We start from the raw sequence: 144,179 nt of genomic DNA on the forward strand, positions 1-144,179 counted from the left end.
CACAGTGGTTGTACAAGTTTACATTCCCACCAACAGTGGAGGAGTGTTCCCTTTGCTCCACATCCTCTCCAACATTGGTTGTCATTGGTGTTTTTGATCATAGCCATTCTAACAGGTGTAAGGTGGTATGTCAGAGTCGTTTTGATTTGCATTTCTCTGATTAAGGATGTTGAGCATTTCTTTAAATGTCTTTCAGCCATTTGTAGTTCTTGTTTTGTGAATTCTGTTTAGCTCTTTAGCCCATTTTTTAATTGGACTGTTCAGTACTTTGATGTCTAGTTTCTTGAGTTCTTTATATATTGTAGAGATCAATTCTCTGTCAGATGTGGGGCACCTTTAACTTTTAATAACATGTATTTCCATTTCAAATGAAACACTTAATGTCATTAATTTTATTTCTATGAAAATTTCTTAAAATTTCTAAATGAGAATTTCTTAAGGGGTTTATTAGCATAGTAACCAGTTAATAAATCTCCTTCATTTAACATTTATTCACCAAAGCAACTCCACACGTTATATTAAAATCTGCACTCAATTTATTCAAAGTATTTTTATTAAAAATATAACATACTGACCTCTCTATGAACTACTGATGTTAATGCAATAGAGGTTGTACTCATGTTACAGAAACAGTATGCACAATCAGCCTCATCTAATTAAAACTACAGGATTTTATTAGACAAAATAATTGTTTATTTCCTACAAGGCATGAATACATCAATGATCACTGTCATTTAATAAAGCAGAAACAATAATAAATACAGATTTAAAACACAAAAACAGCTATTGGGCCTTGATGATGGAAAAAAGAAAGAAAACAAAACATAAAACCTGAAAAGTCATACTTTGGGATACTAACTTTTCCTTAGGTGTTTTGTTGTTGTTGTTTTCATTTTCTATGATAAATGACAAAAAGAATAGAAATGGCATTATAGAACTATTATGATAGTGTAAGATGTCAAATGTGCCCATATTTATTTAGGTAAATTAATTACTCCTCCTACCAAAGGGAATGTGTTCCTGAGATGCCTGAGGTCCATATTAGCTCTCATCAGAATTCAGGAGTTTTCAAATAACTGCCTCAAGTCATAAAGACCTAAGTAATGGGATCTCCTAGTCTGAGCTTTACCCATATACAACTCCTGATACCTTGGTTACATGTGACTGGGTACATGAAGTCCAAGCAGAAAACAATTGGTAGACATGATGTGTCTCTTCCATAGCAGATCAGCACGATAGCATAAACGGTCCACCACTGAGTAAGTCCACTGATGACTTTTCTCCACAAGTGGTCTGAATATCTACCTTGGATACTATGAAATCTAGCTGTCAGGAAGGTAGATTCCAAGTAAGTTTGAAATTGATTTTTGTACGTCCAGCAACCAAAGTGTGTGGTGTCTTTAGCAACAGGGTCTATCTAGCAATAGTAGGCAACCAAGAAGAATGAAATACCTTATGTTGTTTTGTGGGGCCTCACTGACTAGTCAATAACATGTATGGAGATATCCTATACCTGGCATTCACTGGATCTTTACATACTAAAGCACCACTGTGCATGTGGGGCAGGGTTTAAACTTCATGTAACTAGATGATTCTTATCAACACCTGGCACTTAACAGAACTTTAAACTAAGTACTAAAGCACCTCTATGCAAGTGGAGCAAGGTTAAAGCTCTTGTAACCAGACATATGATTCTGATCAGAAGCTGTAATCACAACTCACTTTTTGCATGTTTTAAGATTACATTCTTCACTGAGTCCTTACAAGTTATAAAAATAGTATTTTAATATAAAAAATGTCAAAAAGAAATATTGCATACAATAAGGTTAAAAAAAATCACTCTATCAGTCAATTTTCCACAACTGAAAAATATCACCTAAGATGGCCAACTTAAAAGGAGAAAAGTTTTATTTTGGTTTGGGAGATTTTCAATCTTCCCCAAAGCACCACAGACTAGAGAGCAAACATTTAATACATGGACCTTCCAGGGCCACTCTAGACCCAAACCATAATAATCACTAATCAACTTCAAAACCAAGGGCTTAGCTAGGTGTGATGACTCATATCTATAATCCCAACAATGGTGAGGCTAAGGCAAGAGGATCATTGCAAATCTGGAGCCAAGTCAGGCTACATAATGAGTTTAGCAGCCTGAGCTTCAGAGCAAGAACCTGTTTCAAAAACAAAAACAAATCAGTAAGAACCAAAGGCTTCTTTTTTTTCTCCTAAAGATTTATTACTTATTACATGTGTATGAGTCTGTGTGAGCACATGCCATGTGTGTGCAGGTGCCTTTGTAGGCCAGAAGACAATACTGAATCCCGGGAGCTGGATTTACAGTTGTGAGCCACTCTGTATGGGTATTGGGAACTAAACTCTGGTTTAAACTACAGGTAGCAAGGTCATCGGGTCATTAATAATATCCATTCCCAGCCTTCTGGGTGGGAAAACAGGTAAACACATCCCTTCCATTGAAGAGATAAGCCTGAATGTTTAACATTCCTAGTTTCTCCAGTGTTTATCTGTGAATACTCATGCCCCCTACAGTCATCCTCCTGACCACGTGGCTGGCTGGCATCAGACTTCAAGAGAATCTCGAACTGTGTATTGCTAGCCTAGGAAAAGATCAAGTTCAAAGTGCATTTCTATGGGATGCTTGTCACCTTTTTGCTGCTGTAAAGGCAAAAATTCATCAGCCACAGGCCATCTCTATTGATTTTTAGGGCTTCAAAAATAAGACCTCAATGATAATTTATGGAAAACTGGATTTTTGTAATGCATTTGAACACAAACAAAACACATTAAAAGACATATCTTTTAAAATAATTCTGTGTACATTTAGCCATGACCAAAAACAAAACCTGAAACAGAGTTTGAAAAATAAATGTCACACTATTTAAAAAAGACAACACAGTGCATACAATTTTGGAATATCTTTATTAAATTGAACTAATCAGAATTTCTGCCTCATTTTTCAATACCAAACTTTATATCCATATCAAACAAGACTTGAATGTAAGAGATGAGACAGTCTTCCCAATCAGTTCTAATGAAGTCAACCTTTATCATGCTTCTTTCAAGGGCCTATCAGAGATGAGCCCAGAAAATCTATCTAAGCACAGGAAATTGCTATGAAGAAATGAAGGCCTGCCTCCTGTAGAAACCAGCCTATGCTGCCTATCATGACAGCAACACATTAGTAACTTCCTCCCAAGGCTAGTTTCAAGTCTCTCAGACAACTGTCTTGATGATGTTTGATTTTTCTTGAATTGAGGTTTAGATAAAGCAATTGTAAAAACTTACAAGGAAGGATTCTGAGGTCTTTATTTCATCAATGTTCTAAAAATACATTTAGATATTAAGAAGGAAAAATATTGTATTAATAGAATATTATTGGCTATTCATAGGAAAAAAGCTGCCCTCTTTTTCTGGAGCTGAATGAAGCCTGATTGCTATATTTAGCACACAATGACTGCAATGCTCCTTTTATGTTTCCTTATTAATATTCTAAGTGGAGTACAATACTTCTAAAATGACATTTTTTATATTGATTATGCCTTTGAATTTAGGTGTGTTCTTGTCTTTGCTAAAGACTAAAAATGGGCTATATTTTTGGCAAAAAGTATTAAAAAAGGTTCTAGGAAGTAGGAGACCAGCAATATGACTGAAATCTATGCTCTTAAAAAAAAAAAAAAAAAAAAACCTTTGCCCTGAGTTTACATGTGAAAATGCAAGAATAACAACACCTCATAAATATGGCTGAATTAAGAACACTATGAAAACACAGGAATATTTCTTTTTATAAACACAGGCGATATTCTTAAATAAAATAATAACAATGGTAAGTGATTGAAAGGCACAGTTGTTATATATTCTTCCTGGGAAGTTTGTGACTTCCATCCTTAGCTTCGAGTACAGGTGAACATGAATCTTAAGTGGAAAGATGTCACATCTAGCACTATAGCAGCATCATAGCTTATTAGCATAATAAAACAGAAAATGGTCAAGGAAACAAATACTATACAACAAAGTGCACTGGAGACAAAACTATGTAAGGCAGGATGAATAAGGTTCACAATATTGGGGAGGAGGGGAATTGGGAAGACTAGTTACCATTTCCTATTACCCTCAAATCCAAACAACCACACAAGTCACCTTTTATGACTAAACTAAAAAATGAGCTGTCAGGTAGCCTCACTGATTCCTCTATTATGAATAGCTGCTGGTCTTGTAATTTCATTCATCCTTAAAACCTCTTCATAGAGCAAATAGGTCTGCAGACTTCTGGGAAGTGGCAACTGATGGATGAAACTGTCAGAACGAAGGTGTTCTGCTTTTAGACAGGCCCGAATTTCCAAACGACAGAGATGGGTCAGGCATGGAATACAGGCTGGAGAAACAAAGGAACAAAATTTTAACTGACAGTGGATTGAACAAAAGAATAAGGACCTGAGTTTGAACTTCAGAAACCATGTAAAAGCCAGAGATTGTAGGGGGTGTGGGGTGGGGAGCGGGGAGGAGGGTAATCACTGGGGAGAAACCCTTTATCAAAAGAACAAGGCACAGAGTGACAGGCTAACATATTTTTCTGGTCTCCACGTATGCACACAATCATGAATTTAAATACACACATACTAGCAACACACTAAGGTAAGCAACCAACCCATCTCTGTATAATAAAAGAGAAATAGTATGTTGCTTAGTCATTGTTTTCAAAGGTCAGGATGATCACATGAAACTTTCACTTAACCTTACCTGGTTGCTTTCCCTTTAATTGGTCACACACTCAGCATCTAGATCCATAAAAGATAACTGTTTAAATTCTAAGGATCTGATGATACAAGCTAGCAATTAAGAAACTTCACAACAGAAATTGCTACTTCCCTCTTAGTCTGTTTCATTGCAAAGGGTCTTGGAACCTAACACATCAAGTGAATGGATGTGCAGCCTGAACATTTCTTCTTTGCATCTGTGACATAAAATGAAATTTCAAGGGCTGGGAAGAAGGCTCAGAGGTTAAGAGTGCTAGGTCTCTTCCAAAGGACCCAGGTTCAATTCTTTCAGCACCAACACTGTGGCTCACAACTATTTCTAACTCCACTTTCAGAAGTTCCAAAACCCTCTTCTGGATTCCATGGGCACCACGCATGCATGTGGTATACATACACACATGCATGAAAAACATCCACACATAATAAATACTTTTTAATAATTAAATTTCAAAATTCGCACAGAAAGAGAACATTCATTGAGTATACTCTATGCCACAAACCCATGCATTTCACAAATATTCTAGTTTTATATCATTTACTCCAGGCTAAACATGCATATACAAATACAATTATCTATCATCCATCCATCCATCCATCCATCCATCCATCCATCCATCCATCCATCATGTATGTATGTATGTATGTATCTGTGCTTCTTAAGCACATGTTTTTACCACTGATCTATCTATCTATCTATCTATCTATCTATCTATCTATCTATCTATCCTTCCTAAGCACATGTTTTACCACTGATCTGCCCCAGCCCCTGCTATAAATTACCATGATCATACTGTGAACCTCAAGTTTGCGTTTGTGTTAACTAAATAAAATCAATCTTGGGTCAGAAGGCAGAGACAGCAAGTAGTTGACAGAAACTAGTCAAAGAGAGTCAGAAGAAGACCAGAAACAGGATAGAGAGGCACAGGAAGTAAGATGGACGAGGACTTTGAGTGTGGTGGTCTTTTTGGAGCAACAGAAAAAGATGCTCTCTTTCTGAGATGATGATGAAGACTGAAGGTCAGCTAATTGGTCCTCAACCTCTCTGAACTAGCAAGTTTTCACCCCAGCCTCTGACTCTTGAGTCTTTATTGGTAAATAGAACAATAGAAACTTAGTTAAAAACTACATTTGGGGACTGGAGATGGCTCAGAGATTAAGAGCACTGACTGCTCTTCCAGAAATCCTGAGTTCAATTCCCAGCAACCACATGGTGGTTCACAACTATCTATAATGAGAACTGGTGCCCTCTTCTGGCATGTAGGCATATATGCAGGCAGAACACTATATAGATCATAAATAAATCTTAAGGGAAAAAAAAACCTATTTGGTGGCATTGGCAGATCCACTGGAACATAGCTGTCTGTGAAGTATGGCCAGTAACTGCTGCAGTTCCTGACTCAAACAGCAGTAGATTCCGATATAACCTCTGTGCCAGTGGAAAAACAACATTTTGGTGCTCCAACATGTAGCACCACCACATGAAAAGAGAGTTCACATCAGTTGGCTGCTGCCATTCACAGGGACTCCAGAAAGCAGGTTTACACTTGGAAATCACAGGTGGTGATTGAGTCTGCCACCAAATTGAGAAGTCAGCAAATTTGGTGGGACACCTGGGAAGTCCTTAAGTAGAGAGTTGGGTAATATTAAAAAGAAGAATCGTTCCCACGTTAAGAATGGGAAATATCACAATGCAGAGTGCTAGTACCCTGTATAGTGCTACTATGGATGGCTTGAAAATGAAAACAGTAAATGAGGGGATAAAAAACTTAGCTGAGATTGACATAATACCGATTATAATTATCTGGCTTCCTCTGCCAAATATAAAAAGTGGTCTGATAATTGTGTCAAATATGATGATACGAGTTGTAGAAAGACTTGATAATAAAAATAAGAAAAATTTGACCACTAAGATACAAGCCTTAGAAAGACCTACTAATGAAAATAAGAAAATATTCAGACACAGAGGAATTTAGACAAGAACCTACCACGCCACCACATGATGAAACTGAAGAGGGATGGCCCAAGATTATTAGAAAAACCACCTTAGTTTATCCAGTTACTATACAACAACCAGGAGACGATAGACACCCCAAGGTTATCAGGAAGTTAAATGGAATCCTATAGGCATAAATTTGAGGAGATTTAAAGAAGCAGTAGTTTCATATGGTATGTATTTACCCTATGTGAAGCAGATGTTAAATTCATGGGCAAATCACAACAGAATTATCCCACAAGACTTGAAAGATTTCATCAGCAATATTGGAAGCTGGTCCTCACTTACAATGGAGAACAGGGTGGAAAGAGGAAGTTAGGGCCACAAAACAAAGAAATAGGGCTAAAACAATTGATATTTTCCAAGACCATTTCTAGATGAAGGTCAATATGCTGAATTGCAAAGACAGTTTGAATTTAATAATTATGCCTTGACTTTATGTCGCTTAGCAATTTTGAATGCCTGGGACAAGTTGAAGAATCAGGAAAGGGTTATGAGTCAATTATTAAAATTATACAAGGTCCAAAAGAAGCCTTCACTGATTTTTTTACAAAGATTGACATCATCTGTAAATAGAATAGTATCAGATCCAGAAGTCAGATGGATATTAATTGAATCTTTGGCTTTTGAAAATGCTAATTCAGAATGTAAAAGAGTGATTAGGCCTTTAAAAGTAAGATCAGGACCAATAGATAAATGATTTAGAAAGATGGCTGATATTGGATCTCACTCTTATGATACTGCTTAGATAGAAGTAATTTCTAATAATTTTAAGAAAAATCAAAATATCAGATGTTTTAATTGTGGTAAACAAAGCCATTTGAAAAAGGATTGTAGGCAAGGTGTTCCTAAAAACAAAGCTTTTTATAGAGATAATCCAAACAGAAGGCCCTAGAAGGTCTAGAATATGCAGAAGGTGTAGCAAAGGCTGACATTCCACTAATGAATGCAGATCAACAAGGGACAGGCAAGGTAACCCTACACTCTTGGGAAATGCCTGAGGGGGGCCCTCCTGCAGGCCCCAATATCAAATTTGGTTCAATAATTCCCTGTCAACATTGGAAAAACTTATTCACAATGCAATTAAAAGACTTAATATCTGTTGTTGCCGGGCGGTGGTGGCGCACGCCTTTAATCCCAGCACTCGGGAGGCAGAGCCAGGCGGATCTCTGTGAGTTCGAGGCCAGCCTGGGCTACCAAGTGAGCTCCAGGAAAGGCGCAAAGCTACACAGAGAAACCCTGTCTCGAAAAACCAAAAAAAAAAAAAAAAAAAAAGACTTAATATCTGTTGTTAAAAATTATACTGCTCTGGATGTGATTAAGGACATAATAACTTCATTAGAAAAAACTTTCAAGAGACACCAGAAAACAAGTATTTTGTCAAACTGCTATAGTCAGACCAAAGCTAAAAATACACATAAATGGCATCAAAATTGAGGGTTTGTTAGACACAGGGACAGATATAACAATAATTGTACCAAAACCTTGGCATCCTCAGAAGGTAAATATTCAGCTTTTAGGTATTGTAACTTTGTCTCAGGTAAAACAAAGTGTAAGATGCCTCAAGTGCATAGGGCCAGAAAGGCAGAGAGGAAAGTTAAAGTCATGTGTGGCTAACATAGCAATGAATTTATGGGAGCATGATTTGTTATAGCAACAGAAAACACAGATTAACATTCCTCCAATCTCAGAAACAAACCATAAAATAAAGAATACTTCTGAGAAAAATATCTGTATTATCAAGAACAGTTGCAAACTCTTCACATTGTACATAAGCAGGGCACAACAGCGACTGGTCTTTCAAAGGTATCAACTTTTAAAAATGGTTAACTAACAAAACTATGTGGGTGGAACAATGGTTGTTGACATCAGAAAAATTACATGCACTAGAACAGCTAATACAGGAGCAGCTAAATGCTAAACATATAGAAAAATTGACCAGTCCTTGGAATTCTTCTCTATATGTTATTAAAAAGAAATCTGGAAAATGGAGAATGGTAACAGATCCGAAAGTTATAAATAAGGTGATTCAGCCAACTGGATTACAGCCTGGAATTCCCTTGCCTTTTTATTACCTAAAGGTAATAAAATATTATAGCGACTGAATGACTGTTTACTACACCTTTACAAGAACAGGATAGAGAAAAATTTGCCTTCACAGTGCCTACTTACAATAATTCTGAGCTTGTTAAAGGGTACCAATGGAAAATTCTTCCTCAAGGAATGTTAAAAGGCCCCTCTTTGTGTCACTATATTGCACAACAAGCATTAGAAATAATTCATAAAGCTTCTCAATTTGTAATTCACCATTATATGAATGATATCTTACTGGCTGATTCAGATGCAGATACCTTAGGAAAAAAATGTTTGCTGAAGTAGAGAGAATTTTACCTTGTTGGGGATTACAAATTGCTCCTGAAAAAAATACAAAGGGGAGATTCTATTAATTATTTAGGATATAAGATAGGTTTACAGAAAAATTCAACCACAGAAAATTGATCAGGAGAGATCAATTACAAACTCTCAATGATTTTAAGAAATTGCTGGGAGATATTAACTGGCTATGGCCCACAATTCAATTAACTACTCAAGAGCGAAATAATTTATTTCAAATCTTACAAGGTGATAAGGACTTAAATAGTCCAAGAAAATTATCAGCTAAGGCTGAGAATTGGCTTTAGTAGAAAAAAAATTACAGAATACAAACGTGGATCACTTGGATCCAGAGCTTGATTGTATCCTAGTCATGCTACTTTCTACTCATTCTCCCACAGGAATTCTTATGTAGTGAGATGATAATATCTTAGAATGGATATTTTTACCACACAAACAAGAGTAAAAAAATTAACAAACTATGTAGAAAAGGTTTCTGAAATGATTCTGAAAGGAAAACTGAGACTTTGTCAATTAGCAGGAATAAGCCAGGCAGAAATTGTGGTAGCTTTTGCTAATGTTGATAATTGCCTCATTATGGGCAGAAAATGAACATTGGCAAAGAGCTTGAAGTAATTTTTTTGCAGAGATTAGAAACAAATATTCCTAAAGCAATAAACTTCAGTTTATAAAAAGAACTAATTGGATTCTGCCTCATATAGTAAACAGAACACCAATTTTTGGAGCCCCTGCATTCTATACTGAAGCAAATCCATCAGGAAAGGCAGGTTATAAGTCAGGAAAAATAAGTAAACTGGCTCAAACCTTTATGATTCAGTTCAAAAATCAGAATTATATGCTATTGTCATTAGATTTTCCAGAACCTCTTAATATCTTAAGAGTCCTACACCTTGCAGGCAACAGAAGTTGACTGAGACACTGGGTCATATCCTGAGCAGAAGAAATCTCAAAGACTTCCCCCACAGTGACACACTTCCTTCAAAAAGTTCATACTCACTCCAATAAAACCACACTTCCCTATTGGGAACTATTGTTCCATTCCTTATGAGATTATGGGGGCCAATTACAATCTACCACACTTGGCAACAAGTCAAGGAAAGTATAAGGGTACATTTGTACCCTTTCCTCCAAGTTAGGGTTGGGTCAGAGTTTTGTTTTTGTCTTTCCAGAATAAAAGCACCCAACTAAGAAATCTAGAGACTATTAGACAAATGAGATAGCTAAAGAAGAAAGATGAATCATCAAGAGAAAATATCCCTAGAAAAGGAGTAAATTGGCCTAATGGTATAGACCACCTCTAACAGGGTAGAATTTCATAAATCTTCCCAAATGCTTGTTTTTGCTCTCTACAAACATAAAAGGCAAATGATCTTTTCATGACCCCAATTCAATTAAAAATCAAAGCTGACTCTGCAGCTGAAGCATGGCTCTCTCCTTCTCTAAACCCATCCATGCGTGTTAAAAAGGAAAATCAAAAATCCTTCATGTATGGAACAGAAAAAAACAAAATTAAGGAATATTTGCACTAATCTCATAATCCTTTGGTTTTATTTCAACTGTTGAAAACTTTCCCTAAAGTTTTAAATATAAATATTAGATATAAATATTATCTCAAAATCTATAGGATTATTATGTACATATATACAAACTTTCTGTTGGGATATTAGTAGTCATACAGATTACTAATTAATTCTAGAAATAAGCTTCATCTAGCTTCTTGTACATATCTTGGGGTTTGAGTCTGAAGCAAGTAATTAGGAACTCAGTCTGGATGCACTTAATAGATTGTAGTTCTCTAAATTTTTGGAGATCTGCTATATATAGCATTTTAAATATTTTAAGTTTTCTGCAGTGAACTGTGAAAATTCCTTATAGGGACCTTTGAGGTCTCCAAAAAGATGATGAGGCACGGTAACAAAAAATCTACCTGGACTGTGACAATGCCATTAAGCTGACAAACACCACCCAAAGATCGATTTCAGACTACAAACTGTTCAGGACAATTTCAAAGCAGCTAGTTAAGATGGTCTAGCCTCACAGACTACTCCAGCCAGGACTTCAGTTAAACCCTGCACTTTCTCATCACACAAAGGCTGGACAACAAATGATACAGCTAGCTCTCCCAGGACTTGACCATTGTCCCAATTTTCTCAGGGCCAAGTAAAGATGCTATCACCTCCAGATAGTAGGAAGTAATTTGAAGAACATGACAGCCACATTCCCAAGAGGTGGGGTGGATGGTTTTGGGACATTTGGTGGGCTATGGATGTTATTCATCATTTAGGGAGATTGAGTTGTTATTGGTCATAGTTAGGGAGGAAAAGTAAACAAAGGTTAAATTAAGGGATTTCTTTTTCTTTCTTCTATCCTTCTTTATCTACTATCTAATGTTGAAAGGGGGAGGGTGGGGGATAAAAAAGGGATATAAGAATGATAGAAAAAAAAGGGTAGAGTATTAAATCTACTTTTAAACTAAAAACCAACTACTAGTCTCAAATATTTTACACTGGTATGAATTTTTGTATATTGATACAAATTTAAGGTTAGTTTTGTTTTAACATACTGTAATTGTTTCTATTCTTAAGATATTGTGCCTATACAAATCATTTTAAAATATAATGTAAATTTCTAGTCCATAAAAGCTACTATTACAAACTGTTTAGGATAATTAAGGAATGCAGGTTAGTAATCACCTATAACAACCAAATTCGTAGTCATGTTAGAAATGTTGTTGCCGGGCGGTGGTGGCGCATGCCTTTAATCCCAGCACTTGGGAGGCAGAGCCAGGAGGATCTCTGTGAGTTCGAGGCCAGCCTGGTCTACCAAGTGAGTTCCAGGAAAGGCGCAAAGCTACACAAAGAAACCCTGTCTCGAAAAAAACAAAAACAAAAACAAAAACAAAAAAAAAAAAAAGAAATGTTGTCAAGGTAGTGTATGTATGTACAATTGTGGAAATTACAGTGGAAATATACAAAATACATGTGACTTCATGGTACCATTAGAATTGGCATCCGTAAGTATAATGTAACATCTGGATAAGAATCATAAGGATTTTAAATTAAAGTTTAAAAGTTTTTGCTCATCTAAAAATATTTATCAATTTGCATATAAAAATGATTGATTACATTAGGGCTAAATTCACTAGCTACCTAACACTGCTGAAAAATTTAATGAAAATGAAATATCTAAAGTCAATAACTGACTGGTGTTAAATATCTCGTTAATATATTTTGCATTCAAAGATAACTGCAGGGAATAAATTCAAACAAAATATGTTATCTCAAATACATGATTTTATTTTCCATATTTGCTTATGTGTAACTTTTCTAATTAGACAGTATGTTTTATATAATGTATACATTACATAACTGAATAACATGTAATATTAGATAAATAAATAAAAGTGTATATATGTGTGTGAGTGTGCATGTGGAAGTTATCTGTATGTTTTATATAATACATACATTACATAACAGAATAACATGTATTATTAGGTAAGTAAATAAAAGTGTATATGTGTGGCATGAATCTTATAGGGACTTATTAATAAAAACAAACCTGAGGCCAGTTATTGGGGTGAATGCTGGAAGATCAGAGAAGTAGAACAAGTCACAGCTTCTTCACCTCGACAGTTCCTCATCTGATCCTGTTTCCTCAGACTGGAAGCTTCTGTGTCCTCATCCCAATGGCTCTCAGCTGAACTGCTGCTCGAAAGTCTGAAGCTTAAATAGCTAAAAAGCTTCTAATTTCTGATCCTCACACCTTATATATCTTTCTGCTTTCTGCCTCACTCCCTGGGATTAAAGGCTCACTTTCTGGGATTAAAGACGTGAGTCACCATGCATGGCTGTTTCCAATGTGGCCTTGAACTCACAGAGATCCAGAGGGATTTCTGCCTCTGGAATGCTAGGATTAAAGGTATGTGCTACCACTGCCAATCCTCTATATTTAATATTGTGGTTGTCCTGTTCTCTGACCCCAGATAAGTTTATTAGGGTGCACAATATTTTGGGGAACACAATTCTACCATATATATATGTGTGTGTATGTGTGCGCGCAAGCACGTGTGTGTAGAAGTAGATAGTTTAAATGTAACTGTCTCCACAAGCTCATAGGGAGTGGCACTATTAGGTTTAGCCTTGTTAAAGTAGGTGCGGCCTTAATGGAGGAAGTGTGTTCACTGTGGGGCAGGCTTTGAGGTCTCTTATGCTTATTATGCCTAATTCAGTTCACTTCTTGTTGCCTATGGATCAAGATGTAGGACTCTTAGCTCCTCCAGCACCATGTCTGCCTACATCCCACCATGTGCTGCCATGATGATAATGGACTAAACCTCTGAACTGTAAGCCAGTCCAATGAAATGTTCTCCTGTACAAGAGTTGCCGTAGTTATGGTGTCTCATCACACCAATAGCTATGTTGTTACAATGTGGTGTCAGGTAGACAAGTCATTTTGGACTCTCCTAACAAATGCAGACTAGCCCAATTTATTTATTTATTTTTAAAGATTTATTTATTATGTAAATAATAGAAGAGGGCGCCAGATCTCATTACAGATGGTTGTGAGCCACCATGTGGGTGCTGGCAACTGAACTCAGGACCTCTGGAAGAGCAGTTGGTGCTCTTAACCTCTAAGCCATCTCTCCAACCTCCCAATTTATTTTAAATACAAGTGGTTGAGCTTCCACATACAAATGTGCATAAGAATGATTAGATATGCTGTGAGTATAATATGATAAGACTGTTGACCTTTCAAGAAACTTTAAAGCAGTCAATGAAATTGCCTGTTTCCTGACAGTCACAATATGAGGTGTTTTGCTTTCCAATACTCTCTCCACCATGAGGACTGAAACCTCTAGAACTATGAGCCAAAATAAATAATTCCCAGCTTTAAGTTGTTACCTCAGATATTTTGGTCACACATACAGAAAGGTAACTAATATAAGCAGGAAAACAAATTTTGAAGAATGATTGGTATGAAAGTAGCAATGAGTGAAATAAATGGAGGTGTCATCCAGTAGTAACGTGAGAAGCCACTATTGATTGTGTGACATTTTTGATCCCATCTGGAATTGTAAAACCTCACCTCTCTACAATACACCAAAAGGCTTTTATTAAGGTTCAAGGTAGAAAACATCAATACAACATTTTGTAACTTTCAAAATACCACAAAGATCTTAGGCACCAGTGAGTCAAGAGACCTCAAATGTCTTGACTGCACACCCAATCAGTGTTTGGTCCAGCCATGCTGGGATTCATGCCCAGCACATGACTGTTTGCTCCCCCTCACTCAACAGCCTGGGAAACCCACAGCTTAAGCTGCTGGCTGTGTTCTAGGCATGGCTCTTGCTCTTCCACCAGCTGCTCCTGTCAGTTCCCATGCTCTTCCCTCTCTCCCCACTCTAGTGTGCTAGAGCTTTGCTGCACCTTCTCTCTCTCCCAAAAAGGTCTCTTTCTAAGTCCTCCACTTGTTGTTCATTTGGGCTTTGTTCTGATCTTGGGCAGATCTAGTGTTGTTTGTTTTTTTTTGTTTTTTTCAGTTTCCCTCCACAGCTCCTTCTCCTCTGGACTCTGGTGCATGAAGCACTGTTGCTTTGAGCCCTGCACTATGGGTGAAAATGCCCAGCTGTCCAACATGGGTAGGCTCTCCTATGATGCTTTATACTCCAAACTCTCCTTTTAGGGTTTTTAAGTTGGTCATCTAACATGGTTTCCCAGAAAACACTTCTGTTCGTCTTTCTGTTAAAAAGTCTTGTCTATTTCATTTGTATGGATGAAAATGTGTGTGGCCACAGTATGTTTTTTTAATGGCTCTTGGATGCCTGGGTTTGCATGTGTGCTTTTAATTGGTCTTGGATGCCTGGGTTTGCACATTCCATATGTCTTGGTAATAGCTCAGCTGTTATTACAACTAGTTGTATGGGCTCTGATTTGATGACATAGAAAAGTTTTTTTATGCTGTTCTACCTTAATATAAAGAAAAATTGCCAAGAAATTTGGTATGGTTTAAAATCTGTAAGGGTTGTGACTCCAGATGAAACTGTTCTCGAGAACAACAGGTAGTCTTTTACTACCCTAATTAAGTACAGCCAGCCACGTGGGCAAGTGCCATTTTGGCTAAGGTCAGAGAAAGAGGTCATATGACTTCAACCACCATCTCTAGTGAGGGTGACCACATGGTCTGCTATCACTTTACAACAGGTGGGCAGGTACCATTCTGGCTAAGAAAGAGGGAGGTCAGATGACTACACCATCTTTAATAAGGGAGATGGGTCCAACTAAGAAGACATTAGGTCTCCAAGTTATTTTTGGATTAGGATAGATTTCTGTAGGATAATTCCTGTCCTGTCCTAAAAAAAAAAAAAAAAAAAAAAAAAAAGATTTATAAAAGATAGGATTTAAAACAATGCTGGTATTAAGCTGCACCTTCATGCATTCATGTACAGGGATATATCTTGCTGGCAGTCAGATTTTGTAACCTAAGAGTAAACCCCTCAATATTGATTTTAAAAACACTAAATTGTCTGCAATATTAAAACTTGGTTTTGCCTTATGATTATATCTTAGGATCACAGCTGAAAACTAGAGACTGAATCCTCTTGCTTCTACCAACATTGCTAAGCTGTAATTAATTGGAAAACTGTATGTCAAGATTTAGCTCATTTGTTAAGCAACATTTGTCAAGTTCAGATATACCAACAGAAAATTATACCCTGATCCTCAAATGCTTCAGGGATCTGAGAAATGGCATTTTAATAAAAAGTTTCTCACAGACACATGCCAGCTCCTAGCTGTATCCTGTTCCTCCTCCAAGGAACATGGAAGAATGCCCAAATAGAAGCTTGCCTTAAATGTGGCAAGTCAGTCAAACGGCCAAAAAAAAAAAAAAAAAAAAAAAATGCTTTGCACTTTAAAGCAGTGCCAAGACTCTGCCCAAACTGGAAAACAGGACACTGTGAGATGGATAGTCTCACAATGCCAAGTCAAGGTAGGTCATCCTCTCCAAATTCCTAACCCACAGGAAAAACTGTCAGATCTTCTGGGCCGGGCAGATGACGACAGGTGCTTCTTCTGGGAGTCCTGTCCCTCAAAAACCAGAGAAACCTGGGACTGTCTAGGTAACTGAAAGCTGTCTCACTTCTGCTTATTTATCCTCAGATCTGATGGCATTTAATAACTAGGGTGCTAGTAGATTTGCCAGTATACCAGCTCTCCCCCAACCCCAAGGCTACAACCAGCTGGGTAGCTCATTAGTTCATTAGTTAAGTTTCCTGTTAAAAGTTCAGACAGGTCTGCCTCATTCACATATTTCATGGTACAGGATAAACCAGTTTCAGATGTAACTTCAGAGGTTCAGAGTTTTAGCACTGATAAATGCAGTTTTGATAAACTGATAGAGCACTGACTACAGTTTTCAGGAGTCCTTAAATTTCTGTGGATTCTACTGATCCCAGCTTTTAGAGACAGGGTAGCATTAAGGAGGGTACGGAAGCCTCCCTCCTCCTCCTTCACTTACTCAGCCACTTCCAGTCAGTAAATTTAAATAGATTTAAAGGTGTTTCATTGGGCTGAATCCAGGCCCTAAAAAAATATTCATACCTTTTAACCCAAGGTCATAGCCTTTTGCTATGACAGCAAGACATAAATCTGTTCCAACTGTTTTACAGACATCTGCAGGTTACTGCACAAGCCCACCCTTCCTGCCAGACTCATGCCAAAGCTAACTTGCACTGGGTCCTCCAGATACGCCAGCCCCTGCACCAACTGAGGACACCAACAAGGTGAGTACCGACAGGTTGATTTCACCTACATGCCCATTCATGAAAAGACTCTGTTATCTCTTAACTCTTATGGACACCTTTACAGGGAAACAGTAGATGTGATGGCTCTGGTACTCCTGGAACACATCACCCCTTGATTTGGTGTGCTATTTCCCCAAGCTCCTGGGACATCAATGCTGTGCCAGCCCTCCAAACTCAAAGGCGTTATCTGCTCTTATGTCTGACTCACTCATCCTTGCCTCTTCTGTACAACCAGGGCACATCTCCATTTCATTCTTTCTGGCAGCCACATCACTTTTCCCATGGCTAGCCACATTCATAGGACTAGTGTTAATTATTTTTTCTCCTAGCAATCTGTCTTTTCTGCCTCCTCAAGAAACAGGTTCCTGAAGTCTCCAGAATGGCAGCTAACTGAATGCTTGACACTCACACCTCCTGCTGAGCATGACCCTACCAACTCCCGACTTCTCCCTTCCCACTTGGTCCCTTGCCAGCAGGAAGCAGCCAGACTTGAACCTGCATCCATATATACCCAAAAAGGTTGGGATGCTGGGGCTATCTGCTGGAGCTGCCTTCTCCAAACCCTGCCACTGAGAAAGCCCACCACACAGCAGCTCCAATCCCCAGAGGGTATTTAAGGTCCAGCCCAAAACTTCCCCTCATGGTTTCCCCTCATAGATTCTCCTCTCTCCTGGGAACACCCAGGAATGCACTGCTCAGATTAAACCTGGGCTTACTAATTCAGCCTGATCTGACTTATAGCCAGTGTTACTACTGGGGCATTTAAAATTTTCAATTAGTGCTCTTCTATAAAATTCAATTAGTGCTCTTCTATACAACTTTGCTTCTACATTCATGTACATACAAAACATACAATATTTAACTTTCGGGGGCAGATTTAAATTTGCTTAATAAGATTACCTCCAAGAGAATCAAGATTTTCAGCAAATGATAAAATTCCACTCTTTTAAAGGCTGAATACAACGTCACTGTATATATGAACCACATTTTCTTGTATACACTCCTTTATTGTTGAACATAAGGGTTGTGTCAATAACCTCATTATTGTGACTGCAACTAATGTACAAGTATCTCTGTGGTAAGATAACTTGAAGCCCTTCAGGTCATACAAACAGCATATTTGGGACATGTAGTGAATATAGTTCCAGTTTTCTGAGGACCCTCCATAATGATTCACATATTGGCTAGAACAATTTACATTCCCACCAGCAGTATTTTGCCCACATTTCCCATCATTTGTTATTTGTTCTCTTAATAACTGTCATTCTAACAGGTGCGATGGGTTCTCAAAGCAGTTTTAATTCACACTTCTCCAATGACTAGAGAGGATGAACATTTTCCCATGTTTATTGGCCATTTGTACTTCAACCTTTGTGAATTGTTTTTTGGCCCATTTACTAACTGGGTTAATCTCTTGATTATTTTTTATTGTTGGTTTTATTAGGGAGGTTCATTTTAGTATACTCTAGAAATAATCCTGCAATGGATGTAGAGAGATTGGAGATTTCTCTACCATTCTGAAGGCTATCTCTTTACTCAATTAACGTTTCCTTTGCACAAGCATTTAATTTCATGAGGGTGATTTGTGAATTATTAGCATTATTTCCTGATAAACTGGAGTGCTATCCACAAAGTTCCTGCCTCCTGTCTGCATCGTGAAGTATTTCCCCTACTTTTTCTTCTAATGGTTCACAGTTTCGGGTCTTCAAATCAGGTCTCTGGCCTATTCAGAACTGACTTTTTTGTACAGGTTAAGAAATAGGGGTCTCAATTCATTCTGCTACAGCTGGATACCTAGTTTCACCAGCCTCATTTGTTGAAAGGCTGTCTTTTCTCCAATATGATTTTAGCATCTTTGTCAAGAACAAGATGGTTATAGCTGTGTGGGTTTATATCTGGTTGGCTCTAGTCTGTTCCTGGGGTAGTTTGAATAAGAATGGCCTCCATAGGCTCATATATTCGAATGCTTAGTCATCAGGGAGTGGCACTACATGAAGGATTAGGATTGCTTTGTTTTGGGCCCACTACACCCTATACAGGAGGGAATTTATCCACTGTGAGATGATGTTTGAAAGATCTCCCCCAATATTTCCCCAGCCCAAAGACCAGCAGAATGGCAAAGTTCTTTACCATTCCTTTCTCAAGTCACTACAGTCACCACCACCCACCCACCCACCCACGCCCCAGTCCCCCATAAAAGCTATTCATTGGACTATCTAAGAGACCCAGCTACCTTTGGGTCTACCACCAGTTTCCCCTTATTTAGCCTGGAGATACTGTCTGGGACAAGCAGGTAGCCAAGAAAGCACTGAAAACAACTTGGAAAGGACCTACATAGTAATTCTCTCCACTCCACACACCCAGGTAAAGAAAGTGGAAGCCACAGCCACCACCACCAAATGGATTGTCTCCTGGACTATGGATCCACTAAAATTAAGGCTTCATTGGGTCCCTGATCCCTTCCTTTCATGCTCCTCTACTTCCTCCTAAGTCTTGTGTTTTTCCCTATGTGTATGATTGCAGGATCACAGTCTAACCCCCACCACCCTCAGGCCTGAATCTGGGAACTGAGAAAGACAGATACAGGGGAGGTGTCTTAGTGTTCTGTTGCTGTGAAGAGATACCATGACCACAGCAATTCTCATAAAACAAAGCATTTAACTGGAGCTTGCCTATAGTTTCAGAGTCCATTATCATCATGGCAGAGAGCATGGTGACATGCAGACAGACATGGTGGTGGAGAGTAGCTGAGAGTTCTGATCCACAGAGTACATCATGATCCACAGGTAGAGAAAGAAACTAGGCCTGGCTTGGGCTTCTGAAAAAAACCCCAAAGCCCAGCCCTAGTGAAACACTTCCTCCAACAAAGCCACACCCAATCCAACAAGGCCACATTTCCTAACCCCTGCCAAGTAGCACCACTTCCTCATGACCAAGCATTCAAATCTATGAGCCTATGGGGCCATTCTTATTCAAACTACCACAGGAGGTGATTGTTTATAGCTAATGTGGCTATAAACCAGCAACACATATTCTATCTTGACCTTTACTCACTGGTATCTTCTTTGTCAGAATGGCTAAGATGAACAAAACAAATGTCAGTTCATGCTGGCTGTGAAGGGGCCCCAAAATAGCTTGACCACACAGCAACCATGACAGGCTTAGGGGCCTAGACATAGCTTCTGAGACTGGCTTATGGCAGGCAACACCCAGATCCAGGAAAAGCCTTAAGCTGATACCACCCAGAGATGAGGAAGTACCTAGCATTCCAATCATTAGATAAGGTGGCCTGATGTCCTTGAGAGTAGCACACACCTATCTCCCCTTCCTACCAAGATACCCTAGATAACTGTCAGCCAATCAGGGTCCTGAACCCTGGAAATCCCCTCACCCCAACCTCTGCTATGATAAAAATCCCACCCTGCCTGGGCTCAAGGCTCTCTGCTCGCATCACTGCATCAGACAGACAGAAGGACTAAGCCCCGGAGCTTGAAATAAAGGCTCTTTGCTTTTACTTATGGGATTCGGTCTCTGTAGTGGCCTCTTGGGGGGTCTCCACAATCTGGGCATAACATTTGGGGGCTCATCCCAGATCCCCCAAGCCCACCAGGACCACTGCCCCATAGAGCCTCCTGAAGAGCTGGCTGGTACGTGTGTCTGTGCTTACTCTTGTGTTTTCTGTGGTCATGTGTTTACTTGTATTTACTTTTGTTTCGATATCCTTTTGTAGGTAGGCTTTTGTAAGTGGGCCTTTTGGCCATTTGGATATCCTTTTGTAAGTAAGCCAAGACTTGTAAGTGCCTACTATCGGTACCACAAGCTGGGGAACTGACGTCCCCTTTGGTTGCAATTTGAATTTGATTTAGAAGCCAGCAGCAGCATCTCAGTTCTATTTGTGTTATTTGTAGTCCTGTGTCCTGAATGTACTTGTGTGCTGTAATTCTGTTTGTTCTCTTTCTGACTTATGACCTGACTGACGAGACTGACAGACTAAGAGTACTCCTACTCCCCTAACCTTGATTCTGGACCACTTTCAGGACTGTAGAAATAGGGCAAAGAGAGAAGGACTGGAAACTATTAAAAAGGGTAAACTGACCATCTTTTGTGAGACTGAATGGCCAACATTTGGAACCGGGTGGCCAATACAGAGAACCTTTGACTCATACATCATTTCTAGGACAAAAGACTGGATTTTTGGCAAACCTGGACACCCAGACCAGATTCCTTACGTAGTTACTTGGGAGGACCTGGTAGCATACCCTCTCCCTTGGTTAAAACCCTTTGTCTCCACAGGATCAATGAACAAAACCGTCCTTGCCTTACGGGAAGACAAAGGACGAGAGGACCCTAAACCCTCTGCCCCTGTGCTGCAAGGGGTTACAGAGAAGGAACTCCTTTTTTCACCTCCCCCTTACCGGCCACCTCCCCCAACCGATCAGGTGGCCAGGGGAGCCCAGGGGGATGCAGGATATTTGGGAAGCCCACCTTTCACCAGGGGGCGAGCCCAGTAGTCGATTCTGTCACTCTCCCTCTGAGAGCAGTTGGCCCATTGGACGATGAGGGCAAGGAATGGATGCAGTATTGGCTTTTCACCATGAGTGGTCTTTATAATTAAAAAAACCAAAACCCCAATTTCTCAGATAGTCCGAGGGCCCTTATTAACCTCTTAGATTCAGTTATATTTATCCACCATCCCACGTGGGAAGACTGCCCGCAGCTTTTGTAGATTCTGTTTACCACAGAAGAAAAAGAGAGAATTCTGATAGAAGCCCAAAACTTGGTTGCAGGACCTGATGAAAACCGGACTGTCAACCCTGCCTTAATAGACCAAGGCTTCCCTCTGACACATCCTAATTGGAATTTCAACTTGGCAGAAGGTAAGGAGAGGCTCTAAGTCTACCACCAGGTTCTAATGGGGGGGGGGTCTCCGTGCGGCTGCGCGTTGGCCCACCAATTTGGCCAAAATCAGTAGTATACAACAGGAAAAGACAGAGTCTCCATCGGCCTTCTTAGAATGGATTATGGAGGCCTTTAGGACATACTCTCCTATGGATCCTGAGGCCCAGGAGAATAGATCGGCAGTGGTCATGGCCTTTGTTAAACAGGTCACACCTGACATTAGACACAAGTTACAAAAGACAGATGGGCTTGCAGAAAAGAGCATCCAGGAGCTGCTAACTGTAGCTCAGAAAGTGTAAACAACCGAGAAACCCTGGAAGAAAAACAGATGAGGGTTATGGCAGCAGAGAATGCAAAGCAGACTCAAAATATGGCAAGAATCCTCCTAGCAGCCACTGCAGGAGATCCAGATGAGAAGGAATGCCAACTGAGACACCTAGCCAGAGGCCAAGGTAAGGACCCACCGCTCAAGGGAGTTCCCGAGACTGAGGAAAGACCAATGTGCAAGGAAACAGGACACTGGGCTAAAGAATGCCCTAAAAATCCCAGGCACAAGGATTATGACCCAGGGTGAGATTCCTACTGTGGGTTGGTTGCAGAATTAGGCGATTTCAGTGACTATGGGAGAAGGAGTTTGGACCCCTCCCTGAGCCTAGTAACACTCAAGAGTGGTGGGTAAACTTACTGATTTTGTAGTAGATACTGGAACTCAACATTCAATCTTAATCAAATCCTAAGGAAACCTTTCTCAGAAAAAGTCTTGGGTGCAGGGGGCCACCATAGGTATGAGCCAATATTTATGGACTACCTGAAGAACAGTGGATCTTGGAATGGGCCAGGTATCCCACTCATTCCTGGTCATAACTAACTGCCCCTATCCCTTATTAGGAAGAGACTTACTTACTAAATTGGGGCTCAGATTATTTTCAATAAAAATGGAGTCTCAATTACAAATCAGGAGGAACAGCCAATCCAAATCCTTACCCTCCAGCTTGAGGATGAATATTGATTACACCAAAAGTTGCCACCTGCCCCTCAGAACATGACCACATGGCTAGCCCAGTATCCAGAGGCATTCGCAGAGACTGGGGGAATGGGCTTGGCAAAACATCAAGGCTCAATACTAACTGAGCTTCAGCCTGATGCCACCCCCCCAACCCAAGTGCAGCAATACCCCATGTCCTGGGAGGCAAAGGAGGGAATCACCCCTCACATCAGGTGCCTCATGGAACTGTGAATTCTAATCCCTTGACATTCAGCCTGGAATACTCCCCTGCTCCCCAATAAAAAGCCAAACTCAAATGATTACCAGTCCATGCAGGATCTTAGGGAGGTCAATTGCAGGGTTACAGATGTACACCCCACTGTACTGAATCCATACACCCTTTTGAGCTCACTTCCTCCCACGAGGACCTGGTATACGGTACTGGACCTTAAAGATGCTTTCTTCAGCCTGCCCTTAGCCCCAAAGAGCCAGCCCTTGTTTGCCTTTGAGTGGCACAACCCTGAGAAGGGATACAATGGACACCTGACTTGGACCAGGCTGCCCCAAAGGTTCAAGAACTCCCCAACCATCTTTGACAAGGCCCTACATGAGGACCTCGGGGAATACCAGAGGGGACATTTGCAGGTCACTCTGCTGCAGTGTGTGGATGATCTCCTGATAGCAGCTGACACTGAGGACTGTAAGGTAAGCACTGGCGATTTGCTTACTACCTTGGGAAGCCTGGGGTATTGAGTATCAGCTAAAAAGGCCCAGATCTGCCAAGCTAAAGTGACATAAATCTGGGATATGTCCTCAAAGGGGGTCAGTATTGGCTCTCAGAAGCCCACAAAGAGACTGTGCTCAAAATACCTGCCCCCACTTCCAGGAAAGAGGTTAGAGAATTCCTCAAGTCAACCGGCTTCTGCCGCCTCTGGATCCCCAGTTTTGCTGAACTAGCTAAACCACTATATGAGGCAACAAAAGTAATCAACCCTTACAACGGACTGAGGCTGAGGACAAGGCGTTCAATAAGATAGAAAAGGCCTTCCTCTCAGCACCTGCACTAGGATTGCCAGATATTACCAAATCCTTTCCTCTATGTAGATGAAAGAAAAGGCATCGCTAGAGGGGTCCTGACTCAAACTCTAGGATCTTGGAATAGGCCGGTGGCCTATCTCTCAAAGAGACTTGACCCAGTAGCAGGAGGGTGGCCCCATGCCTAATGACCATTATAGTCACTGCCCTGTTGGTCAAAGATGCTGACAAGTTAACTTTGGGCCAAGAGCTCCTTATCACCACCCCTCACACCATTGAGGGAGTACTCAAACAACTGTCTGATCAATGGCTGAGCAATGCTCCAGGGACTTCTTACCAAAGCCTCCTCCTTAATCCCCCTCGCATCTGGTTTCTTCCAAGTGCAGCCTTCAATCCCACATCCCTGCTCCCCGACCCAGAGCTGGGCGCCTCACTACATGACTGTGAAGGAATCCTGAGCCAGGTACATGGACTGAGAAAAGACCTACGAAACCAACTTTTGCCAGATGCTGACCTCACATGGTATACAGATGGGAACAGCTTTATACGAGATGGCAAAAGGTACACAGGGGCGACTGTGGTGTCAGAAAAGGAAAATGTTTGGGCAATGGCCCTCCCATCTAGGACTTCCGCCCAGAGAGCTGAGCTGATAGCCTTGATTAAGGTGCTGGAGATGGCAAAGGGAAAGAGGCTAAATGTGTACACAGACAGCCGCTGTGCCTTTGCCATGGTCCATGTTCATGGAGCCATCTACCAAGAACACGGGCTCCTTACTGCTATGGAAAAGGCTATTAAAAACAAACAGGAGATTTTAGACTTGCTGGCAGCCTTGTGGATGCCAACCATATTGGCCATTATCCATTGTCCTGGACATCAAAAAACTGATACACCAATGGCTAGAGGGAACCAGAGGGCAGATCAGGCAGCAAAGAAAGCTGCAGAATAGACAATGGACATCCTGGCCCTGACGCTACCAGACCCAGGACCACCAGACCTCCCTGAGAATCCAACCTATAACCCTGCTGACCTGTGCATGATACAGCACTTACCAAGGGCACGCCAGCCTCAAGGGCCATCAAGCTGGTGGATGACTGGCAATGGAAGACTCATCATGCCTGAGAGGCTGGCTGAAGCCCTCCTTCATCACATTCACCGGTCTACCCACCTCGGCATCCGGAAAACAGAAGATCTGATAAGGCAGTCCCATTTAAAAATCTTTGACCTTCAACACAAGATCAAGCAAACAGCTGAGAAATGCCTGCCAACTTACCAATGCAGACAACCAACCCAAAAATCCTGGAACCAGACTTAGAGAAACCAAACCCAGTTCCCACTGGGAGATAGACTTCACTGAGGTAAAACCTGGCAAATATGGTTACAAGCATCTTTTAGTATTTATAGATTCATTTTCTACATGGGTAGAGGCCTTCCCCATGAAGCATGAGACTGCTCAGACAGTCTCCAAAAAGCTACTTGAGGACATCATTCTGAGGTACGGTATCCCTACCCTCTTGAGTTCAGACAATGGACCAGAGTTCATCTCTCAGGTAACACAGCTCCTGGTAAGGGCATTGGTGGCGAATTGGAAATTACATTGTGCTTACAGGCCCCAGAGTTCTGGTCAGGTCAAGTGCATGAACAGGACCCTAAAAGAGACCCTTACCAAATTAACCATGGAAACTGGAGGCGACTGGGTGGCTCTCCTCCCCTTTGCCCTCTATAGAGCTCGTAACTCACCTTATACCTTGGGGCTAACTCCCTTTGAAATCATGTTTGGGAGCCTAACTTAAAATCTGAGCTTGTTGCTGAGTTTGATGATGTTAACCTGGCTGTTTCCCCCAAGGCTGCAGCTCTCGTGCATAAGGACATATGGTCTCACCTGAGGGCCACTTATGAGATGGCTCTGCCACCTGTGCCACATAAGTTTCAGCCTGGAGACTGGGTCTACTTGAAGAGACATCAAAGGGAGACCCTCGAGCCATGCTGGAAGGGGCCATACACTGCAATTCTGACAACTCCAACAGCCCTAAAGGTGGAAGGCATCGCCACCTGGATTCATCACACCCCCACCTAGCTGGCAGATCTAGAGATAGAGAACACTACAGAATTGCCACAAGATAAAGACTCCTCAGGCTGGAAGATTGCATCAAGATAACTCGCTCAAGCTGAGACTTCGCCATCAACCTCCATCATGAAGATCCTGTTTCTGCTGGCACTGTTTATTCTTTGCTACCCCACATTTCCTGCTAATCCACATCAACCTGCAAGTCTCACCTGGACTGTCACTGACACATTCTCCAGAGAAATCCTCAAACAAGAATCAGCTAGAGCTCCACCTGGGACCTGGTTCCCACCTCTAGAATTTGAGGTACAAGATTTATTTCTGTTCAACCGAGATCGGTTCAGCTGAGAAAAAAAAAAGTTTTTATGTCTGCCCAGGACACAAGACGGAAAAGTTCTGGCATCAGCAGTGTTGGGGAGCCAAATCTTACTTCTGTGCGTCTTAAAAATGTGTGAGTACTGGACCTATCTGGTGGATACCACCGATAAGAGACAATTTGAGAGACAGAGGCGACAGGCCGCAGAGGCAGGCGGGTAGGCGGCCGAGATGCAGATATAATAAAGACCAGAAACTGAGCTATTACCTGCTGAAGAGTTAGTGAAAAGAAGCTCTTATTCAAGAGCTTGGAACAGGGACGCCTTTAATCCCAGCTCCCGGGGAAGGAGCCATCTCCATGGGACGGAACCAGAACGGATCTGACACTCTGTCTGAGGCCAACCCAGGGCCCAGCTGCTGATCCTCCAAAACCCAACAACTTGGAGGTGTTGGTGAGACTACCTCACTCAGCTGAAATCCATCCAGGAGAGGATTCAGAATCCTACAGTTTGAAGTCTGAGGAAACAAGATCAGCTGAGGAGTTGACAAATGAGCAAAACATGACCTGAGAACACAAAAGAAGGCACTGCCCTGCCACCGAACCAGATCACCAGAATCATAAATATACACTTCACTGACTGAGAACAGGTAAGCTCCCATCCCCAGACCGTCAGATCAGGTCTCTAACACCTACCCATCGGAGTCCCAGCAACCAGATGGCTACCTTTCCCTGCTCCCTCACCAACCCCACCCACCCAAAAAAAACTAACAAAAAACTAATCCCTATGAACCTACCAACCACTGAAACCATAAGCACACCCTACACCAACTGGGAACAACTGCTCCCTGAGACAGAACCCACTAACACTGATTTGACTAAGCTGCTCCCAAAGAAACAGAGCCCAACAGCAACAATTTAACCAAGAACTCCTAGTGAACCAAGACTAATAATTAGAACAACAGAGAGGCACCTTCAGACACAGACACAACCTGCACCGAACAGAGGAAGAGATGAGTAGACACCAGTGCAAAAATATAGGCAACAACATAAAGACCTATATGACAACTTAAGAACCTAGTGAACCTGGAAGACCTGAACATACCAAGGCAGAAGAAACAGAAGAAATCAATCCTAAAAATTATTTTAAGAAGATGATAGAGGCCCTTAAAGAAGAAATAAAAAAATTCCCTTAAAGAGAAAATGAAAATCTCCATTAAAGAGGAAATAAAAAATTCCCTTAAAAAAGAAATGAAAACCTCCATTAAAGAGAAAATGAAAAATTCCCTTAAAGAGAAAATAAAAACGTCACTTAAAGAGGTATTTAAAATCTCCATTAAAGAGGAAATAAAAAATTCCCTTAAAGAAAAGGAAGAAAAAAAACAAGCAAAAAATTGGAAGAAATCAAAGAAAGCCAAAAAAAAGTAAACAGATGAAAGAAACATTCCAAAGAAAACAAGCTGAGGGAATGCTGGAATTAGAAATCCTGACTAAATGAACAGGAACTACAGAAACAAGCATAACCAACAGAATACAAGAGATGGAACAGAGACTCTCTGACACTGAAGACACAATAGAGAAAATAGATTCGTCAGTCAAAGAAAACACTAAAGACAAAAAAATCGTAGCACAAAACGTCCAAGAAATTTGGGGCACCATGAAAAGACCAAACCTAAGAATAATAGGGATAGAAGAAGGAGAAGAATACCAACTCAAAGGCACAGAAAATATATTTAACAAAATCATACAAGAAAACTTTCCTAACCTAAAGAAAGAAATACCTATGAAGATACAAGAAACTTACAGAACACCAAATAGGCTGGATCCAAAAAAAACATCCCTTCGCCACATAATAATCAAAGCACTAAAAATGGCAACTCTTACAAAGAAAACATTTAACTGAGTGGCTCACTTACAGTTTCAGAGGTTCAGTCGATTATCATCACAATAGAGAGCACGGTAGTGTGCAGGCAGACATGGTGCTGGAGTGGAGTGCTACATTTTGCAGTCAACAGGAAGTCAACTAACTCACTGGGTGTATCCTGAGCATATGAAACCTCAAAGTTCACCCCCACAGTGACACACTTCCTCCAACAAGGCCAGACCCACTCCAACAAAGTCATACTTCTTAATGTGCCACTTCCTATGAGATTATGGGAGCCAATTACATTCAAACTACAACACTGCTCTTTTCTTAACAGCCAGAAATTATAAACAACCTACATGTCCCTCAACAGAATGAAGAAAATGTGGTACATTTACACAGTGAAGAATTGTTCAGTCAATTAAAAAAAAAAAAAAAAAAAAAAAACCTCATGAGCTGGAGAGGTGGCTCAGTGGTTAAGAGCATGGCTGCTCTTCCAGAGGTCCTGAGTTCAATTCCCAGCCACCACATGGCAGCCCACAACTGTCTGTAACTCCAGTTCCAGAGGATTCAACACCTTCACACAAACATACATGCAGGCAAAACACAATACACATTAAATAAATTTAAAAAAAAAGAAATTTGAAGGCAAATGAATGGAACTAGGAAAAAAAATCATCCTAAGTATCCCAGACCCAGAAAGATAAATGTGGTATGTATTCACCTATATGTGGACATTACTTGTGAAGTCAGTGATAGCCATGCTATAATCCATAGGTACACAGTAAGGGACTAGAGAGAACAGATAGTTCTTATTAGGAAAGGGAAACACAACAGATATGAATGGAATGGGCAGGGGACTGGAATGGGATGATCAAATGAGGGGGAGATGACAATGGGTTGTGGGAGGGAATACAGGGAGAGACAGTCAAAATTAATGGGCTTTTGGGGATAGTATGAAAGCCTAATATAGAAGAAACTTCCTAAAAATTATACATATAAGAAGCCAATCTAAATGAAATCTCCAAATAAAGGGGAGACAGAGTCACCACTGGCCATCTCTTGTCACACAATGAAGCTTTCAGAAGCAGGACTGGTTACATCTAAATGAATTGCCAGTCAAAAGGGCCACATGGGAATCCCCAAACAACACAGGCTATTGCCAAGATTGTAGGTTGCTCTTCACATACTGACAGCAAGGGCCCATTTGCTGAAGACAACACCTATAGTGAACATGAAAATGTTGAGCTGGTGCCTACAAAGAGTCTTTACTCCTATGTTCTAGCATCTTTGGTATAGGAAGGTACTCTGAATGCTATCAAAAGAGAAACAAATACCAACTCAGCCATAAACCCTTTATCTACAATAGTTCACTACCTGCAAGATAGGCCAAGGCAATGGTGGCACAAAGATCGTGGGAGTAACCAAACAACTGATTTGACATGCACCTATATCATATAATACAGCACAAAAATGAGATTCCTTTTCATCGACCATGGGCACTGACATGCAGCATCTCAATTAAGTCCCCAGGATGTCAGTGAAAATTTGGATTACTCATGAACCTCAGAATGGCTAGTCAGGGATATTTATTCAGATTTCCATGACTGAAAGAAATACATAGCCTTTTCCTTTTGAAGAACACAAGTTTTTCTTGAGCTGGTAATCCAGGAGCATTGGATCCTGGGATTGAGTAAATGTTTGGCTTATTCAAAAAAGAATTATTTTGTCACCAAGAGAAAAGGGATATAGAGCACTATGAAGGGCCCCCCCCACAGTACCCAAAGCATCTCAAAGAGGGTGCTACTACCTAATGCAGTACCCAAACACATCCACAAGAGAGTGTGATTCAACCTTCCCATGCACTACACTAAGCATCCAGAAAAGGGCAAGACTCCCCGAGCAGTACCTGCAGCAGCCAGAAGAGGGCTCCCATGCAATGTTCAAAGCATCCAGAAGAGGATGATAGATCTCCATGAAGATCCTCATGCAGTACTAAGACATCCAGAAGAGGGCTACAGAAAGCCATGCAGTACCCACAGCATCTAAAAGAGCTTGATAACTTCTCATGCAGTACTGGTAGCCAACAGAAGATGGCAATAAAATGATATAATGGTCATAGGAGCTTTGTAGTTTCAGGTACATGCAATATAGCAATTCTCATTTTTCTTAACTAAATTAATAAATTGAAAGCTCTGCATTGAGTGCTTTTGGAAAAACAAGTTGTTAAAAGGGTGTCATGCAAACACATTAAATAAACTAGCAACATGTAATTATTTTAATTTAATGATTATAAGAAATATCATATCATATTAGAAAAGCAGCTATGGGTTGAGACAGGGGGAAAGTAATGGCACCCAAGGTAGAGAGCTGATTTCATAGAAGCTTTGAGCTTTTTCTGGCATCAACAAACACTTTTGCTTGATTCCATGAACTGGGTTCACTGAATGTTAGGAAAAGTATCTTCAGACAGGTAGATAAGGAAAAAATAAATCTTTTCATTTTTTTGTGCCTGATTGCTTTTATGCCAGACACTTTATGTCAGAAGGTTTAATTGGGTTTTAACTCATCTTAACTAGTTATTTGGTAGTTTTGAGTTTTATAAGATGTGTTTTGACTATATTTACCTTCTCCTAACTCTTCCAAGACCTACTCTCCCTTCACTATCCAACCAACTTTGCAAAAGAATTTTTAAGTAACTATTACTTAGGAATATATGTTGCCTGAAAGCTTCTTAATTTCTTGCTTCCTTCTTTCCTTTTAATCTCCAAGGGTTTTTACAGATGTTTTTGAAGAGGCTGATCAAAATGTCAAAATCTACAAGGAAAAATTTAAAATATGTATCATTCAAAATATACATTCAGAATTGATAAAGAAATACATGGTGGGATCAAAATATATAGTGTCTGATGTGGTGGTAAAAGTGTTTCTAAGAGAATAGTGTTGGACTGACATATATTCTTCTTAGGTTAGATCTTAAAGACATTCCCATGACTCTTAATAATCTCATATAGTCTTTTTGTTTTAATATACTTGGTCCTGAAATTTTTAATTTTGCCTATTCAAAGATTACAGCTTATTTTTTCAATAACTGTATTACATGTATTCTTTATTATGAACTAACTACAGGGTATTTGTTGAAGTCGAGAGGGGTCAGTATCATAAAGAACTGCATCTTCATATCATCATAGAACCTGCATCTTCTTCCTTTTCAGCATTTTATCTGTAAGAGGTATATCAATTTTCTATATGTCGTCATCATTGACATAGAAAACCCACTTTGGGCTAAATGTCACTTCTACTTGAAATGCAGTATACAAAGGATTTCTCTAATGCAGAACCCACTGACTATGAATGTTATACTGAACTGTTAGATCAATATTTTTCAGTTACTCATTATTCATATTGTAGATACAGCACTGACATTTTGAGAGCAGGTTGGCTGATTATTTGGTCTGCTCAAAATAGATGTAGTTTTTTAGTCCTATGAAATTAAAAAGGGAAAGTCTTTCCTAAGCTATAATTCTTGTGTGAATTTTCTTCCAAAATAGATGAGGCACTGACCAATCAAAGAAAGAATTTCATCCAAATCCAGCTTCATAGACCAGTGAGTTTATCTGGGTTACAAAAAAAAAAAAATGTTCAGGAAATTTTTGATCAAATTATACAAGTCTGTACCAGTGCAGTTTTACTGGAGTTAATGACTTACCTCTTATGTAACTCTTGGGAAGGGAGGGCCTTGGGAGGTGCTACTAAAGGGTAGTGAACCCTGTGAGCATCATGAAATTGTCCTTCCCTTCAGGAGGAGATGTTAGTAGACACAATTTTATGAGGGTCAATGATAGGTGATCACAGCTGCTCTATTTAAGATGGCAATTTTCACGTCAACACAGAAAAGAATATACAAGAACATATTCCATGATGCAAATCCAAGAGAAAGTACCCCATAGTGCTGTGGGATGTCTTTCTGGTATGTTGTGAATGTGTGTTGCTCTGATTGGTTGATGAATAAAACTGCATTGGCTTATGGCAAGGTAGGTTAGAGGCAGGCAGAAATCCAAGCAGAGAGACAGGGAGAAGAAAGGCAGAGGCGGAGGACATGCCATCTTGCTGTCCAGGGAGCAGCATGCAATGGCACACAGGTAAGGCTACAGAACACGTGGTGACATACAGATTAATAGAAATGGGCTGAGTTTAGTTATAAGAGCTAGCTAGCAAGAAAATTGAGCCATAGGCCATGGCCATACAGTTTGTAGTTAATATAAGCCTCTGAGTGATTATTTTATAAATGGCTGCAAGACAACGGGTGAGAGATTTGTCCTGACTGGGGCCAGGCAGGACACAGGAAATCTTTCAATTACATTTGGTGCCTAGATGTGGTGGCAAGAGTTTCCACCTAAAACGTGAGAGAGCTTAAGAAGAGATTATAAATGTAGCTAAGGTCACTTTCCTAGTTCATTTCGCTCATGGCGGGCCATGGTACATTGATGTGTCCCCTGGCTGTGGCGAGTTCACAGTGTGTGGGCCTGACCTACAGCATAGTAGATCACCTTGGTACACAGGTGTCTCCAAGTCATTCAACATGCATGGTGGATTTAGCTTTGGCTAGGTACAGACCAAAAAAGGGGGGAGGAGAGGTTCTGTGCCACACGCTGCTAGATGAAGGCATGGACCCACTGCCTCCCAAAGTCAGCAGAGAACATGTCTCCCAGAGCTGGTGGTAAATTACCTACACCATGTTGGGAAGCTGAGGTGGTTGGAGCCAGAAGCCAAGGTTGCCAATTCAGTCTTAGCCATGTTGCAGCTTAAAGCAATAGTCAGAAAATGATTACAGAAACACAGTAAGAACAGATTCAGATGGAATAAAACTCTAAACAGTTTACAGTGTGAGTAAAAATGTATGTAGGCTTGAAAGAGAGAGGAAAAGAAGTATGTGTAGTTATATAAGGCAATAGATTTTAAAAATAAAGTTTTTAAAGAGACAGTGAAAATAATATAAAAGATAAGCCACATAAAGATGGAAATCACACAGAGAGTCTGGATTATATTGTCTTTGAGACTTTTAACTACAGAAAGACATTTGATTGTAAAGGCTGCTGAGTTAAACCAATATATATATTTTAAAGATATCTTGACTTCACAATGTGTGTCTAAGGATATGTTGCTTTGGAAAAGATGTTCTGCTTTTGTTTCCACAGAAGATGAGAACCTGTGGATTGCTTCCAGGCTAATATGCTTTGATCATCCAAGACCCCTGAAAGGTCTCCGATGATCCATGGCCCAGATGATCCAACATCCAGAATTGCTTCTAGGCAACTGGCACAGACAACTCAGCTTCATAGACTACTCCAGTCAGTACTTGACCATAATTCTTAATTTTCTCAGGATCCCCAGAAGATTGCCAGCACCCCCATCCAAGCAGGAAGTAGTATGAGAAGCTACATCCAAATTACCAAGATATTGTTTACAAATGTTTACTCTTATTTAAAAGTTTGATTATAAATGCAATCTCTTTCTAAAGAAAAAAGGGGATATATATATATACATATATATGTGTGTGTGTATATATATATATATGAGACAAGATAAAAGGGTAGATTATTGAATCTACATTTAAAGAGCAACAACTTGTTTGAAATGTTTTACATTGCTATGGATTTTAGTTTATTGATACAAATTTGAAGTTAATTTTGTTATACTATATATATTTCTATACTTATTTAAGATATTGTTTATGCAACTCATTTAAAATTATGTTTAATTAAGAAATACAGATTAATAATTAGTCATCCATGATAATTAAACTTATAGTCATGTTAGTTAAGTTTTCTAGGTATACATAGATATAAATTCAATTAGATAGGCAATCTTCAAACACTTCAAAGACCTACAGAATATGGCATTTAAAATGTTTTAAAAACTTAGATGTTCTGGATAGTGAGAAACCTTTGCTCCTGGCAGCACTGATTTACTTCAAAAAGGAAGATGGGCATCGAAGACACTCCATATGGAGTTTATCTTCTTCTTGGCAAAAATAGCCATTTGGGCAAGAAACAGCCCTTGCCTGGACTGCTGATAATATGTTGTATAAACTGGACATACAGGACCCATAAGAAAATGACCACTGAATTTGCCAAAACAAGGCAAAATGATCCTTCAGTTTCCTGCTTCACAGAGGAGACTGCCAGACATTCTACATGGCACAGGGAGCAGCACCTAAAAAACTCTAGGCTGTTGGCTGAAGATGGATGCCCCAATGCTGCAGAGAAACTTTGGATGACTGCCCAGGTAGTCAGCTGTCTCTGTCATCCTATGTTTTTGGAAGTTGCTAAAAAAGCACTTCCTATTTACTTAGGTAATATTATATCCTTCTGGAGTCTTTAATGTAGTTGAAGACTAGACAGTTATAATTTTCTTTGGTTATGATAAAAGATAAATTAGATATAAAACTTTAGACTCACAAATATAGGATAGATAGAATATTTTCTTTAACTTTGCCAAATACAAATAGACTAGATATTATAACTGTAATTATTGCTTGATAACTGTTTTATTATATGTAATTTTACTATGTTCGAGTTAAAACTTTCCTTTTTAATTAGATATAAAAGGGGAAGTGGCTGTGGGATGTCTTTATGCATTCTGTGGATATATGTTGCTCTGATTCATTGATAAATAAAGCTGCATTGGCCTATGGCAAGGCAGCTTAGAGGCAGGCAGAAATCCAAAGACAAACAGGAAGCGATGCCAGCCTGCCTTAGTAAAAACAGTTGTGTCATAGAAAATCACACAAGACAATCAAGAGTTGTGGAAGAACAAAGCTAGATTGCAAAACTCAGATATTTCAACAGGTTCAAAAAGGATGGAAAACATACATACACACATACACACAAACACACCTAGAAAACACAATAGTATAGTTTACATGTTAAATATATAACAGATTCAAGAATTAGCAAATGTGGGTCTTTATCTTGCAAAAGACCTGAAGTTTTCTTGTATAAGCATCTGGAGGATTATAGCTTTGGCATTATTTTGAGGTTGATGTCACAAAACACTTGACAAATTAAACTTAAAGAAGGAAGGTCTAATTTCAATTCATGATTTGAGAGGATACTGTCCGTCACAAAACTGAAAGAATGGTGGTGGAAAAGTGAGGTCATATTATGCCAGCAAAAGAAGGTGATCTAGTCACCTATTGCTGGATTCTAATGGGGATTTTGTTAGGTTTAACTTTTTTAAACATCCTGTTTATTCTTTTAATCTGTCCAGAATTCTGAGTTCTATATGTACAATGAATTTTTGAATCTATGCCCAAAGCTTTAGCTATTAATTGAGAGAGGGTTTTTTTTTTTTTCCTATGAAAGCCAGGCCATTGTTGGACGCCATTGTTACAGGGAAACCAACTCAGATCACCTAGAGGAGCTATTTAGAATGGACCCTTCTGTCCAAAGCTGACCAAGCAGACTTTAAATAATTTTTACTAAGTTTTTAAAGAAGGACTAAAGACATTTGCTTTAAAATTTTTCCTTTGTCAGCCCTAGATACTTCTAAAAGTTATAAGAGTCACAAAATTTTAAAAGTATAGTGTAGTGAGAAGGGGCCAGCTTAAAAAAAAAAAAAAAAAAAAAAAAAAAAAAAAAAAAACCCACACTGACTCTGGAATCCAGAACCAGTGAAAGAAACACAACCTGGATCTGGGACCCCAGCCAGTGAAAGAAACACTTTATTCCTGAACCCAGGACCAAAGAAACATTCCCTGACTCTGAAACCAGTGGCAAAGACACTTTGTCCCTAGAACCAAAATCAGTGAAAGAAATATGCCCTGACCTTAGAAGTAGAGCCAAAAAGCTAAGAAAGGCCAGTGAAAGAAACACAGCTTGACTCTGAAATCAGGGCCATCTCTGCCCCTGAGCAACGAAACTAACCAATCCCTGAGCAGGAAAACTAACCAATCCCTAAACATAAAATCTTCTCCCTGGAGAAACCACGCCCCTAGGAAATCCTATACAAACCACCCTGCCAGTTCAATTGTTGGCTGTGCTTTCCCACCCTGGTAGAGGCAGCCTCCTTCCCAAATAAATCTGTTTCTCAAAAGAGTCTTGGGTGGGAAGATTTTCATTCACTGGTGTAGAGAAGAACCTTGTTAAGACATCCCTTAGGGGGTCTGAGCAGAAAAAACCTTGCAGAGAGTTCTCATAAGGGGCTGAGCAAGGCAGAGCAAAACAGAACCTTGCTGAGACGTCCCTTAGGGGAGCAGAAAAAGTAACAACTTTTCACTGGAGCCAGAGGAGATTTCTACATTTCTGCAAGGGTTTCCTCTTAAACAGAGTGAAGCAAAAGAAGCAACATCTTGGGCCAGAGAAGAAACACAGCTCTGCTGGGAAGCCCTCTTAAGTGGGGGCTGAGCAAAGCTCAGCTATAGCAGCTCTCCAGGAGAGGAGCAGGAATGGTATATCCTGTGAGGAGACCATCCCCCACCACACCTGACTCCCCGAATAGTTAGGATACCTTTCCCTCCAGAGCTGAGCTGTCCCATTGCAGCTCCAGCTGCCAGAAGTGTCCTAGAAGCTCAAGGTACAGCCTGACTCCCGGAGCAGTCAGGACAATGTTCCTCCAAAGCTGCAACACTCGATTAAAAATTGGTCCCAGGTGCTAGAGATAGCTCAAAAGTTATTTAACAACAGAGAAGTGACTGGAACAAGATCTTTTGCATAAACTGAAAACCATGACACCTTTTCTGATGAGTCACAGATTTAACAGTTACCTAGCAAAATTTGGGTGTCTTACCCTCTGTCAGAGGAATATCTCTTAGTTAAAAGTCCTGCCTCCAATCAAAATATACAGTTGAACTATCTCTCAGATTAAATAATACCCAATAACTCTGGAAACAAAAAGGGAAAATTGTCGTCCATATTGCCTATACTCATTAGTCCAAGCTATTTTTGTCCAGGCTATCCTTAAACTTGTGGTGATCCTCCTGTCTGTGACTCCTAAATGCTGAGACTACAGGCATGGACCACCATGCTTGGCCAAAAAAAAAAAAAAAAAAAAGAAGCCATTAAAATTTGTCTGGCATACTTCTGTTCTTCCAAATATCAATTACTTTAAAGCTAATTAAATTTTTATTAAATGCATTTGACAGCCAGAAAACTTCCCCATGTATCAATGGAAGTTTTTGTCAAGAAAATCATACAATATCAGTGTCTATTTTCAAAATCATTTCCACATAAGATTTTTTTTCCCATAAAGCAGTTACTTTCTCACTGAGTGAAAATGTCTTCTTTCCCTTAAATCAACAGAAGTGTAAACCAAGCTTTTCAGCACACAGCTCTATAGTCCCAGAACTTGTGAAGCAAAGGTGGTATTATAAATCAAGGCCAGACTAGGCTATATAGTAAGAATCTATCTCAAAAATTTTAAATTAAGTTATATTTAAAATTTCTGTATGTGCTACAGTCACACAGGTATCCATCTGGTGCAGCAAGTTGTTTTGTTTTAGTTTTCAAACAGGGTCTCACAATGAACCCTGACTGGCTGAGAACTCATTATGTAGTTCAGGCAGGCCTCAAAAATTCACAAGATCCACTTATTATGCACAGTAATGGAGATGAAAAATAATCACCAATACCACCAATCTATAAATCCTACAACAGTGCCCTACCTGTAAGATATACTGGCGCAATAGTGTTGATGTTAATTTTTGTGATATTGGTTGTTTTGATTTTCATTTTTTTGGAAAGAAAGGGAGAAGTTAGGGAGAGAGAGTAAATCTGAAGCTCAGTGGGTAGAGAGGTAGGGAAGATCTAACAGCAATTGGATGAGAAAAACATTATCAAAATATATAACATGCAAAACTTTTAGATAAAAAGGAAAAGAATGCTGTATGATACAAAGAACTGACAATTATTTATTACCTCTACAACCTCAAAAAGATTCAAGAGACTAGAATACAGTATTTTTTTATTAACACAAACAAACACAATTCATCTTCATGACCAAGAACTCACTTCTTTTTGTTTTTTTACAGGTTTGTTTTGTGGTGCTGAGAGTTGAAACCAGAGTTGCAAACATGCCTGGCAACAGCTCTGCTACTGATGAACCCAAGCTCTCCTCCCCCCGCCCTCCATTTTTGATACAGGGTTTCCGTATATAATCCAAGCCTCAACTCCTCTCCCTTAGCTACTGTGATAGGGCAAAGCAGTGCAGACATTCCTCCTTCTTGTACTCTTATTGAGGCTATTTCAGGTTTAACTGGAATTTGATCTCCTTGATGGAGAAACCCATGGAAAATTATCCAACTTTATTCTAGGAACCCAAAGTCAATGTTTGCCTGCTCAGAACCCCCACCCACAAATAATGGCTTACCTTAGCTTCTGTTAAACTGCTAAGGAGCCAAGATTTTTTTTTTTTTTTGATTATAAAAGCCCCTTGGTTCAGAATACCTGAGTGTAGTCCCAGCTGGCTTCATCTCTGTAGAGCTCCCCAAAGCATTTTGTAGACACAACAAGATCCCCAGAAACTGGACTCAGACACTTAGGGGCCCCAGGATCCCTAGGAGCAGGCAAGAGTGTACCAACTGAAAAGGTATGCACCCTGACATGATCAGGACTCCAAGAAAATCCTTTCTGCCCAATTTTGATAAGCATTCCAGGGGAATCCCTGATGCCACCACTCAGAAGAATAAAAAGATAAGAGTCATCTGATCTGAACACCCCTGGAGGTAAATTTTGTCTGTAAGAGGCACTATCTGGTTAGGACATAAGAAGAGAGGTTGGATGCAACTAAATGTGTGGTGGCCACCCATAGTTTTTAGTATGTTGTCTTTCTATATTAATGTGTCTCCCTGTGTGTCTGTGTTTCCGTCAGTTCTGTTTGTTAGAAAAACTACTAAAATGGAAGGAGGGAGTAAGTTGTCCTGAAGTATTCTGTTTGTTAATTCACTGCCCCCAAGGCAATACATGAGTTCCCACAGGCTATAGCAGGCCACCCACCCATGCTGTGGTGCCCCACCCCCTTGCAGAGGCCATAGTCAGAGAAAAACTCAAAAGAAGGAAAGGAGACATAGATGAGATAATTAGTATTAGTCTCTAATTACTTGGATCCCGTGGCTAACTACCTTACTGTCAGCATTATTATGGTCATTGAGTCTTATCTGAGCAAGCTAGTGATGGGACTCTGCATCCTCAACTGCATGGCCAACTAAGTTGTGGGTCCTTAAGACCAAATGTGATCCCCTAGAACAGCATGAGTCAATGATGTGTCTCATGTTCATAGAACCAATAGGAAATGGAGCAGCACAAGACAGTGCAGAGATTCCTCCATCTTGTGCTCTTGCTGAGGTCATTTTAGGCTTAACTAGAATTTTGAGCTCCTTGATGGAGAATCCATGGGAAAGTACCCAATTCTAGGAACTAGAATAGGTTAACTATTTTAGGAATAGCTCTATTCTAGGAACCTAAGATCAAGATGCCGCAAGATACGAGGACATGGTTTTTGCCTTTAAAAGTTCCTTGGTCTGAATGCTCAGAGACATGCTTAGGTCCAGAATACCTGAGTGTAGTCCAAGCCAGCTAGAACAAAGACTTTCAATTGGCTATAAACTATGTCTGGATAATCATCTCTGATGGGATCCTCATAACAGTACCTGAGAGCTGGGATTTGAGGCATGTACCACACCACCATGTACACCTCCATTCATATTCTCTCTCTTCCCTCTTCTCTCTCTCTCTCTCTCTCTCTCTCTCTCTCTCTCTCTCTCTCTCTCTCTCTCTCTCTCTCTCTCCAGAGTTTTCCTGTGTAGCCTTGGCTGTCCTGGAACTTACTCAGTAGACGGCCTTCAACTCAAAGATCCACCTGACTCTTCCTCCTGAGTGCTGGGATTAATGGCATATGCCACTGCATATATGTTATTTCTTAAGATAATTAACAAGCTTTTCAATGCATAAAATAAACAATGGTTGCCCTCAACACACCACAAAGTAACAAAGGTCTCAAGTATTATCTTGTTTGTGGTTTTTGAAACTGTATCACTATGTAGCCACAGGCTGGCCTCACTATATAGTTCAAGCTAGCCTTTGAATTTGTAATCTTCTCGGCTCAGCAGAATGCAGAGATAATAGGTATGAGCCACTATACATGGCCCTGGAATTGAATATATTACCACCTAGATAGCAATGGTACCTCATTAGCTACAACAATCAAAACCTGTTTGCAAATAGGGGGCAAAATCCTCAAACACCACTGACACACCACTACTGTCTATGAGATGAATAGCAAACAACTATGAGGCTCTGAGTCATTCTCTTAGAAAATAACATTCTCCAAGCTATTAGAACTACTACTAACTAGAAAACAGAAAGAATACAAGGATTTGTAAGTAAAATTACACATTACAGGTTGAGAATCACTGATCTAGACACACTTGCCATATGGTAAGGCCTTCAGAAGAAACATATTTTTATATGCGCTGAAATAATTTTCCCATCTGGCATATGCACTTCTCTTTTGAATTTTTTGTTCCCAAATCCATTGTCCCACCTTCTATCTGTTCTGAAAAAGTATTTGTTTTTGGATGATACAAATACATAATTAATAAAAAGTATATGCAAATACCAACATTGATAATTACATGCAGGAGAACTTTCCAAAATTATCATTAAGGAAATTCTAAACTAGAAGGCTTAGAAATGCCAAACAGAAAACTCTTCAACAGAAACTTTTATCATAGTCTGAGTATACCTAAATTCAAGAGCATATTTTCCTCTGGCTGTTTAAATAGAGAAAATTTACTGAAATGTGATTTTCTAAGAAATTAGAAGACATTTACGCGCACACACACACACACACACACACACACACACACACACACACAAGTTCATTTGTTAAAAATCTATTCAAACTGTTTTTGGAGAAAGTACCATTTTATGTAAAAATACACATGAAACAACAATTCTCCTAACTTAAAAACATACCTCACTTATAACATATAGCCAAAATTAAATAAATTTGAGTAAGTATGTAGGAATACTTTGCATATATTATGTTTAACTTGGCTTTTTTACATAAAATCTCCCACTGAGTATTCTTTATTTTAGCTAACTTAACACGGAAAGTTGAGGCAGGAAGACCAAGAGTTTTAGGTCAGCCCTGGCTACAGAGGAAGACTCTCTCTTTAAAAAGGCAACAACAAAACACTCGATTCACAGAATTTTGGCCCAGCTCACAGAGTGTACCAATAGGGTGATATATTATCAGTAGAGACAGGTGCCAATAAAAGATGTTAATATTTCCTTTTTAGAGATGATAAATGTTACAGAGAGAACACAAATCTACAAAAATTTTAAAGAAAAATTAAGTTCAGCATTCTTTTGAATATAAACTAAATATTTTCTTATATATCTTTAGGAAAGGAAAAATGATATCACTAAGTAAAAACAGTTAACAGGCTGCTCTCCATAATATCTGTAGGCTAAACTTATGGACAGAAAGACACAATTCTCAGAGAAAATTACTATCCTTTCTTTCCCCATCCTTTCCACATATAAGAAATGCAAATTATGCCTAATTTATTATATGTTCTCAAACAAGTCCACAAAAAATTCCATCATAGTAAGAGAACCAAAAGAAGGAAGAGTAGCAGTGTGATTGAATCTGTACTTTCTTACCCATATGTTGCTGAAGAGCCCCAGAGGAGTTTGCACGAACAGAGAGCATCTTTTCAACAGCTGGTGGAAGTCTCTTCCAATTAGAAAATTCCAAAGTAAAAACAAGGATGTCATCGCTGACTGAATCAACCCTGTATCAACAACATGTTAACAGGCCATCAAAAGTAAAATATTAATATAGTCAAGGGCTAGTACTAGAAGCAAATATCTCACTCCTATTTTTACAAGAACCTAATGATGAAGATGGGCAAAAATAAGACAACACAAAGTATACATAAAACTAGGGCAATTTTAGTAGACAGTATTCCTAGAAATGGAACAGACTCTGTTTAAGAGGCCTCATGAGGAATTTCTACCCTATTGAAGAGCAAGAACTTTCTTTCAAATTGGAAAAAGCACTAGTGCCTTGGGTGAACTTGCCATTACCTCCTCCCAACTAAGCTCTCAAGCCAAACGTAGTCTGACCATCCCTATAGACGCAGAATGATACAGAAAGGATAAAGCTCAAATATCTCCACTCACCACTAAGCTGAGTATACAAGGGAGATGGCTCCCCCACGCTCTAGCTCCAACCGCCCCATACCATTCCCAGGGATTGTACGAACTTTCCACATTATAGATTCAGTCCTACAGGGTGACTACAGTCAGCTTTAAGAATGGAAATATGAGTTCTACACTAACAGTTCTTCCTTTCTTCTTTCAAAACAACACAGGATTCCCTACCAACCTGTCCACATGAGGCTTCTCAAAGTGTTAGAAATACTTGGAAACTCATGAACACTGGATTAAAGTAAATCCGGATTTCTATAACACCTCTGCTACTTAAATGTCTAAATTCTTTAAGTCCTAGCTCTCTTACATAATTCATAACTTAGCTATTTCTGCAGATATTTTATAAAAATAATATTCAATAATATAATAAACACACTTGTGGTAGTATTCTAATTGTACTGAAATGTGATTTTGATTGTATGTTAATAAATAAAGTTGCCCGGGGGTCAGAGCTATTAAAGCCATAGACAGAGTGTGGCGGTGGTGGCACACGCCTTTAATCCCATAGATCTCTGTGTGTTCAGGGATACAGCCAGCATTGGAGATATATGCCTTTAAGACCTAGGGGGCTGTACATTCAGACAGTGACGAGGCAGTCACATGTTTGGGTTTACAACCAATGAGAAGGCAGAATGACTAGAAAAACGACTTACACACAGGAAATAGCTCTCTTTTCGGGAAGCTGGGACACAGCAGGAGGAAAGGTGAGATTTTAGCTCTGAGCTCTGACCTCTTGGCTTTCTCTTTTACATTGTTTCTGTGTTTCTTATTTAATAAGATGGTTGGTTACATCTACACACACTTGTAAAAGTCTACAATGTATTAAATACTTAATATCAACAGAACATGAAAACTTCAGTATTGTATCTTCCAAGAGATCTCATATCATTATACACATGAAATTCAGTCAAAACTTTAAGAGAATTCAAAGTCCTAACAAAAATTACTTGTCTAAGCTCAACTAGACAGCCTCATACCCTTCAAAGAAAAACAGGTCTACTTCATTACTGTTAGATCTCAAACCAGACAAATGGCTAACCAAGGTGCCTATTTAACATATCAAAGCAAACTGTCTGGCCACCCTCTCTCAACATTGCAAGTTAAGGAAACATCCTGGCTGGTATACCCTTCACCTACCCTAAGCTCTCCAGCCCAGTGACTAGGCTGGGTCCCTTCCCCTAGGTTCTCTACCCTATGTAACCCAGTCATTTTGCTACATTGGCCTCTTAGCTCCTGGTTCCCCACTCTTCCTCCCTCTCTCTCTCCTCCCCACTCTTACATGGCTTGGTTCAGTCAGCTTGTCAATCCACTCTAGACTCTCCCAAATGACTGCCTCTGCTTCTGCTCTCCCTTCTATCTGTAATAAAAACCTCAACTCCTTAGGAGCAGTCATGTCCTTTTATTTCTTTTTCTCATCCAATTACTACAAAACAAATTCTTTTCAAGCTCAATTTCTGCAGACATCCATAGGGAGCAACTAAAGAAAGGAAAACAACAAGAGGCTAGAAGTTCAGTTGTGGGTTCCTCAAAAAGCATATTGAGAAAAGGGGTGGTTGTCCTCTTACCTCCAGAAACACCTGCACACTAATTAACATACATACCACGCACACACAAACACACATATAGAAACAGATCTCAAAAACAACTTGTTTTCTGTATTTGAAAGTATATTTGAAATGACTGATTAGAGTACAAAAATTGCTTTCCAATTTAAAAAAATGTGTGCCTGTGTGTCTGTGTATAATTTGGGGAAGTGGGCTCTCTCCTTATCATGTAGGTCCCAAGTCTTCAGGCTTGTAGGCAAGGGCTGAGTCACCTCACTTTTCAAATTCTTAATTCTTTGATATGTAAACGTATAAGGAGAAACTGAAAACAGCAAAACAGTTGTCTTGAAAAAAACATTTTAGTTTTCAGTTCTGAGTAAAATGAAGGTTTCTAGGGAAATAAATAAAATGACAAAATAGACTCTTTAAGATAAAGACTCTCCTTGGTATTTGAGAACTTAAACAAAGGTTACATGAATTTGGTTCCTTATTTCTGTTTTAAAGGTTTTAATTTTTCTACCTTAATGTGCTTTAGGTCTCACTATGACCCAATACAAAGTCATTTTCGGTTATCTGAACACACACAAGTAAATCTGTGCACAGCTTTAATTAATACAATGGTGATTTTATTTCACAATACTTATAACACCACTAAAATTGCATTTTTATTGCCTACATTGACCATCACACTCTACAGAGCAGTTGTGTGATCATAAGCCAGTGACAGTCCATCAACAGAATGTGAAGATGGCATTGACCTTCTACAATTCTCACATTAAAATATGGATGGAGGGAGGGACTTAGTCTTATATTCATTGTTGGGAAACTGCTTGACTCTGTAGATAATATTGCAACAGGCAATTAATTATTCAGACAGATATATTTTTAAGAGTACTTAAGGTAGACAGGCCCAGTGGCAGCAGCCGACAGGGACAATCAGGCCCGGCGGCGGCCCACAGAGGTAGACGGGCCCAGCGGCGGTAGACAGGCCCGGTGGCGGGAGCCGATAGGGACATTCAGGCATGGTAGCAGCCGGCAGAGGCATACAGGCCCAGCGGCGGCCCACAGAGGTAGACAGGCCACGCGGCAGAGACAAGCTGACTCAGGTAGGCCCGTGGCGGCGGCCCGCAGAGGTAGACGGGCCCGGCAGCGGCAGCCTACAGGGACATACAGGCCTGGCAGCAGCCGGAAGAGACATACAAGCCAGGTGGCGGCCGCAGAGGTAGATGGGCCGGCGGCAGTGACAAGCAGAGGTAGGTAGGCCCGCGGCGGCAGCTGGCAGAGACATACAGGCCTGGCAGCAGCCCGCAAAGACAAACAGACCCAGCGGCAGCTGACAGGGAAATACAGGCCCGGTGGCAGACCGCAGAGGTAGACAGGCCCGGCGACGGAGACAAGCAGATGCAGCTTGGAACAGGGACGCCTCTAACCCCAACACCGAGGAAGAAGCAATCTCCGTGGGACGGAACCAGAACAAATCTGAACACTCCGTCTGAGGACAAACCAGGGCCCAGCTGCTGATCCTGCGAAACTAAACAACTGAAATCCATCCGGGACAGGATTCAGATCCCTACAGTTTGAAGTCTGAAGAAACAAGATCAGCTGAGGAGTTGACAAATGAACAAAACGTGACCTGGGAACACAGAAGAAGGTACTGCCCAGCCACCAAACCAGATCACCAGAATCGTAAGTATATACTTCACCGACTGAGATCATCTGCCCCTGAAGAAACAGCCCAATAGCACCAATTTAACCAAGAACTCCTACTGAACCAAGACTAAAAATTAGAACAAGGGAGGCACTCTAAGACACAGACACCACCTGCACCAAGCAGAGGAAGAGATGAGTAGACGCCAGTGCAAAAATACAGGTAACAACATAAAGACCTATATGGCAACATCATAACCTAGTGATTCTATACCTGCAAGACCTGAACATACCAAGACAGAAGAAACAGAAGAAATCAACCCTAAAAACGACTTTAAGAAGATGATAGAGGCCCTTAAAGAAGAAATAAAACATTCCCTTAAAGAGGAAATAAAAAAAAATCCCTTAAAGAGGTAATGAAAAACTCCATTAAAGAGGAAATAAAAAAAACTCCCTTAAAGAAATGGAAGAAAAAACGAAAAAAAAAAAATGTGAAGAAATCAAAGAAAGCCAAGAAAAAGCAATTAAACAGATGAAAGAAACATTCCAAGATCTGAAAAATGAATTTGAGACAATAAAGAAAACACATGCTGAGGGAATGCTGGAAATAGAAATCCTGACTAAACGAACAGGAACTACAGAAACAAGCATAACCAACCAATTGCAAGAGATGGAACAGAGAATCTCTGACACTGAAGACACAACAGAGAAAATAGATTCGTCAGTCAAAGAAAACACGAAAGACAAAAAAGTCATAACACAAAACGTCCAGGAAATTTGGGACACCATGAAAAGACCAAACCTAAGAATAATAGGGATAGAAGAAGGAGAAGAATACCAACTCAAAGGCACAGAAAATATATTCAACAAAATCATAGAAGAAAACTTTCCTAACCTAAAGAAAGAAATACCTATTAAGATACAAGAAGCTTACAGAACACTGAATAGGCTGGATCCAAAAAAAAAGTCCCCTCGCCACATAATAATCAAAACACTAAACACACAGAACAAAGAAAAAATATTAAGAGCCGCAAAGGAAAAAGAACAAGTAACATATAAAGGCAAACCCATCAGAATAACACCAGACTACTCAATAGAGACTATGAAAGCTGGAAGATCATGGACAAATCTCATGCAGACACTAAGAGACCACGGATGCCAACCCAGACTATTATACTCAACAAAACTCTCATTCACCATAGACGGAGTAAACAAAATATTCCAGGATAAAACCAGATTTAATCAATACCTGTCCACAAACCCAGCCCTACAGAAAGCACTAGAGGGGAAAATCCAACCCAAAGAAGCTAAACACATCCATGAAAGATCAAGCAATAGATAATCCCACTCCAACATACACCACAGAAGGACAACACAACACAACCACAAAGAATAACAGGAATTAACAATTACTGGTCATTAATATCCATCAATATCAATGGTCTCAACTCACCTATAAAAAGACACAGGCTAACAGAATGGATAAGAAAACAGGACACATCCATATGCTGCATATAACAAATACACCTTAACTTCAAAGACAGACACTACCTCTGAGTAAAGGGCTGGGAAAAGGCTTTCCAAGCAAATGGACCTAAGAAACAAGCTGGTGTAGATATCCTAATACCTAATAAAATAGACTTCAAACTAAAATCAATCAAAAGAGATCAGGATGGACATTACATATTTATCACGGGAAAAATCCAACAAGATGAAGCCTCAATTCTAAACATTTATGCTCCAAATACAAAAGCACCCACATTCATAAAAGAAACACTACTTAAGTTTAAAACGCACATCAAACCCCACACATTAGTAGTGGGAGATTTTAACACACCACTCCCACCAAATGACAGATCTACCAGACTGAAACTTAACAAAGAAATAAAGGACCTAACAGATGTTATGACTCAAATGGACCTAATAGATATCTACAGAACATTCCACTTAACACAAAAGAATATATCTTCTTCTCAGCACCCCATGGAACCTTCTCAAAAATTGAACACATGCTTGGCCACAAAACAAATCTCAACAGATACAAAAAAATTGGAATAACCTCCTGTATCTTATCGGACCACCATGCCTTAAAGTTAGACCTCAACAACAACAAAAATTATAGAAAACCCACAAACTCATGGAAACTGAATAATGCCCACCTGAAACATCAATGGGTCAAGGAAGAAATAAAGAAAGAAATTAAAGATTTCCTAGAATTCAATGAAAATGAAAGTACAACATACCCAAACTTATGGGACACTATGAAAGCAGTGCTAAGAGGAAAATTCATAGCTAAATGCACACATAAAGAAGATGGAGCAATCCCATATCAATGAATTAACAGCACAACTGAAAGCTCTAGAACAAAAAGAAACAAACTCACCCAGGAAAAATAGACGCCAGGAAATAATCAAATTGAGGGCTGAAATCAACGAAATAGAAAACAAGAGAACAATACAAAAAAATCAAAGAAACAAAGAGTTGGTTCTTTGAAAAAAATCAACAAGATAGACAAACCCCTAGCCAAATTAACCAAAAGGCAAAGAGAGAGCACCCAAATTCACAAAATCAGAAATGAAAAGGGAGACATAACAACAGACAATGAGGAAATCCAGAGAATCAACAGATCATACTTCAAAAACCTGTACTCCACAAAAATGGAAAACCAGGAAGAAATGGGCAATTTTCTGGATAAAAACCACATACCAAAATTAAATCAAGACCAGATAAATCATTTAAATAGACCAATAACCCCTAAAGAAATAGAAACAGTCATCAAAAGTCCCCCAAGCAAAAAAAAGCCCAGGACCAGATGGTTTCAGTGCAGAATTCTACCAGACTTTCAAAGAAGAACTAATACCAATACTCTTCAAAGTGTTCCACACAATAGAAACAGAAGGAACACTACCAAACTCTTTTTATGAGGCTACAATTACCCTGATACCCAAACCACACAAAGATGCAACAAAGAAAGAGAACTACAGACCAATCTCCCTCATGAACATTGATGCAAAAATACTCAATGAAATATTGGCAAACCGAATCCAAGAATACATCAAAACAATCATCCATCACGACCAAGTAGGATTCATCCCAGGGATGCAAGGATGGTTCAACATACGAAAATCAGTCAATGTAATACACCATATAAACAAACTAAAAGAAAAAAACCACATGATCATCTCCTTAGATGCTGAAAAAGCCTTTGACAAAATCCAACACCCCTTCATGGTAAAGGTCTTAGGAAGATCAGGGATACAAGGAATATTTCTAAACATAATAAAAGCAATTTATAGCAAGCCAACAGCAAACATCAAATTAAATGGAGAGAAACTCAAAGCAATACCACTAAATTCAGGAACAAGACAAGGCTGTCCACTCTCCCCATATTTATTCAATATAGTACTAGAAGTTCGAGCTAGAGCAATAAGACAACATAAGGAGATCAAAGGGATACAAATTGGCAAGGAAGAAGTCAAACTTTCACTATTTGCAGATGATATGATAGTATACATAAGTGACCCAAAAAACTCTACCAGGGAACTCCTACAGCTGATAAACTCCTTCAGTAAAGTGGCAAGATACAAGATCAACTCAAAAAAATCAGTAGCCCTCCTATACACAAATGATAAAAGGGCTGAGAAAGAAGTCAGAGAAACATCACCCTTTACAATAGCCACAAATAATATAAAATACCTTGGGATAACACAACTAAACAAGTGAAGGACCTTTTTGACAAGAACTTTAAATCTCTAAAGAAAGAAATTGAAGAAGGTATCAGAAAATGGAAGGATCTACCATGCTCATGGATAGGTAGGATTAACATAGTAAAAATGGAAATCTTACCAAAAGCAATCTACAGATTCAATGCAATTCCCATCAAAATCCCAACACAATTCTTCACAGACTTGGAAAGAAAAATACTCAACTTCATATGGAAAAACAAAAGACCCAGGATAGCTAAAAGAATCCTGTATAATAAAGCAACCTCTGGAGGCATCACCATCCCTGACCTCAAACTCTACTATAGAGCTATAGTAATAAAAACAGCTTGGTACTGATATAAAAAGCGACATACGGACCAATGGAATTGAATTGAAGACCCTGACATTAATCCATGCACATATGAACACATGGTTTTTGACAAAGGAGCCAAAACTATACAATGGAAAAAAAGAAAGTATCTTCAACAGATGGTGCTGGCATAACTGGATGTCAATATGTAAAAGATTACAAATAGATCCATATCTGTCACCATGCACAAAACTCAAGTCCAAGTGGATCAAAGACCTGAACATAAATCCAGTTACACTAAACTTAATAGAAAAGAAAGTAGGAAGCACTCTTGAACGCATTGGCACCGGAGACCATTTCCTAAATAAAACACCAACAGCACAGACCCTGAGCACAACAGTTAATAAATGGGACCTCTCGAAACTGAGAAGCTTTTGCAGGGCAAAAGACACAGTCAATAAGACAAAAAGACAGCCAACAGAATGGGAAAAGATCTTCACCAACCCCACATCTGACAGAGGATTGATCTCCACAGTATATAAAGAACTCAAGAAACTAGACATCAAAATACTGAACAGTCCAATTAAAAATGGGCTAAAGAGCTAAACAGAGAATTCACAAAACAAGAACTACAAATGGCTGAAAGACATTTAAAGAAATGCTCAACATCCTTAATCATCAAAGAAATGCAAATCAAAACGACTCTGACATACCACCTTACACCTGTCAGAATGGCTATGATCAAAAACACCAATGACAGCCAGTGTTGGAGAGGATGTGGAGCAAAGGGAACACTCCTCCACTGTTGGTAGGAATGTAAACTTGTACAACCACTGTGGAAATCAGTATGGCGGTTTCTCAGAAAATTAGGAATCGAACTACCTCAAGACCCAGCCATCCCACTCTTGGGCATATACCCAAGGAATGCAGATTCATACCATAAAGATACATGCTCAGCTATGTTCATAGCAGCACTATTTGTAATAGCCAGAACCTGGAAACAACCTAGATGCCCATCAATGGAAGAATGGATGGAAAAAATGTGGTACATATACACAATGGAGTACTACTCAGCAGAGAAAAACAATGAAAGCATGAAATTTGCAGGCAAATGGATGGAACTAGAAAAAAATCATCCTGAGTGAGGTAACCCAAACCCAGAAAGATAGTCATGGTATGTACTCACTCATTGGTGGATTCTAGATATAAAATAAAGAACAATCAGACCACAACCCATAGAACCATAAGAGGCTATATATATAGCATGGAGGTCCCTAGGACGACTGTGGCTTATAATAAATTTTGGTTTTACTCAATTATTGAAAAAAATACCCAAATGAATGGAAACACATGAACTATGAACTAAAGGCTGAGGGGCCCCCAGCTAGATCAAGCCCTCTGAATAGGTGTGACAGTGATTGGCTTGATCAGTTTGGGAGGCAAATAGGCAGTGGGACCAAGTCCTGTGCTCATTGCATGAGTTGGCTGTTTGAAACCTGGAGCTTATGCAGGGACACTTGGCTCAGGCTGGGAGGAAGGGACTGGACCTGCCTGGACTGAGTCTATCAGGTTGATCGCAGTTTTTTGGGGAGGATTTGCCCTGGAGGAGGTGGGAATGAGGGGTAGGCTGTGGGTAAGGGGAGGGTGTGGGAGGGGGGAGAATAGAGGAACCCGTGGCTGATATGTAGAACTGAATGGTATTGTAAAATAAAATAAAATTTAAAAAAACTCAATATATATTCCAATAAAACCATGTATATTCCTTTTTAAAAAAAAAAAGAGTACTTAAGACAAGTAACACACTTATATGTGATATTAATAAACAACCAAAATGTGCTTGGATGTATCAGAATCTTTATGGGAGACTTTTTCCTGCAACAGTTTTTTGAATATAAACTTAATCAAAGAAGGCAAAACACATCATATTCAATATAAACACTGGCTTTACCCTTTCAAAAAAAGATTAATGAACAAAATGTGACTACGTTAAGAATTTTCATTTCTAGGGGCTGGAGAGATGGCTCAAGTAGTTAATAGCACTGACTGCTCTTCAAGAGGTCCTGAGATTCCCAGCAACCGCATGGTGGCTCACAACCACCCATAATGAGATCTGGTGCCCTCTTCTGGCCAGCAAGTACACATGCAGGGAGAAAAACTGTATACATAATAAATAAATCTTAAAAAAAAAAAAGAATTTTCATTTCTAAAGTGAATTTTTCCATTATACTCTTTAGTAGTAACATATATGAACTGGCATTCTCAATCAAGAATGCTAAACTAAATAATTTGATCGTTTACTTGGTTCTTAACACTTTACTATTTAAACAAACTGAATAAATGGAGTACACATCCAAGGATTTATTTCCACAAAAATTCTCAGCTACTTATACATGGGGTAAGGACACTATCTGAACTGGGAAAAGATAGTATATCTTTCAAAATATTGGAACTACACTCATTCACTCTCTAGTTGGCTAGAGAACAAAGGACAACAGGCAACATTTACTTTTTTCTCCCATAGGTTTTTCTAATTTATGAGTAAGAAGTAACAAGAAAAGTTGGCATAAATTCCCAGGTTTGGCAATGGACGAAAGTTTCTAACTTTAAATAACAGAACTATTTCATTTCTGTGGATGTATGAAGAAGTTAAAGCAAAATGATTAAGAACAGAGATTTGGAAGTCACACAAGACACCCTGGAAACTCCAGGATATGAAGGATGAAAGTACTGGGCTATTCAGATGCAGACAGTTAATGGTTTTAAGCGAAGAACATTAACAATGTGACTGAGGAAAAAGTGGAGGTCCTGAAGACAGGCACCACCTGGGGTTCAGGATAAAGGGAAACAAACTGTCAGGGCTGTCTACAGCTATCCAACGTGTTCTGTCAGATTCAAAGCACAGTCAGAGGAGTCGCCAGCCAGACACAGAGGAAGCAAGATGTGAAGGCAGAACTGAGAAAAGCTATGGCCATTTAAAGTAAAATGTGAAGCAAAACCTCCTTTTGCTGTTACTCCAAAGACACTGCTCTAAGGAAGAAACTTCCAGCTAATCCCATCAGGCTGGTCCCAAAATCTCAAATGGAATCACTTTGGAGGCATCTAAAATATGTGGTACAGAACAACAAATGGCAATAATTTTCAGGATAACAGCTCATTGATGCATTAATATTCCACCAGAATATTCCATATTGACTGTTTAACCGTGCAAAGCTACTAACTTAAGATTTTGAATGTATTTCTTCTTAAGAGATGCTTTTATTGAAAATAAATAGTACACCTGAAAAAAAAAAAAAGCACAGTCAGAAGGTGACTCCTAGAATAGTGAAGGAGATCTGTTGCTAGCTAGCCCCAGAGGAGAGCTAATTGTGAAATATAATAGGACATTAGTGGCATGTACAAAACTTTGTTAATTACTAGATATAAATGGCACTCACAAGTATTATATATCTCACTAAAATGCTTGTGGAGAAGGAGAGTTGTTATGACAAACATGCAAAATTTGAAATTGGAGATTCCCAATGAATTGTCAGTAATCTTTATATTTCATTCAATTACCTTAAAAATAGTTTTATACAAATTAATATAAAACAATAAAAAGAATGGCAACTATGAGCATTTGACAGGCAAATATGAATTTCTTAATAATCTGTTGAGAGTACAATCAAGGATTCAATCTATTATTAGGAAACTGGGATCAGAAAGTTTACCTCACTTTGCATTGACTTTACTCCCCAAACCACTGACCAGGGAGCAGTCTCTCTTCACAAGTAGCATGATCAGCAGAGTGTCAGAAAGAGATAACAGTCCTAAGCATAAAGCTTGGTGAAAATTCCTAAATTCTAGGTAGAGATAATGAGAATGTGAGATGCCAGGATACACTATCAAATAAAGGCTCATTCTTCACATAAAGAGAGGCCATGGGTAGAAAGCAGAGTCCACAGAAATGCAAACCTAACTTACATATAGGGAATGTTCCTCAGAGAGATTGTTCAGCAGGGAAAAATGCTGTCAAACCTGATGACTTTAGTTTAATATCTGAAATTGATCCTTGCAAGGCTAATAGATGTTTCCCTAAAATTCTGCAAAATAACATGTTCTCTATTCAACTGGAGACTTTGGTTCTATTTTCTCACTTGACTTATCAGGCCCAAGGTATATACCAGGGTATACCACAGGTATCTATCGCAGATAACAACATTTGCTAAGGCTAGAAGTGGGTAGAAACAATCTTGTCATCACAGAATCCTGACTCAACATTCATACAATCTCTTATATCTGACTAATTGAGAAACAACTAGAACTAAGTTAAAGCTTCATATACTTCAAAAACCATTTAGTAAGGGAGACAAATTTTAGAAGACAAGCTGCTATAGGGCAGAAATATACTGCCACAGATATATTAAGAGAGGCATAAGAAAGTTAAGCATGGCAGTACATGCCTGTAATCCCAGCACTCAGGAAGTTAACACAGGAGGACTGCAAGGTCAAGACTAGTACAGGTTACTAAGACTCTTGTCTCCACAATACACAGAGGGGCACAACAAATGGCCAAGAGCTGGGCGGTGGTGGTGCACGCCTTTAATCCCAGTACTCGGAAGGCAGAGGCAGGTAGATCTCTGAGAGTTCAAGGCCCGCCTGGGCTACAGAGTGAGTTAGTGGAAAGGCGCAAAGCTACACAGAGAAACCCTGTCTGAGCCGGGCGGTGGTGGTGCACGCCTTTAATCCCAGAACTCCGGGAGGCAGAGGCAGGCAGATCTCTGTGAGTTCGAGGCCAGTCTGGGCTACCAAGTGAGTTCCAGGAAAGGCGCAAGCTACAGAGAAACCCTGTCTCGATAAACAAAAAAAAAAAAAAAAAAAAAAAAAAAAAAAAAAAAAAAAAAAAAAGAAAGAAACCCTGTCTGGAAAAACCAAAAAAAAGGAAAAAAAAAATGGCCAAGAGTAGAAAAAAACAGTCTCTTGGGAAAGTACCATGTAAGCTATACCTCTCTTAAACATTTGCTGTCACTTCTTATAGAACTCTGTGCTTTTAAGATCAATTTGACTGTTTGTAGCCCTTAATTCATTCAGCCCAGCATAGCTATGTGGTCAATTCTCTCACACAATGCACCTAGAATGGTATACACATATGCACACGCACACACCTACCCTCTTCCTAAGGTAGAGATCTCAAGAACTGATGGTGAGAGCCCACCAGCACCAACTGGACTAAGTGGCCAACAGACAGCTCTCCTGCAGACAGGTCCCCCATCAAACCCTGTAACCCACAAGCCTCACTGCTCCCAAAACCTGCCATCCAAGATTGCAGCTGCTCTGAGAAAGAGTTCTCAGATTATTGGACTAAGAGCTGCTCCCTGAGACAGAGTCCATAAGCACCGATTGAACCAAGAGCCCAGATTAGACCAAGAGCAGCTCGGCTCCATCAAACACACACTTGTACCGAGTGGAGGAAGAGATAGGTAGACACCAGTGCAAAAATACAGTCAACAACATAAAGATAATAATGGCACCATCAGAACCTAGTGGTTCCACATCAGCAAGACCTGAACATACCAATGCAGAAGGAGAAGAAATCAACCTTAAAATGACTTTAATAGAGGTCTTTAAAGAGGAAATAAAAAATCCCCTTAAAGAAATTAAGGAAAAGACAAAAAAATTGGAAGAAATCAATAAATCCCTGAAAGCAAGCCAAGAAGGGAACAGTTCAAGACTTGAAAACTGAAATAGAGACAATGAAGGAGACACCAACTGAGAGAATGCTAGAAATGGAAAATCTGAGTCAACAGGACCTACAGAATCAAGTATAACCAACAGAATGCAAAAGATGGAAGAAAGAATCTCTGACACTGAAGACACGATAGAAGAAATAGATTTGTCAGTCAAAGAAAACATTACAGCCAAAAAAAGCCATAACATAAACATCCAGGAAATTTGGGACACCATGAAAAGACCAAACCTAAGAATAATAGAGAGGAGGAGGAGGAGGAGAAGAAGAAGAAGGTGACCAACTCAAAGGCACAGAAATATATTAACCAAATTCAAATAAGAAAATTTTCCCAACCTAAAGAAGGAAATGCCCATGAAGACACAAGAAGCTTACAGAACACTAAATAGACTGGATCAAAAAAAAAAAGTTCCCTTGCCACATAATAATAATCAAATCACTAAACATACAGAATAAAGGGAAAAAATGTTAAGAGTTACAAAGGAAAAAGGCCAAGTAACATATAAAGGCAGACCCATGAGAATACCACCTGACTTCATATGGAGACTCTGAAAGCCAGAAGGTTCTGGACAGACGCTGTGCAGACACATGGATGCCAACCCAGACTATTATACCCAGCAAAACTCTCAATCGGCATAGGAATAAACAAAATATCCCATGATAAAACCAGGTTTAAACAATATCTATCCCCAAATCTAGACCTACAGAAAGTACTAGAAGAAAAAATAAAACCTAAGGAAGTTAGATATACCAATGAAAACACAGGGAATAGATAAAGCCACACTGCCAGGCAGTGGTGGTGCACGCCTTTAATCCAAGCACTTGGAGGCAGAGCCAGGCACATCTCTGTGAGTTGAAGGCCATCCTGGACTACAGAGATATCCAGTACAGGCACCCAAACAACACAGAGAAACCCTGTTTCAAAAAACCAAAAAGAAAAAGAAACAAAAAAAAAAAAAAAAGATTTTGCTGGGCAGTGGTGGTGCACACGTTTAATCCCAGCACTTGGGAAGCAGGGACAGGCAAATATTTGTGAGTTCGAGTCCAGCCTGGTCAACAAAGTGAGATCCAGAAAAGGCTCCAAAGCTACACAGAGAAACCCTGTCTCGAAAAAACAAAAACAAAACAAAACAAAAAGATAATCCCACACCAACAACACCAAAGAAGGGAAACATACAACACTACCACCAAAAAATAACAAAAATTACAATCACTTGTCATTAATATGCATTAATATCAATGGTCTCAATTTGCCCATAAAAAGACACAGAAAGGACATGAAAACAGGATCCATCTTTCTCTTCAACTTCAAAGACAGATACTACTTCAGAGTAAAAGGCTGGGAAAAAGTCTAATCTACAGGACTTAAGAAGCAAGCTGGTGTAGCTATACTAATATCTAATAGAATAGACTTTAAACTACAATCAATCAAAAGACATCAGGAAGGACATTACGTATTTATCACAGAGAAAATACACCAGATGAAGTCTCAATTCTGAACATTTATGCACCAAATACAAGGGCACCCACATTTGTAAAAGAAACATTACTAAAGCTTAAATCCCACATCAAATCCCACACAGTAGTAGTGGAAGACTTCAACACCCCTTCTCACCAATGGACAAGTCTGCCAGACAGAAATTTAACAGAGTAATAAGGGAACTAACAGAAATATGACTCAAAAGGACTTAATAGATCTCTACAAAACATTCCACCTAACACAAAAGAATATACCTTCTTCTCAGCACCCCATGGAAACTTCTCTAAAACTGACCACAAGCGCGGTCACAAAGCAAATCTCAACAGATACAAAAAAACTGGAATAACCTCCTGTATTTTATTGGACTACCAAGGCTTAAAGTTAGATTTCAACAACAAAAGTTACAGAAAGCCTAGAATCACATGGAAACTGAATAATGCCCAACTGAATCATCAATGGGTCAAGGAAGAAATAAAGAAAGAAACTATAGATTTCCTAGAAATCAATGAAAATGAATGTACAACACACCCAAACTTATGGGATACTATGAAAGGAAAATCCATAGCTCTAAATGCCCACATAAAGAAGATGGAGAAATCTCATACTAAGAAATTAACAGCACACCTAGAACAAAAAGAAGCAAACTCACCCAGGATGAATCGACGCCAGGAAATAATCAAATTGAGGGCTAAAATCAATAAAATAGACACAAAAGGAACAATAGAAAGAATCAATGAAACAAAAAGTGGGTTCTTTGAGAAAATCAACAAGATAGACAAGCCCTTATTCAAATTATCCAAAAGGCAAAGAGAGAGCATCCGAATTCACAAAATCAGAAAGGAAAAGAGAGACATAAAAACAGACAACAAGGAAATCCAGAGAATCATCAGGTCATACTTCAAAAACCTGTACTCCACAAAATTGGAAAATCTGAAAGAAATGGACAACTTTCAGGACAGGTACCACATACCAAAGTTAAATCAAGACCAGATAAACTATTTACATAGACCAACATTCCCTAAGGAAATAGAAACAGTCATTAAAAGTCTCCCAACCAAAAAAATTCCAGGACAAGATGGTTTCAGTACAGAATTCTACCAGATTTTCAAAGAAGAACTCATACCAATACTCTTCAAATTGTTCCACACAATAGAAACAGAAAGAACACTACCAAACTCTTTATGAAGCTACAATTACCCTGATACCCAAACTACACAAAGATGCAACAAAGAAAGAGAATTACAGACCAATCTCCCTCATGAACATTGATGCCATAAAATATTGGCAAATTGAAGCCAAGAACACATCAAAAACATTATTCACCATGACCAAGAAGGCTTCATCATAGGGATGCAAGGAAGGTTCAACATACAAAAATCTGTCAATGAAATACACCATATAAACAAACTGAAAGAAAAAAAACCACATGATCATCTCATTAGATACTGAAAAAGCCTTTGACAAAATCCAACACCCCTCCATGATAAAAGCCCTAAAAAGATCAGGAATACAAGAAATATACCTAAACATAATGAGGGAAATTTACAGCAAGCCGACAGCCATCATCAAATTAAATGGAGAGAAACTCAAAGCTATTCCACTAAAATCAGGAACAAGACAAGGTTGTCCACTCTCCCCATATTTATTCAATACAGTACTTGAAGTTCTAGCTAGAGCAATAAGACAACAAAAGGAGATCAAGGGAATAGAAATTGGAACGGAAGAAGTCAAATTTTCACTATTTGCAGATGATATTATAGTATACATAAGTGACCCCAAAAATTCCACTAGGGAACTCCTACAGTTGATAAACAACTTCAGTAATGTGGCAGGATACAATATCAACTCAAAAAAATCAGTGGCCCTCCTATATACAACTGATAAATGGGCTGAGAAAGAAATCAGAGAAACAATACCCTTTATAATAATATAATAATATAAGCCACAAGTAATATAAAATAACTTGGGCTTACTCTAACTAAGCAAGTGAAAGACCTGTATGACAAGAACTTTAAGTCTCTGAAAAAAGAAATTGAAGAAGGTATCAGAAAATGGAAAGTGGAAAGATCTCCCATGCTTATGGATAGGTAGGATTAACATAGTAAAAAATGTCAATCTTACCAAAACCAATCTACAAATTCAGTGCAATCCCCATCAAAATCCCAACACAATGCTTCACAGACCTAGAAAGAACAATACTCAACTTCATATGGAAAAACAAAAAACCCAGGATAGCTAAAATAATCCTGTACAATAAAGCAACCTCTGAAGGCATCACCATCCCTACCCTCAAGCTCTACCATAGAGCTGTAGTAATAAAAAACAGCTTGGTACTGGCATAAAAACCGACATGTGCACCAACAGAATAAAAATGAAGACCCTGACATTAATCCGCACACCTATGTACACCTGATTTTTGACAAAGAAGCCAAAATTGTACAAGGGAAAAAGAAAGCATCTTCAACAAATGGTGCTGGCATAACTGGATGGCAACATGTAGAAGATTGCAAATAGATCCAAATCTGTCATGCACAAAACTCAAGTTCAAGTGGATCAAAGACCCCACATAAATCCAGGTACACTAAACTTGATGGAAGAGAACATAGAAAATAGTCTTGAATGCATTGGCACAAGAGACCATTTCCTAAATATAACAACAGTAGCACAGACACTGAGAGCAATAATTAATAAATGGGACCGCTGAAACTGAGAAGCTTTTGTAGGGCAAGGATATGGTCAACAAGACAAAATGACAGCCTACAGAATGGGAAAACATCTTCACCAACCCCACATCTGACAGAGGGCTGATGCAAAATATACAAAGAATTCAAGAAACTAGACATCAAAATACTGAACAATCCAATTTAAAAATGGGCCATAGAGCTAAACAGAGAATTCTCAACAGAAGAATCTCAATTGGCCAAAAGACATTTAAGGAACTGCTCAGCATCCTTAGTCATCGGGGAAACACAAATTAAAATGACATCTAAGATACTATCTTACACCTGTCAGAATGGCCAAGATCAAAAACACTGATGACAGCTTACGTTGGGGAAGATGCAGAACAAGGGAAACACTCCTCCACTGTTGGTGGGAGTACAAACTTGTACAACCACTGTGGAAATCAGTATGGCAGTTTCTCAGAAAATTGGGAATCAATCTACCTCAAGACCCAGCTATACCACTCTTGGGCATATACCCAAGGAATGCTCAATCATATCACAAGGACACATTCTCAATTTTGTTCATAGCAGCATTATTTGTAATAGCCAGAACCTAAATACAACCTAGATGTCCCTCAAATGAAGAATGGATAAAGAAAATGTGGTACATATACACAATGGAGTACTATTCAGCAGTTAAAAAATAACGATATCATGAAATTTTCAGGCAAATGAATGGAACCAGAAAATATTATCCTTAGTGAGGTAACCCAGACTCAGAAGGACAAACATGGTATTTACTCACTCATAAGTGGATACTAAATGTAAAGGAAAGAATAACCAGACTACAACCCAAAGCTCCAGAGAAGCTAGGAACAAGGAGGACCCTAAGAGGGACACATAGATCACCCAGTGAAGGAGAAATAGATGAGATGTACATGAGCAAACTGGGGGGAAAAGGGGGTAATGAGGGCAAGTGATGAGTGTAGTGGGTAGCCATTCCAGCTTGGATCTGGAAGTTCCAACCCCCATTGAGACTCTGGCAACTGTCATGCCTACAAGGCGGGGCCAGGGGAGGCACTTGGAGACCCGAGAGCTAGATGGGAGAGCACTCTCTCTGTGCCGGGACCCTGAACGGTAGAGGTGGACCGAACAGAGCTCCAGAGAACACAGCTGGATTGTGATACACCTTCCGCAGACCCTGCGACCTACCTATCCCTTAATTTGTGAGTTACGCCATTAAATAAATATCCTTTTAGCTACGTGGAGTGGCCATAATAATTTCACCAATAGATGAGGGATGAGAACATAAGTGAATGGGAGGTTTGAGCTGGTACATGGACAGAACGAGAGAGTAAGGAAGAGATACCATGAAAAGTGACGACATCATGGTAATAGGGAGAAACAGGGTGCTAGGGAAGTTCCCAGGAATCCATAAGGATGACCCCACCTTAGACTACTAGCAATCGTCGAGAGGGTGCCTGAACTGGCCTACTCCAGTAATCAAATTAGTGAATACCCTGTCATCATAGAGCCTTCATCCAGTAACCGATGGAAGCAGATAAAGAGATTCATGGCCTGGCGCCATGCCAAGCTCCAGGAGTCCAATCAATGAGAGAAAGGAGGGATTCAATGGCAAGGGACATAGAGATCATGATGGGAAAACATACGGAGTTGGCCAGCCAAACTAGTAGAACCTCATGAACTGTGGACCAATACCTGTGGAGCACCCATGGTACTGGACTAGGCCCTCCAGATAGGTGAGACAGTTGTTTAGCTTGAACTGGACAGGGGGCCCCCAGGTAGTGGGATCAGGATGGATCCCTGGTGCATGAGCGGGCTTTTTGGACCCCAGTGCCTATGATGGGGCACCTTGTGCAGCCTTGGTTCAGGGGGAAGGAGCTTGGACCTGCCTCAACTGATGTACCAGGCTCTGCTGACTTCCCATGGGAGACCTTACCTTGGAGGTGGGAATGGGGAATGGGTTGTGGGGGAAGGCTGAGGGGCAGGGGGAGGGAGGAGAGGGGATCTATGGTTGGTATGTAAAATGAATAGAAAAATTCTTAATAATAATAATAAAAGAACTGATGGCATGTTTGAGGCAGTCTCATTACCAATAGGGAGAGCCTACTAGAAAGATTTCTTACCAAGAGCTGCTGCACAGCAGAGTCAATGGGTCAAATCCAGCAAGCAGAAGATGTGGCAGCCATTCTTTATATTTTGTTTGTGCTTTAACTGCATAACTTATAAATTCAGATGTATGATTCCAAGGAGCCAACAGGCAAACTTTCTTTAAAAAGCAGCAAAACATTGAAAACTTCTCATACTTGAGGCAGTATGCCAAGTGAAGTTCATTTAACTGGGCTCCATACTTCAAAAGAATGTTCACAATTCCAACGAAGTCACAGCTTCACCAAAAAGTAAAAGAAAACACAAAGAAGTTTAAAAATTAGATTTCTACACAACAAATACTTCTTAACAAATTTTTAATAGTAGTTAAAAATGAGAACAAGAATGGCAGTTGGGATAAGCAGTGGCTTTTACATGCAATGGAATTGAAATGAGGTAATGAAGAAAACTTTTACATCTCAATCCCTCTGCACTGTTATGCTTACAACTATAAGATTTTTAAAAGTACCTTGACAAAGACACCTTTTTTATCTATAATATTTTGTATAATTAAGCATTTCTCCTAAAAATTTTTTAAAGTTAATGAACAACATGGTAAGTCCCTGGAGATTAATTCATTCTAGAAAGCTCCATGTTATGTAGCCTTAGCCAATTTCCACTCTTTTATATTTGGCCAGCATGTATTATAACTATCACACAGGAAAGCTTTTTTTTTTTTTTTTGATTTTTCGAGATAGAGTTTCTCTGTGTAGCTTTGCGCCTTTCCTGGATCTCGCTCTGTAGACCAGGCTGGCCTCGAACTCACAAAGATCCACCTGCCTCTGCCTCCGGAGTGCTGGGATTAAAGGCGTGCGCCACCACCGCCCGGCCAGGAAAGCTTTTCTAATGAACATACTTAACTTACATTTTAAAGTTAATCTTCTTTATCAGGTACTTTTATGAAATAAGCATGTATCATTTTTATCTATTAAATAGGCTGTTTAAAAAAAAGATCATCCAATACTGACAGATGAACTGAAACTGACTGAAAGCAGACGTGATCCTTATTTGAGAGAGCCACTTGGCAAGACCATCAAAACAGGTAGGGCTACAAAAAGAGCACAGACCCTGAAGTCACCTAAAATGAGTTACTCTACTTTTCTGGCACTACATAAGTATTTATGAAAATAAATAAATAAATGAAATACTACATATATAATAAATATACTTATTTAGGTAAATATGTCTATATACATTTAAATATACTTATGTAAATAAATATAAAGTGTATATAAGTATTAAGTTTTTCAGACTTCTTATTCAGTAATATAATCTTTGGAAATTTGTCCAAAAGACAAAATTGAAGATAAATTGTAACCAATTGGAGAAATATGTTAGAAAAACACAACCTAAACATTCAACAAAGAATCAGGTAAATAAGCATAACATATTACAGCCATCAAAAACTGCAATTTTGAGTTACATGTCCATATTTTAAAAACTCTTCATAATGTTAAGTTTCACAAAGAATAATAAACATATGCACTCACCGTGCACACAACTGATAAAGAAGTTATACAGGAATAAAATTATTGTCCCTTTGAACTTGGCATTATATCATTTAAAAGAATTATAAATGTTAAAATATTTTCAATAATTATAATACAGACTCTAGAAAAGAATAAGATTTTTATGTTAAATAAATGTAAAATGTCTAAACTATAGTCATGTGAGAACAACTAGTTCTTAAGACACATAAAACTTGACAAGTGCAGTATAGCACGCATCTTTAATGCTAACACTTGAGAGGCAGAGGCAGGTGGATCTAGAGCCAGCCTGGTCTACTTAGGTCAGCCAGAGGTACATATTGAGACCCTGTTTCAGAAAGAAAAAAAAAAAAAGATTCTCTAATGAGGAAAACAAAAAACTGGAGAAAGCTTATACTGTATACAAGCCTGGAAAAATCAAAGTATAGGATGAAGCTGTTTTTAAGCAAATTATAAACTCAATGTTCATCAATCTCTAAATACTTTTCAGAAGTACCTTTCAAATTAAAGCAATAGGCCCAATCATTAATCTGAGGAAAGTATAATAAAGAGTATAAAATTCCTTAAAAGTCTATAAATACATGTGCAATGATGTATTTATTGTAAATATAAACTTATCCTAAGTGTCCAAATTCGTCAAACATTTGTAGTAGATCCATTCATCCCCCTACAATACCACAAGAAAAATTCTCAGAACATTGTTTAATCTTGCATTCCAAGTTTAATTATAGAATTATTTTCATCCAATGTATTTTCTCTTAATTAGTATCCTAGAAAACATGCTTAATAAACTAACCCCAAACTTCTTCCAATTAGTATACTCACACAGCCTGTGTTAAACGGAGAAAGAGCACACTCTGAAAAGGTCAGTGCTACAGTATAGGCGCCTCCCTTTTGCAACAAAATTATCATTCCCAAGGAAAACAGCAAGTGTGAAATATGCTGAAGAACCATAAGACATTGTCAGCACACTGAGCATCTGCCACAGTTACTGTAAAAGATCCCAAACACAAAGGAATGCTCCATATGACCTTGATTATTCCATGTCATTAAGCACAGTAAATTATCAGTGTTAGTTAATCTTTGGTTAAAATATAAATATGGATATATCTATATATGTCTCCTAAAATACTACTTCTCTCTATCCCAAGCCCTGATGAAAAATTGGGTAAGCTCTTCAGATCCTAGAGGGAGAAAAAGTCTATCCTGCAGACACAAACACCAAGAATTAACTATGACATAAAGAGACAGATCATTGCCTAAATAGTGAACAATCTGAGGAAGTGAATTATCTGAGTAAAAAGAGAAATTTAAAAACTAAAACCCAACAAAAACTTTATTTGATGGCCATTTTTTTCACCACTATGGTGTTTGATGTTTAGAAAAATAGATGGAAATAGGGTACTTACATAAAAGAAGTACAGTGATAGAAAATTCTACATGAAACATGGTTTACTTTAATCAAATATAAATGGACAAACATTTGGGGCATTTCATGTTCAATTAGTGAACAAATGTTTAAGCATCTTATTAGCTAATTATCAAAATGCCATGGGGTTTTAGCCATTGGCTAAAAGTAAAACGAGAGCACTAAGCTTTGTCTTATGTACCCACTTAAAAAAAAATTAGAGCCGGGCACAAGCCTTTAATCCCAGCACTCGGGAGGCAGAGGCAGGCGGATCTCTGTGAGTTCAAGGCCAGCCTGGGCTGCCAAGTGAGTTCCAGGAAAAGTGCAAAGCTATACAGAGAAACCCTGTCTCGAAAAACCAAAAAAAAAAAAAGAAAATTAGAATTGACACAATGACTCCTATGAACCTAATGTGAAAAGAGTAACCAATATCAGTAAGACACACAGACAAAATAAGCTCTGCTAAACTACATTCTCCTTCTATGGTCGGAAATAAGAGTACAAATCTCTCAATTCCCATACTCCTCCCCCATTCAAAGTCATTCTTCTTTTTTTAATTTTATTTATTTTATTTTACAATAAATAAATAAAATTTATAAAAATTAATAAATAAAACAGCTTGTCGCTGTTGCCGGGCCCGTCTACCTCTGCAGGCCGCTGCTGGGCCTGTATGTCCCTGTCGGCCGCAGCTGCTGTACCCGTCTACCTCTGTGGGCCGCCGCCGCAGGCCTACCTGCCTCTGCTTGTCGCTGCTGCTGGGCTCGTCTACCTCTGCTGGCCGCCGCTGGGCCTGTATGACCCTGTTGGGGGTAGCTGCCAGGCCCATCTACCTCTGTGGGACGCCTCTAGGCCTGTATGTCCCTGTCGGCCGCCGCCGCTAGGCCTGTATGTCCTCAAAGTCATTCTTTCTTTATATTTGCTTATTTAGGCTGAGTTACTCTGCTGTGTCCTTGAGACACTAGCTTCATATCACTGTAGCTGATAACATCTGAACCTCAAGGAAGAAACTTCCTTTTGCTCTAGGATCTATTCAGTGGCAGAGGAAACACTTCCCATCATAGCATGAAGTGGAGAGAATGGCCACTGGTTCAAAAAGAAATGCATCATCACATATATCCACCAAAAATGTTTCAGAACATTAATCCTGAGCTAAACAGTGAACAATTTTTAAAAAACCAGAGTTACTATTTCTATGTATTACTTTTGTCGTCCTCTGATTCTACTTATAAGAGCAGGTAAGGGTTAGCAAACACAGGTCAATAATATAAGGTCACAAGTACTAAATAGATACATTTCAGAGAAATACTGGAAAACATGCAAATGAAAAAAGACTTTTCCTCATTAATACCTATGTCAAATAAGTATCATTAAATCTTTATGTAATTTTATCCCAAATTAACATTAATGTAACTATACATTGCTACTGTAAAAACAAAATTTCAAAACTTGTATAAGTAAACTTATTTCACTGCAATATCAAGTTAATCTCAGAAAACACAATCTTCCAAGTACCTGCTATCAATGATATGGCCCAAATTTAAGTTCTTATCTGAACACTGGATGTAAGAAATCCATTGTTTCATTTTTTAATAAAAACAAGTAATACCATGGTTATTTTGGAGTTAAATTACATTCAATTATGCTTACTTTTTATGAGTGGTGATTCTGATAAACTTGATAAATGCTTTAGGCATATGATTGCCCAACTTAAAGTAGTTAAAAATTTTTTTTTTAAATTTTCAGCAGTATCTTTCGGTGAAACAGTATTATCTCCAAACACTCAAAGAAAAACTATTGGGAAAATAAAGAGTTTCTTGGTTGATCAACAAAGCTCCACACAAACTCCCAAAATAATCAAGTGATTTTCATTTCACTGTGTTAATTAATTGCCAGGCATTAGCTAATTTAATGTAGTGTATGAACTAAAAATATAATTTTTTCCAGATAAATAGAGGACAGAAGGAAGAACAGAACTAACTCAGACATTTCTCTACACACCAAAAGCTGTGCAATCAACAGGTCCTGACAACTCCTTTATCTACATATGGTAAAAGTAGACATATGTGATTATCGTGCTATTATCCTTTAGATTTAATCCTTTGAGAAAGGTTGCCCTTTAATTCAATTCCCTACAATGTAGACCAGGCAAAGATGTACCAAAATTTAACATACTGCCGTAGCTTCCAGATAAACAAACAAAAAGTCAATTAGAAAGGCCAGAATATACCATTGCAATACTGATGATGCTGATGTCTGGGCATTTTCTACAGGCTAACAAATAATATTTTCCAATGACTTTTCTTACTTAAAACTTACTTGTTTTAAAAACACACTTATTCACTTAGCAAGTTCCGATTGAAGAAAACAATTCGTAGGCCTTTCCAAGATCAAGTCAGATTTCAATTTTTAATTTCTAGCTTTACAAAGTACTTCAGAGAATGTTGTTGACCACAGATATACACTTTTCTTCTATTTTTGCTTCACAGTGATTTGTTTTAAGCACCTTTTCTCTGTTTTGTCCTGAGTTGCTGAGCTGCTTATATGTATAATTTTAAGTCTTTAGGGTTGAAACATTTAGAGCCATAACAACTTACTCTTTTTTTCCTAGACTGATCAGTTTTTCCTCTACTGACTTCAACAACTGACTTGTTGATATTGTTGCTCAGGCATCTGTGGCTCTGCCCACTACTAACTCCTATCCCCCCACCTTTTTCCTTCATAAATATATATATATTTGCATTTTCAAGGTCAAGTTTATTTGTTTTTTTTTCATTTTTTTATTAAGAAATTTTTTATTCATTTTACATCCCAACCACAGATCCCCCTCTCTTCCCTCCTCCCAACCCACGAAACCCACTATGCACCCTATCCCATTCCCTCCTCCAACAAAGTAAGGCTTCCCATGAGGAGTCAGTAGAGCCTAGTACATTCAGTAGAGGCAGGTCCAAGTCCCTCCCCCTACATCAAGGCTGTGCAAGGCATCTCACCATGGGTAGTGAGCTCCAAAAAGCCAGCTCATGCACCAGGGATGGATCCTGATCCTACTGCCAGGGGTCCTCTTTAGCAGATCAAGCTACACAACTGTATCAATTATGCAGAGGGCCTAGTCCAGTCCTATTCAGGCTCCACAGCTGTTGGTCTCAAGTTCATGAGTTCCCCAAACCAAGCTATTTGGTTGTCTCTATAGGTTTCCCCATCATGATCTTTTGATGACCTTTGCTCATAGAATCCCTCTTCCCTGTCTCCTGCAGCTCAGCCTGGTGCTTGGCTGTGGATCTCTGCATCTACTTCTATCAGTTACTGGATGAAGGCTCTATGATGACAGTTAGGGTACGATCTGATTACTGGGGTAAGCCAGTTCACCCCAGCCTTCTTTCAATGTTTATTCACTCTGTTCTTTCTGGGGTAATTCTACAAGCCTATCTTCAAGATAGCTGACTTCGCTGTCACTTCTGTTCTGCTTCCAAGCCCATGCAATGAATTTTGCTTTATACCTTTTACTCCTCAGCTTTTCCTCAGAGAACTTCTACTTTTCAGTTTTGCAAATATATTTACTTCATGAAGCCCAGCTATAATAACTGCTTTCAATGACTTGCTATTTCCAACATCTGGATCATCCCAGGCTTGACAACTGTTCATTGTCTTTTCCTTGAGATTAACTATATGGTTCTTCATATATCTAGTAATTTTAGAGTGCATCCTAGACAAGGTAAATGTTATGTTTTGCAAATTCTGGGTCCTGTGTCTTGTCAATCCTTTGATGACTAAAAGGTTTATTCATTTGATTTAGCAGGCAGATAATATAGTTAGGTTCAGATTACAATTTCTGCTCTATCTTCAACAGACAGTATTTCTTCTTAATGTTACTTCTGTTCTCAAAGTCTTTGTTATGCAGTTTTGGGCCTGATCTAAGGGCTTACTTAAGGCTTTGGTCATGGTTTAAATTTTGCTTTCAACAATCTGGACTCTCCTGTACATTTGAAACTAACAGTGAGCCTAAGAATATGAAAATTCATATGCATAATCAGCAGGTCTCTCCAATACTACCCGTATGCAGTTCTGACACTTTCATTCTAATTAGCTAATTGCTCACATGGAAAAACAGGTTTGTATTGGGATTTTAGCTGCTGGAGCCACTGCTACTACCCAGCTTCAGACTAGGGCCCTCGCTCAGAGCAATACAGTAAGAGAAAAAGTAAACTGGGGGATCCACTGTCCCATAGGGTCACCTCACCAAATTACCACATTTATCACCTGCCTACTTTGGTATATGTGGCAGAATCATTGGGTAGTTCCTTTTTCTAAAATTTTAACCAGTGTTATTATTTTGTGGTTGGTTGCTTGGTTGGTTTATTAAGATAGGATGTCTTGTAATACAGGCTGGCTTCCAACTCCCTTTGTGACTCAGGATGCCCTTGATCTCCTGATAGCTATGTCTCTACCTCCCCAGACAATGGTATGTGTCACCATACTAAGCTTGATCACAGCTTTTAAATATAATTAACAAGACAGCAAGAGTGAGGCTGCAGTGGGGTTACTTCCACTAAGCTAGTAAGTGACCCCACACTGCACATGAATAATTCAGTAGCATTGAAAGCTAGTCATGGTGGTACACACCTATAATCATAGCATCCTTGGCTACATAGTAAGTTCAAGACCAGTCTGAGATACATAGGAACTTATCTTAAAAAAATAAAAATAGCACTGAAATTTACCCAGAAAAAAATTCTACAGAGTAACTTAAATATAAAAAGTAAACCGATGAGGATAGAGGGATGATTCAGGCAGTAAAGTAATTGCCAACCAAGTATCAACCAGATCCTTTCACTCAAGAACCAGGTGCAGCAAAGTGACTCTTTAACATCACTACTAAGGAGTGAGACATGGTAGAGACAAAACAGATCCCTAGAGTTCACTAGCCAGTCATTCTAGCTCTATATTCAATGAGAGACCCTGCCTCAAAAACTAAGACGGAAAGCCACAAGAAAACAACCAACATCAATGTCTGGCTTCCATATACATGTTCACAAGTGTACATGTACCCACAAGGGCACATTAACATACATACACGTGCAAAATAAACTTTTAAAGAAGCAAATCAACTGTGGATTCCTTAAAAAGTACAACTGTAGGAGGATAATGAGAAAGTTCAATCAGTAAAGCATTCATTTTACTATGAGGTCTATGAGGACCTGATTTTAATCCCTAAAACCCATATTTTAAAAAAATACAATTTAGGGGGCTGTGGATATAGTTCAGAGGTAGATTGCTTACCTAGTATGCTCAAGGTACCAGGCTCAATCCTTAGCAAAGAGGGAGAGAATGAGATTGAGTATATAAATACAATCCTGGACTATTTGTGAAGAAGAAAATAAAGGACCAAATGACCACTTCTAGCAAATAAATATTATACAAGCACATTATTGAAGGAGAAAAAGAAATACCCTGCCTTTCAAGATTATATTTATATTTTTTAAGATATGCTACTAAACATTATTTATTGCAGCATATTGACCTCCATAGAGTCAGTGCCAGGATAAATGAAAACTAGAAGGGTACTGAATGAATGCCTCAATGAGGAAAAAATTAAGCAAGGGCAAAGGACATGCCTTTTAGTACAGCACAGACACTGTAAATCGCTATGCAAATATAAATCACATTCTTATTGGTGCACATTTTATGGGGTTGGCAGTTTTCTCACCTCCTCTATCTCTGATGCAGTATATACAAATGCTACTAAATACTATTCATCCCATTGGGTTTCAAAACCTTAATGAATAGGGGCCATGTTTCAGTTTTCTCAATACATTTCATATGATCCACTTGAGTTCTCACTACAGTCTTAGTCAACTAATGCTATTTACTAGCTTTGTCAAAGTCAAAGGAGAAAGAAGACTGCCCTTACAATTTCAATTAATGCTGGGAAGTCTTTGTCGGTTTTTATACCAGTATCAAACTGTTTTTATTACTATAGCTCTATAGTAGAATTTGAGGTCAGGGATGGTGATGCCTCCAAGGGTTGCTTTATCGTATAGGATTCTTTTCTCCCAGATTCAACAGCTTGTCCTGACTCGCCAACACCCATTTTTTATAGGCCATATTAGAGCCCATAGTGATCTTCCTGGACCGTTAACCGATGGCAATGCACAGGCCGATGCTGCCACCAGGTTAATTTTCCCTGTCATGGTCGGCTCAGTCCTACAGGCCCAAGCTGCCCATAAGATCCACCATTTAAATTCTCAGACCCTCCGTCTTCTTTTTAAGATCTCTAAACAACAGGCCCCAGAAATTGTCAAACAATGTCCCTCTTGTGTTGTTTCTCACCCTGCCCCACACTTGGTAGTCAACCCTCGAGGCCTCCTTCCCAACCAAATCTGGCAGATGGAGGTTACTCATTGCCCTGAATTCAGCAGACAAAAATTTATCCATGTCTCTATAGATACCTTTAGTGGCTTTATCTTCACCTCTCCTCATGCTGGGGAAGCCACAAAGGATGTTCTTTCTCACCTGATTCTTGCCTTTTCTGCCTTGGGAAAACCAGCTAAGATAAAGACAGACAATGGCCCTGCTTATACCAGCACATGCTTCAAAAATTTTTGTGATAGTCTACAAATTATTCATACCACAGGGATACCTTACAATCCCCAGGGACAGGGCATAATAGAACAAGCCCACCAGACCCTAAAGACCTGGTTGGCTCATCTCAAGTTTTCTAACCTTCATTTTACCTCCCCCAGAGATCAATTGAGGGTGAGAGGGTCAAGGGCTCTGACTCAATGTCCTGTTGCTAGGCAACCTGACTGTAAGATGATCTAGTTCCCTGTCTTATGGGGGTCTGTATTTTTCCACTAACTAGAGATTCTATCCTTGTCCCTGACATGTCCCCCTTCTTAGTAATAAATCTAAGGGCCAACATAAACCAGGTTCGAATGGTCTAAAAGGAAGGCTCTGAAAGAGGCTTTGCATGGAGGATTACAGAGGCCTTATCCCTCTAAAGGTTGTGAAAAAAGGTCTGAGAGGGAATGTCTCTCCAGACTCAAGCGCCACAGGCATCCCCATAGTGCGGGAATCAATGGGAATCAATGCAGTTTTTTGAGGGAGCGGAAATGGGTAAGCGCAAGGCTGCTACTGCACAACCGCTATGCAACAGGGCATATAATCCAGGCTCTTGGGATTTTGGGGTACCATGGTCCCCAGCCTGTGCAGTCCCAGCTGCACTCCAATCATGCCTTGAGTGAGCCTTTTTCCCACACACAGGTGCAGCCTCCCCCGAGTGAAGGGGTCTGTGTGGGGCATCTCTCGTCAGGGGAAATTTCAACCCTGGAGTCCTGCATATCAAAGCAGTGGTAATGAACCTGGATCTGCCTGGCTGGCAGGTCTGTTATTTGGCTTCGGATGAACCGGATGAACCGAGTGAGCCAGGAAAGTGCTCATGGCCCAAAGGCAAGGACCAGGAGCAGGCCTACAACAGGTCCTAGGATGGAGGAAAGAAGGGTCGTTAGCCAAGGGGAGTTTGAAAACCAATTTTATAACCACCCAAGCTCTTGTTCTCCTTTTCTTTATCTCTTTTTCTAGTCCTTTTCTAACCTTTACCATACTATCTCTGACTATCCCGGTGTCGTCTGTAAAGAAGCAACATTCCTCTTTGAGCATAGTACAGAGGCCACCCTGTTGTAGAAAGAGGAGATCCAGGCCTCTCCTGTTCTGTAAAACTATCTCAGCTAGGGAGGAAAGGGATGACATGAGGGCAGAAATTCCCTGTTCAAATTGGGCAATATCCTCGTCTATGGACAGGTGAAGCTCAGAGTAATGTTGGTTGAACAGGACCAGAGAGGCAATTTCTGTGCCTGTTCCCACTGCTCCACCCCCCAAAGGACTGCTAAGGTGATGGCAGTAACAGGCTCCCGTCAAGGCAGTCGTCTCAGCGTGGCTTCTCTTCCTAGAGATCTAGGAATTGATTTGAGGAATGATAGGTTAGTCTAGGTGGAAGGGACCTGAGTGCCCTGAGTGGCAACACAGCTGACCCGACCCAGTGATCTGCAGGTGCACTGCATATGATGGGATCGGTGGGCTTCCTATGCCATCAGTGTTACAGGATTTTTTAAGAGTATCTTTATAAGCAGAAGGTTAGAATCAACTGAGCAAGGGACTTGGATTTGGGACTATGGCATATGCATGTGCCTAGTACAAGGCATCTTCTACCATTGCTCCAATGAGGATGATGAGGGCTCCTGCGCTGACCATCCCTGCTCCTGCTCCTGCTCCAACTGCTGTACCCACCGGTCCTTCATGGATGCCCTCTCTCTGGTGCTGCCCTGTTTGATGTGCTACCTGCCAGCCACAGGCTGCGTCAAGCTGGCCCAACAAGGCTATGACCACCTGTGACACGAAGGCCAGCAAATCCAACAAGCCTTTCTGACACTTTGGATGAAAGTTCAGCACTGCCCTTGGAAACATGGCCCCTGCTGTCAGACTGGATTTGTGACAAGCAGTGTCCCTGCTCAGCCCAGAACGTGATTGACTATGGGACCTGTATACTGTGTGAAAGGTCTCAAACACCATTACTGTAAAGTTCCCACTGTCTTCCCACAGGAACTCTGTGCAGAGTGATATCAGAGCTAAAGGGCTGGTGGGGGTTGCTGTGAATGAGGACAATAGCCTGGATGGCTTGCGGAGGGACAGCATTTAAAACAGAAGAAGTTTCCTCAGGAGAGGGGCTATTTCTCCTGGGCAGATCAGGTATATTTACAGCTCTAATCAGGCGTTCTGGTAACCATCTGGGAGCAGAGTGTATCTGGTCAAGAATGCAGGCTGAACCTCATCCCCATATAAGGACCAGGTCTGGGCCCTTCCAATGCCCCATGAGGGGATCTCAACACATGGCTAGTGGCCGGGTGGCATCTGGAGAAGGATGCCAGTGCCTGTCAGCGGCAGAGTGCCCTGCAGCATCTAAAGTGAGGAAGTTGAGAACAAACATCACCCTGTAAACATCCTATACAAACATCCTGTTAGCTTGCCCCACCTTATGCAGATGACAGCTTCTTGCTCCCTCCACCCTGCAGGAACTATATAAACCCTCCTGGAGAAAAACAAAGTTGCACCTTGATCAGAATCTTGACTTGGTGTATTTCCTTTGTATCTCCTGTCTCTATCATTCCATCCTTAGGGTGGTCTAGAACCACGTTGAAGCCCTGCTGGCCAGGGCAACATGCCATTCTACCCACTCCACAAGAGAGACAGGACACACCCAACCATCCCCATACTCAGTCAGACCAAGCAAGAGGGCAGAGAAAAAGGGAAAAAATGGCATCTGCCCCAAATTCACTCATTTATTTACCAAGCAATAGACCTTTGTTGTCATGGGACAGGAGCTTTCAGAAAGCTGGCATATGCCCCTAGAACTAAAGGACTCTATCATGAAATTTAAGTCCATTTTGATATGGGATTGCTGATTTCTTTTGTTGGTGATGGTGTGGTCTTTTTTGTAACCTAGTTTGGCCTGAAACTCTCTCTGTAGCCCATTCTGGCCTCAGACTTGTAGAGATCCTCCTGCCTCAGTCTTGTGGGTTCCAGGATTAGAAGTGTTCACCAGCATGTCCAGTTGGGATTGCTGGTTATCTAGACATTTCCTTACTCCCTCTTCTATATCCCCTGCATGTGGGCAAGCTGATATGAAAGCTCACATCCTTCCTCCTTTGGCACCTGTGGGACAAACAAACACAGGATCTCTGCCCATACATGCATAGGGCCCCCACATGAGCCCTTGCCTAATATTACAATAAAAAACCCCAGACTAGTCCCCTGTCTCTCCTTTTAGACCATTTTCAGATCAGGTTCTGAAAGTCTGCCTTGTTGTCCTCCAGAGCCTTACTGTGTAAGTAGTAAACATTTTCATACCCTCTTAGACATACAAACTAAGAGGGTGATTGTCTATCTTGCTGCTTCCAAGTTTACATAGCAGGTACATTTAAGACTAGATACCACTGGGCCAGCAAGATGGCTCATCAGGTAAGGTTGCTTGCCACTAAGGCTGACTTCCTGAGTTAAACTCCTGGAACCCACATTATAAAAGAAATTGTCTTCCAATATCAACAATGTGCCTTGGTGTGTGCATGTTTATGTCCACACACACATATATACACAAAAAATTAATTTAAACTTAATTTTAAACAAAAATTTTAAATATAAAAAATAGAAACTAGTGATTGCTTCTTGCATAAAATATGAACAGCAAAGACTGACTAGACCCACTTGAACTGGCAGAACAAAAGAAGGCAAAAAAGAAGAAGGTTTAGTAGCCTTATGCCCATAATATCAGCATTTGAGAAGCAGAGGTAAGAAGATGTTGAGAAAGGCCAGCCTGGACTGCACAATTGGATCCTGCCTCAAGAAGCAGAAAGCAGGAAGGAAGGAGGGAAGGAAGGAAGGAAGGAAGGAAGGAAGGAAGGAAGGAAGGAAGGAAGGAAGGGGAAGGGAAGGGAAGGGAAGGGAAGGGAAGGGAAGGGAAGGGAAGGGAAGGGAAGGGAAGGGAAGGGAAGGGAAGGGAAAAAGGAAAGATGGGAGAAAGGAAGGGAAGGAAGGAAGGAAGGAAGGAAGGAAGGAAGGAAGGAAGGAAGGAAGGAAGGAAGGAAGGAGAGGAGGAGAGAGACAGAGAGGCAGAAGCTAATAGTTAAGACAAGCTACAACCCCACCTGTCTGTGGCACAGAAATGTATGAGTTCACTGTCTAAAAGAATCTGGGAATTCCATTTTGAAGGAAGCTCATCCAAGATAGCTGAAGCTAAAGCAAGAACGTCTCCTCAGCAATGTGAATCAATGCGACAGGCATAAGGACCAGAGGCTGAGAAGACCACAAAAGAACATCTAGAAAGTGCTCACATTAGGATATTGTGCTTGTAATCCCAACAGACAACTACCCATTAGCACGGTCAGCTTTTGCACATCTACTTTAATAGCAGACATGAAAGCAGCCTGTGTTAGTAAAGAAACACACTGTTACGAACTAGGGAGACGGCTCAGTGGGTAAGAGTACAGAAGACATGAGTTTGAATCTCCAGCACCACGAAAAAGTGATCATGGCAGTTTATGCCTAAACCCCGGTGTTGTAGGGCAGAGACAAGCAGATGCTGGAAACTCAAGGGCCAGCCAGCCTAGCCAAATAATGAGAAGCCTTTGTCCAGGAAATAAGGTGAGCAGTGATAGAGAAGGACATCCAACATCTCCCTCTAGCTTCTGCATGGTCATACACCTGCACACATACATTCACATACATGCATACACACCACAAGACACACACACACACACACACACACACACACACATACACACACTTCTTTCCTCACTCATTTGCTCCTTTTTCCTGTATTCCAATTCTGAAACAACTATAAAACTTATAAAGCAGGATGTAGCTATTTTGGCTTGGTTGTTTGTTTGTTTGTTTTACTATTTGGGGGCCCACCACCAGGCACCCAAATAAATACATGGAGACTTATTCTTACTGATGAACACCTGGCCTTTCCTTGGCTTGTTTCTAATCAGCTTTTCTAAATTAAATTATCCCATTTCTCTTTAACTTCATTTTGCCTCTGGGCTTTTTATGTTTCTTTATTCTGTGTATCTTTCCTTACTTCTTACTCCATGGCTGGCTGTGTGGCTAAGTGACTGGACCCTGGTATTCTCCTCTCCTCCTTTTCATGCTCCTCACTCTTTGCTATCCTCCCTAGATTTCTCCTCCTGTTTATTATCTCTGTCTTCCTATTTTTCTCTCCTGCCAAGCTATGGACCATTCAGCTTTAGAGTTAAACAAATGCAACACCAAAGAATGCAACACATCTTCGCATCATTAAACAAATATACCACAGCATAAATGAATGTAACACATCTTAAACTAATATTCCACAACAGCAGGAGAATACCCCTCTTGAAACTATGAAAGAAAAATTTAACATTACATCTCTGAACTAGTAGGGGAGAACCTCGGCTTCCACTTGAGCTGCATTAGATCTGGAAAGAACATTCAATTCTTTGCCACACAGCAACATTGAGAAAAATGGGTAATCTGAGCAGTCCTTGACCCCATGCCTGTCCCTTCCTCTCCATCCCATGTGAAGATATTGCCAAGATCTTAGACTTCCTGGCTTACAGAGGGTGAAATTGCTTACAACAGCCAGTTTATGGTATTCTATCAGAGCCATCTAAGCCAGCTACTTGAAGAATAGGGTCTCAGAGGACACAGACACAAAAAAAGCTTGCTAGCACTCAAGCACCTCTCCATGGAACTGAAACAGCAAGAAGCACTAGAATAATTGGAGAGCTGAGCCAAGCAAATAGGGCCACCCAGCAAGAAGCAATAATAGTTCTTAAGAACTGTAAGTCCTCAGAGGTGGGCTGCAGGTGAGCTTTTATGAATTGAGACAGAGCAAGATTATTAGAATGAAAGAGCTGGTGTAGATAGGAAAGAATTTGTCTAGTGTCTGGAGTTCCCTGTGAGGCTGTAGGCTGTACTGTATACTGTATGGATTCCCTGTGGTGGGTGAGGTGAGACTTGGCCCTGGAGGGTCGCTGTCCTGGCTGCCTGGTCAGCCCGGTTGTTTCCCTTAGAGATGATAGAGCTATCAATCTGATGAGACCGGCAGTGGACAATTCCTGTAGCCTTGGGGAGGTGGGAAGCCTCCAGCATGGCCATTATTTGGCCTGAGTTAGAAATGGATCCCCCTTTTGCTGTGAGAAGGCCACGCTCCCTCCAAATAGCAGCATGGAACAGGAGAATATGAAAAGCATATTTGGAGTCTGTGTAAACATTTAGAGATTGTCCCTGTGCCAATTGGAAGGCACGGGTGAGAGCTATCAGCTCAGCCTGTTGGTTAGTGGTGTGTGCGGGTAATGCATGTGCCTCTATCGTCTCAGTATCTGACACTATGGCATAACCCGTTTTACAGGTCCCTTCATATAAAAAGGAGCTGCCATCTGTGTACCAGGTATAAGTAGCCTGAGGCAATGTGTCCTCCTGTATGTGTGAAGGGTGAGGTAACAGTTCCTCTAAGGTTTCAGTGCAGGAATAAGAAGGAGAATAGTCAGCATTAGGTTGAGGGAGGAGGCTTGAAATATTAAGAGGTGGACAAGTCCGGAAAGTAAGTTTGGCATCCTCTAGTAATGCCACCTGGAGAGAAAGAACCTGGGAAGGATGTAAAGTTTGTAAGCCTTTATAAGTTAAAAGATGGAACAGATTATGATGAGAAAACACAATAATGGGTGACCCAAAGCTTAGCTTTTTTGATTGCTGCATAAGGAGCTGTGCAGCCACTAAGGCAGGGATGCAAGGTGCCCAGCCCTGACTGGTAAGGTCTAGCTTCTTTGACAGGTATGCTACAGGTGCAAAGGAGGGTCCCAGCTGTTGCCCTAGAGTTCCCAGAGCAAATCCCTCCTTCTCTGCTACAAAGAGGGAAAAGGGACGGGTTAAGTCTGGAAGATGAAGTGCTGGGGCCTGAAGAAGAGTCTGTTGGAGCTTTTGGAAAGGTTTAGTGACAGGATGGAGGAGGGGCTCGTGTGGCGAGCCCTGAGCTGCCTCGTATAAGGGACGAGCAAGGAGAAAAAAAGATGGAACCCAAGACCGGAGGAAGCCAGCTATTCCTAGGAAAGACAGAATCTCCTGTTTAGTAGAAGGAACTGTAAGAGACTGGATTAGATGCTTTCTGTCTACAGTAGTAGCCTTGTGGGTTGGCGTAATGGTTAGACCCAAATAGGTGACCTGGGGAGTTGACAGCTGAACTTTAGAAGGAGATACCCTGTAACCTCGGCTGGATAAGAAATTTAGGAGAGCAGAGGTGTTAGTTTGGCTAACCTGTAAGGACAGGCTACAGAGTAAAATATCATTTACATACTGTATTAGTTCAGAGCTAGGGAGAGACAGAGAAAGCAGGTCAGAGGCCAGAGCCTGACCAGAAGATAGGTGTGGACTGTCTCTGAATCCCTGTGGCAAAACAGTCCAGGTCAGCCGTGTGGACAGGTGAGTGTCAGGGTCAGTCCAGGTGAAAGCAAAGATATTTTGAGACTGAGGACTGAGAGGAATAGAAAAGAAGGCATCTTTGAGATCTAGAACTGAGAAGTGAGAGGTTCCTGAAGGGACAGTGGAGAGGAGAGTATAAGGGTTAGGCACTACAGGATGGGGAGGGACCACTGCAGAGTTAATGAGCCAGAGGTCTTGAACCAGGCGGTAGGTTCCATTAGACTTTTTAACTGCAAGTGTGGGGGTGTTAAAAGGTGAAGAGGTTGAGCGGAGCAGCTTTTTCCTGAGAAGGTCAGAAATGCTTAAGTCCTCTTAGGCTCTGGAGTGAGAGAGGGTAATGAGCTTGGGTGATATATCTGGTAGTATTTTGAAGCTGGATAATAATAGGCTGATAATGGTGGGTAGCAATAGAAGGGTTTGGGTATCCCAGACTTTGGGGTCTACCTGAGAGGCTGGCAAGGGAAAGGAACTGTTAGAGTCAGTAGAGTGAGTGGCTAGGAGAAGGAGGAGAGGGGCTGCTGGCGCGTCTGGGATGAGGCGAATGTGGGAAGCGAAGGAAATGGATGCTCCTACCTTAGCTAGAAGATCCCTTCCCATTAAAGGTACAGGGCAGCTTGGCACCAGTAAGAATGTGTGTGTGAAAGGGATGCCTCTGAAAATGCAATTAAGAGGTGGTGTCTGATGAGGCAGGTGAGGCTGTCCCCCAACCCCGACAATAGGGAGATGAGCAGGAGAGGTGGGCCCCCAAAACTCTCTTAGGACAGAGTAGGTAGCTCCGGTGTCCAAAAGGAATGAGATGGGGCGCCCATTCACTTTAATTATTACCCTTGGTTCCCTGTGTGAGATGGGAGTGGCCGGGGTGGAAACGGAGCAGTGTCAGTTCTCACTGTAGGACAAGCCTAGAAAGTCAGCCAGAGGGTGGTCTTCATTTGGCGTTCCTATCTCTCTTGGGACATTAGGACAGTCAGCTGACCAGTGACCCTTTTGGCAACATTTTGGACAAGGCCTTGTTGGTGCCCATCGTGGGGCGGTGGTGCAAGCCCGGGCCCGATGGCCTTCTTTCCTGCACTTGAAACAGAAACCAGACAGCTTTTGGGGAGCCGGTTGGATGGTGCTTGCCAGCATCTGGCAGTTCCTTTTTTGGGCCTTCTCATCTCTCCCATGGTACACCTTAAATGCTATCACCAGCACATCTGCCTGTGGAGTCAGAAGGCCCTTTAAGTTTATCCTTAATGTCGGGGAAGCTCTGTGAGACAAAGTGGGTCATTAGGAGCTGCCTGCCCTCAGGGCTCTCCAAGTCTAAGCTAGTGAACTGAAGTAGAGCCTTGGTGAGGTGCTCTAAGAAGTGAGACAGATTTTCATCCTTATCCTGAATTACCATTTTTAGTTTTTCATAGTTTACTGGTTTTAGGGCAGCCTTACAGAGGCCTGTCAGGAGACAGGTAATAAACCTATTTCTGGCTAGACAGCCACCCTGGGTGTTATAGTCCCAGTGTGGTTCTTAGTCAGGAACCACCTCAGCTCCTGGGGGATGTGAGAGGTGAGTTTGGTGAACCTCATCTGCATGAGTCCTAGCCTGCTCCCATACCCGCCTGCGCTCCTCCGGGAGTAAATTATTAGACTGTATCATGTATATGTCATGAAAGGTGAGACTATAAGGTTGAGTTATATATTGAAACTGTTTAATAAAGGAAACAGAATTAAAAGTATAAGAACCCAGCTTAGTTTCTATCTGAGAGAGTTCTGTGAGAGAGAATGGAACATGAACTTTAATCAGTCCATCCACACCAGCCACCTCTCACAAAGGGAGAACAGTGGACAGGTTTGCATGGCTGGAATCAGGCAACTTTAGCAGTTCAAGAACGGGTGGTAGGAGGAGTAAAGGTCGGAGCTAGGGCAGGGCCTTTGGAAACGGCCGCTGCCGAGGGAGGAGCAGCTGCTGCTGAAGAAGGATCGGCTTTAGAGGGAGGAGAATCCGGAAGAGGAGCTGAAGGAACAGTCGCCCTAGGAGTAGGGGTGGGAGCCGGAGGGGTGGAGGTTCGTTAGCAGGATCTAGAGCCAGAGATTCCAGAGTCAGAGAATCCTCCGGTTTAGGCATAGCTAGGAGCATATGAGCAGGAGAGAAGGAATCCAGAAGAGACGGTTTAGCACTCAGAAAGAAGAAAGCTATTATGTAGGGCAACTCTTTCATTTGCATGCTTGCTGACAGAAATTAGAGAACTCCTGTAAAATATCGGGATCTAAGGAGCCACTCGGGGGCCATTTTTTGTTATTTTCTAAAGCATATTCGGGCCATTTCTTAGCACAGAGATGGATCAGCTTAGGAATCTTTAAGTAAGGCATTAAGCTGAGAGGTTTTAAAGCTTCAAGAAGACAGCCTAATGGAAAGGAAGGACTAATAGGGTTGGAAGCCTTGTTTCCCATGTCTGCAGCAGAGAGGCAGAAAAAATTTTAAAAATTAAAAAAAAAAAAAAAAAAGTGATCCGGAGCCAAGGCCCCAGGGGTCCCCAAGGCCAAGAACAGATACCGGGCACAGGCCGCCAAAGGTCTCGTCAGCTGAGAAGCAGGGCCCCCACCGCGTGAGGCAAGGATTCCCTGGGAATCCGGACAGCATCTACCATTTCATCAACCTGGAAGAACGTGTTGCCCTCATACAACCCCCAAGACGCACCCAACGGCGGTGGTCCAACTGCGAGGAATATCTCAGGCTGCAGACGTGGGAGATGGCTAGAAATTTAGGCCTGCAATAGGGGCCAACTGTAGCCAATAAAGACCATGACCAGGGGTTCCCCCGGTTTCAAGAATACTCAGTGAGATGCTCAACAGATGTTCTCACAGATTCAGGAAACTGTTTACACTGGCCGAAAAGTGGAGGACTCACCAATTAGAGAAGCGGTGTTGCATGGATTTTTCGTGTGGCCAGGCTAATGGAGGTGGCCTGTTGCGTAACAGAGCAGAGTCCCCAGTTTGTGTGGAGCAGTCCCTGGTTTATAGGTTTCCAGGCACAGGGCGCCCAGAAGCGCCTGCTTGGCCACGACACCAGATGTTAGTTATTTGGCGGTGCCCTTACCCTGCAAGGAAATGTCACGAAACACTACAGAATCCACTAACAAGAGTTTTATTAAGATAAGAGAGAGACAGATGAGTGCTCAGGCCTGCAGAAGAGACATGTGTGGAGAAGAAGGAGAAGGAAGCCGGGAATATGGCGCTGGCTTATAAAGGCTGGGTGGTACATGCGTACACAGGTCGATGTGGCTACTCTACGCATGTGCGTAGATCACATGCTTGCATTGTGCGCTCTTATGCAACCATGCAAAGCCACTGGGTCCTGGTCACGAGAGACGCCTTGGCCCGGAAATGGCTATTTTGACCCAGAACTGGCTAGGCAGAAGTGTCTAGGTCCGCCGGACATGCCCAACTGTGGGGGCGTGTTGTGAATCCATCACAAGCAGCAGCAGGATTAAGTGATTTCTCCCTGAAGCAAAATAAAGGGACAATAAGCCAAAGTTTGGAAGTTTGGGATGAACTTGATGGTCTTTCTCTCTCTTGGGAAAAAAAAAGCCAAGAAGCCTTTCAGAACTCTCCGAGTTTCTTTCTGTAAGTGCAAACATAAGACTCACCTGTTAATGACAACTACAGGAAACCACTTGTGATACACTCTAAGGAAAAAAAACAAACCTCTTAGAAAAGCAAAACCTCGGGCTGGAGACATGGCTCAGAGGTTAAGAGCACTGGCTGCTCTTCCAGAGGTCCTGAGTTCAATTCCCAGCAACCACATGGTGGCTCACAACCATCTGTAAGGAGATCTGGCGCCCTTTCTTCTGAGAAAAGAAGGAAAGAAAAGCAAAACCTCTCTAAGTTCTGCCTTTCTTTCAAGCCAGAAAAATACTCCCTGCAATGAGGGAGGTAAGGCTTGAGTTCCCAAAAACCTCTTTTCTAAGCTCTGTCTCTTCAAGCCAGTCAGTAAAAGACAGCAGTCAGAATCCCCTGAGGAAATGCTTGGGAGAAGCTACAAAGTGCCCAATGGGACAGGAAACTGTGTGGTAAAAGCAGTAAAAGCCAAGCCTTTCAGCTGCAGCTGAGCTGAGGCATCAAGGGTTTTGTTTCTGAATGAAAAGGTACTCCTAATCCTCCTAATGCAAAAATCCCCTAAAGTGGGAGATCGGGATCAGTCCCTGGTCTGTGGGCAGGCTTCTGGAATCTGGTGCCTGTGGTGTGACACCTTGCACAGCCTTGGTGCAGTGGGAAGGGGCTTGGACCTGCCTAGGCTCAGTGAGCTGGGCTCTGCTGACTCCCCATGGGAGACCTTAATTTGGGGGATGTGGGGGTGTGGGTGGCTTGTGAAAGAGGGCTGGGGGGGTGGGAGGAAGGAGGAGGGGGGATCTGTGGATAGCATGTGGAGTGAGTAGAAAATTTCTTAATAAAGAAAAATGAAAAAAAAAACATCCCCAGCCAGGCGGTGGTGGCGCACGCCTTTAATCCCAGCACTCGGGAGGCAGAGCCAGGCGGATCTCTGTGAGTTCGAGGCCAGCCTGGGCTACCAAGTGAGTCCCAGGAAAGGCGCAAAGCTACACAGAGAAACCCTGTCTCGAAAAACCAAAAAAAAAAAAAAAAAAAAATCCCCTTAAGCAACACAACCGCTCTCTGTTGGCATTGTATCCTAGCTTCTAACCGACAACTGAGAAGCAGCTCTCCAGTACCTCCAGGTTTGAGTGCATTTCAAAGATACCAGGGTGCCTGCACTTGTCGACAGCTTCCTCAAGTGCAGAGCTGAGGCAGGAAAGTGCAGGACCCAGGGAGAAGATTGCTAGCACACAAGCAAAGCCAAAGCCTGTGGGAACGGCACAGTCGCCCGAGGTCCTGCAAGTCCACAGCTGCAAAAAGAAATCTGAGAAAAAGCTCTTTCCTATTAGAGAAAGGACCTTTCTAAAGCAAATGTTTTCGGTTTACCCCACTGACTCCTGATGAGGTGTGGGAGTGTAGCCCTGAGGGGTTAATTGCCTCTGGTGATAAGTTCTGTCTGAGAGCTCATGGATAAAAGAAAGCAATCTGGCTTCCCTCAGTGATGGACTATACCCTGTAAACTGGAATAAATCCTTTTCTCCTCCTAAAGTTGCTTTTAATCATGGTGCTGGGGAACTGGGCCAGGTGAGGCCTGATTAGGGAGGTGCACCTGTCCTAACACGAGCCCAGGGATAACAAAACCTCCCTGACAAGAGAGCAGAGGTCTGAACACAAGCTGCACAGACCCTGGAAATGGAAATGGAGAAGGGACAAATTCCTCCCCAGAAGGTGCAAGACCTGGGGAAAGCTGCTAGAGTTTGAGGCAGATTCAGGGGAGAAAGCCTTCAGAAGCAGAAAAGCTGCCACTGTGGCATCAGGAAATGCTTCTGGGGCAGAGGGAATAAACTGAGACCAAACTGAGAGCTGTCTGGGAGAAAATCTCGCTGAAGGAACTGTGGGAAAGCTGTTTTAAGTGCTTTGGTTTTTAAGTGCTGTCTGGCTAAGGAAGGTGCCCACCTCAAATGCATGCTGGTGGGGCAGGTGCAGTTCTGATCAGGGGCCAGAAAAACATCTATTCAAGCCAGTTCAGGGTGAATGGAAATCTTCCCATCTCCCGTGGTTGGCAGCTCAAAATGCTTGGTTCAAACCTCCTGGATGAAAACTTTGAAAGCAAGCCCCGTAAAACAGAACAGGAAGTTGACTCCTGGACCTGAAAAGAACTATGGGAAATAGAGTCCATAAAGGTAGCCTGTAACAGTGGACTGATATAAGAGAAATGCGTTCTGGGAAAGGTAGTTTTTCTGCTAAAGATGGCGACAGTGCCTAGAAAAAACTTTTTTCAGCTCGAAAAAATGTTTATAGTAAACTTAAAATACAGCTTTTAAAAGATTAAGAAGGAGCAAAATCATCTATGAGGTTGTTGAATGTTAGTTCCAAGGAAAAGTTATAAGAATACTAAACTTGGAGCTGTACAGGTTTTTTTTGTTGTTGTTGTTGTTTTGTTTGTTTGTTTGTTTTGTCTACTTTGGGAAAATACCTTATTTTCCCTAATAGCTGTGTTACGGTAGTTGGATGACAAAAAGCTACCTATAAGAGCAAAGAAAACACTTTAAAACCCTTAAAAAAGCAAGGGAAGGGCCGGGTGTTGGTGGCGCACGCCTTTAATCCCAGCACTCGGGAGGCAGAGGTAGGTGGATCTCTGTGAGTTCGAGGCCAGCCTGGGCTACCAAGTGAGCTCCAGGAAAGGCGCAAAGCTACACAGAGAAACCCTGTCTCGAAAAAAACCAAAAAAAAAAAAAAAAAAAAAAAAGCAAGGGAAAGCAGTCTGTACACTGAACTTTGTTTTAGATATGAAGAAACTTATGGGCAACTAAAAAGTTCTTTGCCTTTTGAACAAACAGCCTGCAATGAATGAGTCCTCTTCAAATCTAATAAGGGGACAAGGAAACAGGCATTTAAAAAGGAATAACTGCTTTATAGACGGAGATCAAGCTTCAAAAAATCCAACTGTCTTACAAAATAGAGTTGCTTCATAAGAAAACAATGTTAAATCAGGATGTTTGCTTAGTGGATGCACTAATGTTTGTGAGAGCAATCTGAGTTAAATAACTCACAGTTAGAATGTATCACAGCTGCTAGCAATAATAACATTAGGGGTTGAAAAGTTAATGAAGAATATGAAACATGAAAGCACATTTACGTTCTTGACTCCTTTGAATAGTAGCAGTTTTGTGAAAATATTGGGCTCATAAAAATCTATCGGAAACACCAGCATTGTTAAAGAACTCATGGCAAATGCAGCTTTAACTCCTGGTGGAAAACTGCGGAGCTGCCAGCTGAGCAGTTCAGAAACAGAATGTTCCTTACAAGGCTTTCCTTCTCTTTTCTTTCTTTGTGGGTTTGCTGTAAACTAAAATAGCTCTTAACAGAGTTTTTAGAAGACCTGGAATGCATAAAGTACTGTTTAGCAACAGAACTCACTAAATCCCAGAGTTAAGAGAGCCATTAAAGAAATAGACTCTTGTTTCAAAAGAACTCTCAGAACTATCAAAGCTAATTATAAGCTCTGAATTTTAGAAATGATTTGCATTCAGCCTGTCTAATTAAGAGACTCTTTCTAATAGTGATAATAATTGGGCTGGGCAGTGGTGGCGCACGCCTTTAATCCCAGCACTCGGGAGGCAGAGCCAGGCGGATCTCTGTGAGTTCGAGGCCAGCCTGGGCTACCAAGTGAGTTCCAGGAAAGACACAAAACTACACAGAGAAACCCTGTCTCAAAAAAAAAAAAGAAAAAAATAATAATAATTAAGAGTAAGAAGTAGAAAATAATTCTGTCTTGTTACATTTCTTCTAAGTGTTCAGAAATCTTTTAGGTGTCTGCTAAGTTAGATATATGCTAATGGTAGCCCTATAGAGTTTGCTTAATAGTTCTTAGGAATATAAGTGTGTAAAATAGATCTATAGAATTTAAGACATGTAGTAATAAGTTTGTAAGAGGTAAAAACATGTAGGAAATAGCCATGATGTAAGTTTAAAGAAGTATATAAGAAATACATTTGCTAATATAGTCTTATAGAGTTGTAAGAAATAAGTATCTGTTAATATGTTATATGTGAGTTTGTGAAAAAGTGTAAATTTTGAGTGTGAGCCTATGCTTAATGTATATGGTGAAGGAACCTGAGACACAGAAGATAGTATCCTAGGAGACTGCAAGCTGGCAGTCTGAGCAGGTTTCAAAAGCTCTAGAAGCCACTAAGAAGCTAAAAATGGCAAATGTCAGAACCAGCACAACAACCACAAACAGGCATCTGCAGCAGAGATCCACTGGAAAACCAATGCAATACAGAAAACCCTGAGATAGCAGCAAAAACAGCGCAGTTTAAAATGCCACTGTAACCAAAAATGTCTCTGGTTTGAGAAGGAAAGTCTCAGAGATGCTTGTCTGAACTAAAATTGCTAATAGCACAAAGGTTTGGGTTGTAAAATGTCTCTTCATATTTGGAAATAGAAGTCTAGTACCAGAATTTTTTTTGAACTTTTTGAACTTAAAAAAATGAAATAAAACTACAAAAAGGTTTTGGTTATGGATTTCTTCATATTTGGAAGGCTGATACCAGAATTTATTATTTAAATTTGGGGACTTAAGAAATGAATAATAGTGATTTCATTGCAATGGGAAAAATTTGAATTTACTTATGGTGATGACCTAGGAACTGTTTTATGGAACTGTGTATGTAAAAATGGAATTACTTATGGAACTGGTTTTGTGTTACAAATGGAACTGTCTAAACAGAAAAGTTTGGGTTTTCTTTTAACTAGGTTTGAGGTTTTGTTTTTAAAAAATTATATATGTATATATATATATAATTATATATATATATAATTATATATATAAGGTAGTTACAAGTGAATTAAGGTTGAATGTATGTTTGCAGAAATTATGTTAACCTATTGATATTAATGCACCCTGGTTTTGTGAAGTTAAGGAAATATTTAAGTTTGATGTGAAAATATCAGAAGCTTTTCTTATGTTCTTTTAGCAAGAAATTCAAATGGTTCTATAAAGAGTTTAAGTTGTAAGACTGAGAAAATTGTAACTATTTATAGTACCATTTATGTTAGTTCAAATGGTTCTATTAAGAGTTCACTTTAAGGTGTAAGATTGTGAGAATTGTAACTATGTACAGCAATATTTATGTTAACCTGTTAATGGTAATGATGAAGCTAAGGGATTCTTTAAGTTTGCAGCTGCATTAAGAGTTTTTGGTTTAAAAAGGGCTGGATGCAGCTAAAGACTGCTGTAGTCACCTTGAACTCAATCAAAAAACAAAATGTCAGCCGGGTGGTGGTGGCGCACGCCTTTAATCCCAGCACTCGGGAGGCAGAGGCAGGCGGATCTCTGTGAGTTCAAGGCCAGCCTGGTCTCCAAAGCGAGTTCCAGGAAAGGCACAAAGCTACACAGAGAAACCCTGTCTCGAAAAACAAAAAAAAAAACAAAAAAAAAATGTCATCTTTATCATCCTCTTCTCCCATATTGGGAGGTGTGACAGCTATGGAGATTGCCATGAGCTCTTAATGAGGAGTTGTTTTTTATATATTAAGAAAGGGGGATCTGTGGGAACCCATTTTCAAGTTTCCTAGTGGCTTTACCCAGCAGGTCCTCATAGAGAGGATGATTGGACCATGGGCCTGAGTGCAGGTGTCTGAGACGGTCCATTTGTGGCTGTGCTGGGGGGAGGTCTTTTGCTCCACCCCTTGGCATTTCTGTAAATACCCTGGGGCAGAGACAGTCGGGCCGTAGGAATAGGTTCCAGGCCCTCTTGAGGCTGTTCTGTATTTTCTGTTTATCTCCACATGCTAAACCCTTCTATCTAATATTTCCTGAGACTCATACTCAAGAGCGCTCTGGGGAAATGTAGGGGTGGTGGGGAGCCTCCCCCGGCCCCAGTCCACACTATCTCCCCCTTTTTTGTTTTTTAATTTATATGTCTGGAAATCATGTTGAAGAGATCTAACAGGGCTTGTCAATCGCTAGAGGGTGACTGGAAGAAGGATGAGAATGAACACAACAGCTAGAAAAATGCCCAAATTGCTAATAAATCACCAAAGGTGTTTCCTGTCAGAAAGGAATTTAAAGAATTCATACATCTTTTCACTGCCAAGGAAGCTGAGAGAGATTGTAGCAGAGCCTCTGGGGAAAGGGCAGCCCAGCCCTTGAGCTGGAGAATTCAGGGTCAAGGGCAAGGTATGCGAGCCACACCCTGTAACAGACAGGGACTGAGGATATTGGGAGAAACTGGCAGCCAGGTCCAGCTTTGATATGTTAATTAGGCTCCTTAGCCTATGGTCCTGAGTTTGAAACTTAACATTTCACTCTTTTTGCTGACAATAAGTGAATGATCAGGGAAGAGGAAATCCATCCATGACTACATTCTGCTGACATTGGGGTGTGGTAGTTAGGGACCCAAAAAGCGGGAAGGTTGACCAAATCCAGGAAGAGCAGTTGTTTCACTTGTCCAGGCTCTTTGGGAATTTCTGTTCCCAAAGCTGGGAAGACTGTTAGGCAACAGCTGGAGCAGTGTGTCGTCTGTAACTGATTGGAAATCATCTGGGACAGGTGCATAGTAAGCAGTGTGTAGTCTGTAACTGATTGGAAGTCAGCTGGGACAGGTGCATAGTAAGCAGTGTGTAGTCTTTAACTGACTGGAAATCAGCTGGGACAGGTGCATAGCAGGGCAGAACATAGTTAAGTTTTTTTTCTTTTAGGTGTACATTTGAAACTTCCATGTCCATGGTCCTGGTAGCTGAGGGAGGAGAGTCCCAAGCCAGGAAAGGGAAGAGGTCCCGAGTTCCCACCCCATAGGAACAGGCAGATAGGGAAACAGGCTACTGACTGACAGTACTTATCTAGAGTCTATTTGAGAGGTGGATCCAAGTAAATTCCCTGAAGCTTACAAGAACCTTTTCTAAGTTCATAAAAAGTTCCAGATATGTTGGCATTACCATTGTTTGTAATCTGTACCACTGTGTGTAAATTCACACTGTAGCCAGGCAGTGGTGGCACTCGCCTTTAATTCTAGCACTTGGGAGACAGGGGAAGGTGGATCTCTGTAAGTTCAAGGCCAGCCTGGGCTACAGAGTGAGTTCCAGGACAGGCACCAAAGCTACACAGAGAAACCCTGTCTCAAAAAACCAAAAGAAAAAAAAATTGCATTGTAGAAAAGTCAGTTAACTGATGTCTGTAAAGAGCTGGAGTTGATTCATGCTTTTGAATCCTAGCAAAAGCTGTATCTTTCGGTTAAAAAGTATGAACATTTTTTTTCCTCTGTCCAGAGAGCCAGATATAGATTGAACAGATCACCATGCAGCACACACCACATGTCTGCCTGGGGAAAGGACAGGGCATCTTACTCAGTACTGAGTTCACCAGAATGACACATGGGATAAAGGGTGCATGTGCCAAGCACACAGACATACAAGCAAAGACACAGAGGCATGAGAAAAAGTGGAACATTGCAGGGCAGTATGTTCAGTTTATTTGGAGTATAAAAAGGAGATAGAGATAAACAGATTGGTAAATTAAAGTTCATAAAAAACCAAGTAGAAAACGAAATGTTTATACACCATGAGAAACAGAAAGCTACTGAAATTTGAAGTGAGACACCTTGTATTTGAGATCAGAAAGCACCACCTGGCTGTGATGTAAAACTTTGTAAGATTTTGTGTGTCCTTGCACTTCTGTGGAGATCAGAGTTCAACATGCTGGAGTCGGCCCTCTCCCTTTATCCTGTGGATTATAGGAATCAAGCTCAGACCATCACATCAGGCTTGGTGACAAAGCGATGAACCATCTTGCAGGCACCAAAGCAGTGTTTTAAAGTTGAATAGGCTGTGTTCTTTCTTAAGAAAACTCTCTTGCATGCCTCAGTGTCCCCCTGATACTTTTAGTTACAATGTTAGTAAATGTCTACAAATGTATAAGATGTAGACTCATTAGTCTTGCAGTTTTTGGACAGTTATCTGTCCCAAGAAAAAGTAAAAAGTAAAATAAATGTATATCATTTCAAACCAAACTACAAACTAATTTATACTTTGATTAAGCATATCTTAATGCAATGATGTTTACTTTAGTAACATTGCCACACAAAGAACACGGTTATATTATTTTGATGTAGTTTAATTTGACTATGAAGGAAAAAAAGATAAGAGAAAAGGGGATATAAGAAACACTGCTAGTGGATTTAGATGGAAGCACCTTTAATATTCTCCAAGAGTCATAGAGAAATTCCTTTTAAATTACACTGTAGCTGTGGAACATAGTTAGAAAAACTATACTTCCAGAATGTGAAAACCTCAGAAATCAGTTTCAGTTGCTACAATCACAAGAATTTAAGTCTTTGTGCTAACCCTAAAACTGCCCAGCATAAACATACTGTGAAAAAAAGCTCTGGCATAGATTTCAAAGCTTGTATTAGCTTTTGAGTCTATGACTCAATTACTACCATTCTAATCATTTTAGACTGACATAAGGAAGTAAAGATAGACTCCTTCGCCATTTTTATGCACCTCTCCAACATTTACAACTGAACAAAAACTAAATTTTTCCAGTTCTCAAAAAAGAGCTAATTTGTTTTATTTTGTTTTGTTTGCTTATGTATGTGTATATGGTATTTGTGTGTGTGTGTGTGTGTGTGTGTGTGTGTGTGCGCGCGCGCGCGCGAGTTGACATGTGTGTGGATACATATGTGTATACAGGTGCACCGGCATGTGGTACGCACGTGACATCTGCCTGTGGAGGCCAGAGATTCACATACGCTGTCTTGCCTAATAAGGCTCTACTGATAATTTGCGGTTGGGGATTTAGCTCAGTGGTAGAGTGATTTTTTGAGTAAGGGTCTCTTGCTAAACCTGGAGCTCTCAGGAAAGTCTAGCAAGCCAGCTTGGTCTGTGGATTTAATATGAGCCTCCAAGAGCTGGAATTACAGGCGGCTGCCACTGGGTGAGAGGGAGATCTCTTCCAAAGCCCTTCCATAGATACGAAGCTAGTCCTTACTTAACCGAACCAAATAATCATGTTTTGTTCAGTACTAAATTTTTTTTAACCATAATCAGGGCATTTTTTTAAAGATTTACTTTATTATGTATACAGTGCTCTGTTTGCATGTATCCCTGCAGGCCAGAAGAGGGCACCAGATCTCATTACAGATGGTTGTGAGCCACCATGTGGGTGCTGGGAATTGAACTCAGGACCTCTGGAAGAGCAGCCAGTGCTCTTAACCTCTGAGCCATCTCTCCAGCCCACTAATTTATTGTTACATATATTTATTAAATACGTTGTTCTAAGACTTTCTTTTAAACCGTGATAAGAGAGAGAGAGAGAGAGAGAGAGAGAGAGAGAGAGAGAGAGAGAGAGAGAGAGAGAGAGAGGAGAGAGAGAGAGAGAGAGAGGGGATTATTTAAAGGGCTTTCTTTAATTCTGTGTAATTTCTTAAAGCTATTTATTTTTCACTAGTAAGGTCAGAAAAAAAAGGGGAAGAAAAGCGGAACAGAAACGCATCCCGGTGGTTTGACCTTCTCGGGCCTACGTAGAAGGCCGAGGCTGGCTTCCCTGGCGGTGTCTAGGCTCCCCAGAAACGAAACCGCGACAGGCCCCGCCCACATGGCCCCGCCCACACGCCGGCTGGCCAATGAGGAGCCGCTCGGGCCGCGCGCGCGGGTGTCATGGCGGCCTGCAGGCAGTGCTGCTCTTACCTGCGGCTGCGGCCGCCGGGCTGCGGTCCTCCCCGCGCCCTCGGCCGGCCCGGGCGGAGTCGGGCACTCACCTCTTCGCAGGTGCGAGAGCTGTGGAGCAGCGCCGGGGCGCGAGCGGTGGCCGTGGACCTGGGCCACAGGTAAGGAACAGCGTGACTTGGCGGACTTTCCACGCGGTGGCCCGTCCCGCCAGCCTTGGCGGCCAAATCTCCCAGGGTGGGACTCCGGCAGCCTGAGTCTCTTTTAACTCTCTACTCCAAGCCTAAGTTCGAGATTTCCTCCTCCGGATCCGAAGTCTGCCTCCCTGGGCCCTCCCCTCTCCCACGCTGCCCGCTGCCCGTTGCTTCTTGATCCAGCCCCGAGCTCTGTGGTGGATTTCCCTCCGAGTCTGACCTGCCCGTGCCCCTGACACCCTTTCTCTGTATCTTCCGAAACCTTGGCCTCTGAATTGGGAAACCTGCCACCTCGAGGTACCCCATTGTCTGTGCCCAGCTCAGTTCTGCCAAAAGCGAGGCTAGTGGGAAGGGACCGTCGTTTTGTTGAATACAGTTGTATGATAAACACAGCCCTGATAAACCTGTAGTGAAGGTACTATTGCCTTGATTTTGTAGTTAAGATAACAGAGGGTCAAAAAGGGTAAATTTCTCAGAATTAACAAAGCTAGGGAACCTGCACACAGACACACACGAGAAAGAGAGACAGAGAGAATATGAGAGTGTGTTTTCTCCCTGAAGCGCTACTTTCTGTGGCAGGCAGCTGTCCCTGCCCTTCCTTGGCATCTTTCCCATCTCACCAGGTCCTGCTCATTGTGTCATTCTTATTTATTTTATTTTCAGAGTATTTAGGTAGGCATTCCCTCACATGGTTTGACATATTAAAACTCCAGAGCTCTTCCCCCAGTTCCCATAACCCCCAGTTTCAAACCCCAGAGGCCATCCATGTAGTATGGGTCCTCTATGCATTTGGAGATATTTTATACATATAATGTTGAAAAGTAAATTGGTAAGAGGCAAAGTGAACAACAACAAAAAAATCATAAATTCAGTAGTTTTCTTGGCAACCACCAAAAGTCCATGTTCCCGAAACATAATCATCCTGTCTTTCTGCATTATCAGAATTTATTGAGTAACAACAAACTCACACTGTATCAGTTCTGTTAACCAAAATTTGCCAAGTAGTTCTACTTTACCTTGATACATGCTGGCTATTGGCAAACATGGTGTTTTTTATTCCGCTGTCAGTTACTAATATCAACTGTCAGAGTACACCTTACATCCCACACTGTAATAATAACTGTGTGTTTGTATATATGTAGGTGGCAGGGTGACTACAGAATCAACTATGCTGAGTATTCAAGGAGTTGAAGAAGACTTACTAGACAAAAGCAAAGAGCTAGGACAGATAGCGGCTGCTGCTGTAGTCTCAGCTGGACAGCTGCTGGAGGCCCGGCCACAGGGTGGGCAGTTGAGGAGTTGAGGGTCATAACTGAATTCAGATGGGTGACATGCAGATATATAGGCCTGCAACAGTTTGAGTGGTGCATGCCAACCAGCTCAGCTGGAGCCTTGGGAACAGTCGGTTCTCTGCTGATGAGACAGCAGATCCATGGGCTCATCACAGATGTCCTTCTGGGGTCCAGGAGAGAGAGCTGCACCCTTCATTGGTTGGCTGAGTTTGATGAGTTCTTGGCCCTGTTTTTTTCTTACACACCTTTAATATACCTGTGTGCTCATATATATGTTCTCAAAATGTTTGATAAGTTTGTAGGTCATACCTTTTTGCTTCTAGAACTAAGTTATGTACACACCTGTGCCTTATGGATGGTTCTAGACAGGAGCTGGTATCTGCTTGCATGAGTTACATCTTATGTGTTTGGGCTTTTAATGCACATCAGAAAAGACATTGTTTAATCCAAATTTATGGAGATTTACTCCTGCAGCTTTTTTCCCCAAGAGTTTTAAATTTTTTGTTTTAAAAGAGCTATTCCTAAAAGGAATAGTGTCTATTTTGAGTTTTTACTTTTGTGTATAGTATGTGGCCATCCAGCCATCTCCACACCTTTGATTGAAAAAGACTATTCTTCCACCATTAAATTATCTTGACACTGTTGAGCATGAAAGTCATTATTTATTAAGTTTTAAGTTAGCATTCACAATACTATTATTTATCAGAAGATAAAAGTCTTTATTATTTTTAATATAGCATAATAAAATACTATTATATATCAGAACATGAAAGTATTTGTAGTCAATATTCAAAAGTGTATACTTTTTCCAGAAAGTAATGAGGGAAAATTTTAAGGTATTTTAATTAGGGAAGAGAACAGTCCATGTGTTAAGGTTTCTACAGCGAATGAGTCATGAGATGGGACTACCATTAGTAGTTAGGAATCCTGTTTCTCCCTGACCTGCTTACCCGTCCTCCAGGTGAGTCCTTTGCCTTGGTTTCTATCATCCAGTTGCACTTACATCTCCTGCATACTTTGGCTTTTTTTTTTTTTTTTTTTAATATTCTCCAATTATTTTTACTAAGCTAAGACATGTACTGGTGTCATTTTGCATTAATTTTTTATTTTTAAACAGAAAATTAGAAATATCCTCTGGAAAACTGGCAAGATTTGCAGATGGCTGTGCTGTGGTACAGGTAAGAAACTAGTCTGTATTTTAAAGTCAAAGTGTGGCTGGGTATCTGTGTGCCATCATAAGTCATCATATGGTATTAGGAATTAGTTCAGCTACAACTAAGTATTTCTGTGTCAGAACCATGCATGCTAGACCAGCAAAGTCAGTGTTGGATCTATTAAATAACCTTTAGGAACTCGTCCAAACTTTGGCCTTTATTATATTCTGTTAATAAAATCTATTATGCTTTTGTTCTAGAAAAGGTGTTTTTATTATGCTTTTTATTCTTGAAAAATTTTCTTTATAGTGTAAATTTCCTCATAAAGAGTAAAAAGTATGATTCAATTCATAGATGTGACTAGGCCATTAGCCATTTCTCCATGTGTAAACCTCAGTGAGTATTCTAATACTGATCATGGTCAGATAGAAAGGATTAATATTGCACTGGCTACAGTCATGGAAGAAGAGCTCTTCTGTTGAGCCAGGTGTGGTGTTGCAAGCCCTTAAACCCCGCACTCTGGACCTCTGTAGGCAGAAGAAGGTGGATCTCCCAGGCCAAGGAGGGCCACATAGTGAGACATGATTTCAAAGATAGAGAGAGAGCTTTCATTGAGTTTATTTGGAATGGGGATTCATTCAATTGCTGTTTACACATTAATGTCTGATTTCAAAGAAATTTACTGGTATTTTTGTATGTGTTCAACCAAGTCAGGCGATACTGCAGTAATGGTCACAGCGGTCAGTAAAACAAAACCCTCACCTTCCCAGTTCATGCCCTTGGTGGTAAGTATTTGCTTATTTATCTGCCTCCAGAATAGTATAAATGTAGCATTTGTAACACCCTGTCAAGTGTCTGAAGTTAAAACTAAACTACACAACAAAGGGTTGCCCTTACATGTTTGAGACTGTGTCAGTTAAGAGGATGTGAACTGATGGCTAAGAGTGAGCTTATTTCATTTGTTGAGGTTGACGAGCTCGTTGGAAGTGTGCAAGTATGTTGGTATTAAGGAAGCAGTGATTCGTTGTCTTTGTGGGTATTCTTCCAGTTTAAGTGTGCAATTATATGTTAAGTGAAGAATTAAGTAGGATTTTTGTGTTTTTCTGATATGCTAAGCAGAAGGCAATTGTGTCTCACAGGGTTAATGCACAAAGTGGGGAGGAAGGGGCACTATTGAGTGGATCAGGGTGAGCTGCTGTGGAAAGTCGTGAGACTTGGCAGTCACCTGGCTGCCAATGAAGGGCTTATTTTCATCAGAGTTGAAGCACTCTATATACTCTTCTTCCCCTGAGTCGTTTAAAATAACGCTAAAAGCAAATTAAATATTATCTTCCTGTCCTCTAGAATATGTTGTCAGCACCTCAGGAAGTTGGTGCTCATGTAGCGGTTCTTGGGATGTGAGACTTAATTCTTCACTGCTACTTCAGGTTGACTACAGACAGAAGGCTGCTGCAGCAGGAAGAATCCCAACAAACTACCTTAGAAGAGAGATTGGCTCTTCTGACAAGGAAATTCTTACAAGTCGAATAATAGGTAAGATATAAGCAGGGGTGCTGGCCTTCTCCACGGGGCTTCTTTCCACCCTGCTCTGCAGGGTCTCCTAAGCTTCCTCTCGTCCTGTGTCTGTGGTTGTTATCTACTGTCAGGTGTATGCTTCATGAGAGGAAAAACCTGTGTCTTCACTGTCAGATTCTTACACCTAGTGTAGGCATTCAGTAAAGACTGACCATGTCTGTTCTCCGTTAAATGTATCCCTTGTGGTTTTTCATTTTTATGTTCAACTTAGTAACTCCTAAAAGCATTGTATTTATCAGCTATTGAAGTATGTCTATCATCTTCCGGGTCTTTTTTGAGAAGGAAGAGGCATGAGTATGTGGGTGGGTGGCTGTGGTGGTGGTGAGGGGTGGGGGATGGAGGGGTGGTAGTGGGTGGTGGTGATGGTGGTGATGAAACACTAGGCTATTCACATGCTAGGTAAGCACTGTCCTACTAAGTAAAGTCACCAGCCTAATAATATTCCAGCTCTTTGACATCTACAAATACTATGGGATCATTGGTAGTCTACAGCTTTTCTACCCAATGATTGCTAGCTTGTACATTTTTTTTTTTTTTTGCTTGTACATATTTATATACATTCCTCAGACAAAGTGAACCAAATGAAGGTTTTCTTTGTGTTTGCTTTTGATCTTCAGCCTCTTCCTCTGATTTGTTGTTGGGTAATTATCTGTATTAATGAAAGTGTTTATATCTATCGGTGTTTTTCTTAACACGTCTTTTTGTTTGTGTCTGTGACATATTCAACAGCTGTCTATTAGTTCAGTAGTTTTGAATTCTACAGCAGCTCTGCCAGGGCCATTTAATATTTTTTTCTTTGTTTTGACAGATCGTTCAATTAGACCTCTCTTTCCAGCTGGCTATTTTTATGATACTCAGGTAAATTCTGCTTTGGTTTGTTACCAGATAGTATATTTTAAAATTATTTAATCCCTATAACTTTTTAAACAAAGCTTTATAAAGAATTTTTATGGTACTTAAGACACTTTAAAAGGCAGTACTTTGAAAAACTGTGTGATTGGTGTCATTTTGAGCTAATGCCAGAGTTATGAGTATGAGTAAGGGACTGTTGGGAACTCTCTAGCAAGGCTGAACAAGAATCTGGAAAGTTCTGTGTTAGGAAATAAATGAGTGTATATACAAGTGTGATAGTTATGGGTGTAGCCAGACTAGGTGGCTGGATTTTGTAGGTCTAATTTATAATAGTCCATTAGGATAATCAACATAACTATTTGTTTTGATTTGGTAAACAACATCTAAATCTCTATAGCTCAGTCTGGGTTTGAACTCTGTGCATAGCCTAGGCTAACCTCAAACACATGGCAGTCTGTCTGCCTTGGCCTTCCAAATGCTGAGATTACAGCAATGAGCCATCATGATCAGCTTATCACAATTAACTTTTTTTTTCTGTTTTTTCAGGACAGGGTTTCTCTGTGTAGCTTTGGAGCCTATTCTGGAACTCTCTCTGTAGACTAATCTGGCCTTGAACTCACAGAGATCCACCTGTCTCTGCCTCCCCAGTGTTGGGATTAAAGGCGTGTGCCACCACTGCCCGGCTCACAATTAATTTTTATAATACATCTTTATTTCTAGGTCTTCTATTATATTTTATACTTTTTGAATATTCTTTTCTTTCCTCAAGGTGCTCATATTATTAGTTAGGTGTACTTAGAAAGCCATTTTATTAACTGCACTAGTATACCTTTGAGAGGACCTCAGAGCCTCAAGGAAATTATTCTTTTAAAAATTTAACATAGGTACATCGTTGCAATATAAACTGATAATAATACAAGTACATAGCTAACATTTACAGCTACGGTCGCATATCTAGTATTGTCACAAGTTCTTTACATCCCACATTTCTGGAGTTCTACAGAACTCCTCAGGAAGATGCTATATTGTTTCTCAAAGAAACAGAACTGAATATGCGACTTGGTAGTAAAAGTGAAGCCCTGGGTTCAACAATGCCTGGGAGGCACACACACCACATACCCTTAAAAAGAAAATGAGGAAACTGAAATTTTAAATGCCTAGTGTCAAAGATTTAGTTAAATGATATCTAACTTTAAGGGATTTAGATATTGATCGTATACTTCTTATGTTTTAGGCCAAGTTGCTAATTTAAATCATAATCTGCCAACATCAGTGGCTGTTGTTGTTGTCTATATGTCTAATTTGTTTCTCTTGTTGCCAGGTGATTTGTAATCTGCTAGCAGTAGATGGCATCAATGAACCTGATATCCTGGCAATTAATGGTGGTAAGTATAAGAACACCAGCCAAAAATGATAACTGTTGGGGTTTTTTTTGTTTGTTTGTTTGTTTTTTTGGTTTTTCGAGACAAGGTTTCTCTGTGTAGCTTTGCACCTTTCCTGGAATTCACTCTGTAGCCCAGGCTGGCCTCGAACTCACAGAGATCCGCCTGGCTCTGCCTCCCGAGTGCTGGGATTAAAGGCATGCACCGCCACTGTTGGTTTTTTTTTTTTAAAGCAATGAAATACTGTAATTTCATTTTTTTTTATTTTTCTCCTTTTTTAAAGCTTCTGTAGCTCTCTCCTTATCAGACATTCCTTGGAATGGACCTATTGGTAAGTTACAATTTGAAAGTATGAGCTGCTGTTTGTATTCTTTCAGTGATGATGAGCATATTGTTGGTGCTGATTTATTACTTCTTGGGAAGCTGAACTAGATAGCATTCTAAGATTCTTGCAGGTCTTTCAGGCCTTTTCATTCTTGCTTTGGGTTTTGTTACTAGTAACTCTGTTATAGTGCTATTGGTTTTATGGCCTAGACTTCTTAGTTTCCTTTCTTTGTGAGATCTTTTCTTTCTTTACAGTGGGGAATTACCACAGTACATACTCTTTCAAGATAAAACAAACATGTTTGTAACTTAAAACCCTATAAGTGTAACCATACAGTCTGCTAATGACTTAAGTTTGTAACTGTCAAGTGTCCTCAGTACTAGCAACGGGGCTAAGCACTGAAGGAAAAACGGCTGTCTGGGTAGCAGCTGTAGAAAGGTTGAAGAGGCTCTTCTTGCTTTTAGCATGAGTAAGGGGAAGAGAGGGAGATTTAGTTACAAAGAGTACTTATTAGAATGGCATAGACAGGTGCTTGAAAAAATGATATAGAGGGGCAGGTCTTCTTAAAGTAGCCAGTGTGTAAGGAAACGTCAGTGGGAGAGAAGTGCAAGCGTTTGCTTTGGGTGGAGTAGCCTGGATATAGAGAAGAGCAAGAGCGTGATCAAAAGGTGTGCAAAAATCATTTGACTTGAGGGATTCAGAGCATCCCACTGAGCCTACCAAGGAAGATGGGATAGGGTTCTTTCTGGACTTCACTAACATGGGAGAAATAGAAATTTCATTCTGTTGTCAGAAAGACAGTGGATTGAAGCTGCTACTAGAATAATACTGTGAAAATTGCCAGTTTTAATTAAATAATTGCTAACATTTTAATATGTTTTAGGGGCAGTACGAATAGGAATGATTGATGGAGAATGTGTTGTTAACCCAACAAGGAAAGAAATGTCTTCTAGTACTTTAAATTTAGTGGTTGCTGGAGCACCTAAAAGCCAAATTGGTAAATAATTTAAATATATTCATTCTGGATTTTACTTGCAAGTTGTACTTTCTTCTTTTGTTATTTGTGTCTTTGTTTTTCATTTTAAAATACTCTGCTGGTGAAAGGTCCTCCAGCAGTAATCGTCTCCTTCCTCTCTACCTAGTCATGTTGGAAGCCTCCGCAGAGAACGTTCTCCAGCAGGACTTCTGTCATGCTGTCAAAGTGGGAGTGAAGCATACCCAGCAGATAATTCAGGGCATCCAGCAGTTGGTAAAAGAAATTGGTGTTGCCAAGAGGACACCCCAGAAGATATTCACCCCTTCACCAGAGATTGTGAAATATGCTCATACGTAAGAACACCTGTGCAGATGGGACATTGTCACCAGGCTCAGTTTCCTCTGAGGAAATGCACTTTGCAAGCTTCCCATGTAGCCCTTCAGTCATTACTGTGAACATCTATCTGATACCGACAGGGGGATAAACCCAGCATACGGAATAAACTTAATCCAAGACATAAATTTAAATCTCAAGTGAAAAGGACAGACATTTGTTGTTTAAAAATCAGATTCTTTATCTCTCCATGTCCAGGGAAAAGAGAGTAAAACATAGGATATTTGAATATCTAGGAAACGGTTGGATTTCTCAAAAAGAACCAGCCCCATGCCTAGGGTTTACAGTGGTGCCTGGCAATGCTTAGAACAGGGAGGCACTCGGCACATGTGAATGAATCCGAGTTGGAATTAGATGAGCAGTGAAGGAGGGAGTGTCATGCCATGTGAGTGACTTGCCTGAAAGATGGAGAGAAATCGGTTCTGGGTTATGAGCATGTAGCAGTGACATGCAGCAGCATTTAAGTTTTGTGACGTACTAATTACTTAGTTTGTAGTTCGTTGCTGTTTAATATTTGTTTCAGTTATAAGAACTTCATAGTTCTAATATTGTTTTGCCAACATTTGTTTTATGCTTAATAGAATCGCCATGGAGAAACTCTATGCAGTTTTTACGGATTATGAACATGATAAAGTAAGTATACCTTAAGTTTTGTGTGAAGATTACTTCTGTTATAACTCATTCAAACCCTGTTGGTGCATGTCAGTCCTATTTGTCTTCACGAACTCTCTGGCCAGGCCTGAGCTGTGGCTCAGGAGCAGAGAGTTGTCCTGTTCATGAGACCCGTGGTGGACTGTCAGCACTGCAGAGGGAAGACTCTCTCAACATCCATAGAGCGTTCCTCCTGGAGAGCTCACACCCACACCCCACCGTGTCTTGCTTCTTTTCCGGTGCCTTTCTTCCTCTCAGCCCTACTGCTTAAAAACTCTCATCTTCAACTGGACTTTCCTTTGTAAAGCTAAGTCAAAGCCTACCTGTTTGTTTCTCTGTTCTTTCGTTAAGACACATTTTAAGGAAATGTGCAAATGTAATTTAAACTAATTAAATCAGGTTTTAATCTTTAAGGAATGTTCTTACAGTGCGCTCCTTGTGTAGCATTGAAAACAGAAATGAGAATGTTTCATATTTATATACTAACATCAATGCTGTTTCAGATTTCTAGAGATGAAGCTGTTAACAAGATAAGACTAGATACAGAGGAGCAACTAAAGGGTAAATTCTATTTTCATTTTTAAGGGGGTTGAAAGAAAAACATCGTTGTTGTTTTTTTAAACACATACATTTGTTTTCAAATTTCAGTGGTAAGACCTTGACAAACTCAGTTATTCTCATAGTTCCTCAGTTTTATCTTGAATCTGTAATAATGACAGATCATGGAGTGACTGCCATGTTAACTTCTAGAATGTGGCTAACACTAGGCTTGAGTATATAAAAAAATGTTCCTGGCCGGGCGGTGGTGGCGCACGCCTTTAATCCCAGCACTCGGGAGGCAGAGCCAGGTGGATCTCTGTGAGTTCGAGGCCAGCCTGGGCTACCAAGTGAGTTCCAGGAAAGGCACAAAGCTACACAAGAGAAACCCTGTCTTGAAAAACCACAAAAAAAAAAAAAAAAAAAAAAAAAAAAAAAAATGTTCCTTTCTTATCTGCTTCAGGGTTTTAATGTGCTAGTCCTTTGCCAGTCATTTGAAAACCTAAAAAATATTTTTTTTTTTAATTCTTGAGTCAAAAAAAGAAAAGGCAGCTGGGCACACACCTTTACTCTCAGCATCTGGGCGGCAGAGGCAGGGGATCTCTGTTAGTTTTAGGCCAGGCTGATCTGCATAGTTCCAGAACAGCCAGGGTTGTGTAGAGAGACCCTGTCTCAAAAATCAAGAAAAAGAAAAAGCCAAGGGAGGAGAAAAGACCCCAGGTTGGGCTCTAGCTCAGCAGTGTTTGCCCAGCATGCATGAGGCCCTGTGTTACTCCTCCAGTACTAAAACAAAAAGTACTTACAATACATTCTTGAGTCTATCTGTGACATAATACCAATAATATCTGGTTTATATATATTAAATAATATTTGCATCTGTGCCTGGCACATACACAGACATCATTTAACACGCTACTGTTGTTATTCCTTTTTTTTTTTTTTTTTTTTTTTTTTGTTTGTTTGTTTGTTTGTTTTTTTTTTGTTTTTTTCGAGACAGGGTTTCTCTGTGTAGCTTTGCGCCTTTCCTGGAGCTCACTTGGTAGCCCAGGCTGGCCTCGAACTCACAGAGATCCGCCTGCCTCCGCCTCCCGAGTGCTGGGATTAAAGGCGTGCGCCACCAACGCCCGGCTATGTTATTCCTAACATCGTCTGGAATCACAAGAGGTGGTTAACTCTGCACAAATCACTAAGCAGAATATCTTATATATAACATTATTCTTATAACAACTTAAATATGAGGAAATATTGACGTACAGTTCTTAATAATTTTTCCACCAAGAGAGAAGTGCCCTCTTGTGGGAGTATTTATCCAATTTTAAAATAAAAATTCTTCTGCTGCATTTATGTTAATGCCATTACTTATAATTATCTTCAACATAGTTTAGGTTTTTTTTTAATCAAGGGTAAGAAACTATAGTCAGCAAGATGGCTCAGCAGTTAACAGTGCTTGCTGAGCAAGCCTGGAAACCTGAGTTTGACCCCTGGAATTCACAAAAAGGTGGAAGAAAAGAACTGACTCCATATAGTTGTCCTCTGACCTCTATACGTACACCATGGCATGCATGCCCGTACACATTTCTCATGCTCACATGTGCAGTAATCAATTGATCAATAAGTTTTTAAGAGAATGGAAATGAGTCAGAGGTAGTGGTTCAGGCCTGTAAGCACCCTGGAAGCTAAGGCAGTAGCATTGTGGATTCAAGGACATCCTGGGCTACACAGCAAGACTGTCTTAAAAAAGCAAAACTAACAAGTATTTTAAACTGTGAGTGTGGCTTTGTAGAAACCTGTCTCATGTGTGAACCCTGGGTTCTGCCCAGCACTACCAAAAAGCTGGTTGTGTGATGAAATACAATACTATCTCTTTCTGTGGCCATCTTTTATGTTCAGATTACTTTAAAATTATACATTACTTAATAAAGCAAGAGACTGGTCCACGGCATTACCTAAAGGCAGTGTAACAACATTTAAAAGCATAAGCCTGTGAGGCAGGCAGATGAGTATCGTGTCACAGCTGGATGGTTCTCTAGGGATGTGCTGTGTGATCTCAGGCAGTGGGTTGGTTCTCTTTCTTGTGGTCCTCCACTTGCCAGGCAAGCAGCCTACCATAGCCTTCAGCCCCAGCCCTACTTTACTTTAGGCCTTGCCTGTCTTCTGTTTTTGGGGGGTTTTGTTTGTTTGTTTGTTTGTTTGTTTTGGGGGGTGGTAATAATAGACTCTTCCTTATAGGCTGTTATGGAAGTTAGAGGTATTTAAAGCAAAGCATGCCTGTCAAGAGCCTGGCCCATGAAAATAGTTGGTAAGTGTTAGTTTAAAAGCTAGCTGGGCAGCTGGTAGGGATTTGTAATGAAGAAAACTGTTTCTCAATTTACAGATTAAAAGTTCACAAAGTAAAAGATAATTGAAGGTCAGCTATTAGTTAACCCTCTTCCTAGTGTGGGTGTCTGTATTGGTCAGGTAACACAACAGAGAGAAGTGGATCATAGCATGTCGTTCTGGTAAAAACACAAGCTAAGTTCCTATGACTGGCTTAAGAGCATTTGATTTATGTGCTTTGTTTGCCCAAGAAATAAGTGTTCGGACATCTCCCTTGGTTTATCCACAATACTTGATTTGATTCTGTGAACCTTGGAGAACTTATCTTCCCAAAAGATAAGTTTTTTATTTTGTTTTGATTTGTCTCTTTTCTATAGAAAAATTTCCAGAGGTCGACCAATTTGAAATAATAGAATCCTTCAATGTTGTTGCAAAGGAAGTTTTCAGAAGTATTATTTTGAATGAATACAAAAGGTAAATATACCCTCTTGTGGTAGAATTGAAGCAGGTGCTGTGCCTGCAAGTTGCCTTTGAAAGTAGCAGCTGACTTAAAGGAGGGAACTGGTATGTTCATTTTATAAATGAGCATCTGTTGGCAAGTGTATGGATTGTGTGGCTGTGGCTCTCTCTTGATGTATAAATCACACCTCCAGACACTGATTTGGTGGGACTCAGAATGGAACCCAAGTATTTATATTACTGTTTACAGTTCTAACAAGTTACTGTAGGCAGCTGGTGTTGAGAACTTAATGGCAGAGATAATTACTTTTCTGACTTCCTGTACAACTTTACTACTTTATTACAGGTGTGATGGACGAGATTTGACTTCACTTAGGAATATAAATTGTGAGGTAGATATGTTTAAAACACTTCATGGATCAGCATTATTTCAGAGAGGACAGACACAGGTAAAATGTGTTTGAAAGTTATTTGTTTAATTATATCTTCAATGTAGATACTGTAAGTTTGGGGTGTGTGTGTGTGTGTGTGTGTGTGTGTGTGTGTGTGTGTGTGTGTCCGTGTCCTTGTTTGAAATCAGGGAATCTCTTTTGTTGTTTACAACTACATTTGCATAGGAAGTTGGACTGTGAGCTTCTACTCTCTCCACTCCCCATCTCTCATGCACCAGAATTATAGATGCATACTACTGTGCCCAACTCTCTTTGTTTGGTTAGTTGGTTGATTGGGGGTTGTTTGTTTGTTTTTGGTTTTTCAAGACAAGGTCTCTGTAGCCCTGCTGTCCTGGAACTCGATCTATAGACCAGGCTGGCCTCTAACTCAAGAGATCCACCTGCCTCTGCTTCCCAAGTGGTGTGGGCCACTGCCACCCATCTTTTTTTTTTCTTTTTTGAGATGGGGTCTCACTGTTGTATTGTATTTTACTTTGTTGTGATAGTGTTACTGTAGCCTAGGTTGGTCTGGAACTCATAAATAAGCCTTTGCTTTCTGAGTGCCTAAAGTACAGGCGTGCATCACTATGCACAGCCTCAATATGTTTATTAATATAATTTAAGTACTTTTAAGGCATAATTTCAATGTAGTAAAGTATACATTTTTAGCATATATGGAATTTGTGTGTAGTTTTTTATTTGTTTTATATTGTTCTTGGAGCCCCGCTATGTGGTCTGGGCTAGCCTGGAGCTCCTCTGCAGCACAGGCTGCCCACAAACTTGTGTTCCTCCTGCCTTGCTGCCGAGTGCACAGCTTAGCCCGATGTCTAAGATGTTTGATTTGATATCTTTAAATGTATATACATGGACAACAGGTGCCACAATTAAAATTAATTAATGTGCCACGAGCAGTGGTGGCGCACGCCTTTAATCCCAGCACTTGGGAGGCAGAGGCGGGTGGATCTCTGTGAGTTCTAGGCCAGCCTGGTCTACAAAGTGAGTTCCAGGACAGCTAGGACTGTTACAGAGAGAAACCCTGTCTCGAAAAACCAAAGAAAAAAAAAGAATTAATAGATTGGTACCAGTTCATAGCTCAGTGTTGGGACTTCCCTAGTATGTGAGAAGCCCTGGGTTCAGTCCCCAACACCACAAAAAGAAAGCACACAAGCATGATAAGCACACAGTAACTCCAAAAGTATTCTCACCTGTCTTTGCAGCGCCTTCCTCCTGCTTGCCTTCCTCCAGGAAACTAATTTTATTGCTATAAGTTCACTTCACTTCCAGGACTGTTGAGTATTTTAATATTAGAAGTAGCACAAAACTAAGTTACTCAGTCTCCTTGTTCTAGGGTATGTTGTCATTGTTCATCCATTCATGATCCTTTGTGTGCTTTCTACATTCACTGTGAACCTGTCATAATCATTCTCTTCACAGAGGTACCTGCTCTCTGGTATTTACATTGGTTCCACTGTTGACTTGTTCATTTACCCATGTACTCATTGTTTTCTGGGAGTACAATGTTTTTTTTTTTTTTTTTTTTTTTTGATTTTTCGAGACAGGGTTTCTTTGTGTAGCTTTGTGCCTTTCCTGGATCTCGCTCTGTAGACCAGGCTGGCCTCGAACTCACAAAGATCCACCTGCCTCTGCCTCCCGAGTGCTGGGATTAAAGGCGTGCGCCACCACCGCCCGGCGGGAGTACAATGTTTGACGCCTCTCTTCCTCACATTAATCACTACTTAAAACCTAATAAGTACAAAGTTGTATTTTGTTGCTTTGGTTTGTATTTCCCTGCTTCCTAGTAAGACCTGTGTAAGAACCCGTGGGTGGGATCACTGTCTGAGCCATGCCCAGGAGGACTGCACACCCCTGTTTTCCTGCAGATCATCTCACCTACAGTTGTGTGACTTGAGGCACTGGATCAGGTCAACTTCTGTCTTTCTGTCCAGATTTCTTGGCCAGCTTTTAGGCTGATTTATTTTTCTGTTTTTAATATTGCTTACAGTACTTGACTGCTGTTTTGAAATAATGTCTTAGATGTTTTGGACATTAATCTTTTTCAGTAACAAACCACACTGTATGCACATAACTTCATCTTCATCTGCATTTCAGTTTTACTTTAGTAGCCTCTGGGTGTATAGAATTAGCCTGGAGTCTTGAGTTCTGATGTAGCATGAATCTTAAAGAGTCTTATTAATAAAAACAAACCCGGAGCCGGGTATTGGGGTGAAAGCTGGAAGGTCAGAGAAGCAGAACAAGCCACAGCTCCCTTACCTCGACAGTTCCTCAGCTGATCCTGTTTCCTCAGACTGGAAGGAAGCCTCTGAGTCCTTATCCAAATGAATCTCAGCTGAACTGCTTCTCGAAAGCCTGAATGCTTAACCAGCCAAAAGCTTCTAGTTTCTGGTCTTCATGCCTTATATATCTTTCTGCTTTCTGCCATCACTCCGTGGGATTAAAGGCTCACTTCCTGGGATTAAAGGTGTGAGTCACCATGCCTGGCTATTTCCAGTGTGGCATTGAACTCACAGAGATCCATGCCTCCACAAGGCTAGGATTAAAGGCATGTGTGCCACCATTTTCTAGCCTCTGTATCTAGTGGCTGTTCTGTTCTCTGACCCCAGATCAGTTTATAAGGGTGCATAATATTGGGGGGAACACAATACCACCACATTCTGATGTGGTTAACCCATCTCCTTTTAACTTCTTTTTGAGCATCATTCCTTATTCCCAGAGTGACAAAATTATGCACCTGTTATTTTCTTTCTTTCGGGTATTAAGTGCTAAATTTAGACAGTTAATTTATCTTAGATCATATTGTTGTATATGGTCTATAGGGAAACCAATTCACTAATCATTTATTTTTCCCACTGATTTTTGATAACTTATATTCAAAGTTTATACCAGCATTTTAAAACTATACTCTCTTCATTGTTTTGTGGATTTTCTAGGCCAATATCATTTTTGTTTTCAAGCATTTGGGTACACCTTAATGTCTGAAATACATCTTCCCTATTTACATACCATTCCCCACAAAACTGTTTTAGCTTTTCATGGTACATTGGTTCCTTCATTTGAATGTTAGAATTATGCCAGTTTCAAATAGTCCTTCTAGAATTACACTGGAACTGCACTGAATTAAAATATTCATTTAAGAAAGAAAAGCCGGGCGGTGGTGGCGCACGCCTTTAATCCCAGCACTCGGGAGGCAGAGCCAGGCGGATCTCTGTGAGTTCGAGGCCAGCCTGGGCTACCAAGTGAACTCCAGGAAAGGCGCAAAGCTACACAGAGAAACCCTGTCTCGAAAAACCAAAAAAAAAAAAAAAAAAAAAAAAAAAAAGAAAGAAATGGTAGTTGTACAGTGCTTACACTGAATGTAGCGTCTCACCTTTGATTCATTTCCTCTTATGCCTTTCAGTGAGACATTAAAGATATGTCCAGTTACATGTTCTGGATACTTCTGTTCCCTCTTCTCACAGTCTCTGCCTTTTAACCGAAGTGCATGGTCAGTTTATGCTTAATCTAGTGACTAATGTGATCAGCTGTAGGTCCGTTACTTCATTGTCGGTTTCTCTTTGACCCATCTCTTTTTTTCTCTGTTCCCCTTGCCGCCTTGCACATTCCCTAGAAGTCCGTTTAGTTTATCTGTTTGCTTCAGCGCTGCACCTGTGCATTATTTCTGTGGTGATTACAGAGATAGTAGACATCTCTGCTTTCTCTGAGTCTCAGAGTTAAAATAAGGAAACTTGGCACCCATCTCCATGGATTTTCACCCACTTCCATCCTCTGTGCTCTGTTGTACCTTTCGCTCACAAGGCAGTACTGTAACTTTACTTTGAACAGTTAGAGGCATTTAAAAGAGGGAAAGGGTAGTCTTTTATTTTTATACTGACCCACATGTTCGCCATTTTTGACATTTTTAATACCTTCAAAAATGTGTCAGTGCTACATCAAAGAAAAGAGTCTTCCTCCTGGAGGAGTTTAGATCAAGAGTGAACCCAAATTTGAATTCTCCACTTCCCCTGTCTTCAATCTGCCACTCTTGTCAATGGACTTTGCTCTGTATTTATTGAAAAAACAGAAAAAGCAGAGAAAACATGATGTGGGAAAGGAGTGAAGAATCTCTTAGTCAGTTCTTACCAGAGTTCACAAGGGAAGAAATTACATCCGCTGTTGCCACAAATAGTTATTGTGGATACTTGTTTTCTTTAAGGTTGCTTTCAACCTATTGGCTGCTGTCAGCAAATGATCATTACGGCACACACACACACACACACACACACACACACACACACACACACACACACACACACACACGAAGGACAGCTGAGGCAGAGTACAGTTAGTTCCATTGCTTTCTTCAAGGCTAGTTAAATAGGCTGAGTGCACTGTAGAGAAGCAGATTGAGTACATCGTTTTAAATGGTCTCAAGGCCTATGATAGACTTGGTTGTGAGGTTGAGCAGAAATTCAGTTTCTAAAGGCAAGAGTTATTTTCAGAAAAAGCTGTTTTAACACCTGAAGATCCAAGCAAGTTTTTCTGACTAGACTGACTTCAGTATTGTCCTGTAGGTCTTCAGACAGACTCTTGGTTTTTGTTTTTGTTTGTTTGTTTGTTTGTTTTTTCTAATCTGAAAATGCCTCTGTTTTTGCCATTATATTTAGTCCTTTTTCTTGGTATAGAATTATGGATTGGATTGGTGGTGGGAGTGTTTACTCTTTTTTCTTTGAGCACTTAAAGATGTGGTATTTCTTGTTCTTTATTTTTTTATCGGATAAGGACTCATCCAAATCATTCCCTATATATTATTTATTGTTTTTATGTGAGTGCTGTGAAGATGTGTTCTTTGTCTTGGATTTCAGCAGTATGACTATGAAAAGGAGCTTTTCTTGGAATATGTCATACTTAGAATTTCAAGCTTCAGCCTACAAATGTGTCTTTTCATTAAGCCTGACCAGTTTCAACTATTAGTTTTTCAAATATTGCTTTTCTTGCCTTACTTTCTTCTCTCTTGGAGCTGCAAATGCATATTCCAGACTCTTTCATATTACCATACAGGACCCTGTGAATGTGTTCCCTTCAGAGTGGGTGACTTCCATTTTCCTTTCCTTTTTATCTCCCTCTTCCCTTTCTCCCATGCTTAGGATCGAATTCAGGACCATGCTAGTTAACTGCTCTGCAGTGAGCTGCCTCCAACCTCTGGATAATTTGTATCTGTCTGTCTGTTCTCTGACTTGGTCATTGTTCAGTGCCTCAGTTATAAATCTAGCTGCAAGAAATCTTTGACATGAATCAGATTTCAGCTAAGGATCCTGTTCCATTCCTTGTGTTTTCTCTTGAAAATGTTTCCAGGTTGCTTCTGATGCTGAACCTTGGGAATGATACACTGTTGAGTTCTAGGCTGTGTTTTCAATCTACAAAGAGGTTTTTTTGTTTGTTTGTTTTTGTTTTTGGGACCCTGTGTTGAGGCTTCTTTTATGGAATAACATTCTTTTTTTATGAATATTCCTTCTTCTTTCTCCCCCTCAGCAGCCCTAGTGAGCCATACTTAGGCTATGTGTTAGCCTTTTGAATTGTTGAGATTTACAATGAGCTTGAGTATTTCAGGGTGAATGTACACTTCCTGCAATAACTGCCATTGTGTAGTATGTATTTATATATTACACTTTTTTCTTTTAAGAAAATTAAGTTTCTAGATATTTTTAGTTTGGGGCTGGGAGTACAGCTAGTATGCAAGGCCCTCAATTCAATCCCCAACACACACATGCGCGCGCGCGCGCGCACGCACGTGCACACACACACACACACACACACACACACACACACACACACACACGGAAAGAGAGAGAAAATGAACAGACCAACAAACTGCGTACACATGTTTGTATGTATGTGTACTCATTTATACATGAATATTTACTTTTGGTTTTAATCTTTGTTGTTAATATTTTCAAGCTTAAAGAATAATTTGTTCTTTTCATAGGTACTCTGTACTGTTACATTTGATTCATTAGAATCCAGTATTAAATCAGATCAAATTATAACAGCTATAAAGTAAGTTATATTTTATGTTATATTTTGTGTTTTCACTAAATAGTCTTTTTGTGTGCACTAGTATTTTATTCTACTCTCATCACTAGCAAACCCTTGAAGGGCATTGCTGTTCTGTTTGTTTGCTCTTTTAAGATAAGGCCTCAGTATATAGCCCCAGCTTGGTTCAGGTTCATATAAATCATCCTGCTTCAACCTTTTGAGTGCTGGAATTATAGATAGGAGCCCCCAGAGCTGACTTGGTTATTATGTTTATAGCCTCTATCTCTATACACTTCATTTTCTGTCTACACAGTCAGAATTGCAAAGAATGCTTCTTTGTTGGTAGACCATATTTTCTTCTGTATTGTTGGTTTGGAACACATTTACAAAGCATTCATTCTGTAATGTGATTTCATTTAGCTCATGTCCCTAGAAACATTCTCCGGGACCAACTTCTCAGGTAATCTTGAATAAATTTTGTATTATAAAAGAGAGGACAGATCCATAAGAGTGAAATCCTGGGTGCTAAAAATAAGCCACAGACTGTTAATGAACACTGTCTGGTCTCAGCTGATACTATAATTTTGTGTTCCCTCCTGTTCCTCCAAACTCGCCAGCCCCGCTGCATCATCATCTTGAGACTCGTAGCCTTCCTACCTAACTGATGGTAGTAACCCCTAATGTTTTCAGGATTGCTACCCACATCCCCAACTCTCATGTACATAATAAATTAACATTGTGCAGACTGGAGGTATGTAGCTCAGGTAGTCTCCATCACCACCTGAATCGGGCATAGTGGTGCACACCTGTAGTCAGCACAGAGGCTCAAAGAGCAGTAACCCAAGGCTTGTCCTTGACTACATAGCAAATTGGGTACATGAGACCCTGTCTCTAAAAAGCAATAATGTGACTTTTTTTCTTTTGAAGGAAAATTGTTTTCCACAATCAATCTAGAATCCAGTTGTAAGTCCCAGTTGCAGGCAAACGTCTCGCTCTCAGCTACTCAAGGGGCTGAAGCAGGAGCATTGCCTAAGTGTCTGCATAGTAAGAGACTATGCGAAACAAAGCAAAGCCCAGCCATCCTCTGTTTTTCAAGTGTTACGTTTCAGACCAACACTTCTTAATACTTGATTGTTTTTCTGAAAGCATAAAGAACCATTTTTTAGTGGCTTATGGAAGTAAATTTGCTTATGTCCATATAATATTCTTAATATTATTCCTTTTTCTTACAGTGGGGTAAAAGATAAAAATTTCATGCTGCACTATGAGGTAAGATTATTTTTTCTCCCAACATTTTTATTGTGAAAAGTTTCTAGGATATAGCAAAACTAAAAGAACTTGATAGTGTGCTCACTCCCTTGGTCCTCCCATTAACATTTTATCATTTATCTGTGAAGACTGATTTGGTAATTATTTTATTGCTTAGAAAAGAGATGTAGATGAGTAGCTTTCCAGTGAGTAACTCTCTGTTCCCAGTCCCCACATGGTGGTTTATTATATAATCACCCCAACTCCAAATCTAGCACCTTCTTCTGGCCTCCATAGACTCCAGGCACACACATAGACAGACATATAGGCAAAACACTCATATACATAAAATAAAAATAAATAGATCTTTAAATGAAATAAATTTTCATAACCATTTCCTACCCTCTAATCTACTTACACAATAGAAATAGCTAATTTTAAATTTTTTTAAAAAGTAACTTTATTTTATGTGCATGGGTATAAAGGTGTCAGATCCCCTGGAACTGGAGTTACAGACAGTTATGAGCTGCCATGTGGGTGCTGGGAATTGAACCTGGGTCCTCTGAAAGAGCAGCCATCTCCCCATCCCCACAAATAGCTAATTTTAGTAATGTGATACATATTTCAGATTTTTAGACATCTTCCAGACAGATAGATAACATGGATAGATGATAGATACATCGAAGAGAGAGAGAGAGAGAGAGAGAATACTTTTTAGAATAAAAGTGAGATTCTGTTGTTTTGTAATTTGTTTTATTGTTTTGGTAATGTATCTTAGGCATCTTCCCATGTCACTTATGTGTGTGTATTTTGTTTTGAAGTTTCCTCCTTATGCAACCAATGAAATTGGCAAAGTTACTGGTGTAAATAGAAGAGAACTTGGGCATGGTGAGTACAATTCTGAGCTTGTGTTATATTCTTAGAGAGACTTAGTGCATTTTGCTCATTGTTTTGTATTCCGATTTAGGTGCTCTTGCTGAGAAAGCTTTGTTTCCTGTTATTCCCAAAGATTTTCCTTTTACCATAAGAGTCACATCCGAAGTCCTTGAGTCAAACGGTACGATATTGCAGTATTTCTTTCCTAGAAAAGACTAGAATCCCTGACTCAGTCTTCACCTGCCTAAGGCTACATTGTCATGGTTACTACTACAGAACTTCAAGCCTGCTGCAGGAGAAAATATGTTAAGTTGTTCATGCCGTTGTCTTGAATCTGTTCTTAGCTACTGAGTTATTTTGAAAGCTCTTTAAAAACAAGTATTTCTCTCTTTGTATGTATTATAATATACCTGATTTGGGTAACTGTTTTTTTGCAAACAAACAGCAGAGCAAGTTAAGCTTGGAGAGGGATCCATCAGACAAGGGTAGCTGCCACATATTAGAGATGAATAATAAATAAGTAGGCACCTAGAGAGAAACAAGGCTAAAAGGTCAAAGTTAAATAGAATAAATTAGTCCATGAGTCAAGACAAGGTATCATCATGAGGCAGAATGGGCAGAGTTCTTCAGGGTTCTAGCAGTCATGTCAGGTGGTCACAGATTTTAAGGCAACACCAAAGTTAGCTCAGAATGAAGACTTTTCTGTTCTTTACTAGTTGGGGCTGGACTTCTGGTCCAATGAGAGAGCTAGGGCCCTATATCTATACCTTCTGATTAAAGCAACAGAAATCGTACTAGTCCTTCTGGGAGGTTTCTGTGCTCAGAATCTTTGCAGCAAAATGGCACATTAGAATTCTTCATAGTAATAGGAATCCTATGCAATACTCTGGAGAAACCGAGTTTATTTCAATTAATTTAAATTTAAGTAACTACTTGTTGGCCAGTGGCTACCATATTGTACCATGTTGCTATGTACTTTGTAACTTAGGAGAAATTGACCTGAATGTTTTATATTTTCATTTGTTTGTTTATGTATTGGTATGGTCATAGGTATGAGTCGCGGGTGAGTTAGGGTTGGCAGAAATGTGTGTGTGCAGACACACAGAGACCAGAGAGAAAATCATGTGCCCCGCTCTCTCACTTGCCACCTTATTTCTTTGATTCAGGATTTCTCACTGATCCTGAAGCTAGGCTGGCAGCCAGCAAGCCACAGTGATCCCCCCTGTCTCTGTACCCCGTGGTACTAGAGTTCCATGCACATCTGGCCACACACCCAGCCTTTTTGTTATGGGTACAAGGGATTCAAACTCAGATCCTCATACCTGCACAGCCCCTTAAGTGATTTTACAAAGAAGGAAGACTACCGACTGTTTATGTTCAAGTATAATATATTATAAGGAATTGACACTAGTCATTTTCTATATTTTAAGAAATCAATATATTACAATACAAGTGGTTCTTTTTTTTTTTTTTTTCCAATAGGGTCATCTTCTATGGCATCTGCATGTGGTGGAAGTTTGGCATTAATGGATGCAGGTAAAAAAAAAAAATTATGTCCCCAAACAGTTAGTACTTTAAGATGGATTTAATGAGTCAAAATCAGATTATAGATTACCAACCTAGGCCAGACACAAGATAATTACAAAGTAGAACATCAGAAAGACATTGGCTGAAGTTCTTATTTTCAACTAAAAGACACTACATATTTATAATACACTAAAAATTATATATTTGCTTTGGTGACCCAATGAGCTTTCTCCCATTCCGAAAGTGGAGACTTCTAGAATTGATTCCAGTCAATAAAGCAGTTTCAATTAGTAAACAAAAGAATTTTGTTTTAGAATCCATAAGGCAAAGTAATCTTTGAGTCAGTTTATAGTAGCCATGGAGAGAGTAGCACTCCAAAAATATGCTCAGAATTGTAGGAAGGTGTACTGAAAGTAGCCTGATGCAGTCCCCGTCTGTGACCCTAAAAGAAAAAGAGTTCACATTTTAGGCTTTCAAGAGCACTGCCTGGCAAACAGGTACAATGCTACTCAAAAAGAAAGAACAGAGGTACCCAAAGGTACTGCTACAAGGATTTCTCTGCTAATTTGTCAAATTCTCAATATAGATATGAAATATAGAAAGGAGAATGTCTTACTTAGGGTTTCCCTCTATTGCTGTGAAGAGGCACCATGACTAAGAAAACTCTTATAAAGGAAACATTTAATTGGGGCTTAGAATTTCAGAGGTTTAGTCCATTATCATCACGTTGAGAAGCATGGCATCCAGGCAGACCTGGTGCTGGAGAAGGAGCTGGCAGTTCTTTGTCTTGATCCATAGGCAGCAGCTGTGTGCCACACTGGGTACAGCTTGAGCATAGGAGACCTCAAAGCCTGCCCTCACCGTGACACACTTCCTCCAACAAGGCTCTCCTAATTGCACCACTCCCTATGGGTCAAGCATTCAAATACATGAGTCTCTGGGGGCCATGCCCTATTCAGAGCATCACAAAGGATACACTAAAGAGGAAGTGAAGCAGTCATGTGAGTATATGTTAGTGTTACTTAGAAACATTAAAGCAGGCCAAAGCAAACACTGCTAATGACCTTTTCCTAGTTTCTAGTCAGTAGAGGTAAATATATTACAACTTTCTATTGTTTTCTGTTCTGTTCTCTCATTGGCTCTCTTAGCCCAGCTACATCACTTCCTCTTCCTACACAGCTCTGTCACTTTCTGTCTGTCTGTACAGACCTCCAGACCTCTATGATTGCTACTGGGATTAAAGGCGTATGTCACCACGCTTGGCTCTGTTTCCTAGTGTGGCCTTGAACACACAAAGATCCTGCCTGCTAAGTGATGGGATTAAGGGCATAATGGCTTTCTTTTTCCTCTGATTCTCCAGGCAAGCTTTATTTATCAAAGCACAAATAAAATATCAGCATGCTGAATTTCTAGGAACAGCATATACACTATATATTAATTATTTTTCTGTTGCTGTGATAAAATACCATGACTAAAGCGACTTATGAAAAAGTGTTCAGCTGGGCAGTGGTGGCACACACCTTTAATTCTAGCACTTGGGAGGTAGAGGCAGGCGGATCTCTGTGAATTTGAGGCTAGCCTGGGCTACAAAGTGAGTTCCAGGACAGCTAGGACTATTACACAGAGAAACCCTGTCTCGAAAAATTAAAAAAAAAAAAAAAAAAAAAAAAAACAGAATAAGAAAAAGAAAGGGTTCAAGTTGGCCTACAATTACAGAGGGCCAAGGAGCTGAGAGATCACATCTCAACTGCAGACACAAAGCAGAGAGAGAGAAAACTGGAAATGGGGGCCGGTCTGTGAATTCTCAAAGCTTGCCTCCATTTATAGACTTCCTCCATTAAGGCCTAACCACCTCCCAAACAGCACCACAAACTGGGGACATTCTCATCCAGACCACCTCAATGTCCTAAACATTTTTGGACCCCCAGCTTGGGCTAGAGAGATTAGAAGTTAGTAGCATATACTGCTCTTAATCAGGACCTGAGTTCAGTTCCCAGCACCCACTTATAACATCAGCTTTGAAGGGTCTGGCTCCAAGTATAGCACACACATACACATGATTAGAAAATAAATCTTTAACAACAAATCTCCGGCCTTCAGATATAACCAAGTGATAGGGTGCTTGCTGAGCATGCAGGAGCATTTGTATTAAGCACCCCGTCACCACAACAAACAAACAAACAAACCTTCTAAGAGCAGGTTATGGAAAGCTTAAAGGATTCTATGTTTTAGTTTTATTTCTTTAACTAGATTCTATTTCAGTAAAGAACTCCAGGAAACAGTTTGTCTAAGCAGACCCAGGCTCTGGCCAAGGGATCCAGGTGTAAGGAATAGGCAGTTAAGAAAACATTGTAGAAGCTGATGAGATGGCTCATTGGTTAAGAGCACTTGATACTCATCCAGAGGACCTGGATTTGGTTCCAGCACCCTTATGGTGGCTCACAGCCATCTATAACTCAAGTTCCAGGGAATCCGTTGCACTCTACCGGCATCCACAGGCAGCAAGCACACACCTAGTACACTGACATACATTTGGACAAAACACTCATATACCTAAAGCAAAATAAATAAATCTTTAAAAAGAAGACATTATTGCAGTAATAGTTAAAACCAGAAGTATAGATAAGATCACCTAGAATGAAAGGAGCTGTCCATCACATTGCTTTATTCTGAAATAAATTCCAAGTGGTCAAAACTTAAACTTTAAAGAAAAAAGAGAAAAGCAAAAGCTTTTATCAAAACTTGGAGAAGAAATGTCTTTCTAAGCAAAATCTAAGAACGATGATCTCATAAACTATAAGAATTCTCCGTAAAAAACCTCATTGTTATCAAAGTGAACAAGCCAGGCAATAACACATTTTTTTTTGGTTTGGTTTTTTTGTTTTGTTTTGTTTTTTTGTTTGGTTTTTCGAGACAGGGTTTCTCTGTGTAGCTTTGCGCCTTTCCTGGAACTCACTCTGTAGACCAGGCTGGCCTCGAACTCACAGAGATCCGCCTGGCTCTGCCTCCCAAGTGCTGAGATTAAAGGCGTGTGCCACCACCACCCGGCCAATAACACATTTTAGTTTAATAGCAAATCTTGGAGAGCTCCTATAGCATTAAGAGAAGAAAAGGTTTTCAAGAGTGCATACAAGTCAGTATGAAAAGACAAATAACAAAGTAAAATAAAATTGTGCCACATTAACATAAAAAAGAAACCAAATAAAATTTAAAAAAAATAACCATTTTTCAATTAGCAAAAATAAAAGGGGGGGATTAACAAGAATTATCAAGAAAGACTTGATGAGTTAGAGGCAGGAAGAACAGAAGCTCAAAGCCAGCCTTGACTATTGACTATATAACAAATTTTGGCCATTCTAGGCCACATGAGACTGTCTCTCTCTCTCTCTCTCTCTCTCTCTCTCTCTCTCTCTCTCTCTCTCTCTCTCTCTCTCTCTCTCTCTCTCTCTCTCCACATGAGACACTCTCTCTCACACACACACACTCTCTCTCTCTCTCTCTCTCTCTCACTCTCTCTCACTCTCACTCTCACTCTCTCTTTCACACACACACACACACAAAGTTTGACAGTTTGAACAAGTATAACTGCCCATGCCCTTTGACTAGGTACCTCCTCTATGGCATATTAGAGTAGATGGTTCAGTGCAGTGCACTGATGACCTAAGTTTGATCCCAGGATCCCACAGAGTGGCAGGAGAGAACAGACTCTCCAGGGTTGTCCTCTGACCTCTACATGCACACAGTAGAACACATGTGACTATACTTAAATACACAATAAAATAAAAATTTAAAAATTTTGTTTTAACTGGAAGTGGTGTAACATACCTTTAATCCCAGTACTTTTGAGACTGAGGCAGACAGATAGATCTTCAAGGCCAGCCAGGACGACACAGTGAAATCCTGTCTCATTTTATATGGGGCTGGAGAGATGGCTCAGAGATTAAGAGCACCAACTGCTTTTCCAGAGGTCCTGAGTTCAATTCCCAGCACCCACATGGTGGCTCACAACCATCTGTAAAGAGATCTGGCACCCTCTTCTATATACATAATAAATAAATAAATCTTTTAAAAAATTGTTTTATATATGGGAGCCATGCATGGTAGTATATATTTCATACTTATAACCATAGCACTTGGGAGACTCAGGCAAGAAGATCTTATCTCAAAATAATGAGGAAAACATATATATACTCTTTTATATTTTATTTATTTATTATATATATGAGGATTAGTATGCAGTAGATTTGTTGCTAAATAAAAAGGGCAAGGTACCAGATAATGCATATATCATGTTTCTCACAAATAACTTAAAGATTATGTTTATATGTACAACATTTATAATTGTATACAGAAATTTCTAGAAAACTATTCTAACAGTACTACCATGGGGAGGTGAACTGGACAGGGTTTGAAGAAGGAACCAAAAGCAAAATAGCAGAGCACAGATAACTTCAGAGTTTGCTCTCTTAGGTTTTTGCCAAGTGTGGTTATTATCTGTTGCTTCACAAGTCATTATTAAAGGATAAAAAAGAAATGAGATGGGGCTTTTCAGCTCGATTTGGTGACTTAGAGAACACCATCTCCTTACATTAAAATAATGTCAGCAGAATTTCAGCATGTTTCATGCTACCACATGTAATATACACAAACCTTTTTGTTGTTTTTTTTTTTTATTCTAGGAGTCCCAATTTCATCTGCTGTTGCGGGTGTAGCAGTGGGATTGGTTACTAAAAACAATCCAGAGAAAGGTGAAATAGAAGATTATCGTTTGCTGACAGATATTCTGGCAAGTATATTCCCAGTTTGAAATATTTACAAGTATATTTAAAAGTATATGCTTAGAGCAATCATGGTGGCATACACCTGTATAGGCTGAGGCAGAAATATCAGTAGTCATAATCTAATCTAGATTACATAGCAAGTTTCAGACCAACATGGGCCATGTGGTGAGACAAAAAAAATCAAAGACATACAGAAACCTCAGCCTAGAACAGTGGTTCTCAACCTGTGGGTCCCAGCCCCTTTGGAGGGGGTCAAATGACCTTTCCACAGGAGTCAACTAAGACCAATGTATTACACAGATATTTACATTGCAATTCATAATAGTAGCAAAACTACAGTTATGAAGTAGCAACGAATAATTTTATGGTTGGAGTCCCCGCAACATGAGGAGCTGTATTAAAGGGTCACAGCGTTAGGAAGGGTGAGGACCACTAGAAGAATGTTTGTACTTGAGGAGTAGACATGCAGTGTTTATTTCTTCTGTTTGCCTTGGATTTAAAGGATATCTATCACTATATGCTTATCTAGAATGGCTCCCTTTGGGATAATTCTAAATTAATTTTTATGTATTTATTAGGAACAGGCATGAGCTAAACATAAGATGATATTTCCAAAGACAAGCTTGTGCGCTGGAGCAGCAGCAGCAGCTCCACATTTAACGTTAGAGGACGTGGCTTACCGTAGCCAGAGCTAGGACTTGACGGTCTCCTACAGAGGCTGTGGGTGACTGTGGGTTCTCTAAAACTTTACCATGATCTCTTGAATTGTTGAAGGGAATTGAAGACTACAATGGTGACATGGATTTCAAAATAGCCGGGACAAATAAGGGAATAACTGCATTACAGGTACACCTTGTTTGATTTTTAAGTGTGTGAGTAATGGTGTGAGCCACTGTGTATGTATTTAGTTTATTCATTTTTGGCTGTTCTATATTAGGCTGATATTAAATTACCTGGAATACCAATTAAAATTGTGATGGAAGCCATTCAGCAAGCATCAGGTAAGTCAATATGCCTTATGCTGCCCTCATTTCTGTCTGGTCTGTTAGTAGGACCTATAATTCCCGCTAAGCTTACTATAAAATACCAGTGTGGCCAATGGAAGAATGTTTGCCTGTGATGTATTGGGTCAGGTCCCCAGCACCATCAAAACAGGAAGAGTGGGGCCCTGTAACTTCACATGATTAAGTATTAATTATTGATCACATGACAGACTACCCAAACTTTTTGAAAAAAAGCAATGAAATTTTAATTTCTTATGAAGCAAGCAGCTTTCTGAGCTAGGAGTTTGGAGAAGTGCATGAGGACTAGAAGTGACCCTGAAGATGATTGGAATATGAAGAGCCTCCGTTCCGAGCAGAGTTGTGATTGCACACCAGGGAAACCGAGAGGGGAACTATGTCAGATCACACTCACTATGTCAGATCACACTCACTATGTCAGATCACACTCACTCATTCTATTGCTGCTTCTTCTAGTGGCAAAGAAGGAAATATTACAGATAATGAGCAGAGCAATTTCAAAACCACGAGCATCTAGAAAAGAAAATGGACCAGTTGTAGGTAAGACATTAAACTTATTACTGATAGCTTGATAAACGTTAGTGTTTAAACATTTATTTCTCTTAACAAAATAAAATATTTAAGTACTTTTATTGCTAAATACTTTCAAAGAAAAAACTTCTTTTACAATCATTCACTTATTTGTGTGTGAGTGTGGGTGGGCATGCACATGCTACACTGTGTGTCTGGCAGTCAGAGGACAACTTGTGGGAATTGATTCTCCTCTTCTACCACAGGAGTCCTGGAGATTGAACTCAGGTTATTAGGCCTCGCAGCACATGCCGTTACCCACTCAGCCATCTTACCAGCCCTAGAAGAAAGATTTAAAATGTTCTTTCCGCCGGGTGGTGGTGGCGCACACCTTTAATCTCAGCACTTGGGAGATAGAGCCAGGCAGATCTCTGTGAGTTCCAGGCCAGCCTGATCTACAGAGAGAGTTCCAGGACAGACACCAAAACTACAGAGAGAAACCCTGTCTCAAAAAAAAAAAAAAAAGAGAGAAAAAGAAAAAAAAAAAGAAATGGAAAAGTGAGAACATATACGTTTACTCAGATTTAATCATTACACTATGTATACATGTATCAAAAATCACAATAAATACATAAAATTTCTGTGTTCTTATATATCATTTAAAAAATAAATTTGTTTATATTGAAAAAAACCAAACTTTAAATTTGAGAACATACTTATGTACATTTTCCAGTAATTTTAATCACAATGAATTTCTTCTGTTTCATCATGAAAGATCTGTACATACGTTTAGGTTCATATGTCTTTACATGATTGTATGCATTGCATTTCAGAAACAGTTAAGGTTCCATTGTCAAAACGAGCAAAATTTGTTGGACCTGGTGGATATCACTTAAAAAAACTTCAAGCTGACACAGGTAAGAGTTAAATACCAGCCGGGCGGTGGTGGCGCACGCCTTTAATCCCAGCACTCGGGAGGCAGAGGCAGGCGGATCTCTGTGAGTTCGAGGCCAGCCTGGGCTACCAAGTGAGTTCCAGGAAAGGCGCAAAGCTATACAGAGAAACCCTGTCTCGAAAAACCAAAAAAAAAAAAAAAAAAGAGTTAAATACCAAACCATGTAAGTTTGCTATTTCATCTCTACAGTGTTACTCCAAAAATAGTATCTAAGAGATAAGGGAAAGATCAGAGGAAAAGTATAAGATATCTTGCCTGTGAGTTTTCTGTAGGACTCTTGTCAGTCAATGAATTTTAATGTTCAGCTCTATTGAAGAAGAATAAAGCGGCATGGTGGAGCATGCCCGTGACCCCAGTTTTTTGATGACAGCCTGGACACAATGTAGCAAGACACTGTCTTAGAAAAGAGAAAGGATGACAGAATCCATCATACTCCCTTCATAATTAGACTCGAACATTCCCAGATAATTTTTAGTTTTTATAACTAAATAACTTAGAGGTTATTAAGCCCTCCTACTTCTTCAGTTTTCACTTAGTTTCATTTCGACTTTTTTTTGTTTAAAGAGTATATGCAGAGACCAGGTGCATCCAGGGGCAGAGGCAGGCAGCTCTCAGTGAGTTCAAGGCTAGCCTGCTCTACATACTGAGTTCCAAGCCAGCCAGCCAAGGCCACATTTATTTGAGACTTTGTTTCAAAACAAACAAAAACAACAAGAGTATTTGCAGAAATGGTCACATTTTAGCTTGTTTCTTCTAGAAGCAATGTTGAGATGACCTAATAGTTATTTTGAGCATGTTAGAAGACAGTAAGCAGAATTGCCTTAGCCAGTGTTAAGAGTAAGAAACTGGCCGGGCGGTGGTGGCGCACGCCTTTAATCCCAGCACTCGGGAGGCAGAGCCAGGCGGATCGCTGTGAGTTCGAGGCCAGCCTGGGCTACCAAGTGAGTTCCAGGAAAGGCGCAAAACTACACAGAGAAACCCTGTCTCGAAAAACCAAAAAAAAAAAAAAAAAAAAAAAAAAGAGTAAGAAACTGAAAAAAAAAAGGGGGGGGGGCGGTGGTGGCGCACGCCTTTAATCCCAGCACTCGGGAGGCAGAGCCAGGCGGATCTCTGTGCGTTCGAGGCCAGCCTGGGCTACCAAATTGAGTCCCAGGAAAGGCGCAAAGCTACACAGAGAAACCCTGTCTCGAAAAACCAAAAAAAAAAAGAGAGTAAGAAACTGACATGATTCATTCTAAAGGATGAAAACAAAAGTGTTCTGCTACAATTTCTAGTCATAATTAAAGAGCAAAACAAAAGCCATCAAAACTAGGTCTGCTGTGTTAGGACATGGTTCAGTGCTGTATCCATGGGACCCAGTACCTGGCAGGAGAGTGACTCCTTCACTAAGGGACAGTCACTGACACAGAGAAACCCAAACCAGCTGCTCCCAGGTCTCTCCTTAGTCTCACATTTGCTTTTTAGATTAGTCTCCTCTAGCATGAGCTTGTTCATTTTAATGTGTTACCTCTTTTTTGTCCCTCCCACCCCTCACCATGATGCTGGGTTTATTCTAAAGGTGTAACAGTTAGTCAGGTTGATGAAGAAACCTTCTCCATATTTGCACCAACACCTAGTGCAATGCATGAGGCAAGAGACTTCATTACTGAAATTTGCAGAGATGATGTAAGTATAGATCTTAGGATAGTTTTTCTTTTTCTTTTCTTTTTTTTTTTCTGTTATCTTTATTAACCTAATGATTTGTTTTGCACTTTACAGCAAGAACAACAATTAGAATTTGGAGCAGTTTATACTGCTACAATAACTGAAATCAGGTAATTACAAATAAACAATGGGTTCACTTTTTACTGCAAGCCCAGAATCACTTTGTATTTAGATACATGCCAATAACCGTGTGTGTGTGTGTGTGTGTGTGTGTGTGTGTGTGTGTGTGTGTGTGTGAGAGAGAGAGAGAGAGAGAGAGAGAGAGAGAGAGAGAGAGAGAGAGAGAGAGAGAAATTTTATGTAGCTGGGAGTGACTCTGTTTTCTCTCTTTATTCTTATATGTGTGGATGTTTTGCCTGCAAGTATGTCTATCCACTATCCTACCATGCTGTGCCTGAAGAGGCGAGAAGAGGATGTTGAATCCCTCAGGACTAGAATTAGATGGTTGTGAGCCACTAGGCAGGTGCTGAGAATTGAACCTGAGTTCTCTGGAAAATCAAGAGGGCACTTAGTCACTGAACTTCCCTCCAGCCCTACCTCCTTTTTGTGTTTTGTTGTGTTTATCATTTGTTTTATGTGTTTGGATGTTTTGCTTACATGTATATCTTACATCATATGTGTGTCTGGTGCCTACAGAGGCCAGAAGAGAGCATCAGAGTTCCTTGAACTAGTTACAGATGGATGTGAGCAGCTATGTAGGTGCTGAGACCCAAACCCAAGTCCTCTGGAAAAGCAGCCAAGTACTCTTAATTGCTGATCCACCTCTCCAACTGACTCTGGCCTTCTGATCCTCTGACTTCCACCTCTGTAATGCTAGGGGGTGTACACCCCCATGACTTGTTTTTGTAGTGCTGGGGACCAAACCCTGGGCCGTGGGCATGGGAGTCCTCTACCAGCTGACCTACTACATCCCTAGCCCCATGGAATTCTTTTCTATTTTTTAAGCTAATTTTATTTTCTGTGCCATTGTAGTTTTCAGTTCTATAATAGATTCTGCCAGAATTTTTTTCTTAAACTGAATTTTTTACCATATTTTCTTTTCATTTTTTTGAATTTCAATTTATTTTGAATTTTTGTGTTCAAAATTTACATTTTCTACCAATTTTATTTTCCCCCAAACTGTAAGCCTAAAACATATAAATTAGTATTTCCTTTTTATTGCTATTGTTTCTGCAACTATTATATGATATTTAATTAACACATTTTCAAATCACTTTCAACTTCAAAGTATTTTTACCAAGTGAAATTATCCCAAAATGCCACTTCTTTAAAAAAAATTATTTAAATTATTTAGAATATTTCTTCAAAATTTTTTAAAATTAATGAAAGAGAATGGGATAATCTGTTTAACATTACAGGTGAAAAATAAGCAATACAATTGATTGTTTTCCGACTAGAGAAAAAAGGAAGAGAACTTCACATAGCCGTCCATTCTTAGGTCCAGTTTGCCCTCCCTCTTCTACGTGGCACCCAGACATCCAGACATACTTACGGGCAAAACATTCATACATACTAAATAAGTCTAAAGTAATAAAATCTTATAAATATGAAGAGAAACACAGGTGAATATGTATCTAAAAACTTTATCTTTCTTGGTCATTTGAGTCACAAATATTTAAATATAGGGCATAATTTCCTATTGAAAGTATTTGAGCTCAGGATATGTGACTTACTATCAGCACTCTTGAGATCCTAGGTTCAATCCCAAGTACTGTGAGAAGGAAGCGGGAGACTGAGACAAAGGGGGAGAGGATATGAGAGAAGTATATTTGTTATATAGTCATAAGAATGTATCCTAGAAGCCAGGCATGGTGATGTACACCTTTGGTCCCAGCACTCAGGAAACAGGCAAGTGGATCTCTGTGTGTTTGAGGCCAGCCTCGTCCTACATAGTGAGTTCCAGGACTATACAGTAGACGCTATCTCAAAAAAACCAAGAAGAATAATATATCCTAGAATGTAGTCTGGACTCATTTGACACCCTGCTCTGGAGAAAGCATCAGTTCTGTTTGTCGGTACACATACTTACTGCTTTAACCAAGCTGATCTCTTTCTGTAGAGACACTGGAGTAATGGTAAAACTGTATCCAAACATGACTGCTGTGCTACTTCATAACACCCAGCTTGACCAACGAAAGGTAAAAGGAAGGACGCATTTGTGTGTGTGTGTGTGTGTGTGTGTGTGTGTGTGTGTGTGTGTGTGTGTGTGGTGTGAATGTGCATGGTGTGAGTACACATGTGGATGCAATGCAGGCATAGGGTGTCCTGCTCTGGGACGCCCCATCTTACTCCCTTGAGATTGGTCTCTCACAACCTGCAGTTTGTCACTCTTCATCTAAGCCGGTGGCCAGCAAGCTCCAAAGATCCTCCCTCTCTTCATCCCCTATAGTACTAGGGTCACAGTCACATGAATAACTATTCCTGGCTTTTTATACAGATGCTGAGGGTTTGAACTCAAGTCCTCGTTTTTGTGCGGCAAATGTCCTTATCTTCTGAGCCATCTCCCCAGACCAGACTTGACTTCAGGAAAGGCGCAAAGCTACACAGAGAAACCCTGTCTCAAAAAACCAAAAAAAAACCTAATATAAAAATTACCCAAACTGTTGAGAATTGTGTATTTTGCCTAGTACACCAGCCACTAATGTTTGTAATGATGAAATGTAAAGAAATTGAACAGCCCTCTTTAAAGGACTATAGTTTGAATATTCACTTATACTGCTTCAGTTACTCATATGAAAGGACATTCTTGGCATATAGAGTGAGCCGCATCCCGAGCCCACATTTAACAGGGCACACTAAATAGACGTTTGAAGGGCTGCACACTGAAGTAGTTTTCTACAAATAGTTTCGGGTGGTTTTCATTTTCTTCTGACTACTTTTATGTTGTTTTCAACCTTTGTAATTAATAGATTTTATTAGAAAAACAAATATAGCTGTTCACTTGGGGAAAGGTGTTCACTTCTGTTGTTACTAGATAATTACATATAACTAACTTTTTTTTTTAGATTAAACATCCCACTGCCCTAGGATTAGAAGTTGGCCAAGAAATTCAGGTACTTATGTTCGGTTCTTTAAAGGTGTGGATTTTACTTAAAGTTCCAATTAGTATTTTTGAAGGAATAGAGTAAGCACCTTTGGCTTATATTTCTGTACAGTGTTTCTTTTAGAAGTCACAGTGGCTTAACCAGACTTGCTAAGGATTTAGAATAAGATCCTTTCCCTCAAGGAGATCACAATTTAGCTTTTTTTTTTTTTTTTAAATCCACTTTAAAGCTGTGCAGATTGTCATTTGGAAACAGACTTAATAATGTGGTTGAAAGCCTTGTCATCTTTTAGTGGTTGAGACTTTGTACTTGACACTAAATTAAATTTTTTAACTTACTAAGAATAATGTTGTTGGGGTCTAGAATTCTGATACTAAAACTGGCCCTATCTTGTAGTCCTGTGTCAGTGAATCGAAGTTGTTGCTGATCTGGGTGTGTTCTGGTTACACCTGAGTGAGGCCACGAGTTTATTCCCATTCCGGGCTCTTATTGTTTAAGCATCTCTGGGTAAAGATGAGGCCCAAGATAACATCACTCCACATAATGTTGGCTTTACATCGAAGGGGACTCTATGCCTGTCGCATTTTCCCTTGTTTGTCATCTTCGTGGAAAACTGTACTCTAGTGCAGTGGTGCCTGAATCATAGAGAAAATACAAAGCCCTATCTGAACTATGACTTTGGTCTTAAAGTATAGGGACCTAGAAACCATAAAAAGGCACAGTTTTAGAAGACTCTAATTTGAAAACTAAATGTCTGCTCGCTCTCTTTTTTTTTTTTTTTTCCTGTTTGGTTGATTGGTTTGTTTTAGTCAGTAGCTCAGACTAGCATCAAACTCAAGCCTCCTACGGAGTTCTGGGATTATAATAGGGCACTATGCTTTGATTCTTTTTTTGGTCTTTTTATAACAGCTATTTAACCAGATTGTATTTATTGAGTGTGTCTCTACATATTACTGAGCTGTGCTTTTATTAGACACATATAAATATTAATTACTGACTTATTTGGACAACGCAAATTTAAATGTCTTTGAAGTTACATGTCAACTTTAAAGTCAATCTGTTTCTTTAACATAGGTCAAATATTTTGGCCGTGATCCAGCTGATGGAAGAATGAGGCTTTCTCGAAAAGTGCTTCAGTCTCCAGCTGTGACTGCTGTCAAGACTCTGAGTGACAGGAGCAGCGTTGTAATGGGAGAGCCGGTTCCACAGTCGTCCAACTCTTCCCCTTGACCCCTTTTGGAAATGGTCTTCAACAGTGACATTCTGCAAAACATTTTAATAGTCCTGTTTATGTGTAGATTATACATAATTTAAATATAATTATTTGTATTAAAATGCTCATTTCTATAGGAGGATTTCTTTGTCCCACCAGCCAGCTCTTAAATCACAACATGGAGATTTATTATCAATTATGAAACCTTGGCCAATAGCTTAGGCTTGTTTTTAGCTAACTCTTATAACTTAAATTAACCCATTTCTACTAAACAGTGTGCTGCCTCACGTTCGTTTACCTAATCTACAGGCCATCCATCCTGCTTTCCTGCTTCCTCCATGTCTCCTCACAACCCCACCCTTCTTCTCAGCATCCTCTGTGCCTGGAAAGCCTGCCTAGCTATTGGCCATTCAGCTCTTTATTAAACCAATCTGAGTGACACATCTCCACAGTGTACACAAAGATTATTCTACAACACATTTCATGTGCCTTTTTTATTTCAGGAGCAACCTGTATTTGCTTATTTTTATTTAGATTATAAATCAATAAACATTTATCATTAAAAGTAAGCTATTTTTATATCTTAGGAAAGATTACCTTTTTGTTCCTATAATTGTAAACTACTGAAAAATAATAGACCATTTATGCTCTCCTAAGGATCTTTTCCTGTACCTTCTTTCTCTTTATATATAGTAATAGCCATTTTCCCTTAGTCATCTTATGGCTCACCTCTGCCCAACAACTGTGCTTGCCTACTCCTATTTTACATACTAAAACTTGCCATTTTGAAAGCCAGAACCTTTTCTTCAGAGCAATTACACATTTAATTGGCATTGAGGGAGCTAATTTGATTCAGTTTTTAATGGTATATCTTTCAGTTACAAAGCCATAATATAGTGGTATGAATCTTATAAATGGGATTCTTGCTAAAACAGGGTTTCTCTGTGTAGCCCTGGATGTCCTTGAACTTGCTCTGTAGACCAGGCTGGCCTCAAAATCACAGAGATCCCAAGTGCTAGGATTAACCACGTCCAACTTTTTTTTTAATTACCTAAATATAAAACATTATGAACCCATTAGATAACACTAGGTCGTTCTTTGTGTATGTAATTGGCACTGAGTGGATATATATTCTTGGTATAAGAGGTGGGGGAACCAATCAGATGAATGATATAATTTCCAGAAATAGCTGTCAAGTTCATTGTTGTAATTTTTTTTTCTTTTTTCTTTCTTTTTTTTTTTTTTGATTTTTCGAGACAGGGTTTCTCTGTGTAGCTTTGCGCCTTTCCTGGAGCTCACTTGGTAGCCCAGGCTGGCCTCGAACTCACAGAGATCCACCTGGCTCTGCCTCCCGAGTGCTGGGATTAAAGGCGTGCGCCACCACCGCCCGACGTAATTTTTTTTTCTTTAGACAAGGTCTTACTGTGTAGCCTCAGATGGCCTGAAACTGGGATCCACCTGTCTGACCCTAGAGTGCCACAGTCAAGGCATGTGCCACCATACCCAGCTGATTGCTGTAATTTAAAACTTGCGATTAGTCTACAAAAAGTAAAAACTACATAATTTAGACTGTCTAATCCTTTTACAAATCTTATAAAAACATATGTGAATTCTTACTCAGGGCTAATTCATAAGACATTAAATATGTATCTGTCCAAGCCAAAGACTTTTAAGATACATTTATACATAAGTCAACAAACATTATTCTGTGTGAAATAGCATATTAGACAGCATTGATACCCTTTCTAAAATAGGGACAATTAATGGAAAATTAAAGATCAAATTTGATTTCTATATTTGATATACTGTTATTTAGTAATAGTAACCAACCACCATAATCCTTAGTTTAAGGGACAATAACCATTAGTGGTTGGATTTCAGAATTATAATTTTGTTTTCTTAAATTTGCTCTTGTTTTTCAAAGGGACCCTAAACTGCTAATAATTTGGAAAAACTGAAGCCAGTTCTTAGAACTCAGAGGAGTACCACAGAGTTAAATGGGCAGCAGAAGCACTTCACCTCTGCATAAACCAGGAACCACCGTTTGAGCCAGAACTTCGCTCTGTCTTTATTCAAGTCATGGTAGTGTTCCAGAATTTTTTGTTTGTTTTTGTTTTTTTCAAGACAGGGTTTCTCAATGTAGCTTTGGAGCCTGTCCTGGAACTCACTAAGTAGACCAGGCTCCAGAGATCTTCCTGCCTCTGCCTCCTGAGTGCTGGGATTAAAGGTGTGGGGGTAATTTCTAATGAAGGTTTTGTTTTGTTTTATTTGATTTTGTTTTTTGGAGACAGGGTTTCTCTATATAGCCACGGCTGTCCGGGAACTTGCTCTGTAGACCAGGCTGTCCTTGAACTCAGAGATTTGCTGGTGTGTGCCACCACCGCCAGGCCCTCTAATGAAGTTTATAATCTGGGGCTGTCATATGCCAAAAACTAATTTATAGTACCCGAATATTGGTATTTGCAAATTGTTTTTTATGACCTTTTTATTGACATACAATGAATTAAGTGTTCTGATTTTTTCATATTTGTTTGTTTGTTTGTTTGTTTGTTTGTTTGTTTGTTTTGTGCACTTAGAGGCCATTGTGCATGTGTGGGGATCAGGACGACTTGTAGAAGTTGTTTCTCTCCTACTATGTAGGTTCTAGGAAACAAACTCGGGTCATCAGACTTGACAATAATTATTGCACCTTTACTGAGCCATCTTATTTGCTCAAATTATGGTTTTTATGTGATTATTTTTCTCCTCTTCCAGAACATCTTAAATCCCTGGATCAGCAGCTGCCTGTGTTCAGCTCAGCCAGGCATCATGTTCACTCATTACTGTGGACTAAACACTGTAACATGTGCAGATATCAGCAAGCAGAGCTGAAGTGTGAAGAAAGCTGGCAGTCAGTGTACAACATCTGATGAAGTGCAGGTGCTCTCAGTTAGAAAGGCGTTGGGGTAAGGGGTTGGAGTGTCTGTCCTACTGCTGCAGTGTAGACTGTGAACAAGATCAACTTGGGGAGCCCAGATCACAGTCTACTGAGGGAGCCAAGGCAGAAACTGAAGCAGAGGTCATGAGGAATGCTGCTTACTGGCTTGCTCCCCATGGCTTACTCAGCCTACCATCTTTTTTTTTTTTTTTTTTTTTTATAAATATTTATCATTATCATCATTTTATATATATATGGGGGGTGGGGTTTTCAAGACAGGGTTTGTCTGTGTAGACCAGGCTGGCCTCACAGAGATCTGCCTGCCTCTGCCCCCCAAGAGCTGGGATTAAAGGTGTGTGCCACCATCACCCGGCAGCCCCGCTTGCTACCTTATAACATCTAGTGAACTGGGCCCTGGCACATCAAGCATTAATCAATAAAATGCCCCCATAGACTTGACTATAGAAGCATTTTCTCACTTGAGGCTCCCTTTTCCCAGATGATCCTGGCTTGCATAAAGTTGACCAAAAAATTATACACACACACACACACACACACACACACACACACACACACCCCAACACACCAACACACACCAACCAGGACAGGTGATAAGAAGTTACTGTTTGAAATGAAATGGTCGAGAACCACTTCACTGAATAGATAATATTTAAAAAGAGACCTGAATGAAATAGAGGAAGGAGATGTGAAGACATTTGAGAAACAGAATTTCAGATAGAGGCCTTCACTTTCATTTGGTATTCTATATTCAAAAACAAAAATAACGATTTTATAAACCAATTTCACATAGTATAGTCTTTTGCTTTGTATTAAGAATACAGATAAGGGATGGAGAGATGCCTCAGAGGTTAAGAGCACTGACTGCTCTTCCAGAGGTCCTCAGCTCAATTCCCAGCAACCCCATGGTGGCTCACAACCATCTATAATAAGATCTGATGACCCACATTGTGGAAAGAGAAGCATCTCCCTCGAGTTGTTCTCAGACCTCCAAATATACATCATGGTACTTGAGTACCACTGCCAGGTAAATAAATGTAATAAAATTTATTTTTTAAAAAAAGAATATAGACAAGTGGATATAGCAGGTAACATTTTCAAAACATTTAATCAAGCAAACATATGCTTGGTTATTTCCAAGGAATAAACAGAATCATGAACAGTTTAAAAGGCTTTGACAAAAACTTTCTCATTAAACTTGACAATAGGAAAGACAGACAGTAGAAATGGAAAAGAAAATAGACTCATTGAGAGTCAAAGATCAAAAAGCAGTGGTTAAGTCTCATGGGTGGATAGAATATAGGGTTGAAAAAGAAACAGTTGTATTGCCAGTTTTAGCCTGAGGGTTGTGAAGATAATAGGTTCTGATATCAGTGGAAAACTTGCTAGATACAGTGAAGCCATCACCCAGCATAGAGATGGCTGTCAGAGGAAGCAGCTGGAGACTGCCGTATGGTTTTTGTGGAATCTAGCCAGAGAGGGTATCTAACCAAAGAAAGCATTCCATCCAAGTCAAGCTGGTCAGCAAGTGAAGTCACTGGGGTTGTATACAGGATCAATGGGCAACAGACATGAAGCTACCCCAAAAGAAATTCCTGCCCCAGTGGTGAACCTTGTGACCCTCCCCTTCTCAACCGGAGAATGTTAATAGGCCCTGAATTCAGTCCCTGGCAACACACACCAAACAAAAAAACCTGCCTCTTAGGACTATAGTGCTACAGTATGATGTACTGTTTCCTTTGGAAACTTAATGTAGTTACTAATTAATAAAAAGTGGATAGACACTCTAGTAAAGGGTCCTTGCAGTATAGCCCTAACTTCCCTGGCACTCACTATCAAACAGGCTGATAACAACTTGAAGCTATCTTTTTGTCTCTGCTTCCCGAGTGTTAGAGTTACATGTATGCATCATGGCTCTGATTTTTGTTGTTTCGGGCTTTTGTTTGTTTGTTTTTGTTTTTGAAAGTCATGTTAGGGGCCAATGAGAAGGCTCAGCAGATATAGGCACTTGCCACCAAGTCTGACAACCTAAGTTCAATGCCTAGGCCCATGTGATGGAAAGAATTGATTCCCCCAAGTTGTCCTGACTTCACATATACTGGCAGGTGATTGCACACATGCACAATAAATATAAAAAGGTTTAAAAGAAAAGATTGGGCCAGCAAGATATTTTGTGGGTAAAGGCACTTGCCATCAAGCCTGAGTTCGATCCTAGAGACCCACATACATTGTAGAATATTATTTTAAGATGTGTTACGTTTTTTTATATTGTGGAACATTTGTTTAATTATGCAAAGCTGTGTTGCATTTTTTTATGTTGCATTTGTTTTAACTCTGTGAAGATGTGATTCTTTGCCTGTCTAAAGCACCTGATGGTCTAATAAAGAGCTGAACTGGCTAATAGCAAGACAGGAGAAAGGACAGCCAGGGTTGGCAGGAAGAGAGAATAAACAGAAGAAGTCTAGGAAAAGGAGCAAGAACAAGAAAAGGAAGACACCAGGGGCCAGCCACCCAACCACACAGCCAGCCATGGAGTAAGAGTGAAAGTAAGATTACTGAAGTAAGAGAAGGAAAAAGCCCAGAGGGAAAAGGTACACGGGATAATTTAAGTTAAGAAAAGCTGGCAAGAAACAAGCCAAGCTAAATGCTGGGAATGTATAATTAAGAATAAACCTCCATGTGTGGTTTATTTGGGAGCTGGGTGGTGGACTCCCCAAAGGAACAAAAACAACCAACAGCACACATAGTATAAAGAGAATACTGACTCACACAAGTCCTGACCTCCACATTTGTGTAATGGCACATGTATGTGCACATACACACACTAAATAAATAAACATGCATTTTTAAATTATGTGATAGGTGTAACAAAAGTTCAACCCCAGAACACACATAAAAAGCTAAACGTGGTGGTTTGCACTTGTAATCCCAACACTGGGGAGATGAAGACAAGTACGTGGTGCTCCTGGCCAGCCAACGTGGCCTTACCTGAAAACTCCAAGCTAGTAAAGAGACTGTCTCAAAATGAATGACACTGGAGGCCTCTACACACACACACACACACACACACACACACACACACACACACACACACACACACACGCATTTCATACAGTGATGAGATGGTCATAGGGGCAGGTACCTGTAATCCCCAAGCTCCTCATAGTAAAGCTGTAGAATCTCTTGAGTCCAAATATTTGACCCTAGTTTGGGTAACAGTGAGACCTCTTCGTAAAAACAAACAAAAACTTGGGTAGAGAAAACAGGATATTAACTTAAAAAAAAAAAAAGGGGGGGAAACTTTCTAAGAAGTGAAATTTGAATTGCTTCTTAATATAGAGAAGTCATGTGAACCTGACTTAGGGATGACAACAAAGGGGAGAGGCAGACTTGAGTAAAAGCAGTGTCATAAGTGGATGAAGATAAACAGGATAGACAGTGAAAGGTTTAGAAATTTTTTTTCTGTATGTGCTAGGAGCGCTGAAAAACATCATGTTTCATGAAAACTACATCGAGCAGTTACCTGCTAATATTTTTTAATTGTGGCTATAAAATTCCCATAATTGCCAAGAATTCATAAACTAGAAGAGACGATGCTAAAAAATAAAACACGGGCTAGAGAGATAGCTCAGAGGTTAAGAACACTGGCTGTTCTTCCAGAGGTCCTGAGTTCAATTCCCAGCAACCACATGGTGGCTCACAACCATCTGTAATGAGATCTGGTGCCCTCTTCTGGCCTGCAGGGATACATGCAAACAGAACACTGTATACATAAATAAATAAAAAATCTTTAAAAAAAACACAATGTGTAGATAATTAACATAAATTTTAATAAAATATTGAGGGGCAAACATATCACCAGATGCCAAGAAAATGGCTTACAAAACTCAGTGTACATAATGTCCTTAATTTTGCAAATATAATAAAAAATTAGAAACAGGCTGGAGAGGTGGCTCAGCAGTTAGGAACACTTGGCACTCTTGCAGAGGATCGGAGATAGGTTCCCAGCACCCACATGGTGGCTTATAACCACCTGTAAACCACAGTACCGGGGGATCTGACACCCTCTTCTGACCTAAGCAGGATCCTGAATGCATATGGTGCACACATAAATAAATCTTTAAAGTATTAGAAACAACATTGGAGGCATGGCCGTCAAAGTCCGGAACAAAATAACCACCATTATTCAAAACTCTGGTGGTCTTATCAATGAGATTAAAAGGGGGTGTCAGAAAAACAAACATTTGCAGATGATCACCCAAACCACTTATTACAAAACAGTTAGGATTTACAAATGAGCATGTCAATGATGCTTCATCAGGAAATAGCTGTCTTCTTCAGGAGTCCAAAGCTGCTATGTGAAGAGCTCATCTCCACTTTCTCAGCAAAAGCCATCACATTTCCAGGCTTTGAAGAGCTAAGCCAGCAGTAAGTTTGTCCCATCCCTGTAGTCCATAATAGGGTTAAATATCTGCTCCCAAGGAGTACAAGTCAATAAAGTTATAAAGCCCTCTAACTGAACACTTTGAAAACCTAATCCAAAGTATACTCCAACTTCCCAATACCACATGCTAGCTGATTCAAGTGTATAATCTGCCCTCTTTAACAGGCCCAGCAAGTCCCTACAGATTGTGCTAAGATTTAAACCTAATTACCATTCTCTTCACATTTCTCTTCACAGCTAGAAGAGAAAATCAGAGCAAATATAGTAAAGGACATTTCAAGAGGGAGGGAAGTGCTTGCTTTCACAAGGACTTACGAGCTGCTTCTACAAGGTCTGAGGGTCCAGAGGTGTCTTGAATACCAAAATCCCTAAGGGGCTCTCATCCACATTTTTTTTAATTAAATATTTTATTCATTCCACATACCAACCACAGACCACCCCCATCCCTCCTACCACTATCCCCCAGCCTTCCCTCCCCAGACCACCCTCCCATCCCCTCCTTCAAAAAGGTATGGCCTCCCATGGGGAGTCAGCAAAGCATGGTACAATCAGTTGAGGCAGGTCTAAGCCCCTCCCCCTGCATCGAGGCTGTGTAAGATGTCCCACCATAGGCAATGGGCTCCAAACAGCCAGTTCATGCACCAGGGATAGATCCTATTTCCACTGTCAGGGGACCCTCAAATAGACCAAGCTACACAACTGTCTATCGCCTATGCAGAGGTCCCAGTCCAGTCCTGTGCATGCTCCACAGCTGTCGTCCAAAATTCATGACTTCCCACTAGCTTGGTTCGCTTGTCTCTGTAGGTTTCCCCATCATGGTCTTGATGCCCCTTGCTCATAGACTCCCTCTTCTCTCTCTTCGACTGGACTTCCGGAGCTTGGCCTGGTGCTTGGCTGTGGCTCTCTGCATCTGTTTCCATCAGTTACTGGATGATGGCTCTATGATGACAGGATATTCACCAATCTGGATTACCAGGGTAGGCCAGCTCAGGCACCTCATCCACATTTTAAGGCTTCAGGTTTTCCTAGTGAGAGCCTTGTTTACATAGTAGAGACTAGGCTGAGCATTCAAATATCTTTAGATAGAGCTCCATGACCCTCAAATCCCATGTCTACCCTTAAACTGCAAGAAATAAGTTGAGCTCAAGACTAACCCCTTGGGACCTAGATTTAGCCTCTGAAATACCCTGAATATCTCAATTGCAGTCTCTAAGTATTTCCTCCATATTTTTCAGGTGCCTGAATTTTTGCACATGCAACATGGTTCCCCTCCTTTAGAATATTTGTAGCTCAATAGCTGGTGATCAGCATCAGAATGGCCACATTGTGCCAGAGACTACATAAAACCATTTCCAAATCCAGTCCTACTGCTTGTTTTCTTAACGTAGTTAAATCACTTGTGATGGCTATTCTTGGTTGTCAACTTGATTACATCTGGAACTAACAAAAACCCAACCAGCTGGGTAGGTACATGTGATGGTCTGAATGAAAATGGACCCCACAGGCTCATAGGGAGTGGCACTGTCTGAAAGGATTAGGTGTGGCCATGTTAAGAGGAAGTGTGTCAGTGGGGGTGGGCTTAGGGGTTTTATAAGTTCAAGCCAGGCCCAGTGGCTTTGTCTCCCTGCTGCCTGTGTATCCAGATATACAACTCTCAGCTGCCTCTCCAGCACCATGTCTGTCTGTGCACTGCCATGCTTCCTGCCATGATGAGAATGGACTGAATCTCTGAACTATAAGCCAGCCCCAATTAAATGTTCTCCCCTATAAGAGTTGTGGTCATGGTGCCTTTTCACAGCAATAAAACCCTAAGACAGTACATGTAGGTACAGAGGGATTTTTTTTCTTAATTAAATCATTTGAAGTGGGAAGACCCACATTTAATCTAGATCTTTTGAGGTGCGAAGATTCACCTTTAATCTGGGCCACACCTGCTGGTAGCCTATGTCAAGGACTTGGAAGCAGGAAGGTTGCTCTCTCTGCCTCCATGTTCCTGCTCTTGCTTTCACTGACAAGTCCAGTCCTTCTCTAGACCCTACTTCTTTGTGATTCTGGCATATATGGAAGACCAGCTGAGACATCCAGCCTTGTGGACTTGAACTACTGGATTCTTAGACCTTCCATTGGTATATAGCCATTATGGGACTAGCTGGCCCACACTCTGTAAGCACACACAAACGTGCGCGCATATGAAAAACTTTCTCTAAAATAAGATAAAACATGAAACCTAATGGAAAAGAAAAATGTTCAAAAATTATTTAATATTTCAAGATAGTGATAGTCGCATTAAACCAAGTATGTTAATAGGCCACACACCAAAAGCGGGCCCCATTCTAGCATCACACATTTGTGTGAGGGGGCGCTAATGGGGAGTGATATAGTCAGTGTTTCCTGGAGAAAAACTCAACAGCAGGAAGCAGGAGCTGGAGACCTTGCATCGCCAAAGTTTCTCTGTCCTTTTATTTTTTATGTATAAAGGTATTACTTATAAAAAACAAATGACGTCGGGGGCTCGGTTGGACTAGAACTTTTTGGGGTAGATCTCTGATGCCGTCTTGAAGTATTAACGGAGCCAAAAACACTCTACAGAAAATGCTCTGGGAACCCTGATACTCCCTGTCATAAAGGCTAAATGGACTTCCAGAATCTGTCCAGTGGTGTTGTCAAGGCCTTTCTCCCGAGGAATGGCCAATTGAAAGATGCTTTCCAACAACCCTGGGAGTGTCCTCTAACATTGGGGGGGAATTAAAAAAAAATGACCTATGGAAAGCTTTCTATAGCCTTTCCAAAATAACTCTATTTTCGCCAGCTCAATGTACATTTGTCCATGTAAGTCACAGCAAAGCCCAGCACACACGGACAACTGAGGTCCCTTCATCAGACAGTGCCCGCTATCCACCGTGGGCTGGGCCGGCCCTCAGACCCTCCTGTCTCAGCGTTCCCAAGTGCAGTCATCACAGGCAGGCAGCGCGCCTGGCTGTGTGTTGAGGAAAGCAATTATAAATCTATTTTTAACCAAGCGCCTACTGTACTTAAGATCCGCCTTTCAGCGTACTGGTGAAGAGTTCACACCTAACCAACCTCGTCTAGTGCGATGAGGACTACAACTCCCGAAATGCACCGGGGGTCAACATGTGCGCTCATCCCATGTTTTCCAGTCGGGGCCGAGCTGAGGGACCGCATCGAGGACGGGGGGCGGCCTGGGACACACGGTGAGCCGCGAGCGTCGGCCCCACTGAGGACCCGCAACCTTCAGCTCGCCGGCCGAGCGCCCGCCTCGCCTCCAGCCCCGCAGCTTCCTGACGCGCAAACGCAGCCTCGCGTGTGGTGACGGGGCCGACCCCGGCCTCCTCAGCCCGCCTCTGCCCTTCCCTCGGCGCCCGCCCGGAACCGCGCGCCCGCCGCCCCCCGCGGGTCCCCGGGAGCACTCGGGCGCCGCCCCCGCTCCTGCCGCCGTCCCGTGGCGCGGGCTACCGACGCCGTCCCGTGGCGCGGGCAGAGGCCTCGCGAGAACCGCCCGCCCCGCCGAGATCCCCGAGCCAGGGGCCGGGCCGGAAGAGGAGGAAGTCCCCCCTGGGCTGCTCGCCGCCGTCGCGCGGTCCTCGCGAGAGCGCCGGGTCTGGCTTCCCGGAAGTGTGTCGGGAGAGGTGCCGGCCGCGGGCTCGTCGGCCACCGTAGCCCCTGCCGGGACAGCCCGGCGAACCTGCTGGAAGAGGAAGAGAAAGGCAGGGAGAGTCGGGTTACAAGATGGCGGGTCTGTAGTGGTTCCCGCGGCGGCGGCGGCGGCGGCGGCGAGCGAGCTCGGGGGCACCGGGGAGGCGCGGAGGCTGTGCGCACGGGCGGAGGAGGGGAGCGGAGGGCACGAGCGCAGGGCTCCCGATGGCGCTCGTCAGCCCTCGCGGCTAGGCCCTGGGAGCCATGGTGAACTCGGGCCTCTCCGGAGCCGCCGCCGCCGCCGCCGGCTCTCAGGAGTGAGGGGCACCGGCGAGGGGCCGAGGAGGCGGCGGCCCGGGCGCGGCCAGCGCCACCATGTCGGACACACGGCGGCGGGTGAAGGTCTACACCCTGAACGAAGACCGGCAGTGGGACGACCGCGGCACCGGGCACGTCGCCTCCACCTACGTCGAGGAGCTCAAGGGGATGTCGCTGCTGGTGCGCGCCGAGTCGGACGGTAAGGACCGGAGGGAGCCCTGGCGCCGCCCGGAGCCGGCCCTCCGCGGTAAACACAAACCTGGGCCCGGCGGCGGCCCGGCAGACGCGGACGCCGGTGCCTCCGCCCCCGACCCTGCCTGCTGGGTGAGGGGTAGAGTGGGAGTCGGTAGGGGACCAGATGGGCATCCCGCCCGTGGGGTGACACCCGCGCCCCGCCTTACGTCGGGGCTCGTTTGTGTGTCTCGTATAAAAGGGTAGTGGACCTGTTCCGAGTGCCTCAGAAACGGGTTTCAGATGTTGCAGTCGACAAGGACTGAGGAAAACTGAAACGGACTGTTTCTTGGAGCAGACTGTTGCCACGATACAGACACGGGCACATACGTCTTGACTTTTTGATCCCTCCAGGTTGCCTTGATAGAAGAGTGGGAAAAGTTCCACTCTTCTGTAAAGGGTTCCACGGTCTCAGCAAGTTAGAAAACCAAAGCAGACTTTGAAGTTGTATATGTTGATTGCAGAATTCATAGAAAGCATTTTAATATTAAAAACTGACAGCCATGACTGAAACAGCTATTACCTGTACTCAAGAACTACCCAAGCAACTGATATATGTAGGTAATAGAATAACAATCTTAGATTTATTGTCGGCAATGTTGTACTAATGCAGAGTCCCTTTATTAGTCAAAGGCATTTATTTCTACATTATGAGGTTTTTTTATGTTGTTCATTGTCATAGGAGAAGGATAAGTGTAATTTGTATAGTAAGTCTCTCCAACGCCCTTGTAATTTGTTGTGTTAGACAGGAAATGCAATGAAACAGCTTTTGTTAAAGTTAGTCTTCAAATGGTCTATTAGGCCCAAATGGTCAATTAGACCCTAAAAGTTTTATTTTAGTTTTCTCATAGTCTGAATATTGGTTTCACATAATTTTTTCCTCTAAAGACATGGAGATGGTAAATATGTAGCCTAGATCTGGGGAGAAAATATAAATTAAAATACATTTTATAGCTTCAGATGTTCAGCTAGTGAGAAGATGTGAAACATTTGTAAGATGTGTGCTAGCTATTGATGAAGGCTTTATAATTTGAGATTTACATCCTTTTTTTCTTTCTTAAACTCTTTCAGGATCTCTACTCTTGGAGTCAAAGATAAATCCAAATACTGCATATCAGAAACAGCAGGCAAGTAGTTGTTAATCTTTAAATTGAAAGACTGAATCTGTCATCCCAAAGTAGTAACCTGACAGAGATGGGAATAGTTTCCATATGAGGAAAAAAGCCTGGTGACTAAAGTTAGAGACCACATGTGTTCACCTTTCAGGCTAGTAGGGTTTAAGACTGAAAAGTAGTTTTTATATTGGCGGTTTAAATTGTTTTTTAATTTAGCCACTGTTTGTATTAGAAAACAATGTATTCTTTGGTCTTGTTTAAAGTAAGCCAAGTCTCTGCTATATGCTCTGCACTGAACTATTTGTTCTGAATCACATTTGAAAGAAATGGCTTGTTCAAACTCCTCAGTTACCACCATTAAGAAAAAATTCAACCGTGGTAGGGCACACCTTTAATCCCACCACTTGGGAGGCAGAGGCAGGTAGATCTCTGAATTGGAAAACAGCCTGGTCTACAAAGCCAGGGCTACATAGAAAAACCGAGCTGGAGAGATGGCTCAGTGGTTAAGAGCACTGACTGCTCTTCCAGAGGACCCAGGTTCAATTCCCAACACCCACATGGCAGCTCACACCTGTTTATATAACTCCAGTTCCAGGGGACCTGACACCCTCGCACAGACATATATGCAGGGAAAACACCAATGCACATAAAAGAAAAAAGAAAAAGAAAAACCAAAATCAAAGGGGGATACTTTTAAAGCAAGGAAAGCCTGTGTGTGGTGTGAAATTGGAGCCTATTAAGGTTTTTTTTTAAGTAGCGTTTAAGTTCTGCTTTAATTGTATGTGTATTTTTTAATAAAATCAATTGATACTCTATAAATATACTGTAATTAACATTTTCTCTTAATATTATTTATCACTTTGGAAAAGGAAATCTGTGTTGTATTAGTTTTCCTAATTAACATGGAGATGATAGCACTGAGTCATTCTTTATTTGTGAATATTTTCATTATGAAATATTATCAAAATTGAATAGTGTAGAGAGTAATATAATGGGCTCTGTTGCAGCACCATTGTTGTAGCACCATCAGATTTACCATTATTAACATATTATATCCTTTTCAGTCTTTTTGTAATGTTTAATATGAGTAGAGGTAAAAAAAAAAAAAAAAAAAAAACCTGCTTTGTATCTATCTCATTTTATCCATTCTCTATTCCCCCTGTGGTAACTCTGTACTAAAATTACTGTGTATTCTTTCCATACATGCTTTTATACCTTTCCTGCATATGTCTTTTGCGTGTTCTTAAATTTTTACACTATTGATACCATACTTCTACATGTATTCTGAAATTTGTATTTTCACACTTTTTGGAAGATTTGTGTTATTGTAGGTAGATTTTAAAAATGCTGTATTATATTCTGATGAATTGATATATATCAACGAGACATTTGGATTATTTCCTCTCTGTGTGGGTGCGCGCACATGCTTGCATGCATGCGGTATGTAAAGTCACAATGACAGACTTTATAAGGAAAAGAGAAATTATTTTAGGTTTATAATTATAGCATCAAGTCTACCTTCAAGGTCTATGAAAATTTGGATGCTATAAACACTTCACATAAGAAATAAAATTACATTTATTGCAAAGCTTACTAATATTAAAAATTTTAATGTAAATAATTATGCATGCAGTACATTCTTAGTTCCTTGAAATATTTTAGTATTCAACTGGTAGCTTTTTTTTCCTCTTAGACAATTTTTATATGTGTCTGTCTTTTGGTGAATAATTCAATTAAAACATTTGTCTTGAATATTTGAATGTTTCTCTGTATCTTAGATATGTTTAAGGAAATTTAAACAAATGTGATTTCTAACTCAACTAGGCTGATAGTTATCTGTGTTTGCATGGAGTTTTGTAAAGTAGCTACTTGTGAGCTTTTGCTTGTTGGTGGAGAAATACTAACATTTTGCCATCTTTCTTTCCCTACCTATATGAATATAAAATGATCAGGACATTGCTAAGTGTGATTCCTAAGTCATGAGCAGTTCCCTACACATTTAGTTATAATAACAATTCTTAACTTGTGTAAGTGATCTTTTAGCTACTATTACTATTGAAAAGATCATATTAGCCAGATGGTGGTGACGCACGCCTTTAATCCCAGCACTCAGGAGGCAGAGCCAGGAGGATCTCTGTGAGTTCAAGGCCAGCCTGGTCTATAGAGCAAGATCCAGGACAGGCTCCAAAACTATACACAGAGAAACCTTGTCTCCAAGAGGAAAAAAAAAAAAAAAAAAGAAAAGAAAAGGTCATATTTATAAAACAGTTCTCTATCACTTAAAAAATGTGCAATGGTTCTTTTAATACTTAAGAATTTTGAAGCATACTTTCATGTATAATGTTACTACCTAGAAAACTAGTTCCTGATAAATTGGATTTTTTTAATACACTTAAGTATGCAAAGCATTGGAGAAAATAAATTTTAAAGATTTATGGCATCTGAAAATGTTCTCTGTAACCAGTCACATTTAAGTAATGTAGTTCAAGGCTGCATATCTTTATGACATTTTCATATACATCCCCTACATGCACACACATACATCACTCTAAGAGTTATAAGAGAATTCTTTGGTAATGAAAGGAATATGGAAAAGCATTGTGTGAATACAGGAGTGAAAACATGTAAATGGAATCACCTGTTTTATTTTTTTTAATCTTTTTTAAATTGGGAGGACCTTTCTAGTGGAAGTCATAGAGCCATTTGAAGTTAAATTTAGTTTCTTTGTAATACGTGCAGTTTTTTCCTATTTTAACCAAAGTCTTGCTCAGGTTGCACTTTTTACCAGGTTACACAAGTTGGAATTTTAATACACCATTATTTTTATGTTTACTAGAATTACCACATTATCAACATTTGAGATTTTAAAGATTATTCTAGAAAGCTACTGCCAAAATTTAAAAAAAAAAAAAGTTATTCATAGATGGGTTTTTAATTAAAAACATGAGCAAATGACTTGTTTATAGAATATTTTGCTATATTAAAATATGTTGAATAAATTCAGAGATAATTATTTAATATTCACAGTTACAGTCCTAAAATTATCGAACTGCTTAATTGTTTGCTCAGAATACATTGGTTTCCCTTTCCCAAAAGCAAAGTTCTGGATTAATGGGCTTGCTTAAAATGTGTTAGAATAAGTCGTTGTCAGATAACTGAAGAGCGGAAGGCTGTCAGTGACTCACGGTACTTCCTACCGTGTCTAATACTGAAAAGGGGAGAGACAGAAAGGAGGTGTGTTTCCTTAATACACTGACACACTAGGAAGAAAAGAAAATGTTGATGCAGTACAGCGTGAAACAAAGTGTCTGATACATGTTTCAGAGTTTAGTTACTTAAAATCAATCCTGCTGATCTTGACTAAATCAGAAGTCAACATATTATCATAGTATTCCTATATAAACGCATATTTAACATCATTTTGTGCTCATGAGTCTAAAAGATCAGTCCTCACCCTGGTGAAACAATAGAATAATAAGATACCTAATACATTTTTTAGCCTAGACCTCAGTGAAAATGCATGAAAGCATTTCCTGTGGAGGCAGTGGAGGTACAGAAAGGTTATAGATGAGAATGTGAAACAGGTATATTACAACACGAAATACTATAAACAGCAAACTTGTATTCCACAGGTGTGGGCAGTAGAAAATTAGAGACAGGAGAAAGTGTTAGAGGCTGGAATCTATAAGAACTTCATTCTTGGTAGAGATGGTAGTCGCTGAAATCAATAATATACCTGCTTGAATTGCAGTCTATTCACAGAAGTTTTTGTTTGTTTTTTATTTGAGAGTTTGGTGTACCAAGCAAGAGTGGGCCATTATCAATTCTTACTGGAGACCTAAAATGATGAAAGTGATACTGTGTTTAAGGAAACCAGTGTGACAGCAACATGAGTAATAATGAGAGGAGCATGGTGGGACAAAAAAGCTTTGGGTGGGAAAACCTTTTAGAGTAATTGTGGTTCAAGAAATGAAAGTCTGGTAAGTAGACTTGAAGCAGAACTCTGGTATGTTTTCAAGGGACTACTAGAGGACGTGGTGAAGGATTGGCCATCAAAAAAAGAAATCAGGCCGCTGCCTGCTGTTTTGTGTTTTTATTATTGTTTAGTGTTTTGGGCCAGAAAGTGAAGGTTCTTTCCAGAAAGTGAAACATTGAGCAGGCTTGCATTCTTCTTTTAGTGTGAGGCTTGGTTATTAAATATATCTTTTTTATGTGCAGTGTGTTGACATGGGTAATTAAAAATGAGTGTTTGTTTGAAGTCTCTCCTACCTCTAGTCCATGTGGTTTGTATTGCTAACAGTCATTACCATTTTCTTTCTTTGTTTTT

At 40.4% G+C, this 144,179-nt stretch overlaps 2 protein-coding genes and 1 long non-coding RNA gene across 11 annotated transcripts in view; 2 read left to right on the forward strand and 1 right to left on the reverse strand.

The window, feature by feature from the left end:
* Nucleotides 1-2,918: 2,918 nt before the first annotated feature.
* LOC143267581 (uncharacterized) lies at nucleotides 2,919-61,832 on the reverse strand. The gene is made up of 3 exons (XR_013042858.1): nucleotides 61,555-61,832; nucleotides 41,786-41,916; nucleotides 2,919-4,390 (listed from the first exon to the last, which is right to left on the reverse strand). It is a non-coding gene; the product is annotated as an uncharacterized LOC143267581 (long non-coding RNA).
* A 29,775-nt stretch (nucleotides 61,833-91,607) lies between these two features.
* Nucleotides 91,608-127,289, forward strand: Pnpt1 (polyribonucleotide nucleotidyltransferase 1). 2 transcript variants are annotated; one of them, XM_006998007.4, is made up of 28 exons: nucleotides 91,608-91,869; nucleotides 94,312-94,372; nucleotides 95,059-95,133; nucleotides 95,776-95,881; nucleotides 96,732-96,781; nucleotides 98,097-98,160; nucleotides 98,441-98,488; nucleotides 99,366-99,479; nucleotides 99,625-99,811; nucleotides 100,433-100,484; nucleotides 101,006-101,063; nucleotides 103,733-103,829; nucleotides 104,161-104,263; nucleotides 110,226-110,296; nucleotides 111,508-111,544; nucleotides 112,345-112,411; nucleotides 112,491-112,580; nucleotides 113,882-113,935; nucleotides 118,606-118,712; nucleotides 119,482-119,553; nucleotides 119,645-119,708; nucleotides 120,186-120,269; nucleotides 121,073-121,156; nucleotides 122,753-122,859; nucleotides 122,953-123,008; nucleotides 124,958-125,036; nucleotides 125,904-125,951; nucleotides 127,017-127,289. In XM_006998007.4, the coding sequence occupies exons 1-28, from the start codon at nucleotides 91,700-91,702 to the stop codon at nucleotides 127,170-127,172; spliced, it is 2,361 nt and encodes a 786-aa protein (XP_006998069.1). In that variant the 5' UTR covers nucleotides 91,608-91,699; the 3' UTR covers nucleotides 127,173-127,289. The 2 variants fall into 2 exon arrangements, with proteins under 2 accessions (XP_006998069.1, XP_042141461.1); XM_042285527.2 differs by lacking the exon at nucleotides 98,441-98,488 and having other exon boundaries at nucleotides 91,667-91,869.
* A 10,950-nt stretch (nucleotides 127,290-138,239) lies between these two features.
* Ppp4r3b (protein phosphatase 4 regulatory subunit 3B) overlaps nucleotides 138,240-144,179 on the forward strand; it is a 58,386-nt gene continuing 52,446 nt past the window's right edge. The window contains exons 1-3 of one of the 8 annotated variants that reach the window (XM_076546140.1): nucleotides 138,240-138,304; nucleotides 138,478-138,705; nucleotides 139,809-139,864. In XM_076546140.1, the coding sequence (XP_076402255.1) occupies nucleotides 138,564-138,705; nucleotides 139,809-139,864 (198 nt within the window). In that variant the 5' untranslated portion in view covers nucleotides 138,240-138,304; nucleotides 138,478-138,563. Of the gene's footprint in view, nucleotides 138,305-138,380; nucleotides 138,706-139,808; nucleotides 139,865-144,179 lie in introns of those variants that run through there. The other 7 variants (XM_076546141.1, XM_076546144.1, XM_076546139.1 and 4 more) reach the window with 7 other exon arrangements.

Source organism: Peromyscus maniculatus, chromosome 10 (genome assembly GCF_049852395.1).
Source record: "Peromyscus maniculatus bairdii isolate BWxNUB_F1_BW_parent chromosome 10, HU_Pman_BW_mat_3.1, whole genome shotgun sequence".
Taxonomy (NCBI): Eukaryota; Metazoa; Chordata; class Mammalia; order Rodentia; family Cricetidae; genus Peromyscus; species Peromyscus maniculatus.

What these genes read in the sequence shown, in the direction of transcription:
- Pnpt1 (XM_006998007.4), top strand. Translation starts at nt 91,700, where the DNA reads ATGGCGGCCTGCAGGCAGTGCTGCTCTTACCTGCGGCTGCGGCCGCCG. An exon ending in ATGGCTGTGCTGTGGTACAG is followed by an intron (nt 94,373 to 95,058) that starts GTAAGAAACTAG and finishes TGTTCAACCAAG; the next exon opens with TCAGGCGATACTGCAGTAAT. An exon ending in CGGATTATGAACATGATAAA is followed by an intron (nt 100,485 to 101,005) that starts GTAAGTATACCT and finishes ATGCTGTTTCAG; the next exon opens with ATTTCTAGAGATGAAGCTGT.